Source organism: Molossus molossus, unplaced genomic scaffold (assembly GCF_014108415.1).
Source record: "Molossus molossus isolate mMolMol1 unplaced genomic scaffold, mMolMol1.p scaffold_m16_p_16, whole genome shotgun sequence".
Taxonomy (NCBI): Eukaryota; Metazoa; Chordata; class Mammalia; order Chiroptera; family Molossidae; genus Molossus; species Molossus molossus.
The window spans coordinates 71,110,513-71,253,993 of NW_023425351.1; the positions used below are offsets into that span (position 1 = coordinate 71,110,513).

The following is a 143,481-nucleotide window of genomic DNA, read 5'->3' on the forward strand; positions in this document are numbered from 1 at the left end:
GGACGCTGTGAATGTGATTTTGGAAAGACAGGCAAAGAAGTCCTTTGCAGGTTCAAGGCCCGGGGCAGCTGTGGAGGAAGTTGCATATAAGACACCGGCAGGACTTGGAACTGCTGACCTAGACATGGGGGGAGACGACACCCACATGGCCAGCCACGCTCTGGATGGCAGGGCGGGCACCTGCCCAGCGGGTGCTCCTGTTTGGGGAGAACCCTGCCTTGCTCTCCTCGGCCCCTCCACGGCCTCCCCGTCTGGCTCGTCCCCACAAACTGGCCAAGACAGCAGGTCAGAGTCAGCATTTTCCCTGAGTGAACATTTTCCAGTCGGATCTGTCTTGATGAATCAAGGTAGCAGTGGACACGACGGAAATCTGAGATGACAAGAGAACACCCGAAGCCTCGCAGACAAAACGCCGTTTACCAGAGCACGAATGGTTTCCGGAAACACCAGGCGGACAGGCGGAAATGACGGGAAGGAGACTGAACCGCGGAGGAAGCTTTGGAATCTGAACGCAAAGACCACATTTCCCGTGGCTGCGGTTCGCACCGCTCTGGGCCACAGTGTAGCTGCCACATCACCCGTCATCTGCCCCCGCCCGCCCACCTCCCTGTCCCCAAAATTAGGTAAAGCAAGAGGGACACTGACACGAACAAGGAAAATGGGAACAGTCAACAAACAAATATTTACACATAAAAAGAAGGGCACAGTCATGAAGGGCATCTGGGCCCTGGAGCCAGACCTCCGGTCTAATTCCGGTTCTAAGGAGGCGCGTTGCCGAGTTCCTCTGTCCACTGGTTTCTCCCGCTGCAGAGGAGCAGAGATCATAGTAGCATCTGTGCCCTAGGATTGCTGTGAGGGGGAATGGGTTAATCGACGTAAATCGCTTTAAATAGTGCATGGCTCCCGCTCAGGAAGCCTCTGTCTGTCTGCTCCGCATGTCACCTGCCAGGAACTGAGCAGAGGACCCTGTCTGTCCTCAGCTGCAGCAGTGTCGAGGGTGCCCATTCCCGCGAAGACTTCCGTCATATCCAGCTCCGTGCAGTTGAAGGAAATGTTCACAGTTGCTTTATTTGTACTTGTCAACACGGCAAACACCCCAAAGGTCCATCAGCGGCGGGACAGTTCCACAAAGCACGTGTGCCCATCCAGTGGGATTCTGCTCGTCGACAGAAAGATGGAGATGATTACCACATGCTCCGGTATGTGTGAACCCCAAAATAATCCTGCTGAGTCCAAGAAGCCAGACTGCCCCGCGCGAATGCCTCCGGTAGGATTTCACTGGCGAGACGCTAGCAGAGGAAAGCCAACTCCCCGTGTAGAAAGCAGATCAAGCCTCACCTTGTGGCGGAAGCTGGGGCTGGGAATTGGAAATAGGAACCAGAAAGAAGCGCGTGCAAATGTCTGGAAGTGATGGGCATGCTCGCTCTCTTGATGGCGGTGTTTGTGTCACCGATGTGCACACTCGCCAAAGCACGTCAGATGCCACACTAAACACGTGTGGTTTCTCGTGCACAGTATGCCTCCCCAGAGCTCTTTGATGCAGAAAACGTGGAGTCTCGTCTGTAGGGATGGGGTCAGGGATGTGCCCTTAGCAGATACTTTCATTTTGCAAAATTGGAGAGGAGATTAGTTGCCCAAAGTGCAGAGAAAGGTGAAGGGAGGTGAGACGTTTGAAGTGAGCCAAGAGAATTTAAGACAGTGAGAGGAGAAACTGATCCCCAAAAACACACACACATGGAAATGCTGGCTGACTGATGGAATCTTAACTATTAAACAGACTATGATAAAAAATAACTTAAATACAACAGAATTCTAAACACTCAGCAACACTCTGATATGAGAGGCAGATGACTCGGGGCCCATCAAGTCTCCTGGGGTACAGACACGGTGCCGTCCTGGGCTTGGAACAGTGGACAGTGTGTAAGCTTCGTGGATTCATTCTCAAAGAGATGGACGTCAACATGCTTTATATCCGCAGAGAGATCTGGGCGCTAGCGTTTCTTCAACACCATCTGTGCGCACTGGGCCACGTGCTGAAAGAAACGGTCTTTCGTCCAGGTAATTCTTTGGGAAGAACGATCGCTCACGGCCCACAAATGGGCAGTGGGGTTCGTCTGGACAAGAGGAAAGTGTCCTTCTGAGCTTGGTGTCCTTCAATGATGGGAAGGGATGTTCTCAGTGAGCCGGGAACACCTGGTCCATTTGCAGCTCAACAGTGTGTCTGTCTCGGCCGCACCGGTGGAGCTGCCCCCCCACCCATCTGGATGCGTCCCGTTGGCTCCCCTCGGCGTAGTCATGTCACATGCACCCTGTCACCCAGCACAGCCCTGCACTGCTGGGCATGCCCCCGACGGCCAGAGCCATCTGCGAGACAGATGAGTTTGGAGAGTGACCGTGAAGGAAAACGTTTCCCAGTAACCCGCGTGCCCGTCTCACCGTGCCCCCGAAATGAGCAATTGCCTTCTCCGCGTGGGACGAGCCTCTCCCTTACAGTCATCTGTCGCTGGATTCTAAGCACCCCCAGAAGTGCTGAGTCGGAGGTGACCTCAGGACTCCCAGCGTCTTCAGGACACCCATGACAGCAGTTCATCGAGGGAACTCATGTTGTAGGACATCTCTTGGGACTTGATCTTCCTGGAAAGAGTCTGCCCCCCATCTTCCAACGCCTCTCACTCTGGAGTCCACTCTCCCTGCCCCAGGCCCTCGTGCTATGACCTACTCCAGGTTCTCATGACAACAGGGTATGTTCGACATTCTCTCCTTTTACACCCTCCCATGTTTAGAAATAAAGTCTGATTTGGGGGAAGTGTACTGTGGGTGTATCTGTATACTAAAGAGACTGTCTCCTCTGTTTATTTTTTATTTTATTTTATTTTTTTAAATATATTTTTATTTGATTTTTTAGAGAGAGAGGAAGGGAGAGAGAGATAGAAACATCGATGTGAGAGAGAAACAAGGATCGGCTGCCTCCTGCATGCCCCCTACTGGGGATGGAGCCCGAAGCCCAGGCATGTGCCCTGACGGGAATTGAACTGGGACCTCTCAGTCCATGGGATGACGTTCAATCCACGGAGCCACGTGGGTTGGGCTGTCTCCTTTATTTTAGACAGCAAAACAGGCGATTACCCTTCTGCTCGTAATCTTTCCTCAATTCTCCTTTAACTACAATCACTCCAAACTCCCAACCAACCTCATCGACCTGTTCTCCCAACAGTCCACCCCAAAACCAAGGACACTGATCCCGAAAAGGCACCTGCAACATATCTTCTAAAAGATCCTGTATCCTGTGCATGAGTGGTGAGCAAGAGCACGCCTAATTTCAGTGCCATGAGCCAGCCCACCAATGTTCCTGGAGGCTTCCTTGACCTTAGATCTCGTTCCTATGTGGTCATAACTTCGGGCCCTGGTGCCCTGTATCCCTACACCAGGTAGGAAAGCAGTATCTGCCTTATTGTTTCCAATGAGCTTTTTACTTCTTCCTGCTTCGTTTTAACCTCAGACCCTGTTATATGGAGAGCAGTACTGAGCAACCCTCGGAGTGGAAGTTGTTTACGTTTTCATTCTCTGCCTTTGTCTCTTTAACGCTCTGCAGTCTCCGCACCCCCATTTCACAGATCGGAAGCCGAGCTCCCAGCGGACAGCATTCACTGTGCGCCGCACGCCAGCAGTCACATCGGACACCGGGGCAGCACGAGAGGTATCCAGTAGCAGCGACGGGACTCACTCTGAATATTCTGACTGTGACTATTTAACAGGTATCATACCGGCAACCTGTGCATATTTATAACCACATCGACCTAGTCGTGTGTTGTTAACTACACATCTCAGATCTCTGTGCAAGGTCCGAACCACACAGGGTCTGCGCCGTTTGTTATTCTTCTTCCAGAACCGTGTGCAGCCATCCTTAATAAAGCTGTCTCTAGGCATTATTGGGATCCAATGAGGACATTTAAAAAAGTGTTTCAGAAGTTCTGAATGTAGTGTTACCTGGACATTTTCCATGAATAGAATATGAATTTTGGGAGAATGATAGCGGAAAAGGAAGCAGGAAAAAAAAATCAGGGTGAATGCTGTGACCACCGACTACCCAGAGCTGGACTGTTTTAAAGGATTTAAGATTTAAGAGCTACGGTAGCAGGGAGTCAGCAAACCCTTTAGGAAACCTCCCTCCAGACTCATCTCATTATGGCCTGAAAGGGAAACACGGATGTAACCCCAGCTCCCAGGAGGAGGTATGTGCAGGTCCTGGGGGGGGGGGGGAGCAGCATCTGCACCTGGAGTCGGGGACCCCTTCTTCAACAAAACCTCAGTTACCTGCCTTGCAAAATGGAGCTACCGTCCAGCTGACTTTCAGGGCCACAGCGAGAGTCACACCACAGAGACACAGGACAGCGCCTTGATGAGTCAGTTCACGGTCCCCCTTGGCGAGGACGAGTGGAAAGGCTACCGAACGCGTCATGCTGACGTAGCTTGAGTGACCGTGCATTTCCTGACCGAGCGCACGCTAATTAAGCGGTTCCTCCTCTCTGAAGGGCTCGGCCAAGGAACCCTTCAGCCACTCTGGCCTTTCGATGTTGGGAAGGAAATACATTGGTGGCTGTGTTTTCGTCCACTAGGGCGCCCAGAACAAACCACTATCATTGATGTGAACATCGTACGCCCCTCTGAGCCTTGGTTTCTACAGTCGCACAGTTGGTATTGTGGTAGCTTTTCATAATTTTGTTGTTAAAGTCTAACTGTAGTGCACGCATCAGTTATTCCCCAAATGGTCGGTACTCGATCACCATGAGTTCTCTTCTGGACACACCCCCACAGAGCACAGCACGTCCTGGAGTTTCCGTTCTGATGTTGTCCGGGTTATATTCTGCACGACACTTCCACGCTGTGTCCTCCGACTGCATCCTTAAACTGGAATGAAGAAACGTTGAGGTACGTGGTCCCCATCAAACAGACTGAGCACATTTCCTGGAGCTAAAATCATGTAAAAATAAACTTTAGAGGCACAGTGGGGGACTTGCCCTCGTCGGTAATGTGCACGGAAAATGAAGTTCATTACACCCCGAGATACAGAGTGTGTTATCCACAGCACATCACCCCGATATTCTAGGCAAGTAATTGGCAACAAAGAGAAAATGCATCAATTTCGATGAAGTGGAGACTTCATCTTGGCCCCCGGGAGCTACAGTGCAGGTAAGCTCTGCATACAATTTTTTCCCAGCTCTTTTGCATTAGCTGATCATTCTTGGCCACCACAAGCGTAATTAATAAGGTGAGCAACGATTACCTTTACAATCATGACAACAATCTTTACTACAATAAGAAGGCACAAAAAGAAACCCAAAGCCAGGGGTATAGCCGATGGTTCAACTGGATTGTTTCATTCATTGATTATGACATTTTTTCTGAATTAGGTATTATTTGCATTTCCTAAGTGAGTTCCCCGAGGGACTGAAAATTAAGGCTCTTTTACGCGTGTTCATGGCTGACCCCTCAAACTTCTGCAGCCCACAGAGGAGCACACATCTGGTGCAACTGGTCATGATTCCCGAGATGCCCTGGAGGAGGCGGGTGATCACCTGCTGGACAAGACAGCTGCCTCCGGCTGGGCACTCAGACAGCAACCTCTCTGTGCCCATCTCCTGGGAAGCTCTTGACTCTGTCCAACAAAAACCACCCCTACCCATGGTCCCTGTCTGTCCTTTTATAGTGGAAATCCACAGTAAAGCCGATCTACTTATTGAAATGTGCTAGGACCTTTGAAACCCAAAAAGCACGGTGTTCCTTTAACCGTGTCTCCTAGACAGCCAGCACGTTCTACTGAAGGATACAGTCTCTGCTTCTATTTCTTTCTCGCTCCAATTAGATTACAAACTACTCAAAGCCAGAGGCTCAGCCTTTCATTTTCAGCATTCTTCTCTGTGGAACCTACTCTATTAAATGCATTAACCTGGCTAACCTTTGGTAAATATTGATTGAATCAAATTAAATTGAAAGGCAGCCTCTTTCTGAGTGGGGTCTCAGAACTGCAAACACAGTGTCTCGTGGTAAGCTGGAGGGCACATCTCCAACAGTGGTTGGAGGACAGCGAATTTTCTCCCCCGTGAGTTCAGCTACAGAACCGCTCTGTGCGTCCGGCGCGAGGGAGGGTGGGAGACGGGGAGGGCCGCCCTCTGGGCGCGGAGCCCGGAGGCAGTGTGATCTTGGTTCTGGGCCATGTCTGTTTCTGGATGTTCAAGACTCCACTCGTCATCTGTCCCCCCAAATCCACACCACGTCTCCTTTCCCTGGACCGTTTCCTTCTGGCTGGTATTCAGCCTAAGCCGTTCCGGATCCTCACTCATTCTACTTTCTCCCCAAATCTCAGCGATTGAAAACAGGTCAGAGGCTTCCTCGTGTCAACACGGTGGCAGTGTCATGACTCACCGATCCCCAGAACCAGGGGTCAGCCAACCTTCTCCCGCTCCGCCCCATCCCCCGCTGACCCAGAAGTCACACTGGACAGTCCTGCGGTGCCCGTCCCCGCACCGCTCCGCATCTGGTCTGCTGATTTCTTGAGTGGGAGGCCTGCACGGTGACTCTCTACCTGCCAGATTTCTGTTCGTCTTTTGCGGCAACCGAGCAGCCTCGGGGAGATGCCTGTCTTACGCTGCCCGGGGGAAAGGGCGCCGTGTTCACCGAGCCTACAGACTCCTCCGCGATCACGCTCGCTGCGTGGCCTCTCTGATGGGACGTGCCCTTGGCTGGTTCTCCTGCACCGTCAGGGGGCTGTGAGCTCTCTGGGGACATCTTAGCTTCCCTTGTTATCTCGTATGTCCTCTGCCACTTCCATGGTACCAGCGACTGTTGTTTGGATCACAGACGCCTCCCTTACTGCCCGTGTTCTCTGAATCCTGCTCTCTGTCATCTATCGGTAGGGAAGGCAAGGCCTTGGACCTCTCGGGGTTCCAGATTCCTCATCTCTGAAATAAAGTTACTGACACCCTCCTACGATTATAGTAAAAATGCGAAATAACTTTAATAAAATGGATACCACAGTGCCTTGTGATGGCAAATGCTCGCTATTTCATTAAAATGTCCCACAAATGGTTAAGTGCATGTACTCTGAGCCAAGCAAGGCAAAATATTAAGGACAATGAGACCCAGGTCATGACCTCATTGGGCTTACAGCTCACTGGGAGAGCTAGACAATGATTTAGGAATATAACTAAATTCGCGCACACAATGGGAAAAGAGAGACCATCTTAGAAGGAATTATAATGAAAGTGTCGACCTAGACCGAGTCAGAAAAGAATTCCCCAAAGAAGCTGGTGGCTGAAGGCTAAATCCAGGTCCCTGAGCACAGCAGGGAGAAATAGAGCCTGGTCCCTCTGTCCCTCCTGTTCTGATGCCCGCTGCTTACAAAGCCACAGAAGCACACCCAGCCCGCCTGCCCAGTCCCAGAAGACCTTGTCCTGCAGAACTCCGTGACCACCAACAGGCTCTAAGTCTACACTGCCCAGAGCAGAAACCTCTAGCTCTTCAAGATGACTGAGCCCTTGAAATGTGACCAGTGACACTGGCACTGTTATTGCTTTTGAAGAACTGAAATGTAAGCTTAAATAGCCCCATGCAGCTCCGGCTCCCATCTGGGACAGTGGGCTCCAGACCCCGCTGCCACGTGTGATCCCAGAGTCGGCAGGCTCCCCAGCGCACACTAGCTTCGGTCGGCTGCGGGGAGCGGATGTGAGAGAGGCCTGTGGCACCCTTTGTCAGAGTGACGGTGACACGCACGGACTCACAGCAATCCCGACGGAATCACTTGTCGGGAACAAGTGGCCAGGCCAGAACCTGGGTTCATCCTCAAGACATCTCACCGGAACCTCGGCCGCATCGTCACAGTTTCCGTGAGAAAGCACTGAGAAGTGACCAGTCCACCATTGTCCTCCGTAGTCAGTGCACACAGGCACTCACTCCGTGAAATGTGATGACATTGTGTTGTTGTTAATCCTCACCTGAGGATATTTTTCCCATAGATGTTTAGAGAGTGGAAGGGAGGGGGGAGGGAGGGAGAGAGAGAGAGAGACATTGATGTGAGAGAGACACATGGATTGGTTTCCTCCCACACAACCCCTTCACCCTTCTGTATGTGCATTGCACCAGCCTGCCAGAAAACCCGGAAAATCCATTAAACTGGCAGAAGGCAGGCCGACCTCTTCACACAGCACAGATTACTTGGAAAGTAAACTAGTGATTTCACCCCAGCAATCCATGCGATCGAAGGTGTACATGATGGCTATTTGCAGAAGCTCTGGCTAGTCCATGATGGGCCACCCGTCGGAGCAAGGCCCCTTTGTGTGGACAGGACCACTCCGTGGGTATCTGGAGGAGTCATCATCCAAGCTCATGACGCTCTCTGGGGAGGGAGGTCACTGGGATGAAAAGGGCACAGGTGTGACATTTGGCAGGTGACATTCGCATCTCGACTCGGCAGCCTTAGGAGAGGTCCCAGGCCAGCGGCTGCCAGGAACTCAGCCTTGGAATCTTCTCTTGGCTCGGTGTCACGCAGGAATCACATTGCGTGAAGGGCTGTGGGAACGTGTTCATTCAGCAAACCGTGAAGGAAAATTACGCAAATGCGTGGAACGTTAGCCTGGCCACCAGGGGAACACTTGCGATGATGTGGAAGAGAGAGACTTGGACTCAGAAGTCCCCACCCAAGTCTGTGGCTCCACCTGACCTCTGGGGAGAACTGGGCACTTGAACATGCTAAACTGGTTTCTCACCTTTACAATGAGAACTACCTTTTTCCTAGTCCAAACGAGATGGCACAGACCCCATTGTCCCGTTTCTCCCTGCTAAGTGCAAGTCACGAAGAAGCAACCAAGGGAGGATTGTGACAGGTGGTCGAGGGATCGTGAACAAGGTCGGGACCCTAGGAAAGCAATGAAATGAAAAGCTGCTTCTTCGAGGAATAAGTAACAATGACCGATCTCTATCAAGACTAACAAAAAATAAAGAGGCACAGATCACCAGAGACACGGGGTACCTCACTTCAGATCCTCTGCTACTAGAAAGATGTTGAAATACTACAGTAGTGGGTTAAATAATGACCCACTCTCTGCCCGCCAAGGAGGTATGTCCAAGTCCTAACCTCCGGTCTCTGTAACCACAATCTTATTTAAACAAGGGGTCTTTGCAGATGTAATTAAGTTAAGGCTCTCCTAATGAGATCTCCCTGGTGTCCTCGTAAGGGACAGGAGAAGAGCATATGAGACACACAGGTACGCAGGAGGGAGCATGTGAAGACAGAGACAGCGACGATGTTAGGCAGCTACAGGCCAATGAAGGCTAACTCTGCCTGCAGGCCCCGGAATCGGAGGAAAAAGCAGGGAACAGATATTCCCTCAGAGCCTTCAGAAAAATACCAACCCTGCCAACACCTTGACATTGGCCTTCTGTCCCCGGAACTCTCAGAAAATCCATTTCTGTTGTTTCAGGTCAACACGTGTGTGGTAATTTGTCATGTCATATCTAGGACACCTCATATAATGATGAACAAATGCGTGCTCATAAATTTGACATGTAGAAAGAACACAGAGTAATTCCTCATAGACCACAAGCAACCAAAATTCAACCGAGATGAAATGGGGAACCATGATATTCCCAGAACCATTACATTCATTGAATTTTTATCAATCTAATAATGTATGACAAATTGTATCTATCTGACTTCCAGTTTCCAGTTCCACATGGAAGAAGCATGGAAGTCGCAGCTGAACAACTGTGTCCTAACATCAAATAAAAAGCTGAACAGACTGAAAAATCAACAACTCTTCTTGGAGCCTTAGGAGAGGGGAGAACACAGCACCAAGTGCTACCTCCAAGGACGGGGAGACAGGCAGGCAAATACGGGGAGACAGGCAGGCAAATACAGGGAGACAGGCAGGCAAATATGGGGAATACGTTTTCCAGAGCAGAGACTCAAGCAGAAATCACAGTGGGAACCAGCACTCAGAGGGAGAAACCTGAACAGTAAATGGCAAATTGCTGGATGTAATTAAGTTAAGGCTCTCCTAATGAGATCTCCCTGGTGTCCTCGTAAGAGACAGGAGAAGAGCATATGCAACACACAGGCACGCCCCCTAGGGGGCTCCCCCTAGCTGGTTTTGGCTCCGTGGTTGGAGCATCAGCCCGAGGTCTGAAGGGTCTCAGGTTCAGTTCCTGGTCAAGGGCACATACCTGGGTTGCAGGATCGATCCCTGACTCTTGTTGGGGTCATACAGGAGGCAACCAATTGATGTGTCTCCCTCACATCTATGTTTCTCTCTCTCTCTCCCCCTCCCCCCTTTCACTCTATCTCGAAATCAATGGGAAAAATATCCTCGGGTGAGGATAAATAACAACAAAAATTGCTGGAGGCTCAGAGGGACAACAACACCGAGAGGTAAAATCCCCAAGAGGATTCCTGATGGGATTTGGTGGAGGGACATGTATTGAGAGACTTACCTCCAGGGATGTGACTGGGTTCCCAGGTAAACATCAGAGAGAAATCCCTAGTGCTTTTCAGAGTGGATGGGATGAAGAATAATTCTGAAAAAGGGCCGAGCACTGTAGTCTCCAAACAAGCCTGCCTTCAGGAAAAGCTAATTAACCAGAGCCTAACTGGTGTGGGGGAGGGGAATACCCAGCTCCAGTCTGCTCTAAGCTTTTCAGGTGAGAAAAGGAAAATACCCACTTCCCACTCCAGACCTTCTGCCCCACCTGAGGGGGAAGGAAAAAATAGCAAGAAACATTGGTGAGGTTCATAGTCCCGAGCCTCAGGCTCACTAAGGAACTGAGACCTAATCCTAGGACCAGAGAACCTTCCCCTCCCCCACACCATACCACCACATTTCCAAAGACCTATTTCCGGCAAATTCAACCACCCAGGACATCATGTCTGGCTATCAACAAAAAATTGCAAGAGAGACTAAAAGGCACAAACACTCTATGAAGAAACAGGGAAAAATCAGAACCAGGCATGACAGGAATGTTGGAAGTATCAGACCAGAAATGTAAAACAATTGTAACTAATATGCTAAGGGCTCTCATGGATAAAGTAGACAGCATGCAAGAGCAGATGGGCAATGTAAGCAGAGGGATGGACATCCTGAGAAAGGGACAGAAAGAGATGCTAGAGTTAAAAGTGCTGGAACAGAAAGTCATTGATGGGCTTAGTAGACTGGACACAGCGGAGGAAAGAATCTTTGAGCCTCAGGAAATCTCAGTAGAAACCTCCCAACCTGAAAAGCAAAGGGAATAATAAGAACTACAAGAATAGAACAGAGTATCTAAGGACTGTGGGTCAACTACAAAAGGTATAATACACGCATAATGGGAATATCAGGAGAAAGAAGAAAGAAACAGCATAAATATTTCCAACAATAATGACTAAGAACTTTCTCAAACTAATAATGAACATCAGACACAGAACTATAGATCCAGGAAACTCAGCAAATACTAAACAGTATAAATGCTAAACAAAAACAAAAACAAAAAACCAACCCTACACCTAGGCATATCACTTACAATTTTCATAAACAACTTAGCTGTAGAGAAACAAAGATACAATGTACATCCAACTTCTCAGATATTGTGTAACCAAGAAGAAAGTAAAGCAAAATATTTAAAGAGCTGAGAGGAAAAAAACCCATGAACTTAGAATTCTGTACCCCGCAAAATCATTCTTCAAACGTGAAGAGAAACAAAGACTTTCTCAGACAAACAAAAAATTGAGAGAATCTGTCTCTGATAGATTTGTCTTGCAAGAAATCTTAAAAGAAGTTTTTTACAGAAAAAGAAAACGAATATAGATCAGAACCTCGGACCTACATAGAGAAAGTTAGAATATCAAAGAAGGAAGATTAAGGTGAAATAATTTGTATTTTTGTTATTGTTAGTTGGTGTAACAGACAAAAGTTGTGGGGTTTTTTTGGTGTTGCTGTTCACAATAATAACAACAGTGTGTTGGGTTACCTGCTTCTTCACAAGGAAATGAATGACAGCGATAACACCTGGAGCGAGAGGTGAGCTGGGATTATTTTCTTATTATAAGGTACTCACAGTACTCAGGAAGTGGACAAGTGTTTCCTGAAAGTGGACTTGGATTAGTTGTCAATGTATTTTGCAAACTCCAGGGCAAAGACTAAAAAGAGTATAAGTGATATGCTAAGAATGAGAGAAAAGAGAATCTCATAAAATGCTCAGTCAAAGCCACAAAGACAAAGAAGCAAGCTGGTGTACCAGCATTAATGTCATACATAGAAGACTTGAGAACAAAGACTTTCCCTGAGTACAAAGCAAGGCACTACACGTTGCCAACCAACTTGATCTATCAGAGATTCCTAGAACATCCAGGAAAAAAAACAGAATTTTTTTTCTCACCTACGGAACACATTCACCAAATAGACCATGTTATGGGAGGTTAGGGATGTTGGGAGGACAGGGGCAGAGAGATAAACTGTGTATGTTTGGGCCACATGGATTTAAACAAAAAACTGATTACCAAAATATGTTTGGGAGAAAAACCCTCAAATATTTGGAAATTGAATGATACCCACAAATAATTCAAGGAACAAATACAGAGTCAGAAGGATTTTAAGTGGAAGGAGAGAAAAACATGACATAGTAACCCACGTGGATGGAGCTACCACAGGGCTTAAAGAGATACTGATGTCGTCAAATGTTTATATTACAAAGGAAGAAAGTCATCGTGTCAGTGATCTAAGTTTACACCTTAAGAAACTTCATAAAAAGCCAATGAAACAAAATCCAGAGAAAGAAAAAATGAAAAGCAAAAATCAATGAAATTGCAAACAGGGAAAAAAAAAGAAAGAAAGAAAATCAATGAAAAAAACGGTCCTTTGAAAAGGTCGATAAAAATGATAAAGCGCTAGCCAGACAGGATGAGAACAGAGAAGACACAGATTGCCAATATTAAATGAAAGAGGGCTTTATTCTCCATCCTTCAGACATTGACAGGATAAGAATCAGTAACAGTTTCACCTGTTCATACAGTAAACAATCTTGTTGAAATAGACTATTTGCTTAAAAGATGTAAACACAGAAGCTCAATCAAAAAAAAGAAATAGATTACAGATTCATCTCCTACAATAATTGATTTCATAGGTAAATGGGTCCATACAGAATGAGGGAAGAAATATTAAAAATCAATCATGTCCATATCTGTTCGCAGAATCTAGTAAAAAGAACAGGTAAAACCCAAAGAAAATGGGCAAAAGGAAAGATCAATAGAAGAAAAACAACCTCATCAGACAGAAAACGCTGAAAGGTCTGTGTACGAATTCTCAAGAACAACACGAAAATTCTAAAGACACGCAGGCTTATTATCCTCAGCGGTTCATCGGTTATCACTCCGGATCCCCTAATTCCCTAAAAGACCTGGCGATGGAAGAGAAAAGTGGAAATAGCGTCCTGGCAGTGTCCCCAAAGTGTGGGGGACCATGCTGATGATCACTAAAAACTGCAGTTGGAGGGATTTCCTCACAGGGCCTCTGGGTACCATCACCTTGGTTTCCCTACAAGAGTCTTTAGCCATTTTCAATCTGTGCCTCATTAGATGGCTTAGCAGCATGTGTATCCGATGGAGACATTTGGAAAACGGCTCTGTAAAAAGGGCCCTCCTCCTCCCCGCCAACCTTTCCGGCTCCAAAAGTGTCTGTTCTGCAGATGCTGGGGGTGGCCAAGGAGTGCATGGGGACAGAGACACCCCACATCTGAGCCATCCCACAAAATGTCTTTCTCTCAGCTGATGTGTGAGCAAAATCATGGTCGGTATTGCCATCTTCTGTCATAAGTGACTTGGCTCGTACGGCGTCCCTCACTTTCTGGGGCAGTCAGGAGCCCTCCCAAGCTCTGAGGACTGAATGGAATGTGCAGTCATCGTCATCTTTGCATTTCTACATCTTCATGGAAGTAGAAATTTCCGCCTCTAAAATACCGCCCCCATCCCGCCCCTCCCCCGACTCCAGGATACCTCCCGTCTCTAGCCTCCAGGCCTTTGCTCCACACATGTGCCCATGGGAATCACACAAGGCTCTCTAGGTCAAGTCCAAATCCATCTGTCTATCTCAGTTACAATTAGCCTCATCTGAGTCCAGTGATTCTCAACCTGGAGTGATTCCCCAGCTCTTCTCCAGGGGACATTTAGCAATATCTGGAGACAGTCTGGTTGTCACACCGAGAGCATATTATCTTGTGGGTAGAGGTCACTGCTTCTGCCAGACATCTTCCAACGCGTGGGGCAGTCCTGTGCAGCAAAGAATGACCTAGCCCCAGATGTCATCGGTGCCGAGGCCGAGAACCCTGCCCAACCAGTGGTCGGTGACCTCAGCAGAAGCTTCCCCGTGGTCTCCCCTGCCTGGAGTGACTTCCCTGGGCAGCTGTGTCAGCCATAAGGAGCGAGTTCCCAGAGGAAGGATGTTCTAAGCTGAATAACCAAGTGTTGGTGGTTGAGCTTGAAATGCCTGCTTCCCACCTGGAGCCAACTGCCCCGGTTACTAAGGACACGAACACCATGTGGGCCACAAACAGAAAGTCCGGGGACGTTAAATGGAACAGGTAAGCTGATGGGCATTCGCTGATCTCAGGGAGAAAAAAGCCCCCCAGAAATTCCAATTCATCACTAATCACGTCACTTAAGGGAACTTGAAAGCCAGGAGTAATTTTGCACCATTTTAAAAACATCTCCTTTTCAGCCCTGCAGACTGATGTTCTACTTTGCCCTTTTGTGGAGAGAAAGCCCATGATGAGTGACTGCTGTGGCTTTTCAAGACCTTTGAAAGCATCATGACAGAGGTGAGGCTTTGAAAGCCCCGTGAATGTTCCCGCAAAGACTTTCTGCTTGGCGTCGCTCTTGTATTTTGTTTTGCTCATGAAATGCCACCCAAAGGCATTATGGGACAAGGTTCTCTGGCCTGGACCTACGTAGGCCCCGGATGTGGGTCTCAGTCAGGGCTCCCTCTGGCCTAGAACACCTCGCACCTCAACAAATGGTATGACTTTCAAAGGAGAAGCAACTAGCAAGGCATCCTCATAAAAATGTGTACTTATTCAATTTGTAGATAAAATCTGAAGATTTGGCTACATTGGACTGTATTTTCCCTACAGCAACAGTTGGCCAGAGTGGCCCCTCTCCCAGACCCCTTCTCACTTCACACTGTGAAGCTTTTGGGGGTCTTGAGGACTCTGACTGCCACCTCATGGCCTTCTCCCCAACTTGGCCCAGTTCTCTCTACTGGATGATTTGGGGGGGCTATGTTCTTGCCTTGAGAGTCCGGCTTCCCCAAGTCATATTCTTTCAATAGTCTCTCAGTCCAATTAAATCCCACCGTGGTGCCCACAGACCCTGCCCATCGAGAAGGTAATCTCCAGCCCTGGCCGGTTTGGCTCAGCGGTTAGAGCGTCAGCCTGTGGACCGGGGAGTCCCGGGTTCGGTTCCCGCTAAGGGCACGTACCTCGGTTGCAGTTTGTCCCCGGCCCTGGTTGGGGTCGTGTGGGTGGCAGCCACTCGATGTGTCTCTCTCACATCTATGTCTCTCTCTCTCTTCCTCCTGCTCTATCTGAAGACAAATGCAAAAATGTCCTCGAGTGAGGATAAAAAAATAAAAAACTGAGGAGAAGAAGGCGTCTCCAGGCACCAGCAGGGTTATTATCACAATCAATAGGATCATCGGAGGTTCGAATAGATGACGCATTTTCAGTTGTACTGTCCACCATTCTGGGGGGACATGACATACTGTCTTGAGGTTTGCGTATTTGGGGATTCCAAAGATGGTGAGACACATTCCCTATGAACGTCAGGTCTGCCGTGAGCACGGAGCCAGCACAGTGCCCGACAGCACATGTCCTACAGGATACGCGACTAACTGAATACCCACCTCTTATCGAACACCTTATTTACCAATGGCTTTTCATATAGTACCTCAATCAACCCCGACAGAAATCTAGCAATGTGGGTGTCTTTGTGGCCAAAGCACACACGACGAAACGAAAGCTTACCGAGGTGGAGTCCCGTGTGAGGCCTCACGGCTGCATGACCAAACCTGCCTGACTCCAAAGCACTCGAGGTGGATGGAGAGTCGAGTGCGTGGTGATCGTGACCAGGTGAGTGAGCACGTGAACGGCCCGGTTATGGGGCTTGTGTATCACACCAGGGCCAGACAGCGATTCTCCGCTGGGCTGCACATTGGAGCCGCCCTGGAGATTTTAAACATGTTACGTGAGCTCCGCCCCAGAGATTATGGCGGAGTTGGGGTGCAAGGAGGGCACTGGGGTGTTTTTTAGCTCCTAGGTAATACTAACGTACCCGCAGGGTTGATCCCCACCTGGTAGGGAAAGGACACTTTTCACGGGGCCTCGCTGCTTGATGAAGGAGACAAAGCCTTGGGCTTCTGCTGGGGGCGAGAAGGGGTTTTTAACATCCCTACCAGGTGATCTCGTCTGGTAGCGAGTTTGGGCGCCCCTTGTGCTACAGGGGAGGCAGCAGCTTCTTATCTCCCGCCTTGGGGTTAGGACTGGGCCTGGGAGGCCTGATGTTGCAAGAGGGTCCGAAGAGGTAAGAGCCTGATGGCCCCACCTAGTGGTGGGCGAGGGAACCACTGGGCTGGGGTCAAGGAGAGGGCTCTTGAGTCTTTACAGACAGGCTAATCACTTGGTATTCTTCAAACCGACAGTCTTTAAATGTTTGTTTAACATTTATTTAATGGGGTCTTGGGGTGATTGATTTGCTACTAATGTGAAATGTGGGCGCAGCAATGTGTTTATTTGGTTTGCACATTTTATTGCTGTGACAGCATTTTGTAAGAAGAAAAATCGTTCAACAGAGTGGGTTAGTTTTTTTGTTTTTTTTGTTTTGTTTTCTTTGAATCAGTTTCATTTCCAACTTTGGCAGACATGACATCGAGTTAGGTTCGATGATGTATTCTGTGGAGGTTGACAGTCCCGAGTTAGGTTCAATGATGTATTCTGTGGAGGTTGACAGTCCCGTGTATTATTATTTTTTAAAATACTTTTCTGTATTGATTTTAGAGAGAGAGGAAGGGAGAGGGAGAGAGAGAGAGAAACATGAATGAGAGAGAACATTGATCAGCTGTTTCCTGCACACCCTCCACTGGGGATCCGGCCCACAACATGGGCATGTGCCCTGGTTGGGAATCGAACCCGCGACTTCCTGATGCATGGGTGGACGCTGCACCAGTGAGCCCCACCGGCTGGGCGCCCCTGCGTGTTATTGCGCACAGACTCAAGAGCTGCCCTTCTGTCCCGGCTGCTGTGGTAGGCCCGCGGATGACAGAGGAAAATAAGCAGCGAACTCTGCCCTCTACTGGGGCAAATTCTAGTTGCAGAAACTCCCAGAGCCTCCTTCAAGCAGAAAATGAGTGAAGGACTTGGCACCTCCAAGGGCTTACTGTGGGTCCGCCCCATGCTGTGTCCTGTCCTAAATGCCTTGGGGAGAGATGAACAAGGCAGACACCATCCTGGCTTTCGGGAAATTTTATATTCTACTTGGACGAGAGAGACAGTGAACAAAATAAAAAATTTAAAAAGCCCCTATTAAAAAATGGGCCAAACCCAGAAGAGACATTTTTCCCAAGGGGAATGGCACGAGGCACATGCAGAGGTGTCAGAACTCAGACATACCACCTCACACCTGTCAGAATGGCTATGTGGGCCCTGGGACGAGAGCGCCGAGAAAGAATTCACCTGCGGAGATAGACTCCCCGTGGCCCACCGAGAGCCCCCAATTTTGAAAACAGTGAGACTGGCAGCCACTGGCTGCAGGGGCCTCTCGGTTCCTTCCCTGGGCCCTGCAGTTCCCCACTTCGCCTGCCGAGGGGCTGAGACCTGCCCCGACCAATCAGAATTGCCCCATGACAACCAACCCAGAAGCGGTCATACCAACCAATCAGAACTGTGTGATTTGGACCAATCACAAATCAGAACTGTGGGAACTGGGACACCTCATTTACATAAAAGTACCTAATTAGGAACCTGGGAGGGAACTTTTTGTATCTCCATGAAGCACACTTTTTTTTTTTCTTTTTTCTTTTTTTATCCTCACCCGAGGACATTTTTCAATATTTTGTTCAGATAGAGTGGGAGAGAGGGAGAGAGAGAGAAGCATTGACGAGAAAGGGACACATCAAGTGGTTGCCACCCGCAGGGCCGGGGACAAACTGCAACCAAGGTACGTGCCCTTAGCGGGAACCGAACCTGGGTCTCTCTGGACCGCAGGCCTACGCTCTACCGCTGAGCCAAACCGGCCAGGGCTCCATGAAGCACACTTTCGGTTGCTGTGTTTTGCTGCAAACGGCTTCTCCTGGCTTTGCACACTGTTGGCCTCAATCAAGTCTCTCCTTTTTCTTTCCAGCCTTTTGGATTTTTTTTTTTTTCATCCTCACCTGAGGACATTTTTCCATTTTTTTTTGTACAGATAGAGTGGGAGGGAGAGAGAGGAAGAGAGAGAGAGAGAGAAATATTGACGTGAAAGGGACACATTGAGTGGCTGCCACCCGCACGACCAACCAGGGCCGGGGACAAACTGCAACCGAGGTACATGCCCTTAGCGGGAACCGAACCCGGGTCTCTCCGGACTGCAGGCCGACGCTCTAACCGCTGAGCCAAACCAGCCAGGGCCTTTTGGATTTATTTACAGCTGTTATTTAAGGGAGCGGGGTGGGGGGAGAGAACAGGGAACCCTCATGCACTGTTGGTGGGATTGCAAATTAGTGCGGCCACTATGGGAAAAACAAAAAACAAAACACAAAACAACAACAAAAAACGATGGAGGGTCCTTAAAATATTTTAAATGTGGCTAAGAAATTAAAAATACCAGTACCATATGATCCAGCAATTCCACTTCTAGGAATATATCCAAAGGAAACAAAACGATGGTCTGAAAGAGACACCTGGACTGTTTCATGGCAGCATTATTCACTGTAGCTAAGGTATCGAAGCAACCTGTGTCCCCCGAGAGATGGACGAATAAAGAAAATGTGAGATTTTATATATATATATATTCCCCCAAAATGTATACAGGGTGTCTGTAGATTCTATTACATTTTGAAAATGAAGTGGTTGGGCCAGCCTCCAAGGATTCCCTTTGTTCCGCGGGCAGCAAGAGAGTTTGTTCCTTTGAAAGAAAACTAGCAAGTACGTCCTCCGAGGGGGGTCTGAGCAGCTCTTCTCGAGAAAGCGACTTTCCAGCTGCTGTCTGAGCAGTCAGGGGGCCTGGGCTAAGGAGAGCAGCCTTTTCTTGCACGGTTCCTTTTCCCAGCCCTGTGGTCTGCACACGGCACCTCGCTTGGGGCTTGAGGGTTGGATTGGAATAGATTCATTCATCAAGTTAATGCCAGCATGAAATCCAGAAACTTCACGCTACCCTCCCTACTTCTACCTTCTTGACGTCCTCATTTCTCTCGTTTCCAAAAGCCAATTGCATCTTCACTTCCTCCTGCTCAGATTCCAAGCCCATTTTGGAGGCAGGAAGGGAACCTCCCAGCTTCAGCTAGCACTTTGCTATTTGCCGGGCTTTGGGCGCCCTCTGCAGGCCACGGGAATTTCTGCCACTGGCGCTGCCTCAGGCTGGCCACTGGGGAGGGGTCTCCCCACAGCTCACTATGTCAGCCACAGGCTGCATTGTCTGTTTCCCCGTGGAAGAAACCCCTATCCCTGGGCAGAGCTGTAGAAGACGCCCCAGGGAGAAAGCTTGCTGCAGCAGAAAGGCTTCTGGCTTTAGAATGTGTTGATAAGGATGTCCATTTAGCACCTGCTGTGAGTCAAATAGTCATTCATTCATCACGTTGGTATTTAAGTCCCACATGCATTAGGGCACAGGCAGTGCCCTCCTAGAGTCCAGTTTGAGTTCCCTCTCTCCTCTGCTCAGCCAGCCAGGATGCCCTAGGCCCTTCCCACAGTGAGTGCCCCAGAAATCACCACCGCAAACGCAGAAGGGAGGCCTCAGCCCTACCCGCGTTCCTAGAGAGCGTTTACTGTGCATTCCACAAACACAAAGTCCTGGAAAAAGAAAGTCAAAATGTTTTCTTATTATGCGCGTTGCTGTTTATCACTCATACACATCAGGAGCTACAAAAAACGCCAACCCAAGAGCCAATCAGGAAAATAGGAATGATGCTCGCACTAACGCCTTGGCTGTGGCTTTCGCGGTGCAGACGGTGTGCAAGGGTGTGTGGGAGACTGTAGTTATCGTACACAGATGTGGTCACCGAATGAAGACAGGCTAGGGATTCCCAGTGGCGTCAGCTATACACCCAGGTTCCTTTTCAGAGAAAGGGCCCGGGCCAAAGACCCTGCCTCACTTTCCCTTCTACAAGGTAGCAGGTCACATCTGAAAACAAGAAGTAATATAAAATAAAATAAAGCAATAAAATGAAATAAATCCCAGAGCTCTGCACTGCGGGATCAATCGACAGAAGCCACAGCCTAGGTCTCCCGGTCAAGCCCGAGTGTGGCTAACGGACACCCTGAAGTCCTTCCTCCACCGCCTACTTCTGCCCCTTCATTGGAAGGGACGTAGGGAAGTCACAGAGCGCCCTGAGCCTTTGTACCACGAGCAAGCGCTGTGCCGCCCAGGAGGACAGCTGCTCCCTGAGCCACTGGGCTGGAATCTGCCCTGCCCAGCTTCTCCTTTGGCCACTTTCCTAATCGACGCTGATCCGGGTGGTAGATTCAAAGAAGCTCTGAAGTCCAACGTGAGTGGCACAGCTGTTGTCCATGTGGCATCTCATCTGGGCAGTTTTTTGCTTCCAGACCCTGAGGGGTGCAGAACCCCCATAGCAGGAGGGTGGTTTGCCTGAAAGGGTTCTGGGATGATGACATGATGACATTCTCATTGTTTCCCACTGTTCCCTTGTCTCATGCTTCTATCATGTGAACCTTCTCCTAGTCTGATGAGCGCCTGCTCCCCCTAGAGGACACATTCCTGAAGCGCAGGGTCCCCCATCGATGGATTTCTATAGCCGCTGGAGCTTAGCCCAGAACCAGGCAGAGAGGAAATAAAGGGTTTGAAGAGACATGCTTTCAAGTGCAGGGTGTGGGGACATCGGGATGGCAAAGTCCCAGGCTCTCGTCCTGCGTTCCGGCAGAGAAGATGTCACCCTGCTTCTGTTCCAGACAGTACGGGACAGAAGGAAGTGCTGCCTTTGAAGGAAATAATAGTAATAATAACAAATGCAAACCTAGCCAAGACTTACACATAGGCTATTGGACGTACCCGGATTATTATTCAGCTTCCTCGGAGCCAGGAACTATGAAGCAGGGTATTTTGTCATAGGCAATGTGTTTAACCTTCTCAGCCCTAGTTGAAAAAGTGTTTTCAGTGTGTTGCAGTCAAACGATGCTTTGAGATATAGAGTTCAGACTTCCAGCCCCCTGAAATCAGATGTCCCATTGCTCTCGGCCGCTGTGCGGTGTCAGCCGGTCCTCACCTCTCAGCCAGATGACAGCCACTGTACCCTGAGCAGGAGATTGTTCCACCACATGGTTCGAGTGCACAGCCTCCTGGATTCATAATAAGGTGTTCCGAGTTCTGGAAGCTCAAGCCTAAAGTCCCAAAGAGGTGACCTCCTCAAGGCCATCGCGTAGCAATCACCTCGAGGCCATGCAAACTGTCCTTTTCAAGGGTTAATATGTATGTATGTATTTTTCATGGGATTTATTGAAATTTTTCTTAATTCATTATAAAGAAATGTTCCTATAGCCAACCTCTCACGATAAGATATTCCTAGGGTGCCTCCCCAAATTTTAGAACACCTCCTCTCTGCAGGCAATGGCCCAGACTCTGCTTCCCCTTCTCGGCCATGTGCCCCAGCTGCCCTTTCAAAGTAGGTATTTTCAAACCTGTTGTATAGATGAGGGAACCTGGCCCAACGCCATGACTTGAAAGCAAGCCCCCCAGACAGAGGGCCCGGCCCGTTACAGACACTCGCCACTGGGATTATCTTCTCCCTCAACACTGCTCTCCGCCTGCCAACTGGAGGCCTGGAGGGTGAGCAGGGACCACGGGCACCTTTTCTGCAACAGAAGCAGTTGCTGGGGTTTGGCTGGGCAGCTGGAGAAGAAACCAGCAGATTTCAAAGGACTGGCTGTGCTCAGCAAATACCTGCTGAGCCCCGCAGGGACATACCGATACACTCAACACGGTCCTGCTCTCGAGGAGACATATTCACGAGAGGGGGACCTGCAGGCACGCAGAGGAAGACACTGTGGTGTGGAATTAGAGGACGGGTCCCTCCTCCTCCCCAGGCACACAGCTCTCCAGCTGCGTCCAACCTGCCGCTAAGGGACTTGGTTTGCCCAAGGTGACTTCAGGTCCACGCCCGCTTCTCTGAATGTATTTGGCTCCTGAACAGCACATTTCAATTCATCTCAGTATCAGCAATTTTTATTTCTAAGCAATTCTGAGAAACGTAACATCACACAAACAAACAAACAAAAAAACAAAAACAATACTGAGAATGAAGACATACTAGACCATTATCTTGGCAGGCATTTTGTTTATAATTTTTATCATAAATAATAGAATGTCCCTGCTTTACATTATATATTTATATATATATTATATATGTGTGTGTGTATATATATATTAGATATCTATACTTCAATAGAAAGAGACATAAAAAATCCTTTTCAAATGAGGCATGACACGTACCACTTGACGCGCTTATTTACAATATAGAGATGTACTTTCGACAGTGATAACAGATGCCCAGAGGCCAGAGGGGGTTTACAAAGACAGCAGAGCACCCCCATAAAAAAGAGGTGCACCATGCAGCTGGACGTTTATTGCCGTGAGTTCACACTATGTCCAGACAGCATATTGAAGTTAAAAATGGCATCTGGTTTTTGGAAAAGACAATGGTCACCGGACTCACCCTGGCTCCGTAACCACCTGCTCCACCACTGTCTTTCCAATGACCAGGGAAGGACCACCTCTCCGACGGGAAGTGGAAACTCACAATGAACCACACACATCGGGGGCAGGGCTCCTCCGCCAGACACACAGCGCCATGAGCGGCTCTGCAGGGACCAGTCCTCCTCGGACCCTGTGGACTGGCACTGTCCATGGGTACGGAGTCCATGCCCACCGGGAACTTGGAAAAATCTTCAGTGGGAAAGTGCCCAAAGGGCTTCCTGAGCCCCGACATGTGAGGAACTGGGACAGTGAGAGCTGGAACCAGACCCACAGAGAAGCCGCACATTCCCCCATGGATGTGGCTTCTGCGGACCATCAGACTCCTGCCCCTTCGCTTTCTTCAGAAATCCATGTCTACTCTCCTGCAAAGTCGCCTCCCTGGACATCTGCATTTCCCAAAGCCACGTGGCTAACGTGAGGAATTAAAATTCTCAGATGAGCCAAGATGGCGTTGGTGACCTAAGGTCACGGTCCAGGGGCTGAGGAGGGACCTGTTTCCACACTTTGTGAGGGAGTTTTGCAGAAGCCAGAAAGGAGATGATGACATTCTCAAGGTTCCCTATCTGCTCTCACACCTCAGAACAAGGGTCTCTAGCGTTACTTGTCCCTGCCGATCCATGTGTCCCTCCTGCCACCGAATGATGCTCCAGGCTTCCTTGAGCCCATAGTGTCCTCAGCCTTGGAGGTCACCTTCAACATCCTGATACGTTTCTAAACTTCTTAAGCCACTTACCAACGACTTACGGTGAGTCCTCCACCTAACTGTGGTCTCTCTGACCTCCTTTTGTTCCTGCTCCCATGTTTTTTTCAATCGATGGTGTCCTTCCTAGCCCTTTATTTCCCTAAGGCAAGATGACATTTCTATTGAAGATACCCAGCACCCTTCTTAGAACTCCCCTGAGATTTCAGCCCAGCTCTCTCTCCACCTGGACGCCCTCCCCTCCACGGACAGGAGGGCAGCTGGCCACGGTTTCCATGGTTCCCAGGTGCATCAGAAGCTAACACAGCGTTTCTTTGGAAGTAGACGGGTGGGGGTGTCACACAGGTGTGCACGAACGGAAGTGCCCCCTCCTGCTGGCACTAGTCGGAGTCAGTGTGCCCACCACAGACAGAGCTGAGCAATCGCAGAGGGAACCTACGGGCCAGAGCTCGGCAGAGAAGGAGCCGGAGCAGCAGGGGAGGGGACCCGTTCACGGTCTCTCCAGTTTCCTCTGTGGCGTCCCCCTGCGCCCTGCACACCTTCCCCGCCCCGCCCACTGCACGTGGAGTTTCCCAAGCACTCCGAGGCCCCTTGCGGAGAAAATACGAGGGGGGATGAGAACGGGAGTCTATGGATTCTATTTACACCGACATGTTCCCTCTGCACGGAGGTTAACCTGAGTTCTGAGACGCTTGTGTGCACTTGATTTCATCCAGATGGTAAAGCCATGAGCTAGCAACACACTGGACACACCGAGTTGAATTGGAGGGCTCTCCGTCACCCACTGCAGGTTACAAAGGTGGGGTCTCCAAGTGCTGTTGCTTTATTTTTCTCGTATTTTCCCTAGAGAGCATCTTGGATGAGACTCCAGGGGGCTAGACAGGTCCAGGCAAAGTCTGATGTCCTTAACGCTGGGGGTGGGGCTTCCCCAACTTCCGAAAGGGGAACCCCTCGAATGTCTGGCCCCGCCCCGCGTCCCTCCCGCCTTCCCCTCTGCGCTCCACCCTGGCCCGGCGGAGGACAAAGGGTGACTCCGCTAGCTCTCCGGGGCTTCGGGGTGCCTGGCGAGCCCCACGGCCACTACTTGAAGTAGTTGAGCCCCACCACCAGGAAGAACTTCTCCAGGAAGAGCTCGGAGTCCAGCACGGCGATGTGGGCGGCGCGGCCGATGAGCGCGTTGGCCGTGTTGGGCAGCGCGTGGAACACGTTGTGGCGGACGAGCGTGCAGTCCTTGGCGCCCAGCAGCGGGCTCAGCAGGTTGTTGATCATCTCCGCGTACACGGGCCCTGCGGGGGCAGGGAGGGGGGGACGTAACCCAACTCAGCGGAGGAACCTGGAGAGGAGCCCGGGGCGCGGGTCCCTCCCCTGGGCCGATCGTGGGCGGTGCCCGACGAGGCCTCGCTCTCAAACCCGGCGGTGGAAGTCGGCTCACCCGTGTGCCTGTCCTTGAGGGCGGTCTTGCACATCTCGATCCTGGCGGAGTGAAACGGCACGTAGCGGTCTTGGGGCGAGGCCACCAGCACGACGTTTTTGAAATACTGCAGACCTGCAACAAGCCCGGGGCGCTTGTTACCGGGGCGGCCCGCGAGCGCCCTCTGCTGTGCACGCTGCTCACCCGGCCCAGAGGGCGGTGCGGAAGGACCCTCGGCTGGGGGCCCAGAAAGGAATGTGCCACTCTGGGCCTTGTGTGCACATCGGGCAGGGAAGCCGAGGTGACACAGGGCACTACTCTGGGCAGGGGACAAGCAAGGCGAACGAACAGGACAGCAACGCTTTCCTGGGCCAGGAGGCCGGGAGCCCTGGGGCGTCCCCCGGGAAGGCAGGCCCTGTTTCTCTCCTCCTCCTCCTCCTCACCTCTGCGGCCCTCTGCTCCTCCCAGACGGGGGAGGGGGAGGCTTCTGCACCTCTGCGCCCTTCCTCAGTGCAGCCTGGGGGAGGGGGAGGTCTCGGGCCGCCTGGAGAGGACCCAGCCCCCCTGCACTGTCAGCACAGACAGCTGCTAGTCCCCCTTTTGGACGGGGCTCTGCACCTGGGTGAAGGAGCTGTGGGTTGGCCCCTGGACTTCCAGCCTGTGTATCAGGAGACTGAAGGAGTGGAGGGCATCAGAGGCTCCAGATCTCCTGTAGAGATTCCCCCCCACACACTCTGGCTCCCCTCTGTGCTGCGTTCCCCACGCCACTGGGGAGCAGGCCGGGGCGGCTGGGTTCTGGGGTAGCTGTGGGCCTCCAGTGAGTTAAAGGCGGATCCTCCCGACCAAACCCTCCGTGAGTGAATCCACGCAGCGTTGACGCCAGTTTGGGCCACAGCGCGGATCTGCAGCTCCCACGCAGGATGCCCCACGCAGGGGAAGCCACTCACCCGTCTTCTGGCTGAGTTGGTAGAGGAAACACTTGCGAAGGTCAGTGTTATCCCTGAAGGTCAGCTGCAGGAGGGAGCCAGACTTCTTCAATTTCTGCATGAGCCACAGGCCTGGGAAAACCGAACCGAAACCGAAACCAAGCCCGTAAAACGAAGGAAGCAGAAAATAACGGGGGAGCAACTCCAACCGTGAGTTTGGGTTCACTTCACAAGAAGAGGGTGGCAGGCGTGTTCGTGGGCACTGACCAGCTGGGCACATCTGTTCCTTCCGCACTGGGGGCAGAAACAGATGGTGCCGCAAGGGATGTGGCCGCAGGCGTCAGGAGCCCGACCTCCACTGTGCTCTCCTGCCTGCTCCGTCTGCTTCCACAGTCCCGGCCAGAAACATCCGCACGCAAACACGCATCAAGAGCGCTGCTCGCACATCGGTGAGGGTGTGGGGCAGGGAGAGCGGACCTCTCGCCTCGAGCCCATCCGTTTCCCTGTGGGGACGCCCACACTAGCCGACGAGTACTGTCACAACCACACGCTTCTATGAACACGGAAGGAAACAAGCAAGACGCGATGTGCGCACGTGTGTTCACCGCTGCCGCGTAAATGCGCGCGTGCACCCAGTACAATGAACCACACGGAACGACTCAGGCGCTGCCCGGAAGCGTTACATGTGTCTCCTTTCAAACGCTCCAGGGTGTTGCAAGATGACGCTGTAACTGCGCAAGAACAGTCAATGCCGTTGGAGTCATTTGTTTTAGTCCAGAGACGGCATCCCTGATTTGTGAGGACAGACCAAGGGACAGAGGGAAAGACTTCCGAATAACTCACGTTCACAAAAAAGGTCCTGAAAATAACATACTAGACCACCCACCCTGCCTCCTGGGAGCAGAGCCCGCGGCCCCGCTTCCCTGACCGCGGGGCAGCCTCGGACACAGGCCGGGCTGGCGGCTGGGCCCCGAGGGTCGGTGTGTGAGACGTGACCCCAGATGTCGGGGAGTGGGCTGTGCCCCTGGGGGCTGCTGAGCCTTCATGGGAATGCGATTTAATAAACTACTTAGGATTCTGCACAGGCCAGCTGCCGGCTCGGGCTGGTGCACACCAGACCCCCCACTTCCAGGGCTGCCGCCCATGGGGGTGTGCGTGTGTCCTCAGGATTTGTCGGACACCCGTCACATCACCAGGCTCCGGGTTCGAGCTCCACGGCATCTCCTGCCCGCCAGGCCACCCCATGGCACTTCTGTCTCAAAGAACCACCTGCAGCTGGTCACCTGACGCCTCTGTGTCACTGCACAGGCTGGGTCATGTGCAGAAAGTCTGTCCTGCCACTCGCTGTCCTGGGCATGTGGCTCATCTCCCGAGACTCCCTGAGCCTTGCTTCTCTGTCCGTGATTGTGACAGTCCCTGGCAGCTGGAGGACCTGTCAGAACCTCAGAGCTGGGAGCTGGGTCCTCACACTCGGGCAAGAAGGAAGGAAGTCCCACAGCTGACCTTCCGTACGGGCCAGTTAACGTCCGAATCCTTCCCCTCCCATCCTTAGCGACTTCACACACACACGTACACCGCATACACACACGCACCACACACACACACACGCACACCGCATATACGCGCACATCGCACACACACACACACTGCACACATGCACCACACATAAGCACACCGCATATACACACACTGCATATACATGCACACACACACACCACATACACACACACCGCACACACACACAGCACACACATGCACACACTGTACACACACGCACACCACATACATACATGCACACTGCATACACACACTGCACGCACACACACACCGCATACACACACACTGCACCCCGCATACACACACACCCCGCATACACACACACGCACACACACACCTCGCATACACACACACACTGCACACTCACACTGCATATACACACACCGCATATACACACACACTGCACACACATACACACACACTGCACGCACACACATGCACACCGCATACACACACACGCACCGCACACTGCACACACACACACTGCATATACACACACGTGTACGTCAGACATGTAGCCACGCAGATACACAGACGTACATATAGACACACACATTAGCGTCATCTTAAAAGTAAGGAGACTAAGGAGCACAGAGACGGGAGTCCCAGCCGGAGTCACACAGTCTGGGCACAGCTTCCCGCAGGCATCTCACGAGAGCGAAGGCTCGGAGCCGAGGCCGTCAGAGGCCTGGCCGAGAGCTACCGACGGATGTTTGCATCGCCGACGCTCCCAGGCCGGACACGAGCCCTCCACGCGGTGGTATTTGGAGGAGGTCAGGTCGTGAGGGTGGGGCCCTCCTGAGTGGGATTAGCGCCTTCAGAGAGCCCCCTTCCCCTGCCGCATGGCAAGAGGATGGCCATCTGTGAGCCCGGAACCTCACTGGAAGTGTATCGGGGGGACTGGACCGCGGACTCCTAGCCTCTGGACTATGAGAGACAAGCGTCTGCCGTTTACAAGGTCTGTGGCAGCGGCTACAGCAGCCCAGACACAGACCCCTGCTCTGTCCACACTGTCAGCCCCGCAGCCTCCCCTGGCGGCACCCAGGACGTCACTGTCCTGTTCCCAGAAGCAGGGAAACATCTGACCCCCCCCCCCCCCCGGCACACAGCTAAGCCCAGGGGTCTGTCCACCCTCCAGGCCGGGAGAGGGCACAGTCAGGACCCCGCTCCACCGGCTCCCCTCCCCTCTGCCCCATGAACCGAGTGGCAGGCTCGGGCATGTCTCACCTGTGCTGACCAGGGTGCTGCTGTTGTACAGGGTCCCCAGGTGAGGCCCGGACAGCGACAGGAACGTGTGAAGTTTGCTGAGGTAATACCGGAACCGGGGCCTCGTCAGGACCGATCGGATGATGATGTTGCCGAGAGAATGGCCGATGAAGCTGTTTGGAGACACGACACGGTGTCGGCAGGCCAGCGGCCCGAGCAGCCGCGCTGCGGGCCGGGGTCAGCGCCCCCACCCCCCACCAGACTGAGGGGCCCTGGCCGAGAGAACGGGTTTGCATCCCCGGCAGGATCCAAAGTCTGGTGGTGGCAGGCTTGAGACAGGTCTCCGTGAACGGGAGCTCCTGTGCCCGTGTGGTCAGAAGAGACTTGGGGGCGCCCTGCTCAGCCTTATATTATGAGAGCAGCTCCCTCCCCCGCCCGGTCTCCATGTCTTCTCTTGGTCCACCTGGGAGTCCTCTCTGAGCAGTTCATCCTCCTGGTCATCCACAGGACACAATCCCATCTCCTTCTGCGGCCATTCCGACCTGACGTGTGACCCCCTCTGGTTTCGTTCCTTCATTATGCACCCCCCTTCTGCCCTCATCCACTGCCTGCTGTCCGCCCACACAGGGGTACGCCCCTCCCCCAGACTCCGCTCTGGTCCTCCTGTGCTCACAGATCTATGGATCCAACACAGCATCATTTTCCAGTCAAGTAATTATGATGGAAACCCTGTTATATCAAAGGGACCCCTCCAACCTTCCCATTGCAGCCTGTGGTTCCCTCCTAACCTCCGGGGGCCTCTGGGAACGAGGACGAGGTGGCGACGCAGGGGGCACCGCTCTGCCCGCAGCGCCGGTGCCAGCTGTTCCCTACCACCTGGGTCGTGTGTGCGGCTAAAGCAAGTCATCGGACCAGTGCAGGGAGCCAACTAGCAGCCACCAGAACCCCCTTCTGGGGCAGGCCGCCCACCACTGCTCCGTAACACACCACCTCAGTGCCCCCCGCCCGGCTCCACAACACACAGGCTCAGAGGTGGAAGAGCTTGAGAGCTTCCCTGGTAGGAGTCGGGATTCGGACTTGTGGGTGTTAGAGGAAGAAAAATCCAAACCGAGGGATATTTGACCAAGTCCAGGTCTCTTTCTACTGGGCTACAAAGGCTTGTTCTCCTGCAGACACACTATGACAGACAAGGGTGTGTCATTTCCACTCTGAACGTCATCTACGCCACGAAGTCACAAGCCCGCTGGTCCCAGTGGGTGCAGAAGGCACCACGCTGACCGGGTGACCTTGTACACGGCAAGTGCCCCACAGCATCCCCTCCTCCCGGCGCCGACTGCCTGTCTCCCCGTTACCTGATGCGGGATATGGAGAGGTTGTAGAGTTGAATGTGCTGAATGATCTCATCCAACAACCGATCCGTCATGGTGTCGAAATCTGCAAACGTGTCCATCTGCGAGAGGGGAGAGGAGACGGGGGCAGGCGGGTCATAGCAAAGCCAGGCTCTTCCATGAAGCTGGCTGCTTCCATCCCACGCCTGGTGCCTTCGGGGAGTGTGTCTCAGCCTGACGCTAGGGTCGGGGATTGGACTCAACATCAAGAAAACGGCTTGCTCGGCCGATGTGGCTCAGTGGTTGAGCGTCGACCCTGCACCAAGAGGTCGCTGGTTCCATTCCCAGTCAGGGCACATGCCCAGGTTGTGGGCCCCATCCCCAGTGGGGGGCGTGCAGGAGGCGGGCAATCGATGTTCTCTCTCATCAATGTTTCTCTCTCTCTCTCCCTCTCCCTTCCTGTCTCACTAAAATCAATAAAGAAAGGAGAGAGAGAGAGAGACAGAAAGAAAGAAAGAAAGAAAGAAAGAAAGAAAGAAAGAAAGAAAGAAAGAAAGAAAGAAAGAAAGAAAGAGAAAGAAAGAAAGAGAAAGAAAGAAATCAGGACTCACAGATTGGGGCCCTGATGAAGAAACTGACACCCTGAAGATTCCCCAGTTAGGGGGTGACTGACCACCGAAGGAGAGAATGGTGTCAGCACTTAATAGAAGGCTTGTGAAGATCAAACAGAGACAGGTAGAGAGTGCGCAGCACATGTTCAGTGCTCAGGTGACTCTCTTCCCTCTCCTGCCCTCCACGCCTCTTCCCACCGCATGGACATGACCTTGGACGTAGCAGGTGTCAAAAAAAGGCAGCAGACTGAGCGCTCTCAGGGAGGTATGGGACCTGGCCTTCCAGGTCGGCGTGTTGACCACTCTGGACAGTTCCCACTGTCAGTGGTCATGGGACCCGTTAGTTCCCTGCAGTCTGGGCCTCCACAGAATACGTGTCCTTCCTCCGTCTCCGATCCCGCGGGTGGGAACCAACAGCCCTCCACCCAGCCCCACCTCTTGGCCGTTGAACCTCTAAATTCTCACCTACTTTGACCCCTCACTAGGGCTCCAGACTCCACCGACCTTGAAATGGCAAAGGCCCCCCAGTTTATCGGTGACTGTAAGAGGGTCAGTACCCAGCTCCACTGGTCACACAGACACCAGTGACAGCCCCAAGGGCAGACCCACAAACACCCCAGGCATGTGTGCTCCGAGCTGTCACCCACCCCGATGCCCGCCGTGGTCAAAAGGTCCGTCACCCGATTCCCATGTCCCCGCGTCTTCCTCTTTCCTGACCCTCCCAGGAGAGAGTAACTTCCTCTACATGGCCGGCCAGTGCGTGTGGCAAGATCCTTCTCATCGGCGCGGCCACACTCCGTCCTGGTAACTCAGGAGGTTCGTGGAAGACCTGATGCGGGGAGTCTCAGCTCGGACGCATTTTGTCATCGTACCTGATTCTTCTCGGACATGAGGAAGTCCAGTTTGCCGCCAGGGAGCCCCAGTTCTATGAAAGTCTTCACCAGCCTGAGGTCTGCACTGTTGCCTGAAAACGATGGAGAAACCCACCTGGTCAGTCCTCTCGAAGCCGACAGCCGAGGGATGTAAGTCTCCACACTGACCGTGGTTGTGTTCAGCGGATGATACAAACAACTAAACAACTGGTCCCGGGCAGCCGCCCCAGCCCCCACACACAGGGTCAGGGCCTTTCTGCAAGCCCTACCTCAGTAGAATGACCCCCTGACCTGTAGACACACAAGAATGACCCCCTGACCTGTAGACACAGAATGACCCCCTGACCCGTAGACACAGAAGAATGACCCCCTGACCTGTAGACACAGTAGAATGACCCCCTGACCTGTAGACACAGTAGAATGACCCCCTGACCCGTAGACACAGTAGAATGACCCCCTGACCTGTAGACACAGAAGAATGACCCCCTGACCCGTAGACACAGAAGAATGACACCCTGACCCGTAGACACACAAGAATGACCCCCTGACCCGTAGACACACAAGAATGACCCCCTGACCTGTAGACACAGTAGAATGACCCCCTGACCCGTAGACACAGAAGAATGACCCCCTGACCCGTAGACACAGAAGAATGACACCCTGACCCGTAGACACACAAGAATGACCCCCTGACCTGTAGACACAGAAGAATGACCCCCTGACCTGTAGACACACAAGAATGACCCCCTGACCTGTAGACACACAAGAATGACCCCTGACCTGTAGACACAGAAGAATGATCCCCTGACCCGTAGACACACAAGAATGACCCCCTGACCTGTAGACACACAAGAATGATCCCCTGACCTGTAGACACAGTAGAATGACCCCCTGACCTGTAGACACAGAAGAATGACCCCCTGACATACAGAACCTTCTACACAGGGTGGTGGGAGGCGCACCTCCTCCTCCCCTTCCACAGCCAGTTCTGTCCACTCAGGACTCTGCAGGTGGCGCCACTCAATGGATGACACACACAACATGACCTCTACCGGTCCCCTCTTAAATTTCCTGTTTAATACAAAGTCTGTCTAGTTCTGCCACCTTTATATAGTCAACGAGTCCCCCAAACAGGCCATGCAGGGTGTTGTCATCTACTATAGAGTAACAGTCGCCTTTGGGAACAGGAGTCATGAAGGTGTGCGGGCCGGGGTGCCACCGGCTCCACAGGACCGTCCGGAGCAGGGGAATGAGGACTGAACTGAAGGCTGCTGGTCACAGCCCGGGCACGTTCCATGTCCTCCTGCCTCCGTTCCATTCATCCATTCATCACCCCACTCATGCCCTCATTCATGCCTTCATTCATTCATTCATGCCATTCATTCATTCATGCCTTCATTCATTCATTTATTCATTCATGCCTTCATTCATTCATTCATGCCTTCATTCATTCACTCATTCATGTACTTCACTATCTGAATGGATTGGGGGGCCACGCACAATTCTTGGGGTCAAGGCCATGCCATTTCCCCAAACCCCACCTACTCACTGCCATCCCACAAGGGCTCGCTGGCCATTTGTCGAAGGAACGCCTGACCCAAATTAATTCATAAATGTCACAAACTGCTCACGGCACAGGATTCTGAGGAGGAGCCCACAGTGGAACTCACCGTCCAGGCCATGGACACAGACCACCAGGTGAATCCCGTCTTCCAAATTCTCCTCCTCTTCCTCTGGTGGGAAATACGGTGTGTCAGAGGCGAGTACAGACAGGTCACTGTACAGAAATCCGTCAATCTTCAGTTCTTTTTTAAATTTTTCTTTGGCCTGATAGAAACTGGAGAATACACTAGTTAATCACAAGCCACGCTGTGCGACGCACGCTGAACAGGAGACGAGCTGGGCTGGGACGTAGGAGGACGAACATCTACAAGGCAGGATCTGCCGAGCGGCAGAGGCTGGGGGTGCCCCCTTGGGGGAGATGCAGTGGGAGGAGCTGTGTCCTGAACAAGGAGGCAGGAGAGCACCCTGGGGAAACCAGAGACATTGTGTGGGTTCTGCACACCTCTATGTGGCTCCTGCATCGAGCAGGACTTGGAAGGGTCCACCCAGCTCCAAGGAGTCACACGACCTTTGAAAAGCCCTCCCCGGGGTGAAAGCTTCCTGACTCTGCCCACAAGGCCGTCACGGCTGGGCTCCCACCTCCTTCTCCACCAGCATCTCCCAGCCCCCAAAAGAGCACGTTGCTCACGGTTCCCTGCATGAGTCATGCCGCCTGGTTCCGTGACAGGTCTTCCTGTCTGAAATGCCCTTCCTACCTGGTGATCGCGTTCTGTGCCTGGTTCTCTGACAAGGTCAGAATCTTAGCGTTGACCTTACTGGTGGGGAGCCAACCATGTGACCTCTCTGCATTCCATGTCTCCATGTGTAAAAGGGGAATGACTCCCTCCTCTAATTAATAAAGCTGCGTTGTATATTATCTATGCAATATGCTCAGACATAATCTATGCAAAATGCTCAGACCACACTTGAAACGGATTAAGAAAAGAAAAACGTATCTGTCACTAGCCATATCGTCACCCCCCCACCCCATCATCATCAGCTTAGGTGGCATCTTCAGAAAGCTTCTCCTGGCCACCACCTCTATCCACTCTCACTGTCCCAGCCCAGTAAGGTCCTTCCTCCTGCCCTGGCTCCGCTGTGCATACTGAAACCACCCCATTTGGCCAACGGCCCTCAGGGGCATCTCTCTCCTCGCATCTCCCGTTAGACTGCGGATACCATCACAGCCAGGACTGTTCGTGAACTTGGTGACATGAGCCCTTAATCGACATTTAATGATCTTTATCAAACAGCAATCGGAAGTGTGCTCATCTGTGCGATTTGTGTTGAAAATATCATAACAGGTAACTCTTCAGCATTTTTGCAAGAGAGTAAGATGGGTTGCTTTAAAAAAAAATGATTCTGCCCTGGCCAGTTTGGCTCAGTGGTTGGAGTGTCGGCCTGCGGTCCAGAGAGACCCGGGTTCGGTTCCCGCTAAGGGCACGTACCTCAGTTGCAGTTTGTCCCCGGCCCTGGTTGGTCGTGCGGGTGGCGGCCACTCGATGTGTCCCTTTCACATCGATGTTTCTCTCTCTCTCTCTTCCTCTCTCTCCCTCCCGCTCTATCTGAACAAAAAATGGAAAAATGTCCTCGGGTGAGGATAAAAAAAAAATGATTCTATAATATACTTAATCAAACGTACGGTTTGGAGGTGAGGCAGCCATTGGCACACCAGCCCCACACAAGAATGAGGGATGGATTTGGATGCTGTCAAAGGAATGATCAACTTAGGAACCACACAAAAGGGGCCCAGGAGGCACCCCCCCCGGGGAAGGCATCTGTTCCCTGAAGGCTGAGAACCGTCCACGCGAAGTGGGCAGCAGTTGCGATGATGCTCGTGAGAGAGCTGTTTATCACAATAAAAACGAAACAAGAAACTTCAATGCCCATCTCTAAAGGATTTTGTTAATTAATCACAATACATCTCTCCCATGGTGTATTGTTGAAACAGTAAGTGATAAGGCAAAAATAGACATAAACACAGAAAGCTTGTTTCCAATATATTGGGCTGGGGAAAAACAAAACATAGTGTGTACAGAATTATCCTATTTTTGCATAAAAAGAATATCTAGATGTAGGTGCAAATAGAAAGCAGTGTGGGGGAACTTACGTCGTGGTCACATGTAAGAAATGAACTTGATGATTCCTACTTCGTTATACTGTTCTACACGGGACTTCTGTGACGTGAATACATCACTTATTTCAATGAGAAGACAACTAACAGGTGGGGCGGGGCCGGTGGCGCCAGCGAGCTCACCTGAACATCCTCTCGCTGACCTCGTCCTCCAGCTGGCTGGAATGGGTGGAGACAACCCCAAAGGAACCCAGCGGTTGATGCGTGATGGGGAAGGGGGTCTGTCTGGAGGAGAAGCCAGCCCTGGCAGGGGTCTCTTTGGGCACAGACGAGAACGGGAGGCACGTGGCCGTACAGGACACGGATAAGTTGACGACCTCCACGGCCTTCAGACTGTCCGAAGAGAAGGTCTCTGCAGGACTCAGGGGGGACCCCGTGATGGAAGCGCCTGCCCTGGGCTCTTGGGGTCCCAGAACCTGGGAGTGAGTGGCGTGAGGCACAGCGGAGCCCACCGTGCCTGCCTGAGGTCCCACGTCCCGGAGGGCGTCCGCCCCTCTGCCTGGTGCCGTCTCCTCCGCCACGCAAGGAGGGCTGCTCCCCTCCCCTGTGGCATCCAGGTCCATGGTCTCACCCGCTGACGTACCGCTCAGGTCCAGCACCTTCTGGCCAGCAAGGCTCTCGACCGCTGAGCTGTGGCTGTTGGAAAGAGCCCCTCCCCCCACAGTCAGGGCCTGGGCCGTGCCCTCGGGGGTCTCCATCCCTGCCCCGGGAAAGGCTCTGCTCCCAGGGCTGTCCAGCGCTGTGCCAAGTGGTGTTTTTAAATTAAGACCTTTGGTTTCAACGCCCGGAGGGCTCTCAGCCCTGCTGTCAAGACAACAGGGTCCTGGAGGATCCAGGTGAAGCTCTTTGTCTTTGGGGACGTCTGTGTAACCAGGGCCCTGCTGGCTGTCAGCACCTGAAGTCAGCCCCACGAGGGCACGGTTGGCCCCAGTGTCCTGGGCTCCAGAGCCCCCACTCCTGGGCCGGCTGCAGTGTCCCGGGGGTTCCGTGCTCTGGGGGTGCCCGGCTGGAGCTCCAGCGGGGCCGCCCTCTCGCCGCGTGGTGCCCGCGTCCTCGGCAGACTCCTCTGGGCTGCTGATCTGGGGTGCTGACACCGACTTGGTCAGTTTGGTGAGCGCCAACTCCCGCTCCTCCTCCTCAAAGGGCAAAGAGCTGATGGAGGTGAGGGAGGCCTGGGTCCCGCTGGGCAAGCTGGTGTTGCTCTCCGTGTGTCCCTCCAGGGAGTCCCTGTGCTGGGCGTGTCTGCGGACCAGCAGGTGCAGGACCTCCCGGTCGCCGGGCAGCTCCAGGGCCCTGCTTCGGGCCTCGGACCAGACCACGGAGCTTGGTTCACTCTCAATGCCGGAGTCGGAGATGATGGAGGAAGATCTCTTGATGACGCCCGACAGCACCGACGCTCCCTCCTGCTCCTCGGCGTGGGAGGCCTTCGGGGAACCCCTGACCTCCAGGGGATCCCTCCAAGTAGGGTTCCGGGGCTCACAAGGGTCACTGGGGAAGAGCTTCAGACTCGGCAGCCCCGTCTTACCCTCTGGGTCTGCTCCCCTCCCTAGAGCTCTTGACTCGTGGAGCGCTGCTTTGTCTGGAGAGTTTGGACGACTCCCCCGTGCTGCCCCTTTGCTCGGCAGAGTTCTGTCGGATTCAGGGTGATCTGGGACGCGCCCACTCCCACTAAGGACCACCGTGGGCTCGGCTGTGCAGGGGAGCTTATCGCTAGACGCCACGTCAGTGCAGGCCGGCGCGGGGCCCTGGCCGTCTTCTGGGTTGGGACTCCCCCCGGGCAGGTCGCCATCGGCCCGTGACCGCATTCCGGCATCAGGCCTGTGGCCCGTCCAACACGCATCGTCAGGCGAGGCTGCTCGGCTCCGGGACTCACCGACCATCAGATGCACCTGAGATTCCGAGCGCACGTCTGCCTGGCCTAGGGCGGCCCCGTCCCCTCCTGGCGCCGGAGGGCCCGTGCCCTGCTCCTCAGAGTCCCTCCGGGCTGGTTGCAGGGCGGGCACGAGGAGGCGTCTCCTCAGAGGTGGCATCCTGCCGACGGTCTGGCTCCCTTCGCTGTCATTTAGACTCATTTCTGTGGGACTCACTGCTGGAACATCGAAATTAGAGTAGACACTCAAACCGTGCCCTACGGAAAAGAAAGAAAAAGAGAAAGAACATGCTGAGGGGAAGAATCTATGTTCACAAATTGCCCAGATGCCTGCTTGTATCATAGAGAACTCGGCAGGCGCCCTGCCGTTCCTGGGAGGGGCCTCTGCATTCCCACAACTTCCCAGTGGCAGGAGGGTCTTCCAGTCCTGAGCCCCGCGAGCTCACGGTGGCCACACGGCTCCTGGCGAGTCCCTTGACGGCTGGTGCTGGAGAGGGCTCAGGGAGGGGCTGTCGGCGCCAGGAAGACCAGCCATGTGATTCCTGGGCCGGGCTCTGGGCCAGGCCACCCCGCACAGCCTCCGAGGGGGGAGGCGGGCTGGGGCTGAGTCCAGCAATGCTGCCAGCGACATCACCCACGCCGGCAAAACGGAACCCCAATAAAAATCTCTGGGCACTGAGGGTTCAATTCCCACACACACCAAACAGAAAAGGGAGAGGCGCTGGCCTTTTATTTTCCTTAAAAAGCCTAAATCCTCCTTATGGTTTTAATAGAAGTTAGAGGGTGATAATCACCATGAAACGTGAACATGAGGTAAACCACTGAGACACTTCCTTCAAAATGACATGGGACGTTGAGGTACCGTCACCTCCTGCCTTTCAGTGAAATGTAGCACCGAGAATGAGAACAGAGAGGTGTACCTTCCTTTACCTGGACATGCTCTTTGCGTCTTGAGAGACTACGCTAATTTCCCTTCCTGGGGTGGGGGTTCCCACACTCTGCAGCAGATTACACATCCTCTGTGGTAAATTCCCAGCTTGCCCTCCTCACACCAGGCTACAATCCACGGTGCCCTGCTTGTCCCCACTGGAGAGAGGAGTTGTGTGTTAGGAATACCTATATCCCAAGGCTGCCTCGTCGTAACTCACTGTGTTCATAAATGAATGAAGAGTAGAACAGAAACACAACAGAGCCAAGGCAATGAGTCGCATCAACTGTACCAGTTTGAAAAAATGTAACTGTAATACCACTCAGTCCGTGCACGGTGCACTCACACCCTGCAGCACCATTCAGTACGTGCACGGTGCACTCACACCCTGCAGTGCCATTCAGTCCGTGCACGGTGCACTCACACCCTGCAGCGCCATTCAGTCCGTGCACGGTGCACTCACACCCTGCAGTGCCATTCAGTCCGTGCACGGTGCACTCACACCCTGCAGTGCCATTCAGTCCGTGCACGGTGCACTCACACCCTGCAGCGCCATTTAGTCCGTGCACGGTGCACTCACACACTGCAGCGCCATTCAGTCCGTGCACGGTGCACTCACACCCTGCAGTGCCATTCAGTCCGTGCACGGTGCACTAACACCCTGCAGCGCTATTCAGTCCGTGCACGGTGCACTCACACCCTGCAGCATAATTCAGTCCAAGGACAGTGCACTCACACCCTGCAATACCACTCAGTCCGTGCACAGTGCACTCACACCCTGCAGCACCATTCAGTCCATGTGTGGTGCACTCACACCCTGCAGTGCCATCCAGTCCGTGCACGGTGCACTCACACCCTGCAGCTCCATCCAGTCCGTGCACGGTGCACTCACACCCTGCAGCGCCATTCAGTCCGTGCACGGTGCACTCACACCCTGCAGTGCCATCCAGTCCGTGCACAGTGCACTCACCCCCTGCCAGCATCCATTCAGTCATGTGTGGTGCACTCACAACCCTGCAGTGTCCATTCAGTTCCAGTGCACGGTGCACTCACACCCTGCAGTACCATTCAGTCCGTGCATGGTGCACTCACACCCTGCAGTGCCATCCAGTCCGTGCACGGTGCACTCACACCCTGCAGCTCCATCCAGTCCGTGCACGGTGCACTCACACCCTGCAGCGCCATTCAGTCCGTGCACGGTGCACTCACACCCTGCAGCGCCATTCAGTCCGTGCATGGTGCACTCACACCCTGCAGCTCCATCCAGTCCGTGCACGGTGCACTCACACCCTGCAGCTCCATCCAGTCCGTGCACGGTGCACTCACACCCTGCAGCGCCATTCAGTCCGTGCACGGTGCACTCACACCCTGCAGTGCCATTCAGTCCGTGCACGGTGCACTCACACCCTGCAGCGCCATTCAGTCCATGTGTGGTGCACTCACACCCTGCAGTGCCATTCAGTCCATGTGTGGTACACTCACACCCTGCAGTGCCATTCAGTCCGTGCACGGTGCACTCACACCCTGCAGCGCCATTCAGTCCGTGCACGTTGCACTCACACCCTGCAGCGCCATCCAGTCCATGTCGCGGTACACTCACACCCTGCAGCGCCATTCAGTCCGTGCACGGTGCACTCACACCCTGCAGCGCCATCCAGTCCGTGCGCGGTGCACTCACACCCTGCAGCGCCATCCAGTCCGTGCACGGTGCACTCACACCCTGCAGCGCCATCCAGTCCGTGCACGGTGCACTCACACCCTGCAGCGCCATCCAGTCCGTGCGCGGTGCACTCACACCCTGCAGCGCCATTCAGTCCATGTGTGGTGCACTCACACCCTGCAGTGCCATTCAGTCCGTGCACGGTGCACTCACACCCTGCAGTGCCATTCAGTCCATGTGTGGTGCACTCACACCCTGCAGTGCCATTCAGTCCGTGCACGGTGCACTCACACCCTGCAGTGCCATTCAGTCCGTGCATAATGCACTCACACCCTGCAGTGCCATTCAGTCCGTGCACGGTGCACTCACACCCTGCAGAGCCATTCAGTCCGTGCACGGTGCACTCACACCCTGCAGCGCCATTCAGTCCGTGCGTGGTGCACTCACACCCTGCAGAGCCATTCAGTCCGTGCACGGTGCACTCACACCCTGCAGCGCCATTCAGTCCGTGCGTGGTGCACTCACACCCTGCAGAGCCATTCAGTCCGTGCACAATGCACTCACACCCTGCAGCGCCATTCAGTCCGTGCATGGTGCACTCACATACCCTACGAGCAAAGCCCTGTGCCAGGCAGTGTACTGGGCACAGGGAACGTAGGGATTAGTTACGATAGTGAGCCAGTCTCTGCTTTTAAAGGATTTAAAACTTATTGAAAAATATATGCAGCAATAGTAGGGTTGGTTCTCCCGCCACAAGAATGTGGCCTGTGTCCTGGAGAATACAAACGAACCTTCCTCCGAGGACAGTGAGCACTAGGAAGGGGAAGGCGTGGGCAGGGCCACGGTCTGGGGTGCGCATCTGGGCCGGCACCAGTTAGACCCCACGTGGACGAAGCAGGAGTGGCCGGAGGAAGTAGGAGGCGAGGTCGGGAAAGCCCACAGCGTGGAGGACCTGGATGCCACATCAGTGTGGAGTCTGGTCTTTATGTCACAGGGAGCGGACGGATGGGTGGACTCTTGGGACAGAAGTCAAGGGTTTATCAGATTTATCCTGGACAGCTGAGACAAGACCTAGGGAGCCCCGTGAGGGGGCCCAGTGCTGTCAGAGGTTAAGTCTGCTGTCACTCGGACAAGAAGCCAAGAGGAGAGCAGCGGAGGACCTCACTCAGAGAACGGATGTGGCCGGACACCGACAGTAGGCTACTGGACATCCGTTCCTAGCTTCTTCGGGGCCAGTCGCCTGGACGTGTTCCAGGGAGGATTCCCCAGGACTCGCAGCGGCTCTGGGGGAGAAAGCACAGCCCTGTGGCCCAATTCCATGCAGTTGCTAATTGTGGGAACAGATTCACATCCAGGGAGTCTGGCCAGGGTGGGGGTTAGGGTTGGGGTCAGAGTTAGGGTTGGGGATAGGATTAGGGTAGGGTTAGGGTTAAGGTTAGGGTTAGGATTGGGGTTAGTGCTAGGGTTAGGGTTGGGGTTAAGGTAGGGTTAGAGTTAAGGTTAGGGTTAGTGTTAGGGTTAGGATTGGGTTTAGTTCTAGAGTTAGGGTTGGGGTTAGGTTAAGGTTATTAGGTTCGGGTTAGGGTTGAGGTTAGGTTAGGGTTAGGGTTAGGGCTAGGTTAGGGTTGGATTAGGTTAGTAAAAGGCTTGATTGCCTTTGGACAGGGTAGTGAGGAGGGTTAGGGTTAGGGTAGGGTTAGGGTTAGGGTTAGGGTTAGGGTTAAGGTTAGGGTTAGGGTTAGGGTTAGGATTGGGTTTAGTTCTAGAGTTAGGGTTGGGGTTAGGTTAAGGTTATTCAGTTCGGGTTAGGGTTGAGGTTAGGTTAGGGTTAGGGTTAGGTTAGGGTTGCATTAGGTTAGTAAAAGGCTTGATTGCCTTTGGACAGGGTAGTGAGGAGGGTTAGGGTTAGGGTTAAGGTTAGGGTTAGGGTTAGGGTTAGGTTAGGGTTGGATTAGGTTAGTAAAAGGCTCGATTGCCTTTGGACAGGGTAGTGAGGAGGGTTAGGGTTAGGGTTAGGGTTAGGTTAGGGTTGGATTAGGTTAGTAAAAGGCTCGATTGCCTTTGGACAGGGTTGAGGAGGGGTGCGAGGGGGAGCAGCGGAGTGAAGGTCGTTGGTGAAGGTGTGCAAGGTAACCTGGGAGTCCGGGTGCCAGCCATGGAGATAGCTGATGAGCAGATGTTTTTGTTTAATATGCAAATGCAGCTCTTTTATTCCCCTTTTCACTCCACTGAAGGAAAGAAATACAAATCTGATCACTTCCCTTTGATTTTTAAGTATTAAAGCAGCCCAGTCCTTGAAGAAGTAGAAAATAGTTCCTGATTTACTAATACTTTTGTTCTGGGATTAAAGAATCAGGGCGCAGGTGTTTAGTCATTGAGAAAATGGGGGACATTTACAATATTTTCAACAATAACAATAACTTTACAAAAAATGACATTGCATAAGAATCAGGTCATATACAGCCTTGGAGTTTGCCAGGGGACATGGATCGCTGTGGGAACCTGGTTGGGATGGGGGTGAGGATGGTCTGGGCAAAGGTGTCGGGGAGCCAGGCAGGCGTCCCCGAGCCTTGGGGAAGATGATGGGCCTGTCAGCACCGGGGTCCCCATCTCAGCTCCGTCCCACGTCCCAACCACATTACAGACGCTGCGAAGAGACGTGGTGGTGAACCACTGTGTAGAGACGGAACGATGCTTGGGCAGAGGGATGACCCCAGGGCACTGACTTGGAGGGCAGTAGGGAAGGGCGCAGGGGGTACCCGATGGACAGAGGTTGACTCTCCAGCCAATGCTGCCCAGTGGGGCTCTGCTGAGGTGAAGCAGGTTGATACAATGAAAACTGTGCACTGTGACTGTCCCCACAAGTTGATGGGGTAGCTAGTCATTTGTCTAGAAAAAAAGACTAGAAGGCCCCCTGCAACCAAGCCTAATAATGATAATATTAGAAGGTCTGAAAATTTTAGTAGCTAACTTATAAAACTCTGCTGAAGAGGAGCATGTCTATGTGCATGCACACAGGGTCTCAATGCAAAGTGTTAAGCCCTTTCCACCCACTGGCTTGGCTGCAAGGACATTTTAGCCGTCATATGCCGTGTGGCCACTAGATGTCAGGGTACAGCTGAGACCCAAATAGCCCCATTCCTCTGCAAGGCGGCACTGTCCTTGGAAGTCACCTAGACTCTAAAACACCCTACGCATTCAGATGGCAGGTGCTCTGACATCAGGGCCCCCTTTCCGGTGATGGGCACACGAGCATGATGCCTCACAAAGGTGGCGAGGCAGGCAGCGTGGGCTCCGGGACCAGGGTGAACTGGCTTTGCCTGTCGGCTTCTATAAGCTGTGTGCTCCTTAATTCACCCGCAGACGCCTCGTGCCTCAGTTTCCCCTGTGAAATAGGGCCTGCAAGGTTTTTGTCATAGGAGTAAAGTGCTAAAACACATACCACCGCCCAGTGGGGCTCTGCTGAGGTGAAGCAGGTTGATATAATGAAAACTGTGCACTGTGACTGGCACAGGGCTGGGCATTTTCTGGTCCCTGGAGGGTTGAGGGGGTACTGAACTGCCGTCTGAAGTGCTCGCTGGGACCCCATGTAGAGCTGCCCAGTCGGTTTGCACCAGGCTCGCTCCCGGTGACCTGTCAGCTCAGTCAGGAACTGGGCAACACCAGCAAAACCCACGTGTGTGAACACACACTCGCAGACACATTCTCCCCTCCCAGGAACGAGTCACTCACCCACTCTTCCGTGTGCTCCAGCAGCCCATGTTCTCGAACCCCTGCCTGGGTCCCGGCATGGAGCCAGCCCTGCACAGCAGCCTGACTGGAGGCCACCAGGTTCCAGTAGAAAGGATTTCTATCTGAATGCACATTGCAGGTAAGAAAGGATCTCCGTCTGGCCGGTGTGGCTCACTGGTTGAGCATCGACCCTGCATCAGGAGGTCGCCGGTTCGAGTCCCGGTCAGGGCACATGCCCAGGTTGTGGGCCCGATCCCCAGTGGGGGGCATGTAGGAAGTGGCCAATCGATGTTCTCTCTCGTCAATATTTCTACCTCTCTCTCCCTCTCCCTTCCTCTCTCTCTAAAATCAATAAAGGGGGAAAAAATTTTTAAAAAAGAAAGGCTCTCTTCCCGGTGCTCCGATAACGGAGAATTTGGTTGTTTTGCAGGTAAAAACGCTTCGGCACGTGGTCCAATTCCACGCCAGAAGGAGTGGGGACGGGGCTCCCTACTACAATCGTCCTGTGGTGACACTGATTTGTCAACCTCACTGGAAGAAGTAATTTCCAGCAACTAACTTGATCTTACTTTCTTGCCTCTCCTCGGTGAACTAAGAAACTCCTGCGCCCACCGGGTCCCTCTGCAGCTAGGACGTGACTAGCGCTACCGGCCGGAACTCCCTGCTAAGCCTCACGCTTGAGTCTCTGAAGCAGACGCACCTGTGGCAGGGCAGTCCACGTATCTGTCCTCGAAGATGACGGGCAGGGTGCTGCCGTCGCCGTCGATGTCCAGGCACTCGGCGGGCAGCGGGGGCATGGTGCTCAGGTACTCCGAGCTCCGGATGTCCAAGGACAGCTGGCTGTGGGACTGGGTCCTGGGAACACACGGGCCGGGTGGGCACAGTGAGCGTCCGGGAAGGGTCAGTGCTTTCAAACTGCTGCCCCATCCCCTGATCCCCAGAAAACATTCAGAAAATGCCCAACAGACTCTTAAACTGGCTGTCTGTCCGCCCTCCCTCTCCCCCAGCCCCACCGCCGCCGTCTGTCTGCCTTGTGCTGGAACTGGTCTGGGCAGAGCTTGGAGGTCCCAGATCGTGTGATGAGGCGAAACACAGGGCATCTATCGCCCATTCGGCGGGATGTCATACATGCCGTTCCAGTGGCACGTGGGCTGAATCTCCAAATGGCTAGGAAGCTTACACGTGGGAGGGAACACTGAAATCTGTGTATTTATACTCTCACCTCTCTAACCACTCACAGCACTTGGGGTCTGACTCACATTTGTGGCACTTCAGTTAAACGTTATCTAAAACGGCTTTTTTCCTGCTTACTGCGCAGACCCTGGCACCCTCAGTTGGGTGTAGGTTCCCTTATTTCACGAACCACGTTTTCTAGTTCCCCAACACAGCGTTTCAACAGCGCCCCATCTTCTTCCTCCATGACTCAAATGCCCTCCCCCAGCAGAAATCTGGTTCCTGAGTTTAAAATAATCGGAATTTCTAATTCAAAGGCTGGGGCGGTAGAGACCGTTCCTTCCCTTCTCCTCAACTTCCCGCAAAAGGGAGCGAGTTTATTTCTGCCTCCTCTCCTGGAAGGAAAAATACGGACACTCCCTCTTTTCCCTCGATGCCCGCGCGCTTTCACAGGGAAAAGAGGGAGAAGACTCGAGCGTGCACAGCTCATGTCTGTCTGTCTGTCTGTCGCGCATTTGGGAGTAGCCTGGCCCCACCCCTGTCCCCAGGCCTGTCAATCATCAGCCCCTGCAGAACAGGTCTCCAGCTGTGGAACTCCACATGGCCCAAAGCACTCTCAGGCCATGAAGATGAACACGTATGCATGTACGATCCCGTGTGCATGAATTTTCACATGCACAGGACTGTGTACGTTTTATGTCCTTATTTCCCAGTTGAAACCTAACCGTGCCTTCTCCTCCTCAGAGCCCCGAGGCAGCTGCCACGCCATCGTTCTTCGACCCTTCTCTAAGGACCCAAACCCAGAATTTTGTGCAGTCAATTCCGTACTTCGTAGCGGTCATCGGAGCCTGGTACCTTTGGTCCAGTTTTCAGTGTCTTACAAAAGTATATTGATGACTCCCAGTCAAGATGGGGGGTAAGTAAACGCGGTCTTGCCTCCCCCACAACCACATCAAAATTACAACTAAACTACAACACAACCATCGTTCAGAACCACCTGACATCCAGCTGAATGGAAGGCCTACAACCGCGAGATCAAAGAAGCAGAAGCAGCCCCATGAGACTGGTAGGAGGGGCGGAGGCGGATGGGCTGGTCCCACACCCTCGGCTGGGAAGGTCCTCCCTGAGCACTGAGGGGTCCCCGTCCCACACCAGGCCTAGCTCAGGGTCCCAGTGCCAGGAAGAGAATCCCCATCACTTCTGGCTGGAAAACCAGCAGGAACTGAGTCTCGGGGAGGCTGAGGCGGCTGGAGCCCCAGGCAGCTCCTCTTAAAGGGCCCGTGCACGAACTTACTTAGATTTGCTCCCTCTGAGCTCAGAGGGGAGGCGGCTTAAGGGGGACCAGAGACATACAGGGAAGAACTGAGCTGTTTGGATGAGAGCTGGAGAGGGAGCTTTCTCTTGGACAGCGTGCTGGCGGAGGCTGATGTTCCTTCGGTGAGCCCTTCCCTGGGGCAGCAGACAGCCGCCATATCTGGGACTCCAGCAACCTGGTCACACTGTTTGCTCCTCCCCACCACCACCCCCAACACACACACATACACACCCCGTGATTCCCTGAGGCCCCGCCCCACCCAACTTTCAGGCCCACCCAAGCTGTTTCCAAAGGCTTTACCATAGGACTGGCTTGTCTTGGATCCTGCCTCACAGTTTCCTAAAATCTCTCAAACAAGCAGCCCCATACCTCTCGATAAGGCCCCAGGCCCAGCACTAGAAGCAGCCAGCCTTGCTTCACAACTTGGCTTCTCCTGGGCTCCTCCAGGCCCAGCACAAGAAGCCGCATCTGCAGATCACTCTGTAGCTTATGCCTGGTGGCCATGGATAGAACACAGGCAGAGGCTGACCTGGCCCCAGAGCCAGCACACCCAGTGGACAGCTTCAGACCACGTCGAAACACCACCACCCAACCACCTCCACAGGTGACACACTCAGTGAGTGGACTCAGTGGGTCCCAGAGCCCTGCTGAAGTAAGACTTGCTCTGTGTGGTGGGCCCTGCACAGCTGATCCTCCAAGGGAGTCAGAGGCCAGTGGTCAGTGGGCACAGCCAGTCCTTGCAGCTGATCAGCCTGAGTAAATCCCTCCCATTGAGGTGCCAACAGCAATCAAGACTCAATTACAACAGAAGGGTGTATAGTCCACACTTGGGGTGCACCTCGAGGGCCCATCTGGGGCGAACAGGGAGGCTATGCCATTGGATCCTACAGGACACCTACAATAGGCCACCCTACGAAGCCTAGGAGACATAGCAACTCTACCTAATACATAGAAACAATCACAGGGAAGCAGTCAAAATGAAGAGACAAAAATCATGTCCCAAATGAAGGAAAAGAACAAAACTCCAGGAGAAGAATTAAACAAAATGGAGATAAGCAATCTAACAGATGCAGAATTCAGAACACAGGCTATAAGGCTGCTCAGGGAACTTGGCAAGACATGCAAGGAACTTAGTGAGACCTCCAAGGAACTTAGTGAGAACATCAATAACATAAAAAAGGACCAGTGAGAAATGAAAGATGCACTAACTGAAATAAAGAATAATTTACAGGGAATCAATAGTAGAGTAGGTAAAGCCAAGAAACAAACCATCAATTTGGAATATAAGGAAGCAACAAACACCCAATCAAAACAGCAAAAAGAAAAAAAAGAAAAAAAAAAATAAGGATAGTGTAAGGAGCCTCTGGGACAACTTCAGGCGTGCCAACTTCACATCCTACGGGTGCCAGAAGGAGAAGAGAAAGAACAAGAAATTTAAAACCTATTTGAAACAATAATGACAAAAACTTTACTAACTTGGTGAAGGAAACAGACATACAAGTCCAGGAAGCATACAGAGTCCCAAACAAGATGAACCCGGCCCTGGCCGGTTTGGCTCAGCGGTTAGAGCGTCAGCCTGTGGTCCACAGAGACCTGGGTTCGGTTCCCGCTAAGGGCATGTACCTTGGCTGCAGTTTGTCCCCGGCCCTGGTTGGTCGTGCGGGTGGCGGCCACTCGATGTGTCCCTTTCACATCAATGTTTCTCTCTCTTCCTCTCTCTCCTTCCCGCTCTATCTGAGTGAAAAATGGAAAAATGTCCTCGGGTGAGGATAAAAATAAATAAATAAATAAGATGAACCCAAAAAGGACCACACCAAGACATATCATTATCAAAATTCCAAAGGTTAAATACAAAGAGAGAATCTTAAAAGCAGCAAGAGAAAAGTAGTCTATAACCTACAAAGGAGCTCCCATAAGACTGTCAGCTGATTTCTCAAAAGAAACTTTGCAGGCCAGAAAGAAGTGGCAAGAGATATTCAAGGTGATGAAAAGCAACGACCTACAATCGAGACTACTCTAGCCTACAAAGTTATCATTTAGAATCGATGGACATATCGAGTTTCCCAGACAACAAAAAGCTAAAGGTGTTCATCACCACCAAACCAGTATTATATGAAATGTTGAGGGGTTTTCTCAAAGGAGAAAAAGTACAAAAACATGAACAATAAAATGGCAATTAATACATATCTATCAATTGAATCTACAAACAAAATGAGCAAGTAGAACAGAAACACTCATAGATACTGAGAACTTTTTGTTGCTTGCCAGATTGGGGGGTGGGGGGGGGCTTGGGCGATGGGTGAAAAAGACGAAGGAATTAAGAAGTACAAATTAATTGTTAGACTGATGAACCTCAAAGGGAGGGGGGAGGGAGGGTGGGATGAGATAAATCAAACAACTTCTATGCATATATCATAAACAATGGACACTGACAATAGTGTGGGGAAGACTGGAGGGGGGTGGGACTGGGGAGGAGGGGAGAAAAGGAGGGACATCTATAATACATTCAACAATAAAGATGAGTTTAAAAAAAAAATGTATATTGATGATGGCCCTGGCAGGTTTGGCTCAGTTGATCGGGCGTCATCATCCTGTGCACCAAAGGGGTGCTGGTTGGGTTGCCGGTTGGATTCCCAGTCAGGGCACAGGCCTGGGTTTCAGGCTCCATCCCCAGTAGGGGGTGTGCAGGAGGCAGCCGATTGATGTTTCTCTCTCATTGATGTTCTTCTCTCTCTCCCTCTCCTTACCTCTCTCTAAAGCATTCAATAAAAAAATATAGTTTTTAAAGTATATTGATTAAACAGCAACATGCATGACTGTGTAGACAGGCTAGGGTGTATACCCAGAGGGCTGAAACTCAATTCTAGACCTAAAGAGCCTATGGCATCACTAGTAAATCAGGTGATTGATGAAGTAATTATAATACAGCAGGGTAGGTCTAGCAGAATCAGGTCTAAGTTATTTAACGCAGGGAGTTACCTCCTGCTGGGATGTAGCTTCTTTAGCATAGGGACTTTGTGAACGTGATCAAGTGCCTAAAACAGGGCTTCGTATGTATTTAAAAAATGATTAAATATTCTAGGGGCATACACATGATGAGATATCACTTCACACCTGTCAGGTGGCTATTATTAAAGTAACGACAACAAACAAGTGTGGTAGGATGTGGACACGGTGGAACCTTTGTGGGAATGAAAACTGGTGCGCCCGCAATGGAGCGCTGTCCAGAAATTCCTCAAAAGTTTAAAACTAGAAATCGCATATCACCCGGCAATCCCACTTCTGGGTAACCCCCCAGAGAACCGAATCAGGACCTTCAGGGACAGTAACACTCCCACAAGCCTAACAGTATGACCCACAACAGCCGAGACACGCAGACAAGCTGAGTGTCCGTGGACAGAGGAATGGATAAAGAAAATGTGGTGGTGTGCCCTGGCCAGTTTGGCTCAGCGGTGAGAGCGTCGGCCTGCGGTCCAGAGAGACCCGGGTTCGGTTCCCGCTAAGGGCACGTACTTCGGTTGCAGTTTGTCCCCGGCCCTGGTTGGTTGTGCGGGTGGCAGCCACTCGATGTGTCCCTTCACGTCGATGTTTCTCTCTCTCTCTCCCTTCCTCTCTCTCCCTCCCACTCTATCTGTACAAAAAATGGAAAAATATCCTCGGGTGAGGATAAAAAAAAATAAAAAAAAAAAAAAAAAGAAGAAAATGTGGTGCAATGGAATGCCATTCAACCTTTCAAAAGAAGGAAATTCTGCAACATGCGACAACACGGGTGAACTTTGAGGGCATTACGCTAAATGAAAGAAGCCAGTCACAGGACAAATACTGCAGGATTCCACTTATATGAGGTGGCTAAACTGTCCAGTCCATGGGATCGGGGAGTGGAGCGTTGGTGGCAGGGGCTGGAGGGAGTGGGGGCGGGGAGCTTCTATCAGTGGGCATAAAGTTTCAATGAAGAAAGATGAGAATCTCCCAGGGGACTGCTGTATGGAGCAGTCAGTGCTCCACTGTCAGAACTTCCACTTTTGATACATGTAACACTGCTCACACCGTGTAGCTACATTTGGAACTCTAACAGCATTGTTCCTTTTCATGCAACATGTAACATTGACCACAGTGCTTGCTTTAATACCATTACTCTGTTTATTACCTACTTATTTCAATGCCACCTTTGCCCTGACTCCAGCACAGCCCAACAGCCTACAGATCCTTCTATTTTAGAGGCTGAAAAATCCACATTTCATTTTTCAGGTGTATTCTTTAGAAGAATGACTCAACGCTACATATAGGAGCCAGAGCATGTGGGCTAGGACGTGGGATCTGGATTGCGACAGATCCGTGGATAGGTCACTTGCTCACTGTGTGGTCTAAGATAAATCACTTCACCTCTGTAAGCCACCCAGGTGTCCCCAGGTGGTGGTGGTGGTGGTTTTTCTTCTTCTGAACCGTGGGAATAAAAACAGTTCCTACTTGCAGGAGGTAGTGTGGACATTACACGAGCCAGTGCGTACAAAGCACTCGGCACAGTTTCTTGCCAGAGTCATCTCAACAGACTAAGCTTCAGGAAGGCAGGGAAAGTGTCTCCTTTCCAATCCCATACACGCAGCATCTTGTAACACAAATGAGTTGTAAACTCACACAGTGGAAGTGAAGTCATCAGTACAGGTCTTTATGCACATGGACACTTGCACTTTCATGAATTACACAAACTTTCATTGAGCACTTCTACCATGTGAAGAGCGCTGGCTAGACATTGGCTAAACACAGAGGAACCATAAGACACCCTTGCTGCTAGCCAGTTCTACATGACTTTTGAACACTCTTAAATACCACAACCGTGGCAGGAAACAGTCGTCATTTTATGTGGCATCTCGGACGATCAACAGACTCCCAGAGACACACACACAGCCACCGAAGTTTCAGAAACACTTCGCGCTCTCACGATCTATTCCATCCTCCCCGATACTGTTCTAGCCAACCCTACCCTACCCAGCCTTTTCATGGAGAAAGTGCCGCCCCACGTCCACCAGGTCGATCTCACAGTCCACTCCATGATCCTGACCTGTTATTTGAGAAACGCAATCCAGTCTGAACGTAAACAAGATGCATCTCGACAGATAGATCAACACCTGGGCCACCTCGTCGGTCCACTTGTCCCCCCTCATGTGGGAAGGAGGTTCTTGCCTCTTATGTAAGTGGGAGGACCTGCAGCAGCTGTCTCTCTGTCCAGCTCTGACCTCCACGGGCAGACCCTTGTTCACACGGTGGCCAGAGCTGCACAGCCTGACCACTAGCTTCAGTTTCAGTCCTATTCACAGAACTTTGTACCTTCACCTGGTGATATTTGGCCAGAAATGAAACGCCCCTCTTTCTCAATAGTTCTTATTCTTTTTTTAAAAAAATTTTTTTCCTTTATTGATTTTAGAGAGAGAGGAAAGGAGAGGGAGAGAGAGAGAGAAACATCGATGAGAGAGAACACTGATTGGCCGCCTCCTGCATGCCCCTCACTGAGGACCAGGTCCACAACCTGGGCATGTTCTCTGACTGGGAATCAAACTGGGGACCTCTTGGTGCATGGGACGATGCTCAGCCACTGAGCCACACCAGCTGGGCAATAGCTCTTATTCTTAATGATTTAATTAAATGTTCATTTCTTCTTGAACAGTTTTGTTTCTATCCTAGTCTATGTTTTAAGTTATAGGTTGATGGCCACTATTAATTGAATGAGTATACATTTCTCTCATCTCCAAAGTTATACTAGGGGACAAACATTACGGTCTCTTTTCACACTGGTATTTTTTCCCACAGCGCTGACCACATTTGGCATGTCGTGTTTTATTTACTCCTACTCCTTACATAAAATCCCCACGACCCAGGAAATTTGATTTGTTCACGGTGGATATCCAACAGCCCGAATCGTGTCTGGATCACAGTCAACGGTAATAGATATTTGCTGCATGAAGGGCTCTCCCCTTGACACCCAAGCGACCCGAGGGAAGTCCAGAAGCTGGTTTGACGTCACAAGTAGGACCAGTCAACAGAACCAAGATGACAAACCATGTCTGGGAGATCTGAAAGTCCAGGTCTCTCCACCAAACTCATTCGACAATAAAAGATGACATTGATCATAATTGTCATGGTATGAAGTCCAAAGCCTTCACCCTGGTCAGCAGGGTCCCACGGGCTGCTCCGTGCCTGCCCGTGTCTTCTGTCTGCACTTCAGCATTTGTTCCCACAGGAGACCTTCCCCCCGGGGTACCCCTACATCACCGCTGAGGCAGCTCGCTGTGAGCCCGTCCTCAGCGACACCTTCCCCCATCACTGCTGCTACAACAGTCTTCCCCTCTCCGGGGCGCTGCGGGACCCGCGCACTGCCCACACCGCTTCCCAGCCCACGCTCGGGGACAGCCCGTCTGGAGCTGGGAGCTGAGCCCCAGGGAGCATTCCCACGGGGTCCGCAAACACCGCAGACCAGAGTCGACTGCTTTTGCCCTTCTGAGAGCTAGTGACTCCGCATTGGCAAGGACGCTGGCTGGTCCCCTTCTCTTCCTTCTCTGTGTCTTTGCTTTGATTTGCTTCCCTTCACTCGCCCCTGCCTAAACTGACATCATGTTTCTCCACTGAGATGGGTGACCCCCGAGAACGGTGTCTCCACGCTGCCCCTGCGGTGCCCGGGTCGCGATACACATCTGTGGACGCGTCGCGCATCATCCGACACGCCCCGAGCGCCCGATGGCTGGCACCGCCCGCGCCACGGCACGCGGGTTCTCACTCGGTCCTCACAGCGACCATCCGGCCCGTTTCAAGGAGATTAGGTAAGGTTTAGCAAGAACTATAATAATGTAATAAAAGTAAAAACCAAGAGGGACATAAAATTACTTTCTCATGGGCCCCCTGGAGGATCAGGGTTTTGGACCCAGGTCCGCCGGATGCTAGATCACCTGTCCTCTCCCGAGTGGCCGGCATTCCAACAAAACTCTTCCAGGACAACAGTCGCCTGTGTGTCTCGTCACCTCCGTGGCTGCTCACACTCCTGGGAACACACCCGTGGCCCAGCCAGAGGAGGTTTGCCTATTGCTGGGGTGAGTCGGGACCGAGTTTCCTGCTTTTCCGTATTTTTACCTGTTCTGGTTTCAGTCTGAGGAAACGCATTCAGGCAGTTCTAGCCAGGGCTGCAACGGACGCCTGAGTAAATGAAGGACAGACAGACTCTGGACATCTGCGAACCAACTGTTCCGACACACGACGCGGTGTCCGCGGGCCGCTCACGTTCATGGGCCACGAGGCCGGCTTTCCGTGGCGGTGAGCGTCCCAGACACGGATGTGGGGGGCGAGGTCGTAGCAGACGAGGGTGAAAGACCCTCCGGGGTGTGCCGAGCGGTGGGTGAACCTCGCGTGCCCCTGCGGGCTGGCGGCCGCCTCGCAGACATTCCTCATCCACACTCAGGTCTCCGGCGAGTCTCGTGCAGGCCGACAGGAACCCTCGGGCCGGCGTGGCGAGGGCCAGCCCGTCCTGCGGCCACGTCTCTGCTGCCCAGGGACACCTGAGCGAGGAGGACCTCACCTCGTGCCAACACTCTGACCTTCTGGGCTATATTTTAATTTTGTTTCTTTATTTTTGGATGAAGGTGAACTTAAAACTTCATCAGCCCCACTCATGAGGGAGTTTAGTCCTAAATCAGCGACACGCATCCCACAGGCACTGCAAAGTCCCCGGCGAATTCCGTGGTTTCCCCTGACGTAGCCCGTGCCCACACCATCTGCTTCACTTCATTTCTGCAAGGAGGACCTGCCACCGAGGTCCGCGGGGGCCTCGGAGGGCGCGACTCTGTCGGCGGAGCCATAATGACACCCGATGGAGATGACTTGGCTGCGGCCCTCCGCCCCGGCCAGCGCCCCCTCTGCGCTCTGTCTGCCCCCTGTGCCGGCGGGCGGAGGCAGGTGACCTCGGCCCCGCAGTCACAGATGAAGGGGAGTTGTCACTTTGAACAACGTCTCGGGTGCCAACTTTGAGGGGTGACACGGGCATGTAATGGTTACTCACAGATTTTCCTGGAAGGTCAGGACCGCAAGTTTTTGGTGTTCCATGTAAAAGAAAGCCTCGGAGAACCTTCGGACCTGAGGGATAAAACCACGCACAGTTTCACTCGTGGGCTCGGCATGGGCAGCACCTCGAATTTATGGGGAAAGTGAGATCCCCGGAGGTAAGTCCTAATGGAGGAGCCGAGCCCGCTCCCCAGACAACAGTCTTCCTCTCCCTCCACAGGGCCCTCCCTCTTTCATGGATAGTTTAACGTGTTTATGAATCCGTTCTCGCATCGCTTTCTGTCATTTTTATACTGAGGTCTGATTTCTCCTGCTAGGACGTAAGACCCTTGAACACAGGGGCCATACACAAATGCAGATGACAGAGAATTTGCAAAGCCGGCCCTGCGGCACATCCCGAGCCTCTGTGCACCCAGGTGTGTGGTCCTTTGGCTGGAGGAGCCTGCGCCTTCTATTACGTATCGGGACTTGTCCACACACACCCACTGGGAGCACACAAGCACCCCACGAAGGGTGTGTGACATTTGAAAATACTTCTCAAAGCGCTTGTCATGCTTGCGATGGGCTCTGCTGCCGTGTGGAGCTGAGGGAGGTGGTCTACGGGCGGGAGAGCCCGCTTTGAGAGGCCATGTCCAGACAAAACTCAGTCTGGTTCACGGGGAGCCAGGACCAACCCCAACTCTTCCTGCCCCAGGAACCAACTGCTGGAGAGCCCCCCCCCCCAGGTCCCTGGCCTTACCCTCAGGGTGTGGTGCTCCTGCGTGAGGTAGGAGGTCACCTGGGAGTGCAGAGTCACCGTGTCCAGGAACTGGGTCCACAGTGCCATCAGGTGGGAAGCCAGCCAGGCGAGGTCCTTACTTATCTGCTCGGCCACCCTCTCCGGAGTGTTCAGCACCTGGGGAGGCAGCCAGGGGCGGTCAAGGCCCCTCCTCCGGGAGCGACCCCAGTCTTCTCCCTGCCTCTCTCCTTCCGTAGCTTTGACTCTCTCCCGTTACGTCCCGGGCGCAGTGTCCTGCAATCATCATGGCTTCCACTCGTCAATATTCACTACCGGGCCATGGAGCACCCCGTGTTCCGCGGGCACGCCCGTTCCGTCCTTGCAGTTACGATTCCGTGGACTTTGATCATCGTCACACAGGAGAACTAGCTGACACCAGGGACTGAGGAGCACGGCCAAGGAGACGCATGGCCAGACACACGGCTGCGATTCAGCGGCAGGGGGAGCCGAAGCCACACCCCCGCAGCCTTCCCATGGCAGGTGTCCGCACACCCTCTCCTCCGTCTGGACACCCCACCCCGACCGCCCCCCATCTCAGAGCCCCTGGCCTCGCCCTGGCCCGTCTGGACACCCCCACTCCGACCGCCCCCCATCTCAGAGCCCCTGGCCTCGCCCTGGCCCGTCTGGACACCCCCACTCCGACCGCCCCCCATCTCAGAGCCCCTGGCCTCGCCCTGGCCCTTCTGGACACCCCACTCTGACCGCCCCCCATCTCAGAGCCCCTGGCCTCACCCTGGCCCTTCTGGACACCCCACTCTGACTGCCCCCCATCTCAGAGCCCCTGGCCTGGCCCTGGCCCTTCTGGCAGCGTCTGCCGGCATGTGAACCGTCCATTCCAGAGGCTTCTAGTGCTGGGAAAGTCTCTTCCATCTTTTATCCCTACCCAAGGCAGTGGCTGGCATGAAGTGGACACTTAATAACTGTGTACAAGGGTCACGTGGAGGAAGCACACCCATCGCCCGTCAATGCACAGCCCTGCGTTTGCAGACGGAAACCCCCGGAACCTTTTCCACCCCAGCCCATGCAGCCCCAGACGATGCAGTCAGTTCCGTGCGTGACCACGAGGTGGCGACGTTCCTCCTCTAACGGCTCTCAGGGCTGTGAGCACACCCAGGGGTGTTGGGGAGGGGCTCTTTCTTCCACTCGGAGCACCAGGCCTGCCCTTCAGCAGCCATGAAGCAGGCCGACACCCACCCCACTTCCCTCCCCTCCTGTCTCCAGCCACAGCCCTGCAGCAGTCAGCGAGTTCAGCTGCTTTGCACCAAATAGAACCTGGGCAGCACTTGCACTCAGAGCGGGGTGGTGCCCGTGCACCTTGGGGCCCACACGAGATGTATCTGACGGTTATCACCTGAACCGCTGCAGGGACCGGAGGCGACACAGTATGACCGTGGCCCGCCCGTGGCCTGGGGTTCAGGCCTGGGCCCACAGCCTAGGGGTTCAGGGACTTTAAGGCAGCCACACTCCTCTGTGTCTGCTTGTGGCAAACCAGTGGGGACCTCTCCTGCCTCCCCCCGTCCTGGGAGGCTGCTGAGGGAGCAGAGCCTTCATCAGGGCCGGGAGCCGACATCCAGGTATGCATGACTCCAGCCACCCGACCTGAGGGCTCAGCTCTCCACGTACCTGCAGCTCCGAGCACAGCCGGGCCAGCGTTGCCTCCACAGCGAGGGACTCTGGGAAAAGAAACAGCAGCCATGAGACGGACTCGCCCCGACACGCAGCCACTGCTCACGGCAGGAGAGGAGCCCTCCAGTCACAGCAAGGAGCTCAGTGCCTGGGACGCTCCTTCCTGTCCCTCCTGCCCACAAGGGTCTGCTGGAAAGGCAGACACACCTGACCCGGGGCCCCGAGACTTCACACCCCACGAGGTCCACGAGGACTCTTGGTGCAGGTTCCGACTGCACATCTTGTGAGCCTTTGCCGGCACACGTGCGTGGCACACCTGTGGGGTGGGTTTGCATCTCCATCGTACAGACGCATGATTGGCAGTCCAGGGAGGTGGAGCCGCGGAGCCCAGCCTGCTGTCCAGCTCTGCGGACTCTGGCATGATGGTCACCACAACCTTCCCCGCCACCAGGAGGGGAGCCTGGCATCCCGCCACCTCATCAGCAGCAACCCAGGGGCCACCAGCCCTTTGTGATTTCATGTTCTGTTTGGCTTGTGTTTGAACTCTCCCCTAGCTCCACTGTGCATGGCCAGTGGCTGTGGTGTGGTGTGGGTGGCCCAGGCGGATGAGAGAACAGCCCTGTCCCAGGTAAGAGCACACCTGTCCACGAGGCGGCCGTCCTCGGGGCTGTGCACCCCACCTGACAGGATGGCCTTCGTCACACTAATCCCAGCTGCGTCCTTGCTGTCTGGCACCAAGCCTGGCACATAGCATGTGCCCAGTAGAAATAAGATGATGAATGCGTGAACCAAAGACAACGAACAAACGAGTAAAACCCCGAGTTCCTTTGGACAAAGATGTGAAATCAGACCTGAGCAGCTGCTGCACTACCCCACGTCCCCTCTGAGCCGAGCACACCGCTCGGATCTGCTCCTGTCTCTCCTGCGTGCACTGCATTGGAATCTGCAGAGGACATCCACGCCATGCTGCGTGGCTGCGTGGCGCCTGCGCTGTCCACGTGTTAGAGCTGGTCAAGCTCATCGCTGAGATGTCAGCAGAGTTCAGTCCCCCACGTGCTGCCCCAGCCTGTCACTGGGCACCATGTACGAGGAACCAGGGGCGTCTGTGTCCAGTGGGGGAGGGTCACGCGAATCAGTCATCGTTTTGTGACCAGTTTGGCGCAACGGTGGGTAAAGTACAAGGGCACAGATGCTGCCAGAGCCTGGCTCGTCCCAGCCGGTGAGGCCCAGAGGTGCGGGGGGAGACATGAGAGGCCGAGCAGGTTTCTGTCGTTGAATCCCAGGCTAAGGACTGGCTTCTGGTCTTGGGGCAAAGGGGCCTCGTTAGAGGACTTTGGAGAAAACCTCGACATTTCACCTGCTGTCAGTGAGTGTGACCTGAAATGAGGATCCTACCCTGGGGGTCACTGTAGGACCCCTGGTCCTGCCACGATTCTGCCACATGATGCTGTGTGACCCTATGCGGTCGTTTTACCTCTCTGAGCTTCAGTCCCTCTACCTGTCAATCAAGAGGATTCAGATCCAGTGGTCTCCACCATGTCTGATGATGGGCAAGAAGCTGTGATGATCACTAAGAGGTCTCCACGATCCTCCAGATTAGAAGGTGTATATTGCCCGGCTGGTGTGGCTCAGTGGTTGAGCGTCAACCCCTGCACCAAGAGGTCGCCGGTGTGGTTCCCGGTCAGGGCACATCCCCAGTGGGGGGCATGCAGGAGGCGGCCAGTCGATGTTCTCTCTCATCGATGTCTCTATCTCTCTCTCCCATTTCCTCTCTAAAATCAATAAAGACAATTTTTTTAAAAGAAGGTACACACCTTCTGGTTATGGAGGTATTTCTTAGGGTTCTTCTAAACTCTGTAAGCTGCAGGTACCGCCTAGTGGAGACCAGCCCTTTTCCTTAGGGAGCAACTTAACATTAGGGCCCAGAAGTGTCAGGTACGGAGTAGGTGATCTATGCTTGTTGGATGGATGGATGGATGGATGGATGGATGGAGGGATGGAGGGATGGATGCTCCTTGAGTTGCTTGTGTCTTTTCTTCCTGCTCTGGCACGTCCAGCACTCTCCTGCCGGAACGACATGCGGTACCGAAATACCGACCTGGGAGGGCTCTCTGCTTGGAGGTTAGAAGCATGCTTACGCCCGTCCTCAGAGGCGGGGCCTGCGGGTGAGTGTGCCTGTGCGGCCCTTACCCAGCTCCAGGTGCGGCAGCTCGGGGACATCCCTCATGATGAGCAGGAAGTAGGCGCGGAGTCCCCGGTAGGCACGGAGCAGCAGGAGGCACAGCCCCCGGTGCCACTTGTAAGCGCGCTGCATGCAGTTCTCGGAGGGTGCGTAGAAGTTCCCCTGCTGGGGACAGAAGCCACAGTGAGTGCCTGTGCCCGCAGCCTGGTCCTGAGGAAAGCGGAAAGGGGGTGAGTCTTTTCCCTCTCCCTGTGTGCGAGAAACACCGAGATGAGCCAAGCCTCCGTTTACCACGCTCCCATAAAGCAGTAACAATCATAGTCATACTGCTAATAACAGAGGATGATGACGATGACGACAGCACCGACCTCACAGGTTCATGGAAGCCACTCACAGGTGTCCCTGTAAGAAGACACCATGGGGACAGACAGAGGTGCGTTCCTGTTCACAGGGAGCTGAGGAACTTAGCAAGAGCCTCCTAGCATGTGGGTGGATAGTACCTCGTGCTGAAAAGGAGAAAAACGCATCTGGTAAGTTAGGAAGAGACCCTGAGGGGACGGCGTCCTGTTGGGAGGGCATTCTGGAGGCGGCTCTGAGCGTGAACACAGGGCCTCACATGAACCCGGCTCTGTGGTCTGAGGTCCCTTCTGGCTGGTACCTAAGAGACACATTCAACAGGGTCTCGCATCAAAAGACTTTCCCATTTCACAAGCACCAGATTCCGTCGCGAGGACGTGAGTTCACCAGGCACGGGTGAGCCACACATTCCGACTTCCCATCTTCCCGATGTGTTAGGAACAAAGTCAGCACAGTTGCAGAAAAACTAACAGAGCATGTGCAACGCAGGGTGCGAGCTGGCCCCGGGTCTAAGGAGAAGGAGGAATTGCCTGTTTGTGAGGCTCTATCCCATCTGATCATCAACAAGCACCATGTAAGGCGGAGACGCCAGTTCTCATCTTCAGAATGAAATAGGAATAGGCAGAAACCTCCACATTACCAAGGAAATGCAACACAGAGTCCTCATCCCCCAGAATCAACACTTTCTTGTAGAGCCTTCTAGAATATGTCCCTATGCATATGCACACATATGTGTGTACATGTACTTAACAATATGCAGGTATGTCCTGAAAACACACAGACATGTCAGCTAATGCTCTGGACATTGCTCTGTTCCTTGCTTTTTATCACTTATCATGCCTTGAAGTTCTTCCTCATCAGACGAAACAATGAATGATAGGAACGCTATCCCCATCTCCCAGATAAGAAGACGGTGGCTCTGAGAATCGAATGACTCTGGCAAGGTCACTGGGCTCCGTCCACAGCAGAGATGGTTCCCAAGCCGAGGTGCTCAGTACGCGGCGTGGGCCTCTGGAAACCGAGCCCGGCACCAGACAGCTGCTCAGCTAGGTCTGCAGGCTTGGAGGGAGGCATTAATCTAAGTCCTGCAGCGCCTCCGTGAGCTGTGACTAAGCAGAAATCAAAGCAGACATCGGATTAATGAAGCCTTCAGCTCCACTAGCTACGGGTCCCTAGTCCGTTGGCTTGCAGCATCCCCGGACCTCCTGTTTCTGGCCCTGCTCACACCTGCATCTTCTTGCCGCCACTGTCTCCTTCAGGAAGTGCTCCAGGACCCACCGGAGAGGCCCAGGACCTACGACGTCTGTGGTCATGTTTCACTGTCAAGACCAGACATCATGGATTTTTCAAGAGACAAAGAAAATGTTAGGGCGTCTTCGTAAAGCTTACTCAGTATGATTCAGCTGCTCAAAAACCACTGCAAGACTCATCTGACTAACTTCAAGTCTGTGGAGCAAAGCAAGAGAGTCCCCTAAAACTTCTGTGGGCTTGGAATTACAGGAGTAACCTGGGGTCTGGGGGTCAAGTTCAGCCTGTGCTGCTCACCAGCTTCAGCACCATGGACAAGGCCTGAACGGCCCTCACTGGGCAAGGAAGAGAGTAAAAAAAAAAAGAGTAAAACTTTGCATTAGCACAATAAACACGCAGTCCTTCAGTCTTGTGTTTATGATCAGTAGGAATTTCCTGTGAATCCTTCCACTGATACACCTAAGTGGTCGCATTTTCTTTAGCGGATCGGTCAATCCCTACATCCCCGACAGACTCGGACCTATTTAAACCTTAAAAAGCAATAACTCGTTATGACATGTTAACTCTGAACGATTCATCACTATCCTCTGAGTTACCTTAATGCCTATGATGCATTTTGGGTAAATGCATGCATTGTCACTGCTGATCAGTTTGACTTTAGAGAGCGAGATTTTCACGTGACAAGTATGATTGGGAGTCCCATGGGGCTTCTTTATGTTCTTCAGCAAGGCATGGGGCCAGTGGAGTTCCATTTATCATGCTCCTAACTGCTCTGTATTTGGGGCTTCCTATTTGCTAAACATGTGAGCTCCAGAGATTAACATACACTCTCCCCATCCCCAACCCCCATTCCCCGGAGGAAAATATTTTGAAGTTGAAGGAACCAGAGACACAAACACGTAATTGTGCTGAAATGTGGTGATACATTGGAAGAAGCCTTAGGATGCTTGGCATGTGTGGTGGTGTAGGCAAGGAAGGCTTCTTGGAAGAGGCGGCGCCACAGGTGAATATTTGAAGAAGGGATGGAGAGCGGGCAGGCCAAGCACGGGACCTTTCATAAACAAAGACTCAGAGTGAACAAATAAATCAAGTGCAGGGAAACAATCACTCTGCCCATCGAAGGTAAACGAGCCAGGAGAGAGAGAGACAGATGAGGCCAGGCAGACAGGCTGGACTCCTGTCGCGATGGTCTGACATGTCACGGTGATCAAGAACCGATGGGCAGGCACCCAGGGACACGTAAGAAATGAACAAAACACACAGCAGTGACCCTCTCGTGGAAGCGGGGAAGGCGCGTGTCCCGACTCCAGTGTCTGGCTAGTCCTCACATCCGGTCCCCCAAACCTTCAGGGAAATTGAAATCCCTGATATAAATTTACAAAAGCGGACCGGGCCCTGAGAGGGGAAGTGAGTGGCTCTTGGTGCCATGGCGACTAAGAGACAACCCAGAATCCCAGAGCAGGGCCTTGCTCTGCTGTCCCACAGGGCGCTTTTCTGAATCCACTGACATCAACGTCTTCTCAGCTGAGGGCAGGGATAATGGACAGGACGGGGGGAGGCGGACTGGCCATCGGATAACGGGATTAATTGTGCAGCGTGTGAAGGACCGGGTGATAATCACCCCCAGCCCCGAGAGGCCCGTTCGAGATCATAAACTCAGACGTATCGGCAGAGTTAAGTGAGATGTCTGTCTCTGGGGCCGACCGACACTGCCCTGGGGTGCTGTGACCATTCCAACAGGGCCTACTTTTGAAGCTGGAGAGGTTCTCTACGGTGTGTTAAAGAGGCAGAGTTCTAAGCTTTTGTGATCTTAATGCTGAAAGGTATTGAGTTCTTTCAACAGATACAGAGGAAGGTGTAGAGGCAGCATCTCCAATGACTCTCCTGTTGTGAATTCTGAAGTCTCTCCTGCAAATCTGGTCCTTGTCTCTCCCCTTAGACCTTCTAGTGGGCTTTCAGTATAGGGTCAGTTCTGCAGGGAACCCGAGACGGGGGCCGCAGCAGACCAGCAAGTATCGAGCACAGGCTTGTGTTCTCTCCACACACACACACACACACACACACGTCTAACCACTTCAGGGAGAGGGCTTTTCAGAATAATTCTGAATGATCACACTTGCACGTGTGGTATTTATTGAGCGTCAAATGCTCACACACACACACACACACACACACACACACACACGAGGGCTCCAGCATGGACGACACTGTTTGCCCCTGAGAGGCCGTTGGTCTAACAGGAGGATGGACGATGGTTTCCGGGGAGATGGGTGGACCTTGCACGGAGCAGGCAGAGGGAGGCGTGAGGCTCCGTGACCAGCCTGGGTGGTAGGCAGAGCCTCCTTGGGCAGGTCACATGCACTCCAGGTCCTGGAAGATGGGCCAGGGGGACGCTGCGAGCAAAACCCTCTGACGTGCGGCTCTTGTTACCCATTGGAGACCAAAGGACTCGGGGGCCGGGCATGAGTGTGAACGAGAGGGCACCGGAGAACCACAGCCGCTTCCACAGTGAGCCGCACAGCCGGGGGCGGAGCCGACGCTGGGGAGTGAGAAACAGCTCCCTCCATTCGGATTCGTTCATGGGAACCTCCGACCCGGCAGCCCCTTCAATCAGCACGTCCACATAACACACACCACGGCGGTGGAAGGGAGTGACGATGCACAGGAGGGACCCTGGGGCATGGGCCACTCGGGCAGGAGGCTGCAGAGCCTGCTCCGACCCCTGGCCCTGGAGTTGAGCACCTTCTTCAGGTCCAGGCCACGGGAACTCGGGCAAACGACCTCTCTGCGCCTCAGTTCCCCGAGGCAGGCCGGGGTTATAATAACGATGGCCTCACAATTGTTGCGAGGGTTACGTGAGACCATCTATGTCAGCGTCGGCTGGCGACAACATCGTCAACACGGTCACCGCCGAACGGCACCTGACGAACAGGTTCGCCCAGGCCAAGCATTTGGAAATGTGCCCTCCACCTACCTTTACATAAATGGTGGATGAGAGCATGTGCTGTTTGGCTACAAGGATGCAGGCATCCCCAGACCCTCTGACTTACAACAGGAGGTAGAGCTGAACAGCTCTCAGCTTCTGAGTTGGAAGAAAGACTGGATTCCTCTAGAAAATGGGGAAAGCTAGGGTCTGGGCTTCCTCACGAGGTCACTCGTCTGGCCCCCATTTCTCTACACAACAGTTAGTGGGGTCCCCCATGTCCCAGGCACTGGATGCAACAGTGTTCAAGGCCATCGTGGTGTCTTCCTGAGCGCTTTGCAGTGGGGCGCCAGTGGGGGGCAGGTAAGAAGTAGATGTTACTATGGAACAGGCAGGACGTGAAGAACTCTGAGGCTTTGACGTTGCGGAGATGCTTGCTTCCAGGACAATGACCTGTCCCTTCCAAACAGCAGCATGACAGTCGCTGAAGGAAGCTTTCACCCCCAGCCCTCTTATAAGAATGGCTCACAGACCCAAACAGGTGCAAACGGAGTGTTTAAGGAAACATGGTCACTGCGGTTCCTTCCAGAGCTGTGGACAAGGAGACGTTCCGGGAAACGCAGACCGAGTCCGTGTAGACTCAGTCCTCGAGCTAACCGAGTTCTGTGTTCACACGACCCAAACTGGTGATCATTCTACTTCTACGACTTCTCGGGGGAACTGTGCGAAAATTAATGAGACCAACAGCAGCAGGAGAAGGTGATGAGCTCGGTATTGACCATGTGCTGATCACTCTGAACACATCACCCGCGGGACGGGCTCAGCACCATGATCTACCTTCACGCAAACACACAGAAGAGAACAGTCACTTCGGAATCGTCTAGGGCTGGGTCAGAATTTCAGTTTGAGTCACTGTCACTGGGAACGAGGCCTGGCCTCGCAGATTCTCCTATTCCTCCCCGGTAGGACGGCTCTCGTACTCAGCGATGTCCGTGGATGTCAGACGGCTCGGAAGAGGCGGTGCTTGCAAACAGTGAGCACTGGGCCCCGCGGTGGGAGCTGCTCAGCAGATGCCCCTCCCCCTCTGCTTCCGGAGGACTGGACGTCCTGCCTCCTGAACTGTCCTGCGCCACCAAGTCTCCACTCCAGAGACCCTGTTCGACCTATCTCCACACACACACACACACGCACACACACAACAGACGAAGCAACACAACCACGCAGCTGCTTACTGAACACTGGCAACTCTGCCCTTTGAAAAAAATTAAATTGAATCAAAGCAGACAATAAAACCATTTCCAAAATCCCCACAATAAGCAGAACGCACGGCAGGTGATGATAAACACGCGCGAACTCGCCGAGCCCACCGACGTGCGTCCGCGGACGAATGCCATGGATAATCCCCCAGCTGAACACTAGTGGCACGGTTGCCATGGGAACAGAAGGTACTATTACACCACTGTGGTTTGATGGATCCTTTATTATTTCAATATTTGTAAAGTGATTTTTCAGGATGATAGAAACCATCAAACATATTCAATTATGCATAACACCGGAGATAGGGAGTGGGGGGCTTTGGAATACGCCTTTGGTCCTGCTCATGTTTCAGGGAGAAAGGACGCGAGGCAGGAGAACAGGCTGGTATTGGGGGGCAGGATCAAAGAGCTAGTTCTCCTGTCATTTCTGGAATTGCTAACCCCGGAAGCTGCCCCCGGCATCCTTCCTCACGGGGGTGACACGGCGTCCTGCCCGTCAGTGACGGCAAGTGTTACTGTCCCTTTACTGACCAGGGGAGGAAAAGTGTGTCTCTGACTTATACGCAAGGACAAGAGCTAGTAAATGGCAGATTCCAATTTGAATATGGATCCCTTTGCTCCAAGGCCAGGCAGGAGATAAAATTGTTCTTTTCACGAACCCACGCCAAGTCTCGAACTACTCAATGAACAGAGAGGCTCAAATTGGTTTGTAGGAGCAACTGTGAGTACAGATGACTCAGAGCACTGCTGCCATGTTCAGGAGCTGGAAGCCTTCTCCACAGGGTGCGGGGGAGGGGGAGCCAGGGACGCGGAGGGCGTACAGTGTGGGAGGGGGCGGTGGGGACTCGGGCTCTGTCCTGCCCCCTGCAGACCCCAGGGTCAGGCACCCAGGATGCAAGTCTGCCGCACTGGGTTCTCCACTCCGCTCTCCACTGTGTGACATGGGGCCACCCCTCCAGCTCTCTGAGCCTCAGTTTCTTTCCGTCCCAAACACAGGTGATGCGAAGCTCAGAGGGTGGCCATGGACAGAAGCAGGACACAGCACAGAGCGCCGGGAGCCACGGGCGATGGCTCCACCTGGGGCCCGTTTCTGGGGCCCGACTGCTCTGTGAGGACTTCGTGAGGTCAGCCAGGCACTGCCCACAGTACTGTGACTGGCAAACAGCCAGGACTTCACGGAGGCGTGCGGCTCTTGTGGGTCATACCGCAGACATCGCCACGTCGAACGGAGGCCTTATATGGTCACGTGGCCATGGCTGCCAGTCCACAAACACAACCAGGTGTGACAGCACCACCCTCTGGCTTGTCTTTAACTGAGATCCGAAGCCAGACATGGGGTCCATGGCCCCGAGGCACAGGGCAGGCCCTTCCTGGTCCCACCACCAGTGGAGGGTGCGCAGGAGACGTGGAGGTACAGTATGTGAGTGGTTAGCAAACAGGCAATAGCAATGACATACGGAGGCGCGTTGGTAAGAATGAGTGAGGGGCTGAGGCCCAGAGCCGGCTTCCCCAGCAGCCTGGGGTCAGCGGGGAAGTGGGTGGGGCACCCTGCCATCAGCAAGGACGCCCGCAGGACATGAGGAGAAACAGACACGGAACGAAGCCCAGGGTGAACATCCGCGGGGCTGAGCGCTGACTCTGCACCCCGAGTTTTATGTGGGTGTTATCACCAACTCAGAAAGGTGATGCGCTCAAAGACCTGGGTGTGCCCAGCTCCCAAGGCCGGACTCCTGGTCCATCCTCAGAGCCGTCGCCTGGAGGGGGCACATCAGAACCCCTGGGCGATTTCTCTAGTACTGCTTTCCACCCGCGCTCTAGCTGGGCTGACCCCGGATCTCGGAATGGGGCTTGGACACGCACAGTACCCCACAAAGGCTGCAGAGGTGCTGGCGGGCTCTCCCGGCTAACAGCGGCGCTGTCACCAACAGCAGGGCCCCTCCCGGAAAAGGCCCTCTCTGCCTTTCGCGTCACCGCCGCCGAGCTTCTGAAAGGTGCGGACTGGTTGGACTTCTGACGTCTGCATCTGTGCTAACAAATACGCCGAGAGCAGACACGCTGTGAAGCAGGACAGGCATATGGTGGCCGTGGGTGACCTGTGTGTGACGGGGACAGTTTAACAGGCTGAGCTGACAACAGACTCCCCTGAGCCAGCTTATGGGGGGCGGTGCGCCACCTTGCGGTTGTCTCTGAATTCCCCCCTTCCTCGGAGATGTCACTGTGCCCCCAGGCCAGGGTGAGCCGGGAAGAGGAAGAAGAGGAGAGACCAGCTGGACCGGCATTGCCTCTGGAGGCCCCGCTGCCGGTTCTCGCCAGCCCCACCTGCAGCTCCAACCCTCCTGGACACACGGATGTTCTGCCCAAGGAGGCAGAGCCCGGGACCAGAAGGTTCCACTCTGCCCCCTCTCCGCTCCCCGCGCGGTGCAGAAAGGCGGTGTGCCACCTCTTAGAGGGAAAAGGGTCCTGCTGATTCTGAGTAATTATTCCCGATCTGCCACGATATTACTTCTGATGCTTACTTTCTGCATCAACGTGGTCACGCCAGGGTACTCAGATACATATCGTCCAACAGTTTTCTAGACATTTCTGCAAAGGTTTGTTTTAGATTAGATTCGCATTTAAACGATTAGACTTTGAGCCACGCAGATTGCCCTCCGTAACGGGTGGGCCTCATCTGATCGGTTGAAGACCTGAATAGAAAAAGCTGCCCGCCCTCACCTCCGGCCAAGGACACATCGAAGGAAGTTGATCATTCAGGCAGCAGATGGTCTTTGGACCCAAACTCCCACTCTGTCTTAGGTCTCCAGCCTGCTGACCCTGCACTGCCAGCCTCCGCGACCACGAGACAGTTCCCTGAAATAAACCCCTCTCTGAGCTACGTGGGTGGACACGTGTGTGCGCACACACATGCTACCGGTTCTGCTTCTCTGGGAAGGCTGGACCAACAGGTCAAGCGTGTGTCAAGCACCCCTGCGGTGCCAGGCAGAGACGGAAATGTCACCGTAAAAACAGCACGGAGGCCCCAGGGCCATCTCATCCGATCCCCTTTCTATGGGAAACTGAGACCCAGAGAGGGCAAGCCTCTGACTCAGGGTCACACAGCAGGGTGGTGCTGAAGCCCAGAACTGAACTCACCCACGCCCTCTCATTCAGTGCCCTGCCCGCCGGGCCACACTGAGGCCTCGGGAGCAGCATGCAATTTAATTATGTGGTAAACGGAAAGAAAGATAACACCAGCAGGGGTTTCGTGAAGCACTTGTATGCCAGGCTCTAAGCTCACGGCTTTCGTACGCTTATTCATTTAATCTCAGCAACCCCGCGGGAGGCATTACTATCCCTTTCGACAGATAAGCCAGGAGGCAGAGAGGGAAAACAATTCCTCCAGGGCAGAGCTGCTGGCCTGTGCTGGGGGGGGGGAGCTTGCCCTCGCTCCCTCCGTACATCTGAGCTCTGGGAAAGGGGTACAGGTGAGAGAGGCTAATCATGACCGAGGGACACAGCCACACTCCCCTCCGTGCTTGGTCTCCCCACTCAGCCCTCTGCTCTGAGCCCCTCCTTGCTGCAGGAGCCTCCGCACAGGGAGCCCCGGGGAGGGAACGCCTGCTCCCGGGCACCCCCTCTGCGGATCCAGGGGGATTTGCTAATGCGCAGCCTCCCGGGGATTTGGAGGAGCAGCCCCCAGGGGAGGCAGGGGGTGGGTTTAATTCTTTGCCTTGCCAGGTGGGAAGGCAGGCTGGGCCGCATTGAGCCCGCGGAATTGGAGGGGCCCAGATGGATGGCGCATGAAGGAGAACCGGTCTCGAGAAGAAATCAGCGAGTTGTGCCCCGGGGACGAGTTCATAGCTCGGCACCCACAAGTCGGCTACTTTATCTGACTCGGGGAGACGCCAGGGAGTCTTTCTTCTTTGACACACATCCCCCAAAAAGCCAAGAGAAAACATTTTTAAAGATACCATACTCCATGTCTGCTATGAGTCTATTCCCGTCCTGCTTTTACACGTATTAACGCCTCAAATCGTCTTGAAAACACAGGAGTTAGCCCGTTTTAGAGTCGAGGAACCTGAGAGCCCACGAAGATGGAGACCCCCCACCCCCCCCAGCACAGCAGGCGTCTGAGACCAGAACCTTCTCTCCCAGTCACAGCAGCCTCAGAGATGCGCCAGGTCCTGCTGCAGCAGAACCAGACGGGCTGGATGAGCAGCAGCGACCCCCAGCCCGCCGCCCACGCCAGGCCCCGGGCTTCTGGACAATCCCTGTCCTGTCCCTCCATCCCCTTCTGTCTGCGAGGACAGAGCGGACGTCAGCTCAGTCACCACCGCCTTCTCCATGAGCACTGTCCATGCGCTGGTGTCAGTCACTGCGACACACTCCTGCAGCAACACCCACGCGTGCCAGGCACGGGCTGGGCCCCGGCCTAAGGAGCCAAATGGGGGGACTTCTGCTCCCAGCCACGCAGCGCCCAACGCAGCAGGGACAGAGATGCTGACTGTGGAGGGAGCCCCGGGAGAGAGAACGTCTGCTCAGGAAATCAGAGAGTGCTTCCCGGAGGGGGTGGCCTCTGAACAAGCCACTGGGGGATGTGCAGGGAGCTGAGCACTGAGTTCCTTCAGGGCAGAACATTCTCATCCCCAAATGTTCCCGTGGCCCCAGCAAAGGCCCTTGTCTTGAAAATGCTTTGAACTGGTCTAGGGCCTTCGGCATGCCCTGGTGCCCCATGCCCCCGGGGAGCAGGTCTGCCCGGAGGCTCCCCGCCGCACAGGTGCGATGTGAGAAGCAGGCCGGGCAGGGGTGAGGCCGGGCTGTGATGCAGTCGTGCAGAAGCTTAGGGGGCCCACGGGGAGTCTGGAGCAGGGCTGGGTCTGCAGCGGGGAGTCAGGACTGATCTAGGGGACACACAGGCCCCAGTCACGACGCAGGGCCTGTGCTTGGCTCTGGGAAGGCAGAGGAAACAGAGAGCCCGCCTTCGCACTGGAGCCCCGGAGCCAGCCACGCACCAGGTGGCGCCGCCAAGTCCACCGCGCCAGCTGGCTCCGCCTCCCACTCCCTGTCACTTCAGCCAGGGGCTGGGTCCATGCTGGGGACACCGGTTCCTGAAGGCTCGGTGCCTGCCCGAGGTCCGGCATCTACAAGGCATGGAGTCCACTTTCAAAGCAGTTCTCCTGGGCTCTAAAGTCTGTTCCTATAGAGAGATGCTATGCGTATCCCAAATAGATTCTACGTCCACCGATCTGTCTGTCTGTCTACCAATCTATCTATCTGTCTGTCTATCTTTCCATCTGTCTACCATCTATCTGTCCATGTCTTATTGGTTCTATTTCTCTAAAGAACCCAGAATGACACAGGCTGGTTATTTCTGAGCAGGTCCCTAATAAAAATAACCCGACCGGCTCAGGAGAAACATGGACAGGAAGTTCTGTGTGTGGCCAACGCCCCGGGCATCAGAGAGTAACTGCAGGTGTTTCTGTGGAAGGAGGAACCAGGGAAGGGTAGGAAGTCACCGAGCACCTGCTGAGTACCAAGCACTGGAGTTTGCATCCACGACAGCCCAGGGCACACACACGACCCCATGAGACTCTACAGATGGGGAAGCTGAGGCTCAGAGAAGCGAGCAGACGAGACACGAAGCCAGCTTTTGAAGCCAGCTCAGTGATAGCCAGCTTGCAGGGTTCCCACGTGGTCTGGGGGAGCCCCGCACACAGGTCCCGTGGCGTCCAGAGACCCACATCTTTTGAGGGACCAGGTAGAAGAGGTGCCACACCCAACCCCGATCCCTGCATCTGCCCCGGGGCCCAGCATCTGGAACACGTCTGGTGCATGCAGCAGCGATCAAAAGAGCGGATGGGTGGGCAGACCACAGGAGGGACACACAGAGCAAAGGGTCTCCGAAGGACACCGTTGAAACCAGCGGGCACCTCCCAGAACACGCACCCCGCAAGCGAAGTCTGCCAGTCTGGGGGCCAGCCCCGCCCCCACGCTGACCTTACCTCTGAGGACGTGGGCTTGCAGTATCCAGCGCCGAAGACCAGGCTCTCCAGGGACAGGCTGGACTGTTCCGGTCCCGAGTCGGAGCTGCCCTTCCCAAGCCAGGAGCCTCTTCCCGGACGAGTGAAACTGGACCGGAGAGAAGTAAAGAGGGAGAGGAATGTGGAGGAAGCGAAGATTCCACCACGCCAGCCCCTTGGGGCGGTGGCGGGGAGCCCACACGAGAAGCCCTTTGGAAGGGGTGGTTCTGATCGGATCGCGGACGTCAGAGGCTGCTGTGAATGAAGCACCAGTGTTAACGCCAGTTGGGAACACGGCACCTGCTCACAGACCAGCGGGCAGGCCCTGCCCAGCCTGGCGTGCCAGCAACCCTCAAGGCAGGCTCGCAGGAGATCCGGGAAGTAGTGTGATGACTTACGTTTATTTTACTCGGGTCCATGATCACCTCCTTGAACTTTCTGATTGCCATCCACTGATCAATTGACAAAGTCTACTTATACCCATTTCCCCTTTGTACCCGACCTCTCCCGTCAACATGCTAACGGTCGGCTGACTTGCACTGTAATACCATTTTGTAGGCGTGCCTTCTTCCCCGGTGAGATGCGCAGTTTCGAATGGCGAAGAGGCCTTGGTGATAAATAGCCCCGGACGGCAGCACCTCCGGCCTAGGTGCTCAGGAAATACTCCAGGAAGGTTTTAATCCAAGAGACCGCGTCTGCTTAAACTACGGACAGGGGAATGAGGCTAACGCTATATTTCTGCTTAATTCATGTGTTCAAATATCCCCGAGGCTCCTGCCTCATGCCGGGCAGTGGGTAGCGGTCACGGTGCAAGATGGTGAAGGCACACCCTCCCTGTAAGGACGTTCTGGTCTAGAGAGAGGCAGATGTAACATGAGGGAGGGACACTCAGGCCAGTGAGCACGGAGCCGTTTATACGCCAAACTGGGGGAGAAGGATGAATAGCCAGAGGTCGTTCGAGTAGAGTGTGGCCAAGCGGCTGGGAGGCGGCCAGGGTGCGACCCGGGCAGCTGTGTGACACGGGCATAGTTTTCCAATGTCCCGGTGCCCCCGTTTCCCCGGGGTCATTGTGAGGACTTCAGGAGGCCAGCCGGGCACAGCCCTCGGTACTGTGTCCGGCAAATAGCCGTGACTTCACGGAGGCGTGCGGCTCTTGTGGGTCATACCACATCGAACGAGGCCTTACACAGTCACGTGGCCATGGCTGCCAGTCCACAAACACAACCAGGTGTGACAGCACCACCCTCTGGCTTGTCTCTAACTGAGATCCGAAGCCAGTGCCCAGCACAGCAGGGAGGACCATTCCAGAGGAGGGAGATGTATCGGGGCAGCGGTGCCCCTGGCACCTTCGGGGGACAGACTGCGAGTGACCGTGAACGTGGCGGGTGATTTGACCAAAGTGCAGTCCTGATCCCTCCAGCGGATCGAAGTCCCTCAGCTGAAACCCAGCTGCGTCCGTGAGGGGTCCGTACGGGGTTCTCTCCTTCAGTCTGCTTCAGGGAAGGGGTTGCTTGCTTTTTTAAAAATATGTTTTTATTGATCTCTTTTTAGAGAGAGGGGAAGGGAGAGAGAGAAAAACATCGATCGGCCGCCTCCTGCACGCCCCGTCCTGGGGATCGAGCCCACAGCCTGGGCATGTGCCCCGACCGGGACTTGAACCGGGACCTCTCAGTCCGTGAGCTGATGCTCAGTCCACCGAGCCACACCGGCCAGGCTAAGGGGTCTTTTGAGGTTACGTGTTAATTTCACACCTGCTTCCTTCTGACCGAATTTGATTCGTGTTTTGGAAATGGCTTTTCTGGAGAGCACAGGAGCCTGCTCTACTTGGCAGGTATTTTCCGTCACTCCCAAGGTGCCTCTGTCCCCAGCCGCTGAGAGCTAAGGAACAGAAATCCGTCCGCAGAGAGCAGAGACAGTTCCGTTTCCACCCCATCCCTGGAGGAGTCTGAGCGCTGACGGCGAAGGTCTCTGCTCCTCTCCGGCGAGGGGGCCGGAACAGGGCCCTCCCCGCTGCCTGGCCTCTGTCCCCACGTGGGAGTCACTCAGTCTTCAGGGACAGGACCCATTGGCATCCCTGCGTTGGAGGAAGATCAGGTGTCTCGGGATGTTACACGACTTCTCAAATACGCTCAGTGGAAAAAATGCCAAGCCGGGTGGAGAAGCCAAGTCTTCAGGTCTGGTCTGCAGGTTACCAGTCCCGGCTCCGTGCCTGTGTCCCTCAGCTCCCGGTGCCCTTCGCTGCCCCCACCGCCTCTCCCCTGCCCTGTGGGGCGGCTCAGCCTGACCCTCAGCCTGGGGGCAGCTTCTCTGGTCTGTGCCGATCGTCACCGGCCACCTCCATGTCTCCCACGCACCCTCCACGGCGGAGGGACCAGAAAGTGCCCGCCGGTGCCGCGGGGCCCGTTGACCCCTTACCTGATCAGGGGCTGCTGCAGAGCCACCAGGGCGGCGTGGACGGTCACGGAGATCACCGACAGGTGGAAGTAGTCGAACATGACGGGGACCTGGTGGTGCAAGCCTCTGCAGGGATGGAAGTGCAGGCCGAGCGTCCGGCTGCTGATCACGGGGGCCCCTGCCACGCCCCGCAGCCTGGAAGGCAAGCGCGTGAGGGATGCTGGGGCCTCGTGCGGCCGGGCAGGTCTCCGCGACAGCCCGGCCACCCACCAGCCTCGCCTCCTCTCGTCCCCCCCTTGCCGGGACTGTCCGGTAGAAACTGTTTTCCCGGGACAGGCAGATGAAGAAACTGAGGCACGGAGCAGGGGAGAGAGACATCACCGCTGCTACGGCGGGTCAGGGCTCTCGCCCTGGTCACCGACGCCGGCCACCATCAGTCATGGGGGAAGGACACCCGGACCCTCTCCCAGGCTCATCTCCACAGGGAACCCGCCTGCCACCTGCCACCTCGCTTGATGTCCTCACCGACGCCCGCTGCTCTGCCTTCCCGAGTCCATTTTCTACCTGACTCCTCCCTCGTAAGACCAGGAAACGTGCCCAAGCCGTCTCCGTGTCGCCCACACCAGCACAGGTCGGGGCACACCGCACGGGCTGGCCAAAGGTGCGCTCGTGAAAAGGGGCAACAGAAAGACTATATACACCCCTGGTTCACGGCAGCGTTATTGACAACAGCCAAGACCTGCAAGCAACGCAAATCCATAGACGAATGGACTAAAAAGAGGTGGCACCTATAGACAATGAAACATTACTCGGCCATAAGAAGGAACAAAGTCTCACCATTTGTGACAACATGGATAAACCTAGAAGGTATTCCGCTAAGTGAAGAAGTCAGTCAGAGAAAGACTAACACCCTAGGACCTCACCTACATGTGAATCTAAAGAACAGAATAAACGGACAAGGCAGAGGAAGACGCGTAGATTCGGAGACTGACGGTTGCTGGGGGGGTTGGGGCTGGGGGAAAGGTGAAGGGATCAGAAGTGCTCATTGGAAGTGCTCATTGGCAGCTACGAAACAGTCACAGGCTGTAAAGTGCGGCAAAGGAAACAGGGTCCATAACGTGGTAATGACCAGGTGGGCACCAGACCTACCGGGGGAACCCGTGTAAAGTGTCTGAGTATCGAACCTGCTGTACGCCTGAGACCCATACAGAGCAATGCTGCACGTCAGCTGTAACCGAAAACGGAAATGAAGAAAGGACGGCCGACGGAATGGAGGGAGGAAAGGCTCGCGAGCACACGGTTGAGTCGCCCGGTTTCTAGGTCCCCCACGGGTGCCGCTCACGCCCTCACTGGGACAGGGCCGATCCCTGAGAGCTCACCCAACCGGGGGATCCCGCACCAGTCTGCCACCTCAGAGCCATGACTAACCCAGGACCAGGGCATGGGGATGTATGGAGGGGTCAGATGGGGAAGGTGCCGGGCACTCGAGCCGGGAAGTCAGGGGTGCGCTGAGCCTAACGGGCAGGGCTTTGCCCGGACCGTGCAGACACGCTCAGCCCACAGGCCCGCGTGGGCAGGGACGGAGGGCGCGGCAGCTGGGGCACTGAGGACGTCCTGCGGATGGAGGGCGCGGAGGCCCCGGGGAGGGGCGGGCGGATGCAGGACCAGCTCAGGATGCTGGGACACTCACTGTTGCTCACTGTCCGTAAAGTGCAGGTCCACCTTGAGCTGAAAATCGACTTCGCTCAGTGCCTCTTCCACCTGGGAGAGAAACAAAGCCCGGGGAAGTCAGGGGTCATGTCTGGTCCACGTGAAAACCTCAGCTGGTGTCCCCGGAGCGCAGAGGCCGGCTCTGCCCCGGACCTCGGCGGCGCAGGACCACTGTGGAACGGCCACGCGCGCCCTGGCATTCTGGCTGAACGGGACGTGCTGGGTGTGACGTGGAAAACAGGGGGTTTACGTGGTTAAATTTGGAGGAGATCCAATGCGTTAAAAAAATCCTAGTTAAATAAGGTTTCTATGTTGCAGAACTTCGGCGAGCCTCGTCCCCAGACAGATCTGACGTGGGGTGGCTTTCAGGGGGGGCTCCGTGTTCCGCCACAGAGCGTCTCAGGGCCTGTGCAGAGGAGGCCGCCCAGCCAGTGACAGGTAACACTGGAGGTGCGGTCGCCTGGCGGGCACTGCTGTCCAGGTGGACAGAGAAGCTGACGCTCAGGAAAGCGAAGGCACTTCCCAAGGTGGCCCGGCGTCCTGTGCAAGCCCATCCTTGCTCGAGAGCCGTTCTGCGTCTCCATTTGCACTGGAAGACACTGAGCGTTTTGGGTCCCCTCATGGCCACGTCCATACTGAAGTTTTCAAAAAGTCTGTTTTCATTCATAAGCACAGGAGTCTGTGTGTCATACCTGTCTGATTCTCTCGGGCATCTCACAGATGCACCCCTTTCTCCTGTTCCCACAGGAGACACCAGCACCCCTCAATGCCAGCACTCGCCCTGCCCAGGCGGTGGGGACACCCTGGCCCCCAGGCCGCGCGGAGTCCTTCTCCCTGGGGACCCGCAGCCCTGCTCTGTGTCTGTCTCAAGGTGTCCTGTGACATGGGTCTGCCTCAGGTGCACAGCCTGGGAGCCTGGAGCGGATTTCAGCTGCAGACACATTTGGTTTCGTTCTCGTGAAGTGGCAAACATTTCAAAACCAGGCAATTTCACGTTTCTGACTCATTTCAGCGTGTAAAGGGAAAAAAAAAAAAAAGAAAGAAAGAAAGAAAGAAATCCCTGGATCTGGCCTGCATTTGGAAGATCCCCCTGGGTCGCGCTCACGGCCGTCACGGGCAATCAATCCCGCAGCCCTGGCTAACCCCCCTGCTGCTCCCTGCCCGGTGTCCCCAGCCCTCCGGTGTCATTAGGGAGAGGCTGTCCTAATCCCTTTCGGATCCTCGTGTCCAGGAACAGAGCCTGCCACACAGGAAACATCAGTTTGTCTTGAGGAATAAATAGGGCCACTCGCCACCCCCACCGCCCTGGGTTCCGTCTCTGCCGGAATGTTCTCACCCTGCAGAGCAGGAAATCTCTCACCCAAGGCCTCTTTGGAGAGAGGTTTCTGGTGGGTGTCACTCAGGCAGAGACATATGGATGCGGTTTATCTTTAGCTTTCCAGTGCTTTAAAATTTGTTGTTAAAAAAAAGCACTGAGAAGTTCACCCCCCGCTGGATCCCAGCGAGGAACCCCATCTCCCGGCTCCGTTTTGCATACTCAGGAACCTCGCGGTGTACACACAGCCGGCTCCTGGGAAGTGAGCCGGGCGCGCTCCAACCACCTGCTCGGCCGGCACGTGCCCGTGAGTGCGAATTCACGGTGCAGCCCGCGTCCAAACTCGCCGCGGTCCCTGTGGAACTAGGAGAAGCCCGGGCCAGGAGGAGCTGGCCTCGTGAGGCCCGTTTATGACGTTGCTGATGTCGAAAATATGTCACTGCAAGGTGTCCCAGCATGAAGTCACTGGCTTCTCTAACCGTTCGTTTCCTCTTTGGCTGTTGGCCTCCTGCCCTGCCCCCCCAGCACACACACACTCACACACATACACATGCACACACATGCACATGCATGTATACACGGGTCCTTCCGATGCTGTCTTATCTTGGTTAAGGACATCACCTCCCTTCAAGGGTCCCCCCCCCTCGCTTTCTCTCTCTCTTTTGCTCTCTCTCTAGCACCAGGAAGCAGTTTTGTGTATAGTAGTGAAAGTAACAGCAGCTAGTATTTACTACAAACTCATGATGCAGCCAGCATGTAGTCCCCCTCCATGCACTACCTCATTTAATGTGGATAAAACTACTACGCTCGGCCTGGCCAGTTTGGCTCAGCGGTTAGAGCATCAGCCCGCGGACCAGAGTCACAGGTTCGATTCCGGTCAAGGGCATGTACCTCGGTTGTGGTTCCAACCCCGACCCTGGTCTGGGTCATTCAGGAGGCAACCAATGGCCGAGTCGCTCTCCCATCTCTCTCTCTCTCCCCCCTTCGCACTCTATCTGAAGATAAATGGAAAAATATCCTTGGGTGAGAATTTAAAAATATATATATATATATATATATATATATATATATATATATATATATATATATATAATGCTCAGTGAAATAAGCCAGTGACAGAAAGACAAAGATCCCAGGACCTCACTTCCATGTGGAATGTAATGAACGAAATAAACCAGCAAACAAAATGGGCCCAGAGGCAGGGAGGCCCGGAGCCGATGACAGCGCTCGGGGGCGAGGGGGCTGGAGGGGACTAACCTGAGAACAGATCTGCACAGATGTGTAGCCCGTGGACACAGACAATGGTGCGGCCAGGCCTGGGGTGGGGTGGAATGGAGGCAGCAAAGTGGGGGGATGTGGGGGACTCTGCAAAAATGTCAACAATGAAAAAAGCAGCGTTGCCCCCCTTTTCCAGTGAGAAAATGGGGGCCGGGTGTGGTGAGACACTTTGCAGCTAAGCTGTGATCTGCTCCTGTCCCCCAGCATCTCGTTGACAACGATCTTCACCTGGGCTGCTGGGAAGCTCAGCCCTCCCTCGGGGCCCAAGGGACGTCCAGGCCATCTGTGCCCTCAGCCCTCCACGGGGCCCGAGGGACGTCCAGGCCGTCTGTGCCCTCAGCCCTCCCACGGGGCCCGAGCACACATCCAGGCCGTCTGTGCCCTCAGCCCTCCACGGGGCCCGAGCACACGTCCAGGCCGTCTGTGCCCTCAGCCCTCCACGGGGCCCGAGCACACGTCCAGGCCGTCTGTGCCCTCAGCCCTCCACGGGGCCCGAGGGACGTCCAGGCCGTCTGTGCCCTCAGCCCTCCACGGGGCCCGAGGGACGTCCAGGCCATCTGTGCCCTCAGCCCTCCCACGGGGCCCGAGGGACTCCCGGCCGTCTGTGCCCTCAGCCCTCCACGGGGCCCGAGGGATGTCTAGGCCATCTGTGCCCTCAGCCCTCCCACGGGGCCCAAGGGACTCCCGGCCGTCTGTGCCCTCAGCCCTCCACGGGGCCCGAGGGACGTCCAGGCCATCTGTGCCCTCAGCCCTCCCACGGGGGCCCGAGCACACGTGCAGGTGGTTTGTGCCCTCAGCCCTCCCACGGGGCCCGAGGGACGTCCAGGCCGTCTGTGCCCTCAGCCCTCCACGGGGCCCGAGGGCTCGAGCACATCCAGGTGGTTTGTGCACTCTGGTCTGCTTCGCTTACGCCGAGCTCCTAGCCCCTTGCCCTGTTTTCCTGTGCTCTGGCTCATCCGAAGGCTCTTTCATTTCCTTTTACTGTTCCATGTATTTTGTGAGCTCTCCCCAAGCTCTGGGACATTGTGCAGACTGTTTATATTAAATACCTATCTCCGTCCACACTCCTATTCTCTGCGACCGTCGTTAGAACATCCCATCCTATGAGGACCTCTGCCCTCACGGCTGTGCCCTCACCGTGGGGACTGAACCTGCTCACGCCAGGGTTTCCGTAGCATGCGGAACAGCACGCTTCACACATGGGCAGCGCCTACAGGTCTGCGACCGCAACGCTGCGAGCGTGTGTGAGCAGGAACTGGGCCGTCCTGCGATAAGCAGGTAGATACTGGAAAAGAGCTCACCGATCCAGATACAGTTGTATGGGCATATCCAATTAGCCTTAATTGCCCCTGATTTGTATGTAATGACTGGCTGCAGCACTGCTGCGTACGCGCTACCCCCCCCCACACACCCCACAGGAGTGCACCCTTCGCTTGCAGAGACAGGTGACTCGATCTGCAGACGGAAGCAATGCCTGCAGCCCAGCAGGTGGCCTGCTCAGCCTCAGGCCCGAGGCTGTGGCAGCCTGGCCTGAGCTCACCCTGGGTGTCAGGAAGACTAAATCACAGAGGCTCTGAACTCTTGGGCAGGACTGAGGCTCAGATGGCATGCAGATGAAGTGACGCCCAAGCCGCCTGAGGAATGGCCACGCCGCCTCCAGGGCGGCTGCTGTGCGGGAAGGTCTCTCTGCTCAATGACAACGGCCCTCTGGGGAGCACGTGGCGTTCTCGCTGGAGTTCGGGAAACCGAGCGCGTGCACAGCCCTCACCGGGAGATCCTTCACGCCCCACCCCAGGTGCCTTTTCCTAAACCAAGTCCCTCCAGCAGGGTCAGGACGGAGGTGGATGGCACACTCCAAGGGCCGTCCGGGAAAGGGGTGATTTATGGTGTGGGGCAGACTCTGGAGAGCAACCACCCATCAGTCCCTCGAGGCTGGTGACCACAGGCTTCCTGAGCACCCGGGGCCGGAAGGGTCAGGCAGGGGAGTGGAGATCAGACCTGAAGAGGGAGCTACACGGAGTGGGCCCCACAGAGGCCTCTGGTAGCAGGACACAGGCAGTGGGGTGCTGGTAACACCGCCCCTCTGGAGGGAGAAGAACCCTGATGTGGAGCACTGCCAATTCCTGTGGTGTAAACATTTCCATCACAATCGCCTTCCAGCGACTAACAAAGTCACCGAACGTGGAGGCGGGAAGAGCTGTGTATCGGTGGCTCTCTGGTACACACAGGCCTCAGCACACCAGTGGACACAGACCCCAGCCTACGGCCCAGCACTTGAGGACCCCAGGGAGGGAGCATTCTGGTCCCGCTCTCCCCTCTCCCTCCAGGCACCCACAGAACCGCTCCTGGGCTGAACCCAAGGAAAAACAGAAAGGTAAGGACGCTACTGACTGGTGCTTGCAGCCAGCCCCCAGGGCCCCAAGCAGGCGGGGACGGCACAGAGGGGACAGAAGAGCAGTCAAAAGACAGGCAGCACCCCTACGAGGGCGAATCCCGGCTTTCTGATTTCCCTTGCAGACCAAATGTCTGCAGTCACTGTTCTGGCAAAGGCAGGTGGGGGGCAGGGTAACGGGGTACACTGGGATATTCCTTTCTGTTTGCAAAGAAGAGCTTTAAAGGGTGTAAAACAAGGGGAACTCAAAATTCCATCCAGGCATTTGCCAGCTAAGCCGTCCACTCGTTATTGCTGAGAATGCCCAGGGTAGTCCTGCGGCAAGCTCTGGGGACGCAGAGGGACGGGGACCCCAGCCCTGACAAGCCTGTGACCGGCAGGAGAGCAGCAACAGTCGGAAATGATGAAAACCGCCGCTGCACCCTTCAGACTGTCCGACTGTCCGAGAGTCAGCTGCGCGCTCCTTCCCGGGCCGGGCCCCACCTACCGCTCCGCCTTCATCTCCCACTCCTGCCCCGCACACTGGGCAGGTCCCCTCGGCCCTGCTGCTTTTCCTGGAACCACCAACCTCATTCCCACCTCGGGCCTTTGACCCTGCTGTGCCTCCCCCAGGGATGCCAGGCTCCTCCCAGCATCTGGTCTCAGCTCAGAGCGGGCTTCTCAGGGCAGCCTCTCCTGTCTGTCACCTGCCGTCCAGGGGACGATCTCCATCTCTGTGCAGGCTGCGCAGAAGCTGAGCTCTGGGCAACCTCATGATCAGAGGGTCTCCTGAGGCAGCAGCAGGTCCTGCACAGTGGGCCCGCCAGGACTTCTCTCCCTCTGTGGGTGGGTCCAGTGGAGCGTCACGGGACCGCCAACGAGGGAGCAGCGTCCACTCCTAACGCCCTGGTAAGCTGACCTCACGAACCAGTGAGCCGAGCATACAGCGTGGGAGGGCTCAGACAGAACGTGCATGATTTATTTATCTGACTGCGTGGTGATACATTGATCTAACGTGAACACATAAGCCCCAAGACACCGGGGATAGTTTCTCGTTTGCTATTTTATCTTTAGCCCATCACAGGGGTGCTAGAGTGCTCAGTAAATCTCGGATGGATGGATGGATTACTGAATGAAGAATGAGCGAGAACATTGTACTTCTGGTCGCGCAGGGGAATGCGGTCACTGCTTAGACCAGAAGAGAGGAGGACAGAAAGCCATGCGGTGAGTACGTGCAGGAAGGTCCTAGGACCATGCGTCCCCCTCTGTCCGATCCCAGAGCCCATCCGTAGCTTCGCTGGCCATTCAGCCCCGGTGGAGATGAACAGCACCCGGAGGAGCGTGGCTGCGGCGGATCCCACAACTTACCCGTTCACCATCCAGGAGCAGGTGTGCTCGGAAGACGGCCGCGTCGCTTATGGGCACCTCCTCGTTCCGGTACAAGATCTGGAAGACGCGGCTGTGCACGGTGGTCTCGTGGGCAGAGGCCGAGTGCAGGCTGCTGTCCTCTGCAAAACAAGAATCCAGGACCATCTGGACCTGCAGCCCCCTCAGAGGTCTGCCCAGACCAGGGACAGTGGCCCCAGACTGCATTCCGTGCCCGAAGATGAAAATCACAGGAGAAGGTGATCCCATCACAGAAAGACTCTGTTCACTGAGTGGGGCTGGCATCCCAGAACCTGGTTCAACCCCTCACAAGCTGCACGATCTCGGCCAAAGCACTCGTCACAGTGTCGGCCACAGAGTTCCTCACCTGCGGACATGCCCCCTCCTCCATGGAGCCCTCCATGATCCCCTCCCCTGGAAACGATGAGAACAGGGAGCTGAGGACAGAAGCTGCCCTTTGCCCACAAGGCCAGCCTCACGCCCACAGAATCGCCCTGTGCGGCAGGACCTGAAGGACACCCTGTCTTGAGGTTCAGATGAAGGTGCTCATTCTAATTGCCGTTGGTATGAAGTTCTTTAAAGGGACTTGCTCACCTCCGTGTCCCCCATATATTCCGGATCTCCCCTAACCCCTCCAGACCATTTCCAAGTCAGGTTGAACTTCAGGGTGACGCACCTAACCATGAGGCTGGGCGACCTGGACCACTGACCAGGGTTGTCATGGGGAGTTCCTTCAAATCACTGGACACATAAACCACACACTCGGGAAGGCACAGGACTATTCTGAAGTAACACAGTCATCTGTATAGAAGACAATGATCACCTTCTCATGTAATGACCGACTACGTGTTATCATGGCTTCCAACGTGCTTTCAAAGGTGTGACTGCCCTTAGTCCTCACAGAAATTCGCCGGCACGAATTTAACCACAGACGGGAAAGGGGACGGCATCCGGCTACTTGCTAGGTGACCAGGTACCACGGGCTCCATGTTCTCTTCACATCGAAATGTGCGCCATGCATGCTCTGCATATCCACGCACTGCTGATGTTCAGCACGCGGATGATGACCCTCCCTCCGCTGAGTGCCCTCTGCGGCCCTGGAGGTCTCTGGGAAGGGCGTGCGGAGTGCACACTTCGGGTGCCCAGAGTCAAAGCCCACAGCGCGCCCCTGGACTCTTGACTGTGCGGCGAGCCCTCTCCCACTCTGAGACCGTGAGCACGCCTGCCCAGAGGTGCTCCCAGAGGGTCAGGCCTGAGCTGAACGGTCAGAACTCTGGGAGGCCCCCTCCAAAGCCGCCAGGTCTGATGACGGCTGGGTGAGGTCTGGGGTGTCACAAAGAAGATGCCGAGAGGCAATCCCTGAGCTTCTTCAAACCCAGGCTATATTGATACGGAGAATCAATCCCCCGACACGTTAGCGCCCAGGGAAGCGGGAGGGCCAAGTTCGACTGTAAGCAATTCAAAGTCAGCGCCGTGGCTTTGCATGGCTTGGACCAGGACCTCCTTCTGGCAAGGCCAGCACACACTCCACGTGTCCCCACCTCCCCACCGTGTGGCCTTGAGCTGGCCATGCGATCCGAGCTCGCGGGAGGGAGAACCATGCCTAGTTTTCACGGCGAACGTGAGGCCCCGATGAAACGCGGAGTGAGAAGCGTGTGTTCAGCTGCATCGCTCTCCAGACCTGCGCCGACCTCCCGGTGGGCGGAAGACGCCGTGGGGGCCTACACCACACGGCTCCGCCGGCTCGGGGAGCAGGGCCGGCAGAACGCCACCTGGGCTCAAGCTTTACCGTCTTTTCTCACCGTTTCGGAGAACAGGCCGCCGGGAAGCCACCTTGCGGCAGGTGCTCACCGTTTCTCCAGGATCCCCCTCTCGTCTGCGTGTGTCTGACTGGTGGCCCCTGGACGCTCACTGCCGGCGCAAAGAGGGATGATGACCTGTGACGCCACGGAGCTGCCACTCTTCCTGGGGACCCGGCCCCCACAGTGCCAGTGGGACAGTCCCTGGGAGAGAAGGCACCACGGTCCTGACGACGGTTTCTGGCGTTGGGAGCTTGGGGGGACCTGCCGCTCTGGGGCAGACCTGCCAGCGAAGGAGGAAGTTACATCCTGGGGGTGTGGGGGCAGACAGGCCTCTGGTGCCAGAAGCAGTGTCACCTCCACAGAAGCTGGGGCCCAGGGCGATGACTCCGGGGCTCACGAAGGCCAAGGGTTCGTGCCTCGGGGGCTGGCTGGGCTGCACTGAGACTTGGGCGGTTCCGTGGGCATCGACCCCGCACAGAGGCTGGGCTTCGACGTGCGACGGCAGAGCACGTGAGTGTCCCTGCGGGGGCCATCCCGGGTCCCAAGGTGTGCGCCCTCGAGCCCCTGCAGACACCTGGTCCAGCCAGGATCACCACAGAGGTACAGCAGTCTCCCTAACCTGTGGGGAATGTGCTCCAAGACCCCTGGTGGTGCCTGAACCCTCAGCCAGTACCTGACCCTACACGGGGGTGCGCAGAGGTAGGCTTACGGCTCTTTTATGGAAAAGACACGCAGGTTATGATGATTGCGACAGCTTTATGAACTCAGAAGAACGTCATTCACAACTGCAAATCCATTTACCCATGCCTGTATGTACTGTTTCTTTCTTTCTTTTTTTTTATCCTCACCCGAGGACATTTTTGCATTCATCCTCAGACAGAGCGAGAGGGAAAGAGGAAGAGAGAGAGAAACATCGATGAAAGGGACACATCGAGTGGCTGCCACCCACACGACCCCAACCGGGGCGGGGGACAAACTGCAACCGAGGTACGTGCCCTTAGCGGGAACCGAACCCAGGTCTCTCTGGTCCACGGGCCGACACTCTAACCGCTGAGCCAAACCGGCCAGGGCTACTGTTTTTTTCTATACGTCCATACATATGAAAAAGTTTAATCCGTGAATGAGGCACGGAAGGGATTAGCAACAGTAGCTAACGACAGGATAATAACGATACACGGATGAAAGGTACCCGACTGTGGCGTTTCTCAGTCAGATAAGGGCAACCTGAGCAGGAGCCCTGTGATGCTGCCACGTCCATCCGACCACCCAGACGCTGCTGGGTGACCGACGGGCAAAGCCCTGGGCGAAGGGATGAGTCCCACCCCAGGCCGGACGGCTCCAGATGGCATCACGATACTCAGAACACTGTGCTTTTTAAAACATCGGCGTTGTCTATTTCTAGAGTTTTCCAGTTAATAGTTTTGGACACTCGGGACCTCTGAGGTTAAGTAGCATCGGAGTCAGATACAGGAGCTCACAGAACAGTGACTTCAACCCTTGTAACTTTTTTTTTTTCATTCTTTCATCCCTTAGTGTATATGTCCACTCACTTTTTTTTTTTTTTATCCTCACCGAGGACATTCTTCGATATTTTGTTCAGATAGAGTGGGAGGGAGAGAGACAAACATCGACGTGAAAGGGACACATCGAGTGGTTGCCACCCACACGACCCAACCAGGGCCGGGGACAAACTGCAACCGAGGTACATGCCCTTAGTGGGAACCGAACCCAGGTCTCTCCGGACCACAGGCCGACGCTCTAACCGCTCAAACCGGCCAGGGCTGTCCACTCACTTATTATATCACTACACAGCACAGGCGACGTGTCAGACATAAGGCCAGCCCGGTGGCGACGGGCAATGACAAGGAACACTGCGTGCTCCGCCCAGCGCCTCCCGACTCGGTTCCCTCCTCCCTGCACACACATGGCTCCATCACTTGGGTCCCACGGGAAAGAACCCAAGTCCTGGAAGGGTGGCACAGCAGGTTTTGCATATTCTGGTCACTCAGATTTCACGGAACCAACCCACTCATTCATTATCAGTGAGTTCCGGGACGAGGGGGAGGGCTTAGGGGTATCTGACTCCTCGTCCATGGGAGCACCCGGGGTGTCTGACTCCTCGTCCGTGGGAGCACCCGGGGTGTCTGACTCCTCGTCCGTGGGAGCACCCGGGGTGTCTGACTCCTCGTCCGTGGGAGCACCCGGGGTGTCTGACTCCTCGTCCGTGGGAGCACCCGGGGTGTCCGACTCCTCGTCCGTGGGAGCACCTGGGGTGTCTGACTCCTCGTCCGTGGGAGCACCCGGGGTGTCTGACTCCTCGTCCATGGGAGCACCCGGGGTGTCCGACTCCTCGTCCGTGGGAGCACCCGGGGTGTCTGACTCCTCATCTGTGGGAAAACTCAAGTGCAGAGCGGACTCCTGGGTCTGGCGGAAATCCCTACTGACTGAAGCTAAACCTAAGGACACAGGACAAAACGCACTTAACCTGTTGAAAATGACGAGGACTGTTGCTGTCATGTACTGGCCAGCAAGCCCCCATCAACACCGAGTGGGATCAATGACTTAATTATAACCCCGTGTGGCCAGCCTATTAAGCGGCCCCGTAAGGCGGGCACTGGATAACACTGGATTAGCCAATCCTCGGCGTTGCTCGGTAATCTCGGACGTCAAAGGCCAGCGTGCGGTCTCTAAAGCACCCCAGTCTCCTGACGGGGCGCCTTCGGGTCCAGCCACTCTGCCATCCCAGGGGTTTCAGCCACAGAGCACCGTGGTGTGTTGCGCCTCGTGGTTTTGTAAGAACAAGAGACAGACTTGCGTTCAGGGACGAGGATTTGCTGTGGACCCTGTCATCTGTACGCTGTGCACCTGTGACTAGGAGCTCATCGGAGCCGAGCCCCGGGTTGCTGACCTGGGAACTGGGGATGGGCAAGGGTACCTGGTCAAGGGCCGGGAGGGCCAAATGGGGTGACCTAGGAGAGCACCCGGCACAGGGTCTCATACCTGGCAGGTGCTCGGAGAAATCACCGTGAATGAGCATGGTGCTGGGCTGGGAGCGGTCATTCAAGAGGACCCACAGCAGAGGGCTGCCCGCTGGCATCGAACCCCCAGGAAAGCGGGAGGGGAGCTGTCCACTGCTCGGCCATGCTGGGAAACGCAGGTGTGGGCCAGGGCCAGGGCAGTGCCTGAAGGATCAGGGCATGAAGCATCTCCCTCCTACGCCCAGGAGACTGAGTGGGAACTCAACTCGGCTGCGTCAGTTCGTTCTCAGGCAACAATGTCCGTAACAAGATGACTCCTTACACCCCTGCGGGCGAAGGAAAGTAGGTCCCTGCCTCCCCTCATTCCCTGGGACAGCGCCTCCTGTGCCTCCCGCCCCTCTGTGCCGGACCCTCCGTCCGGGTCAGGGTCCCAGGTCTCCTCCCGGTAAGCTTGTCGCTCTCTCTGGGAAGCCTCGCCCCAACCAGGGCTCCCGAGAGCCTGTGAAAGCTGAGGATTTGCAAATGCACGACTGCAGCCCCATCTACCCCGAGTGCAGATCTCTCACCCACGCGACACCACCCTTCGGTGTCAAACACACGCCGTAAACTTACATCCCCGAGACAGACTCTTCCGCCGTGCCTCCCAAATGTGTTCCTCCCACAATCTCTCGCCCCAAACAGGAAGCCTCTTGCCGGTCGACGGGGACTCCTGTTCCCCCTCCCCGCCTCGGCCAACCAGCGGCAGGCCCTGGGGAATGACACTCAGATGCGCTTCTAACTCATCCTGTCTGTGTCCTGTCATGATCTCCTCTCAATAGGGCACAGCGGACACTGTCCTTTCCGCTCCTGCTCTGGCCACTCTTTAGCACAGCACTATGAAATGTAAACTAGATGTCATCGACCGTGCCCACACCCGACTCTGAGGCTACAGTTCGGATTCCGTACTGTGGTTTCATCGGCCCGACGTGATGGGTGTGGAAGCCACAGTCCAGGCCAGGGCTCCGCACAGAGCTGGGCCTCGCGGGCTGTCCAGGCTGCGCAACTATTTATAGGACAATCGACTGTCCCAAGCGCCGAGCGACCTGGCCTGGGAATTTGGCAGAGGGTTTAATCAACACTGTGGGAGCGGACTGGACCGCGGCTCACGCAGCAAGCTGGCGGAGGCTGGCTGTCTCCTGCTGTGTCCTCACGGTGACCCGCCTCCACGCCGGGCCCTGCCCCTCTGCAAACACACAGGACACACCTAACACGCAGGCCCTGGGCTCTCTGACAGAGCGCCACCTTCTCACCCTGAAACCCGTTCCGTTCATCAGCCGGTAGGAGGCACAATCCATGAGAGGCCAGAGCCCTGTTCTGTGATTCGGACGTTCCTGAGACATCTGCCTTGGCCACAGGCCTCCCGCAAGCTAAGTACAGCCAGGACGGCAGCTAACGAAGCATCTGTGACAGCCCAGAGGCCCCTCCCAGCCACGGCCCTGATATGCCCAAGGAGCGCAGCCCCGTTCTCCAGCCCACGGCGACTCTGGCCTTAGTGGGAGACCACGGAACGTAGGGGCAGCTGTGACCTGCTACAGAAATAGTACCGAGCCGAGGGGGTGAGCCCAGGTGGTCACTGCGCCATCTTTACGGAGACGGAAGGTACCTCCTGAGGCCCAGTCCCGCTGCCCGGGGTTGGGCCAAACTAAAATTGGGGATTTTCTCTCCGCTTTACAAAAAGCAAAGTGATTAAAAAGAATATCATGTCCCTGTAATAGGAGAAAACCTAGACACCAGCCCAAGCCTCTCCGTGCCCCCTGGTGTCCCTGGGGCCCACGTCATCTGGACATGTCTCCCTAATTGACCAAACAGACTGGTCACCGACGGTGGGGAGGAGTGAGAACCCAACGCGTGACGCTGATTCACGGGAAGAGAAACGTAACGGGGCTTTTCCAGAAGCAGGGACGATCCTGAGTGCAGCCCTGCCCAGGCCCTGGGGTTATGGATTTTTTTGACGAACAGAGTGTGGGTGTGTTGGGGGTGGCGGTGTCCAGGAGTAAGTGTGCAGGATCCAGAGGCGAGGACGCTCACCCTAAGCCGCGACAGTCAGAGGCAGCTGCTGCAGGGAGGTAGGAGATGGGCCGGCTGGAGCAGGGTCGGGTCCTGAGAGAGTCCCCACTCCCAGTCTCAGCAGCCCTGTCCTCCTACACTGCCCCTCCCTGCTGGACTCCTCCGCTTGGCCGTAGGGCATATGCCTGGGCCATCCCTGTAGTCAGGACAGGGACAGGGTATTCCAAACGGGTTAGCCCCGGACGCCCCATCACAACGCCCGCCAGGCACAGGGACGCGGGGCATCCCATCGGCAGCCTGCTACGACAGGCACACATCCTTGACTGTGGACTGCGGGGATGTGAGGCCAGGCGAGGGGCCAGGCTCACTGGCCAGGGGAGGGGAGGCAGGGAAAGTTCAAGGCAGGGGCCGGCTGCCCACAGCAGAGGCAATGCGTGGATGGAAATAAACAAGGTGTTTATTCCACCTGCGGTCAGCCCAGCCAGCCTCAGCCAGGGAGGCTCTGCGTCCTCCGCTTCCACCCGGAGTGGCCTGAGCTCCTGTCCTCCCGGACAGGGAGAGCCGGCAGCCGACACCTCCCCTCCCCGCCTCAGCCCCTTTCCCTTCTGCTGCACATCCTGCCGACCGTCCCTGCGGCGCAGTCCGTCCGGGCACAGCCTTGGCACGGCTCTCCTCCCTCCAACTCGAACCTCCCCCGTCCGTGCTCCCAGGCTCCCGCAGCTGGCCTGCAAGCCTCAAAGTCCAGATCCCTCGAGGGCTAGGATGGGTCACCCTGCCCTGCTCCCAGTCACTGACCTGGGGCTCCTCACTCAGCAAAGGGATGAGGGTTTCTCCCGCACGCCCTGAGCGAGCTCCGGGAACTTCCTGATCTGCACTTCTGCACGGGCACCGAGCTCCAGCCTACAACTGGACCGGTGCTGGGCACAGCGGGAGTGTGCAGTGACCACCCCCTTAGGGCGCTCACACTTCAGGCAGTAGGACCCCAAGGAATCTAGTCAGGACCCGATGCTGCTCCAGCCGGCCCATCTCCAACCTCCCTGCAGCAGCTGCCTCTGACTGTCGCGGCTTAGGGTGAGCGTCCTCGCCTCTGGACCCTGCACACTTACTCCTGGACACCGCCACCCCCAACACACCCACACTCCGTTCACCAAAAATATCAATAACCCCAGGGCCTGGGCAGGGCTGCATCAAGATCGTCCCTGCTTCTGGAAAAGCCCCGTTATGTTTCTCTTCCCGTGAATCAGCGAATTCAATAGCCTCATGCGTTGGGTTTTCACTCCTAACCCACCGTCGGTGATCAGTCTGTGTTTGGTCAATTAGGGAGACACGTCCAGATGACGTGGGCCCCAGGGACACCAGGGGGCACGGAGAGGCTTGGGCTGGTGTCTAGATTTTCTCCTATTACAGGGACATGATATTCTTTTCATCACTTTGCTTTCTGTAAGTGGAGCTAAAATCCCTAATTTCTGGGTTGTCGCTGAGTATCTAATCAGACAATGAAAACGAATGTTCGCTCTAAATGAACACTATGGTTCGATGCTCTAATGTCCTCATTAATTGGGGGCGGACAGCTGAAAGGGGATCACGTAGCTCTATGAGCCCATTTCACAGATAGCAACCCGGAGGCTCAGGGTGATAAGAACCCAGGCCGAGGGCGGAATCAACACTGAATTCCAGAACCCAACCTCCCTGTCCTGGGTCCTTCCGCCTGTCCCTCCCTTTGCTCCCAGGGGTACTGAGGGGCCATGTCCAAGGATGGTTTCTCAATGCCCTTGTGTCTGAGCAAATTCTTCTTTAAAAATTGCTTTTAGAGAGGCAGAAAGGGGAGAGAGAGAAAGAGAGAAACATTGATGTGAGAGACACTCATCGGTTGCCTCCTGCACACACAACCCGGGTATATGCCCTGAACACGGATCCAACCCGCAGCCTTCCAGTGCGTTGGACGGCGCTCCATCCAACTGAGCCACGCCGGCCAGGGCACCTGAGCAGGGCCGCCTGCCTGGGGCCAGCCAAGGGTTAGCCCATTGGCTCTGCAACCGAGGCTCACCTGGCCGTCCATCCCCAGAACCAGTCATCCCAGCTTTGACTCCATCACCGGGCGGCCCGTCCTCACCACCTGGGTTTGCTTCTCCTCACCACTCAGCGCCAGGCAAGCATAAGCTCACTGCTTACACACCACGGCCTCGATGTGCCGGCCAGTGCACACTGCTGGGGTCAGGAATGGGGGCAGCTCACCCCCTGGGTGTCCCGGGCAGAGTCAGTCCACCGGGGCTGGGCTGCCCCAGCTCACACACCCTTCATCATCCCTTCACCCCCTGCCTGAGTGCCTCGGGGCAGACACCCGCCTTCCTCCCAGCAGCCCCGAGAAACAGGCAGCCTAATGACGGCGGTGTTTCCTCACTTCCCTTCCTTATTCCACATCGTCAGCGTCTCCTAAACCAGCTCCTTCCCAGCGGCTATTAAACCTGGTCGCTTTCTCTCGTTGGAACTAAAATGTGTGGAAGCCAAAGCTTAGTCCTTCCAGCAATGCCTTTCTCTCCTCCCTTCACAGCGGAACCGGCCCGGCCGGCGTGGCTCAGCGGTGAGAGCGGCGGCCCACAGACCGCAGGGTCCCGGGTTCAGCTCCCGCCAAGGGCACCTGCCTCGGTTGCGGTCTGTCCCGGCCCCAGGTGGGGTCGTGTGGGTGGCAGCCACTCGATGTGTCTCTCACACATCGATGTTTCTCTCTCTCTCTCCCTCTCTTTCTCCCTCTCGCTCTATCTGAAGGTAAATGCAAAAATGTCTTGGATTAAAAACAAAACAAAACACAGAACTAGACAACAGAACTAGCCAAAGAGCGTCCCTACTGGCTATCCCCGTTTCTCCATGTCCCACTGACTTCCCGCCACTCGTGTCATGGTGGTTCCCAGGACCACCTTCGTCCCACGGCTTGAACTCCCAGCAGCCACGTGGGCCTGCCACACGGGTCCAGCCTTCTTCCCGGAAGTACCCTTCCCCCGCCCCCTCGGCTGGGAGGCAGAGCTCCCCTCGTTTTCCTCTTGGCTCAGTGGCTTTTCTGTCTCTTGTTGGCAGCCACCTCTCTGTAGGTGAGCACGCCGTGTGCCCCACACCCTCCCCGTCTCCCGGGTTCCTCCGACCACTGGGGGCCTGTGGATGGTCTCTGCCTCCATCCAGAATGGAGACCCTCCTCTGAGAGCATCGATGGGCCCGTTCCGTGCATTCTCCCGCCCCGTGTAGAAACCGGAACGTCGCTCACAGCCACTCGCTGGGATGCGTGTCTCCAACGCACAGCTGTCCTCCCAGTTCGAGACCCGCACATCGCTGACTGCCCGAAACCTTCGCTCGGGCGTGGAAGGACGCAGGGTGAACGTGTCTGAAGTCCACGCTTCGTCCTGCCCCGAGGAAACCTGCAGCCGCAAGGACGTCTCTCCCAGCCCTGCTTTAGTGCGTGGCCGGGAGCCCTCGCCCCTCGTGTAAGCCGAAACCTCCGTCACACCTGATGAGCGTCACCTCCGTGTGCACCCCAGCAGCACCCCTCCGCCCACCACTCACACACGGGCCCGCCTCTCACCTCCGCCGGTCTTGGTGCCGCTGGCCCACCCCGCTCGGTCTCTCCTCACTCTGTCTGGAGAAGCATCTTTTCAATGCACACAAGGATCAAGCTGCCCCCTGGTCAAAATCCTTCAGTATCCGTCCACTTTTCTCAAGACAAAGGTCAGAAAGAGCCCTATGGTCGTCCTCAAAGCTGCCTTGCCCTCCTCCGTCCACCCTAACCCGTCTCCCCAGCCTCCTTCTCACGGTGTCCCTGCCACGCCGGCTGCCTGTCCCTCCTTGTCACTCTTCGCTGGTACTGTCCCCTCCCTGACTGCTCCTTCCTTCCCCGGGGCCCAGTGACTGCGGCTCACCCTCAGCTCCCAGCTCAGACGCCTCTTCCCCAGAGAATGTTCTTGAATCTCCCTACGTGGTCAAACCCGAGACTGCAGGCTCTTCACACACGGCCTCTCTCTGACCGTCTGTGATGCTGGTGGAGGAAAACATGATGTCACGTATGGTTGAATGACTGCCTCCCGCATGGGAGGGAGTCTGTGGGAGCCCCGTCCTCGGTGCTGGAGCAGACCGAGTGCACCGCACGGCACGTAGCCGCTTGCCAGATAGTTGCTGAATGTGGGTTAAAAATAGATGTATTATTAGTTTGGGAAAAAGTATAGAGCCACTAACCCAATGACCTTTTAAGATATTTTAAAAATAATGTCCTGCTCAGCCAGTGTGGCTCAGTGGTTGAGCGTCGACCCTGCACCAAGAGGTCACCGGTTCAATTCCGGTGAGGGCACATGCCCAGGCTGTGGGCCCGATCCCCAGTGGGGGGCGTGCAGGAGGCGGTCGATCCATGTTTCTCTCCATAGATGTTTCTCTCTCTCTCAACCTCTCCCTTCTTTCTCTCTAAAATCAATACAAATATATTAAAAATTATTCCTTTTTACTTGACCATTACAAAAAAAAAAAAAAATCACAAAAATGTAGAGAAGTCAGGTTACCCACCTAATGAAACAAAACGAACCACCAAACCGCAGCCACGATCCACAAACACCCAGCTCCTCGGGTCTCCTCCTTCATAAACTCTCTGAGGTTGGAAAACACAAACAGAGACACGCTTCTCCCAGCAACGGGACCAGGCGTGCCCCTTGCACGGTCCACACATCCCTCAGCGCCAGATGTGCCCTCGCGTGATCCACAGACATCCCTCAGCGCCATGAGTACCACTCCGGGAGAACACGGGTCTGCCAGTAACACCGACTTTCGAAGCCGAAGCAAAGTACGTTGACATCAGGAAAGATGAACAAGAATGTTCATTGTCAGGACTCTGGGCTCTATACTTGAGCAAGACCGACCTGCACTGCTCTACGCGAAAGCGGTCAACGCTGGGAGCGTGGCGGCCCGAGCAGGACGGGGGTGGCGGGCAGAGGTCTTTGCACGAGGTCCGGAAGGGAAGGGAATGTCCTGCCACTCGTCTGCTCATCCTTCCGGCCCCCATCCAGCCTCCGACTCAACACCTAGGCCCTGAGCGGCTTGATGCCAGGCGATGGGCTGTAGTTTCTTTCCTCTTAGGATTCACACCATAGTAAGAGGAGAAAAAGAGAAAAAGAAGGAAAAAAAAAAAAAAAGAAACCCTCAAGTGATCATTCAGTTGTAATGTCATAAACACTAGAAAAATAAAAACTGAAGGAAAGGGCCCGGCCGGTGTGGCTCAGTGGTTGAGCGTCGACCCTGCACCAAGAGGTCGCCGGTTCGAGTCCCGGGCAGGGCACATGCCCAGGTTGTGGGCCAATCCCCAGTGGGGGGCCTGCAGGAGGCGGACAGTGGATGTTCCCTTTCACCGATGTTTCTATCTCTGTCTCCCTCTCCCTTCCTCTCTCTCTAAAATCAATAAAGAAAAAAAGGTTTTTTTAGAAAATAAAAACTGAAGGAAAGGAAAGTATAGAACACTGAATCTGGGGCGGGGGAGCTGCCGGTCTAAGGATGAAAACGAGCATTTTTAAGGTTATTAGCACTGATATTGGACTGAAGCCACAGCAGCCCCTGCAGACCAGTGGGAAAAGCCAGACTCAGAAGCAGATGCTGGCCGGGCTGGGAAGCCCAGCAGGGGGCAGCGCAACCTGGCTCTCTGCTTGTTCAGCTCCCTCCTGACAGCGTGAGCTCCGCTGGGCTCTGGCCTGGCAGGTACCCGCAGCCTGGGAGCTGGGGGTTCAACCTGCTTCCCGGTCCCCATGAAAACACGCGTCTTTGTTTATCTAGGTGCACTTTAACGGACCTGAAAAGAAATCAGACTGATTCATTCGAAGAAGAGATGTCTCTCCCGCCCCTATGCCGCGAAACTCCCAGATGCTCCCACTTAGTAGAAATGCAAGGTGCTTCCCAAAACATGACGGAAGGGCCGTGGTCATTTGCACACATGTCCACAGCTGCCCGCGCCCTTCCCCGGCTTCCACGCGGTGGCCAGCGCACGCCTGCTCTGTGCCTGACCAGTCGCCGTGGTTGCGATAAGCTCGGCCGATTCTCTCCCCCAAGTCTGACTTCACTCACCCCTCGGAGGAAGAGACTGAAAAACATCTGTGAAACAGCACTGTTTCGGGGAAGGAAGCAGCCAAGGCTAAGTACTTAACATTTACCCACAGACGGACACGGCCACCATTTGTAACCCTGAACCGAGAAGAAAGAGCTCCCAGCCCTGAGACCCACGGGACGCAAGCAAGGCGGCCGGCGGCTCACGTTGTAAACTTCCCACCGCAGTGTCTCTTCCTGACACACCTTAGCCCTCGCATTGTCACTGACGTCACGCACCTTTGTATCTGGGGCCTGTGCGGTACTGTGATTTGCGGTCAATGATCCAGACTCAGGCTCTGTCGCTTTGCTAACACAGAGCTGCTGAAACCCTCGGAATGTCCCAAGAGAGGACTGAGGTGTCTCGGCTCGTCAGCGAGGTGACGCGTCGGGCCGAGCCTTCCCCTGTGGGCTCGGGCGCTGTCCAGGTGGACAGTGTCAGACCGATGTGCCGCCCAGCCGGGGCCGGAGAACTGCGGGGCGGTGTTGGACAAAGTTGCCAGTGCCCGAGGCCACACCACGAGTTCACGCAAGGTCCGAGGTCAGAGCCCCTGCTCTCGCTCAAGTTCACGGACCTTCTTCTGGCAGAAGCTGGGTTGGGAGGGGCCCTGCCCGGCACAGGCACCAGCAGGGGTGGCTGCCGGCTTCCTGGATGTGCCCAGCGGGGCAGCAGGGTGACCAGCGTCTCAGGTTCCGACTTCTTCCGCCGGCGAGGAGCGGGCGGAGGAGGAGATGCTCCTTGGAAGTGTGGCAGCCTGACTACTACCCAACAGTCAGCTCGGCCCCAAGGCGGGGGAGGGGCAGGCGGTGTCCAGTATCTTTCTCCAGATCACTGGCGCCACCCTAAACCATCATTGTCCCCTTGATGTCCTCTGAGTGACGAGAGTCACCCAGCCCCTCCCCCACACCTAGCACACCTCCTCCAAGGCGGGGCTGAGCAGACAGGGCCTGGACACTCCCAGCTGTGGGTATTCCATCAAGGCGGGCACCTGCTCTCACCAACAGTGCTGGAATGGTCTCGACGCCCAGCCAACGCCCAGTGAATCAGAAGGGCAGCTACGACCTGATGCTTATCTCTCCCGGATCTGGCTCCTGTGACACTCAGCCAACTTCGCTTGTGCAGCTCGAGCGACACAGATTTTCTGGCGTCCTGTGGTTTATCTCCGTACGTTCCTCTCCTCCACCCTTCAGTGTGTCTCCTTCTTCAGGTCTGGCTGATGTTCACATTTTCCCGAATTCACTGACCGGGCTGAGCAGCACTTTCTCTCTGTTGACCGGCTTCCGCTTACTCACCGATGGGCGCTCTTCCCGTCCTCCCCCTGGCTTGGGTTTAGCCCACACCCTCCCCGGCCAGTTCACCCCCCAGGCCCAGGTGCCCCTGGGACTGTTTCCTTCCCGCAGGCCTCCCTGGCAACAGTGGACGCACGGCCACGCCCACAGCGGGTCTCCAAATCCCACCGTGACTTGCCGGGTGTGCACTGTACCTGGCCCTCAGCTATGCCCTGGCACACGGTGGTCAGCGAAGACCCACCAGCGAGAGGAAGACCCCACCACCATCTCCCTGCTCACCTGTCTGCCCAACGACGGAGGCGCTCAGTCTGTGGGGGACCCTGGAGGACACCTTCAAGGTCACTCGGATCTGGTAATACCTAAGAAAAGAGCAGAGGACAGGCTGCTGAAGGTCACACGCCTTGTTGTTGGCTTCTTCGGCCAATGCCTAGACTTACTCCTGAGGTCGCAGGGAGCCAGGGATGTTTCCAGGCAGCATGCTTGGTCACCATGGCATCAAAGGGGTTCGTTCTAGCCCGGCCCATGTGGCTCAGTGGTTGAGCATCGACCCCTGCACCAAGAGGTCGCCGGTTCGTGTCCCGGTCAGGGCACGTGCCCAGGCTGTGGGCAGCCAATCGATGTTCTCTCTCATCGATGTTTCTCTCTCTCCCTCCCTCTCTAACATCAATAAAGAAAGAAAGAAATTTGATTTTAAAAAGAGGTTCGTTCTATCTGCATGAATAGTGGGAGCGGGACGGGCAACGCGGAGGGGAAGGCAGTTCACTTGGGGTCAGAGGAGGCACCCGCGAGGTCCGCGGTACAGCAGCAGGAAAAGGAACAGTCACACGGCACGGGCCCGGGAGGGTGTGATTTTCCCTGGGTCTGAGAAGTCCACTATTTTGCACGAAGCTGTTCTGCATCACAGAAAACACACACGATGGGAGTCGCTGTCTTGTGTCAACACAGACCAACACTTCCCCGAGGCCCAGCTGCTGAGATGCTCACTCTGGGTTCTCGCCAAGCTCGGCTCCCAGCGTGTCGGCCCCACTGCCGTCTGGCACCCCCTCTCCAAAACCCACCTTCGCGACACCGCCCGGGAGCCCTGGGTGGTCCTCTGGGCCTGGGGCGGGAGCACCTTCCGAAGCTCAGGCCCGCAGCTGACGACCCTCGTCCTCGCACGCGCTTGGGGGCATTTCTGGCTCCATGACCGCCCCCCCCCTCGCTGACTAGCAAATAGAATGTGAGCAGCACAGATGGACCGGGAGTGAAACGGGCCACGCAGCTCCTGGCTGGGGCCCTCTGCCACGGACTCCGCTGCGCTGAGAAGACACACGTGGAGCGTTTCTGCCGACATCTCGCGGTCACGGGCGCAAGGCGGACGGAGGACGTGTGGAGCCGAGAACGCCGGCTTGGGCCACGTCATCGGGGAGCTGTGTGACTTTGAGTGCATCGCACCCCTTCTCTGAACCTGTGTCTGTGTCTGTGTCTGCAGGACGAGCATTCTTCTAAGGCGGCCGCCACAGGAAAGACTGAGCGCACACCGTTTCCCGTCCTCCCCCTGAGCACAGCTAAGAACTGCAAGGCAGTGTCGAGAAAACAAACAGAAGCTTCTTCAAGGTGGAAAAGAGCACACAGTCCAGGGACTTCCAGGTCCGAGGAAAGACAATGATGGTGACTGTGTACGTATGTTTGCTGCCTCATGCATTCCGGGGAGAGGCCAACCGCCCGGAAATGTGTACGGCTACAGGCAAAGGGAAAACACCCCCAACAAAATCCTGCTCTCGGTAGATAACGGACTGAGAAAAGGGGCAGTCTGGCAACACAGACGTTTTCACACAGTAGTAGTTCAACACCTCCACTCACACCAGCAAAGACCAAGTGAAAGCCAAGATGTCCACGGGGGCCAGACTCCCCCACCTGGCAAGAGAGGGTGTGCACAACGGGCCAGGTAGATGCTCGGTGCTCATGGAGGGTGGTGAGGACCCCACCACCCTGGTTTCACTGGCGACCCTGTGGGCAGCCTGGATCTCCACCCCCACCCAGCAGAAACAAGAGCTCAAATATGCCCAAGCGATTTTGACAAAGTGGCAAAAGCACTTCAGTGAAGGAAAGCTAGCCTCTCCTTAAGTGCTCCGGAAGGACCTGGACACCCACTGGCAAAACCCCACCCCAAGCGAAACACTCAGCCTGGCGCTCACACCGATAGGAATGGCCTCAGAGAGGATCAGACTCCAACGCAGAAGGTAAACCGCACAACTTCTAGGAAAAAAACAGAAGAGAGCTTTGAAATCTAGGGCTAAGCAGAGAGTTCTTCAACTTCACAGAAAAGCTTGGTGCGGAGGTTTAAAAATGGATCAAATGAACTTCATCAGAATTAAAAACTGACCCTCTGAAAAATGCATGCTTAACAGGATGAAAAGACAAACCACAGGGTAAGAGAGAATATTTGCAGATCACACGCAAGTCCTCCTTATTTAAGGGTTCTGTTCGGATTTGGGAATTTCCCTGCTTCGTTCAGGTATGAGTTATAGTGTGACCGGCCAGGACAGTGTTAATGAGTCATTTGTATATAAAATGCAGAAACGCACCTAAACAGAAACAAACCTAAAACAAGGTTACGTATTGATCAGTTGACGAAATGCTGTGGCCCGAGGCTCCCGGGGACCTGACCCTGCCTGCCCCCTAGGACCAATGGTTGCTCATTACACAGAGACAGCAAAACCATCATGAAATGCACAGGGGAAGCACCCTAACTCACAGCCACGGAACCGTCCCCTGTGGGGGGAGACTGAGGCACAATGGCAGGTGCCTGCCCGGTCTGTCGGGCACGGCTGCGTCTGAGCGGCAGCTGACGGCCGAGTGCAGAAACGCTGGCTGTGTGCGAGCTGCGTCCGTGTTCCAGGGAAAGACAGAAACGTGTGCTTTAGCAGAACAACTTTAAAAATTTACACGTCGGTTCCTAAATCAATGACCACGACAACAGCAATAACAGCCATCGGGAAAACAGTGAGCTGCGTGGCCGCCGCATAACGAGAAAGCACCGTGTCTGTCGGCAGAACGAAAGGCGCGCAGGCTGAATTTCGGGGCCCCCATAACTGCCAACCCCCATTTATAGGCATACAAAATGACACTTTTAGTATGTCTTTGATGGAATCCCTGTGCGTTTCAGAAATGTCATCATTCTAGGAGGAGACACACAGCCAGCCCAGTGCTACCACCACGACCCCATCACCACCTCCGGCTGCGAGATCCCAATGGCCCCTTCTCGGAACAGAAAGTGGGTCAGTCGTGGCCAGAGGCTATGCGTCACTTTTCTATCAGACTGTGCCTGGAGCACTTACAGTTCCGCGCGGGATTGATTGGGCGCCACCGCTCCGAGACCTGCATTAGGAACTCCCATGCATAACATCTTGTTGGCTCCTCTGTAAATTCTCGGTGGAAGAAAGCACCGTATCTCAAGTGCCGACCAACTACATCTTTGGGCTCTCGCTGATATCGAACGACTTATCCAGAGCAGGGAGGCCAGCAAAGGGCAACCGGGACTCGAACTCCAGAGGCGGGTTTCGTGTCGACACCTTACAGGGGTCACATTTGGTCACAGATCTCAAAACCCTCTTAAAACCGACCCCAAAGCACTGCCTGAACTCGTGCTCCTGCAGAACACCGGATGCTGAGTTACACGTCAAGGAATTTCTCGTCAGTCTGAACTTCAGATGCGTCTGCAGACATCTGCTGAAGGAAATGAGGTTCGGTTAGGTTGGTCCACTCGGGCTCTGTCCTGGTTGAACGGAATGCCCTTTCGGTGATTCTCTCGTTGGCATGAACCTCCTGCCAGGTCATGGATCCATCCATCAATTCATTCCTGACACCCACGGAATTGCTGAACTCTTTCCAGAAATCACTGATGCATCTACCACAACTTCCTTCTTAAGGATGAGAAACTAACCTCTGGGAAGAAGACATGGGTAAGTATTCAGTACATATTCAGTAAGGAGCATAAGCCGATCTCCAAGCACGACCTCATTATTTCATTCACGAACATGCTTCTAACCACCTCAGAGACACCTCCTGCCAGCTGGTCACTGAGACGTCTATGGAGGAAGGAGCCTGGCTCCGGGCCTTGGCGGACGAGCCGGTGGGGGGTGAATCCCAATCCGAGGAAACAAAGAGGCTAAGACCAGGGTGGAGAGCTTCAGACGGCGTGCTGTGACGTTTGAGTCATCTGGGCTGGCACACCAGTCCTTTGGGGACACAATAATGAAAACGGTCACCCCCTACTGACTTCCTTCTGTCAGAGTGGCCATGAGCTGTGTCTCACGGTGGCTGTCAGTGTGGTTCTTCCAAGACGTCTTCGTCCTCAGCCTCAGGACCTGTGAGAAAGAATGACGCTGCCGATGGAAGTGAGGTCACGAACCAGCTGGCCTTGACGTCAGCGACTGTCTGAGTGACCTGGGCGTGCCCAAGGTCATCACAAGGGTCGAGAGTGAAAGAAGCCAGAAGACATCATGGCATGACGCAGTCTGAGAACGCACCGGCTCCCGCTGGCTTTGCAGCGGGCAGGGCCCCGTCCACGGGATGGGCTGCCCTAGGAGCCAGAAGCAGTGAGAAATAGATGCCCCTCCAGAGCCCCACAAAGGAAGGCAGTGGGGACAAAGCTGTGCTTTAGCCTGGCGAGCTCATTTCAGACTTCCGCCTTCGCCCTCGGACTGGCTAGGTCATAAATGCACGCTGATTTAAGCCCCTAGGTTGAGACAGCTGATTGCACCAGTGATGGTAAACTAACGTGTACAGGCTTTCAACTTCCTCCTCGTGACAAAACTGACAGGCAGGAATGACCATCCCCAGGTCCACGATATGCAGACGATGACTCAGAGAGGTTAGGTGACATTCCTTTCGTCACACAGCGAGTGAGTGAACGTTTAGGGAGTAAAATGGAAGGTCATGTGACTAAAGCCAAGCTCTTATTTGGGGAGGCAAAGCCTGGGCTTTGAGCTTCATGGGCTCAACTCAATGTCCCCTCACACCTGTACCCCCAAAAGCTCAACCACACGCCCCCTGATCACTCACATAATTCCGTTTTCTCAAAACCACTGTGAGATTATGAATGCCACCTTCTTCTTCTTCTTCTGTATTCCTTCGAGTTCTTACCACCATGCGAAGGAGAGAAAAGAAAAAAGTCGAAGAAACATTTGTTCTCCGTTGATGATCGAAATCTCTGTCCTCAGCAGCTGTCAGAGGAGACCAGACATGTCCTGTTCAACTCTGTGTTTCCAGCAACTGACAGGGGCTGGCACTCAGCAAGAGCCAGGGGGATGAGTGAATGAATGGATGAGTGAACGAATGACCAACACGTTTACTATCCACTCACTGAGTCCCCACCCGTGACCCCGATCTTCCCTGCAGCCCCACAGGTGGGGGCTGGGCAGGGCGCGGGCCGGGGCTGCCGTGGCATGTCATCCTGGACGACACAAAGTGGCAGACGTGACATGCAGCAAGTGCTCTGCTGTGACCTGGGAGTACCATGCAGGGAGTCATTCTCTTTCCTCGAGTCCCCCGAGGCAGCACAGCAGAGTGGTCCCCCAGTGTGCACTGCGAAATTCCGCCTGTTACTGCCATCTGACCCACCTTGACCGTGGGCGACCAGTGACCCTGGGGTGAAACTCTCCGGTCCAGTAGGAAAGCCTGGGGTGTCCAGCCACTGAGAGAGGTCTCGCTATTCCGAAAAACCACAAAAAGGAAACCCAGGAAATGACCAACACGTTTACTATCCACTCACAGACTGATTCCCCTGTTCCGACAGTAACCACCACGACAAGACAACAAAACGTTGTGTTAAACTTCATTGGCCTCGAGAGCAGATAAGATACTTTTTCAAGAGAAGGCCACTCCGACCGTTGGATAACATGAGTCTGGATATTTCGATATGGTCAAAACATCCTGATTATAATCATGCACGCAGACTCCACTGATGGTCACCGTGATGTCCCTTTGCCCCTTCTCCGTGCTGACCTGGAGGAGTCTGCGTGGCGCACTGTGACCTGTCTACCGAGAAGCTGTGATCCCCTCCTCCTTCCTCACGAAACAGAAAGATCGTGTCCCGTCACGAACATGCTCCCCCCCGCCCCAGCCCTCGGTGCTGAGTGAGCACGTCCTGGCTGTGTGACGCCCACTTACAGGGCTTCTGCAGGTAAGGGTCCTCCCCACCGTGCAGCGGTCTGCTCGCGGGCCACGCGTCCTCTGGGCTGCTCGCGGGCCACGCGTCCTCTGGGCTGCTCGCGGGCCACGCGTCCTCTGCGCTGCTCGCGGGCCACGCGTCCACTGCGCTGCTCGCGGGCCACGCGTCCTCTGGGCTGCTCGCGGGCCACGCGTCCTCTGGGCTGCTCGCGGGCCACGCGTCCACTGCGCTGCTCGCGGGCCACGCGTCCACTGCGCTGCTCGCGGGCCACGCGTCCTCTGGGCTGCTCGCGGGCCACGCGTCCTCTGGGCTGCTCGCGGGCCACGCGTCCTCTGCGCTGCTCGCGGGCCACGCGTCCTCTGCGCTGCTCGCGGGCACGCGTCCTCTGGGCTGCTCGCGGGCCACGCGTCCTCTGGGCTGCTCGCGGGCCACGCGTCCACTGCGCTGCTCGCGGGCCACGCGTCCACTGCGCTGCTCGCGGGCCACGCGTCCTCTGGGCTGCTCGCGGGCCACGCGTCCTCTGGGCTGCTCGCGGGCCACGCGTCCTCTGGGCTGCTCGCGGGCCACGCGTCCTCTGGGCTGCTCGCGGGCCACGCGTCCTCTGCGCTGCTCGCGGGCCACGCGTCCTCTGCGCTGCTCGCGGGCCACGCGTCCTCTGCGCTGCTCGCGGGCCACGCGTCCTCTGCGCTGCTCGCGGGCCACGCGTCCTCTGGGCTGCTCGCGGGCCACGCGTCCTCTGGGCTGCTCGCGGGCCACGCGTCCTCTGCGCTGCTCGCGGGCCACGCGTCCTCTGCGCTGCTCGCGGCCACGCGTCCTCTGCGCTGCTCGCGGGCACGCGTCCTCTGCCGCTGCTCGCGGGCACGCGTCCTCTGCGCTGCTCGCGGGCACGCGTCCTCTGCGCTGCTAGCGGGCCACGCGTTCCTTGGGGCTGCTAGCGGGCCACGCGTCCTCTGGCTGCTCGGCGGGCCACGCGTCCTCTGCGCTGCTCGCGGGCCACGCGTCCTCTGCGCTGCTCGCGGGCCACGCGTCCTCTGCGCTGCTCGCGGGCCACGCGTCCTCTGGGCTGCTCGCGGGCCACGCGTCCTCTGGGCTGCTCGCGGGCCACGCGTCCTCTGGGCTGCTCGCGGGCCACGTGTTCTCTGGGCTGCTCGCGGGCCACGTGTTCTTTGGGCTGCTCGCGGGCCACGTGTTCTTTGGGCTGCTCACGGGCCACGTGTTCTTTGGGCTGGCTGCTGTTCTGACTCCAAGTCGGCAGCTTGAACGTGACCACGGCGGGAGAACGTACTTCACGAAAGTCAACAGAGGCTGCGATGCTCTATCTGAACCAGTTTTACAGGTCCCAGCATGCCACCCTCCTTTTCCCCTCACGACCACCATCTCCCCCTTTGTTCAACCAAAAGGACCATGAAACCTGAGCGGAAGAAATAAGCGGGTGAACTGGAGTCGTTCTAAGAAGTCACTGTGGGGAGGGACTGTGAGGGTCGGGCCTTCCGCAAACAGCTATTTGATTTCGCAGAGACAACTCATGAACGACGACACTAATTAGGCTCCTGGGATAACGCTCCTGAGACCCGAAGGGAAGAGTGACCTTTACGAGGCGCGTGCCCTTCTCACACACATGTGCAAACCTGAACAAAATGCCCATCCTCCTGTTTCCCCCTCTCAAGAACCCAAACTCAACTACAGCAGCAGCCACGGAACCACGGCGCCTTCCGGGCAACTTCAGACTATTCAAACTCTCTGAACCCCCTTTCCTCCTTGTCGGCGGGGACACCGGTTGCTTTCCGGAGTTGTCTGCACAGAAATGGGCTTTGATAGAGGATGGGTAGCATCGTCGCTGTTGTTATTCCTCCCTTTCGACCCAAAGTCGTTCACAGACACACATTCGTACAAACAGCCTCTTTCGAACTCGAGCCAGACACCCAAGCAGCCTCGCTGGAGGTGCCATACACCAAACCAAGGGGGCTGAGCAGCGGGGCCTCCGCAAGGAGCCCCATCCCTCCCTGGCTCACGTGGCCGCTGGGCCCGTTCCTGCCCATGAGTCAACCACCCGGGGAGCGGGGTGCATGTCGTTCTCGGAGAAGCCGCCAATGCTCCTCTCTCTGTCACCCCAACAGCTCCATTTGCAGGGGAGACAAAGGCTCCTTCTCGAGAGCCGGCAGAACGGGATCGTCACCGCTGCCTGGTCACCGCTGCCTGGGCCCCGCGACGCTCAACAGGCGGCAGCTGGCGTCCTCGATGGTGGGACTTTGATTCTCCCTGCGTGCCTGTAGCTGGATTAAATGAGGCTGCGTGGAGACCGGCTTTCAAGCTTCCCGCACAGCTGGAAAGAACACGGGCCACTTAGAACCTCAGACCCGGAACCTGCGGGGCATCCCGCCGACAGGGCCCTGCAGAGAGCAGACGGCAGCCAGCCCCAGCAGCCCCAGGGCGAGGACAGGCTGCGGAGGCAGGCAGGACCACGGCCTTTCCCGCAGAGGGAACACAGGGCCACAGGAGACGCCACGGACGCCCGCGCCATGGCTCTCCCTGCAGGCGCAAAACAGCAGCTTTGCCACTTGTGGGGGGTGCGGGACCTTGGGCCATCGAACAAAAAATCGATCATTGTGACCCACAAATGGGACGTGGCAGGTGGAGCCCGGCCCACGGCGTGAGATGTGGTAAGACCACGCCCTTGGAAGGCCGTCCCTGGGCTTTTCATCACCGCGCAGATTCATCCAGATGTGGCTAACGGGAAGTCAACCCAGGAAGGGTGAGGAAGACCCCACATGCCACCGACACAGTTCGCAGAGTCCCCGCGAAGACACAAGACTGCTACCGTGGACTCAACCTCCAATCCACTGTCCCGACGTATTTGGATACAACTCGATCCTCGGAGATGTAATGATAAGAAGTGATAAGAAAAGACCTTCTACCGATGGACGGGTAAGCGGTCTTATTGTTACTTCAGACACTTCATCATCACCACTGACAACCACGGCGGAGGGCGGAGGAAGGAGGCCACCAGTTCTTACACGACGGCCTTGAGTCTGACACACCAGGCGTCGGACGGGCCTCCTCACAGTGCACCTGGAGAGCAGATACAAGAGCTGGGCACTGTCCCCTCACCATGCCTATGAGGAAACTGAAGTTCCACAAACGAAGTACGTGCTCCCTCCCCTCTCCCGCTTCCTGTCTCTAAACACTTGAGACTAAAGACTGACCTCAGCTCGGGTAGCGAGAGGCAGGAAGAAATCCCTTCGGGTCCCACGCCTGTGCGTACCCCTTGCTGTTCAGCCTGCTTCTCGGCACCCACACAATGCTTAGTTTATAGCACTAGGGTCCTTCCCGGCTATAAACTAAGTACACTCATCATGCCCGTCTGGTGTGGCTCAGTGGTGATCATCGGCCCTGCACCAAGAGGTCGCCGGTTCGATTCCTGGTCAGGGCACATGCCCAGGTTGTGGGCCTGATCCCCAGTGGGGGGCATGCAGGAGGCGGCCAATTAATGATCTATCTCATCGATGTTTCCATCTCTCTCTCCCTCTCTCTTCCTTTGTCTCTCTAATATATCAATAAAGAAAAAAAATTAAAAACAAAAACAACTAAGTACACGCGTCCTATGCCGTCGCCGTTCCTTGCGGTTCTGCAGCTCACCGAGCTCGGGGGAGGGGAATCCGCTGTGGGAATTGAGCTCCGTACGAACCTCGGGATCGAGTGATCCCCAGGATGTGAACTGCAGGGGGGAGGGGAATCCGCAGTGGGAATTGAGCTCCGTACGAACCTCGGGATCGAGTGATCCACAGGATGTGAACTGCAGGGGGGAGGGGAATCCGCTGTGGGAATTGAGCTCCGAACGAACCTCGGGATCGAGTGATCCACAGGATGTGAACTGCAGGGGGGAGGGGAATCCGCAGTGGGAATTGAGCTCCGAACGAACCTCGGGATCGAGTGATCCACAGGATGTGAACTGCAGGGGGGAGGGGAATCCGCTGTGGGAATTGAGCTCCGTACGAACCTCGGGATCGAGTGATCCACAGGATGTGAACTGCAGGGGGGAGGGGAATCCGCAGTGGGAATTGAGCTCCGTACGAACCTCGGGATCGAGTGATCCACAGGATGTGAACTGCAGGGGGGAGGGGAATCCGCAGTGGGAATTGAGCTCCGTACGAACCTCGGGATCGAGTGATCCACAGGATGTGAACTGCAGGGGGGAGGGGAATCCGCTGTGGGAATTGAGCTCCGTACGAACCTCGGGATCGAGTGATCCACAGGATGTGAACTGCAGGGGGGAGGGGAATCCTCAGTGGGAATTGAGCTCCGTACGAACCTCGGGATCGAGTGATCCACAGGATGTGAACTGCAGGGGGGAGGGGAATCCGCAGTGGGAATTGAGCTCCGTACGAACCTCGGGATCGAGTGATCCCCAGGATGTGAACTGCAGGGGGGAGGGGAATCCGCAGTGGGAATTGAGCTCCGAACGAACCTCGGGATCGAGTGATCCCCAGGATGTGAACTGCAGGGGGGAGGGGAATCCGCAGTGGGAATTGAGCTCCGTACGAACCTCGGGATCGAGTGATCCACAGGATGTGAACTGCAGGGGGGAGGGGAATCCGCAGTGGGAATTGAGCTCCGAACGAACCTCGGGATCGAGTGATCCCCAGGATGTGAACTGCAGGGGGGAGGGGAATCCGCTGTGGGAATTGAGCTCCGAACGAACCTCGGGATCGAGTGATCCCCAGGATGTGAACTGCAGGGGGGAGGGGAATCCGCAGTGGGAATTGAGCTCCATAGGAACCTCGGGATCGAGTGATCCCCAGGATGTGAACTGCAGGGGGGAGGGGAATCCGCAGTGGGAATTGAGCTCCATAGGAACCTCGGGATCGAGTGATCCCCAGGATGTGAACTGCAGGGGGGAGGGGAATCCGCAGTGGGAATTGAGCTCCGTACGAACCTCGGGATCGAGTGATCCCCAGGATGTGAACTGCAGGGGGGAGGGGAATCCGCTGTGGGAATTGAGCTCCGAACGAACCTCGGGATCGAGTGATCCCCAGGATGTGAACTGCAGGGGGGAGGGGAATCCGCAGTGGGAATTGAGCTCCGTACGAACCTCGGGATCGAGTGATCCCCAGGATGTGAACTGCAGGGGGGAGGGGAATCCGCAGTGGGAATTGAGCTCGGGATCGAGTGATCCACAGGATGTGAACTGCAGGGGGGAGGGGAATCCGCAGTGGGAATTGAGCTCCGTACGAACCTCGGGATCGAGTGATCCACAGGATGTGAACTGCAGGGGGGAGGGGAATCCGCAGTGGGAATTGAGCTCGGGATCGAGTGATCCACAGGATGTGAACTGCAGGGGGGAGGGGAATCCGCAGTGGGAATTGAGCTCCGTACGAACCTCGGGATCGAGTGATCCACAGGATGTGAACTGCAGTGAGAAACCTGTCCGTCCACTGCTCAGTGAACGGCTCCGCCATCACGGCCCAGCTCAGGTGACTCGCCTAAGCAAACTCGGACCCGTGAGCGCCGGCCACCTCACCATCTCCTTGCCGCGTCCGAGTGATGTCCTACCCCAGATCCCTCCTCACAGCCTCCCACACCAGCCCTCCCGCACCAGCCCTGGAAGAGAGTGCTCCTGGGTGTGCTCTCTCCTGCCCCAGGAGGCTTCTCTGTCTCCCTGCGCGTCCAGCAGCACCAGCTCCGACAGCGTGTCGGGGCGAATGGCCACCTCTTTTTCTTCCCAGTGGTCCTCCTCTTCCAGGCAGCCTGTCCTGATGCTTCTGGGTGAGGGGTTTCTCCCTGCTGTCCCTCAGCACCGTGGGCCCTGCTCTGGGCTTTCCACTCCTGACTTCACTTCGACTTACAGCTGCATCCGCCACGGTGCGCTGAGACCTCCCTGATCCTGATTCATGGCTCCGCCCACTGCTCTGCCCGGGATTCCCAAGACTGAGCCCACGACGGCCGAGCTCAGCGTCTCCTCATGTGTACACGGACGACAGTGTGCAGGCAGATGAAGGAAGGAACAGGAGAGGACCCTGGTCTGTCTACAGGGGCGCTGTGTAGGGGACTCGGTGAGGGAGACAGCACACGTTCTCTCTAGAGGATGATGTCAGGGAGAGCTTCAGTGCAGAGGAGGGGGGGCCGAGGGCTCATCTCAGAAGGTTTGTTTAGAGAAAGAGCTTTTGCCAAGGAGGAGTGGATACGGGGTCAAAGTAAGTTTACTGTAGCGAGTAGCGGACACAGTTTATTCTTGCATTGTTATTTAGCAATCATTGGATTACTTTCCATATAAACCTACCCTCACCCCACCCCGTGTATTTGGTTAAGAAAGTGCCCCTCGGGTCTGCCAGTGGTTGGCGGGGAGGATTCGATTCCCAACACATCACCCCCTTTACTCAAAGAGGCCCAGGTGCTGAGGAGCCAGGAACGGGGTCTGGTAGGATTTGGCCTGGGGAGTGGTCCTCTGTTGCTTTGTCATTTGTGGAAGTACGAAGGGTTTAAGGAAGGGGGAGAAAGACATCCCAACATCTCGATACCCTCCTCTGGCCCAAGGGGAACAAAACCTGCCTGGTTGGGTAGAGGGAGAGCCCGGGCCAGACCGTGAGCCCAGCTGGCCTCTGCCTCCTGTCGGACTCGGGGGTCCTTCTACCTCCCCTGTAGAATTACGCAGTTACAAGAGGCGATTTGTAACAACACCCCCTTTTAAAATGTTCTTCTCCAGCGCAACCCTGGTTGATTCTAGTGGGTTGAAACAAACAACTGAAGAGCTGGTTTCATCAAAGGAAACGAAAGAGAGTTTTTTTCAAAGAACACACAGGATTCACCCACGTGCGGAACCTGAAGCGTGTCGGTGCGAGCCAAGGTCTGCCCGTATTCGGGAGAGCGGCGAAGGGCCGGCCTTCCACAGGGACCCCCCCCCCCCCCGCAGTGCCCCCAGCCGCTAGCTCGGCCACCTGCACGCCACACGCCACCCAGCACCTGAGCTGCGAGGCTGCACACGGAGCTTCGCGCCCTGGGAGACTCTCAAGTTCTCACTGCGCAGAACAGCTCCTCTCACGGAAAAGACGGGACCTGCAGCCTGAGGCCATGAGATCCCCATGGGCGTTTCCCTCCTCTGAGCCCCTCCAGGGGGCGGAGGAGTGAGCAAGCAGCGGTGGAACGACCCCCCTCGCGGAGGGGAGCAGGGCACGCGCGACGCGTCACTCCAGGCCAGCAGTGCAATGAAGCCATCTTCGCAGAGTCTTGCTGATATTGCAAAGAGTGAAATCTTTCCTAATTCATCAAGGACAAATGAAGACAACTTCTAAATAATGACATGCATCTTAATTTCTCTTTTATAGAAACAACGCACTGGTTAAATGAATTACGATGAAATTGTTTGCCGCTATTAAACATATGTAAAGGAATAGGAAAGGTTGTGGGAAGTGTTCAGAACATGGAGAGAAAAAACAGAGAATAAACCGGTGTATTACATGTTTGTGATGGAAAACACGAGTGCATATAAAACAGTGTTTGCGGCCTGGCCGGTGTGGGGGGCTGAGTGTTGTCCCATGAACCAAGGGGTCTCTGGTTCCCAGGCTTGACTCCCAGGAGGGGGCATGTAGGAGGCACCCAATCAATGATTCTCTCTCATCAATGTTTCTAGCTCTCTCTCCTCTCCCTTCACTGTCTATAAAATCAATAAAAACACATTTAAAAAATAAAATAGTACTTTCTTAGTGAAAGAGGAGAGAGAGAGAAGGTTCTGATTACAAAAGGAATACAGCCCGGCCGGTGTGGCTCCGTGGATGGAGCATCGCCCTGTGGACTGAGAGGTCCCAGTTCAAGTCCCATCAGGGCACAGGCCTGGGGTCTCGGGCTCGATCCCCAGTAGGGGGCGTACAGGAGGCAGCCGATCCATGTTTCTCTTTCATATCAACGTTTCTATCTCTCTCTCCTTTCCTCTCTAAGAAATCAATTAAGCATTTTTTTTTTTCAGTAATTTGTGTATTGTGGAAAACATGAACATTCAGGGTGTGCGACTGAAAGCCCGAAATGAGGAAGCAACACGGTACGTCAGAAGCACTCTGAGCAGTACCGGACCACCGAGGGGAACGCAGCAGGAGCGGTCAGGACCTCGGCGTCTCACACCTCGCGCTCCGACTCAGCCGTTCAGAGAACCTTCTAGAAAAGAAACATCTGCGGTTTAGAGCATCTCTATTTCATTAGTGTCCCTAAAGCAGTTATTCCTTTGAAAATGTACTGTGGACTTGAAAGTCACTAAGAGAATAGGTCTTTATTTATTTATTTTTTCTTTATTGATTTTAGAGAGAGAGGAAGGGAGAGGGAGAGAGAGATAGAAACATCGATGAGAGAGAACATCGACTGGCCGCCTCCTGCGTGCCCCCCACTGGGGATTGAGCCCACAACCTGGGCATGTGCCCTGACCGGGAATCGAACGGGCGACCTCTAGGTGCCTGGGTCGACGCTCAATCACTGAGCCACACCAGCGGGGCAAGGGAACAGATCGTAAGTGTTCTCACGGTACAGACAGACACACCCAGGTAACTACGTGAGGAGATGGATGTGATCACTGACCGCATCACAGACCTTTCATCACATATACGTCTGTCGAATCATCACGTTCTACACCTTATGCTCTCACAACGCCAGATGCCAATTCTATCTCAATAAAGCTAGAATGCAAAACAAACACAACCAGAAAGCCGAATCCCCCACGGAGGCTGATGAATGAGCACGGCGTCCGGTGGGTTTCCCCCTGGCAAGGAGACGGGCCCTCCGGGGTATAAAGGACCTGCTTACAATCTGGGAATGAACCCCACGCGGTCTGCACCCGGCGCTGACCGGCCGAGGCCGCTCGGGCCAGGGCGTTCGCGGTAATCAGACGGACGGGCTAGCGCGGGGAGGTCACCTGGCAGCAGCGCAAACCCTCCGTGGGCCGGGGCCTGTGCAGACATGACCTCGTGACTTCCAGTAAAGACCCTGCAGAACAAGTGAAGAAACAGAGGTCGGGGAAGGTTGGTAACTGGCCCGTGGTCCCCGCCGGTGACGGGAGAGCTGGATCAGCACCAAGATCTCTGTCTCAGGGGACAGATGTGTCTGTGTTCCTTCTGCCTCCTCCGGGGCCAGTCCTCAGCCCTTTCGCTCTTCCGGAGGCGCTGTGCAAGGATCGATCACTGGGTGAACCCGGAAGGGACCGCACTGAGTCCCGGGAGGCAACCGGGCTCCGTGGGTGGTTCTGGGCTCAGCACACCCACTTGCAGCCCCACGGGGCTCTCCCCGTAGACCGCCGAGCGTGCCCTCAGCCGGGGCCAAGAGGGGCAAAGGCTCAAAGCACCAGCGGCTCATGAAGTCGCAGATTCAAAAGCAAGCAAGAAAAAATGGGACAGGGTCATCGTTCACAGGAATATGGAATCGCTAGAAAGATCGCCCAGCGTGTCCTTCTCTATACGCACCTGGGCTGCTAGCCCCTGCTCACTGTCCCCAGACAGAACGATACTTTTGCTGTTTTATGGGGAGGGGGAGATCACTCTTTCATGAAACTACTACTTCTGGGGTTTGAGAGAAAGAAAACCTCTGAGAAAGGATCGAGCCTACCCTTACCCCTTGCGCTAGGTGGAAATGCAGGAGGTAAAGTTCTAAGTCAGACTGATTTAAACAAAAATGAAGAGAATGGTTTGGTTTGCGCCCGTGGGGAGTCACAGGACGGAAGTGGTGAACCGGTTCCATGGTTTCCGCCGTGAAAGTCGTCCCCGCTGAGCAAGCGCTGGGGGACGCGGTCTGCAAACATGTCCCGTCCGAGCCCTGCACTGCTGGCTGGGGTCCACCTCCGTCCGCTCTCCCCTCCCAGTCCTTGCCTCTGCGAAGCCGACGCTCGATGTCGCCCTCAGCCCTTTCTGATCCCCACTCCCTTTCCAACGTGGGAACGGGTGAAAACGACCTCAGCATGTTTTAATGAAAGAAGTGGAAAAACGGGGGGGGGGGGGGGGCGGGGGGGCTGTTTCTGACATAACCAGACGAATCAATTAATTGATCTCTGGCAAGCCAAAATAATTGTATTTCTGAGTCTATTAAGGCCCAGCAGGGCTGGTTAGCTAATTTCACGGGGAGCTGGCTGTCCCCAAACATTAGGCCATGACGGGGAACGTCGGGGCATAAACACGGGTGGCATTTTCCTTCAGGAATCACTTACGTACAACTCAACCCTTTCCCCTCTGGTAGAGAAAAGGCAGGGGAGTTTGTTCAAAGAGGATTTCAGTCCTAACGTTTCTGTGAGCATTGGCTGACCTTTCCTATCAGATCTGATAATACCGATTGCAGGTCCTTTTGCACAGGTGTCCTGTGGACTGGACCAAATGTATCTGTAAAATCGTCTAACACCTCTGAGCAGACAACCTTCTAAACGATGTTGTAGAGAAGGCATGGTGAGGAGACAGAAAGTGAATCTCAACCTCAAACACGAAAAACCCCACTCAGAGGAACATCAGTTTGATTTCGAGCCTTGTCTGCATTAAGGTCGAGAATGAAATTTGAATTCATTTTCAAGGACGAACCTTAGTTCCCTTGGAGCTAACAGTATTAGAAGCAAAGGTTCGCATGCTCCTAAGTAGGTATAAATGAGTTATAAATGAGCAGATGACTTACAAATATCCACATCGTGGGCTTTATCATTAGTTGTTCACGTAAGCATTTCCTTATGAGAAAATCAATGTTAATGAAATAAGATCTTCCCGCTGCTCCCTGACTCCCAGAAGCCGTGCTGGAAAGCTACCCAGCGTCTCTACAGGTGCCTGAGCAGAAAGAAGGTGTGTGCAGAGGGAGCTAAGATCCACTCTCCCATTGGGGAAGAGGAAATGGTGCAAGCCCATTACGAAAGAACTGCTCTGGGTCCCTGACTTCCCTATAATCATGAGTCTAATAAAGCCAGGCTGGGTGATGGCTATAGTCCTCTAGCTCCATCCACTCCCCGTCTGAATGCTTCGCCTCATCTTCCTCTTTCAGGTGGTCTCTGCTTCCTGACATCACTGAGCATCCTGCTCTGCACCTGTTTCCAGTCCTCTGCAGGGATAAGTCCCGCCCATCACGTGACGAGTGACAGCTCGGATGTTGTCTCCTCCCAGGACACCGTCTCTGACTCTGCCCACAGACTGGATCTCCCTCATCTGTTTCTCCTCATACTACCCCAAACCCATCCTTGTTACAGAATACACTGCACATCAGGGTCCTTTTCTATAGAGGTGTCTGTCTCTTTATCGGCTGGTAAACACTTTCAGGGCAGTCTGTCCTCCATTGCCGTGGTTATAGAGCTGAATATAACACATATTGGTGTTTATAGTAATGGATGTGTGAGTAAGTGACAGAATCACACACATAAGATAGGTTTCAGAAACAGGGAAAAGAGGGATTCATAAAAACTGGGCTTAATACAGTAAGTAAATATCAACATACAGGAAAGGTCCCAAGAGAAGTTTATCTTGGAGCTAGGTGTTGCACAGGGTAGAGTTTTTCCAGAAGATATTAGGAGGAGGAGGGACGCGAATGGTCTGAGCACAGACAGCAAGGTAGAAGTTTGAGGTCAAACACTCAGGCACTGAGCACTGGGCTGAGGAGTGGGTGCAGTAGTGACCATTGGGATGGCTTCTACCAGGGACCAGGCACCATGCCCCCTGTTCTGCATCTATTAATTGATGCACTTCCTGCCACAGCCCCTTTAGATAAACTTTGTCCACATCATGTCACAGGTGAGAAAATGGTAGCTCTGAATGCTTCAAAGAGATGTCCTCACATTCTCAGAGCTTATCAGTGGCAGAGCCTGGCTTCAAAGGCAGGTCTGAGCCCCACGCCAGGCTCCCCAGTGCCCTGCTGCCCCTGCCTGCTGTCAGGATGAGCCTGACTGCCAAGCACAAGGGTGACAATTCAGGATGCTCGTTGACTGGTTTGAAGAGATGCTTTTCCTTTGAGAATCTGCCTCAGTCAACATGGACTTTGGATAAATGCAGGTTGATTGTTTGGTCAAAGCAAACATCATTACAAACATCTAGTGTGGGGCTAGAAAGACCATCCACAAATATAAACGTGTCAGAAGCATGACACTCCCTGATCAGGCAAATTCTCATGCAAAACGCTGAGTTCTGTGTCCATGTGGTTCCAACAAAGCGTCTTGCAACACATCACGGGGAAGCACCTGTCTGGCAGGACTGGGTAATAATGAGGTGGGACATTTCTCATCAACTGGAGAAACTAGGTGGCCCGTGGATGGCCACAGTCAAACTCAGTCTGCGGAAGGGGACTCTCCTTCTTTCGCAATCCCCAACTCTAATGTCTACCACCCAAGGGTCCTATGGAGAACATATGTAATCATGCATCCTCATAACCCCCACATGAGCCAGCTCCCTCAGCTCCTTCCTTCCGTCTGTGTAATGCCATCAGCAGACCATCCCGTTTCTTTCACCCAGACCCCCCCTCCCCTCAACCACTAGGCCTGGACTGCAGCCATCACTTCTCCATGGAGTGCTCACTGGGCAAAGTAATTACATTTCACCATACGCATGGGTCCTGAGGGATTCAGAGCATAAAATTCCTGAACACTTAGCCATCAGGGATCACCTCCCCTGACAGATGCAGAATCCTGGCTGGCGTCATGCCCAGCCTGTCCACAGCTCCCTCTACTAGGACCCGGGGGATTGAGGACTGCTGACCTCGCGGTCTTATTGCGGACAGGTCCTTAGAGAACCTAGCACTCGCTCCATCCCCCTGAGATGTCTAACTGCCTTCCTCCAAAAGATTTACTGGCCTGTTTAAGGACGTGTGCTGTGACTCCCACCCTCAAGCGTGGTGATGGGGAGAGTATGCCCTCATCCACATCGAAATAATGTCCTTGAATGTCCATACCCCTGGACACCATGAAACGCCAGTATTAAGATCGAGAAGACATTTGTGAGAGTCCTCCTGTTCTCCTAGATGGACCAGTGGCCACCAACTGTTCACAACAGTTTGCACGTTTACCAGTAAGAACGTTTCTGAGTGTACAGCCTCGATACATACACATTTCTCTGTAAATCATGTGCACGTACAAGTCCATTCATGTGCACTATGCATTAGAAACATAGGAAAAGGTCTTTGAACAGATAAATGCAATAACCCTGTTTTCAAAATTAATTATTTTATGTTTTGATGGGACGCATAACGTTCTTGTTCATAGATATCTATGAGTGATTCAAACTTCTGGCTTTAATGCAGCCTGATTCAATATCCGATCGCAGTGCTGAGCCTCGCTCTATCAGGTGCCTCCCCAAACCACACAGATCTAGAAAGAACCGTGTCGTAGGCTTCCGAGTAAGCCATAGCTCCGTGGTTTTCTTCCAACCCCCTTTACTGGCTGCACAGGGGCCTCTTGGTGTTTTGGACAAGTCATTTGAAACCTCTGGCCAGTGTGATGATTTCATACAAGCCCTAGTCAATACCCGCAGGCCCAATGCTCCGTTAGGATGAGGTGTGCTTTGAGTAATTATGGCTATAAATCCATCTATCAATGTTTTAATAAATTCAAATGGCTCAGTCGACTTATTTTTGGATCTGATGAACTTGTCAGGTCAGCCCAGTGTCATCCACAGGCTTGGACAAGGGAGTGTCGGGGGCTCTGTCATTTCCTAGAGTTTTCTGTCCTTTCTTTATCAGCATGACCTTTCATTCACGATCATGCCCTTACAGTATTTGGGTTTGTTTTAGCCATTTGCTCCCCTATGAGGGCTGGTGGAGTTAACTCGAGAAAACAACTGATGGATGGTCAGATGCCAACGGCCATCTATTGCCATGTGCGGGTGATGCTGTCAACGCACTGGAGCGGTGGGCCACCCGCCTTCGTTTGTGTCTGAGTCACTGAGCGGAACTCATGACTGTGAACCATATGGACACAACGAGGCTTCCCGGGTCGATCTGGATTCTGATTTTTAATGAAGCTGGATTTCTCTGTTATTTTTGTTTAAAACAATGGTAAACCGAAGTTTTAGTCTTATCTCCCCACATCCTGATGGACACACTGTGCACCCCCAGGGAGAACACAGCCCATGTCAGAGGCCAGCCGCACATCACAGAAAACAATACAGAATTCCGAGCGGGAAAGTCTGGCCCCAGACCCGGCACCCCTTCAGAGCTGGGCTCTGCTTCCTGCCCTGGTCCCAGGTTACCTGTCTAGCAAAACACCTCTTATTTGTAGGGCTGGTGACAAAGCTTCAGGAGATATTGACTAGAACGTGTCTAATACTATCACACCATCAAGGCTTCCTTTTCCTGTAAATGAGAATCCTGGGAGCAGAGGGGACCAAGATGACGGGGGAGCTCCAAGAAGCAGTCGTCAAGCCAGGACTCAGGAGGCCCGGCCCCAAGTCCAGGCTCTTCTCACGACACCAACCGGCTTCTGAGAAAGCGACAAGGGCCGGACCGAGGGGCGGGGGCTTCCCGAGGGTACACAGAGCTTTGCTTCATCAGAATCCAGCTCCAGGACCCTAAGGTGCACCTCTCCCTGGAACACAGAGCTGGTCCCAGAACCATGCCCTGTTAACCCAGGTCACCCACCAGGACAGCCCCCCGAGCTCCAGCGTCTGTAAAAAGCACCGTGACATGCAAGAGGCCCTGGAGGCGTCGATTTCAGAGCTACTCCCTGGAAACCGGAAGTGGCAGGCTGTGTAGCATGTGTACCGATCCCTCCTCTTCCGTCAGGAGACGTGTGCATTTCCCGCCTGCATCCAGCCTGTCCTCAAACCTGCTTCGGCCCACAGGGGGCAGTGGAAACACCTCGTGTAGGTTGTGACGCTGGACTACAGAGCCCTTGGGCGTTTCCACGCTTGCCCGGGGTCCCCAGCTGCATGTAAACAAGCCAGGCCGGCCAGCGGGAGGGCGGGAGGCCCAGAGGGAGCCACCGCCTCCCTGCAGACAGCCCCGGAGCCCAGTGTGTCCAGCTGAGACCAGCCAAGCCTGGTCCCGCCCAGCTGAACCGCCAGGCTGAGCCCAGCTCTGCCTGCCTGTACTGAGTCAGGAGCTAAATCCAAAGTGGCTTTAAGCCGCTGAGGTTTGGAGTCATCTGTTACACAGTGAAAACCAGCCGCCGGGGACCCGTCGTTCTGCTCGGTCCGTGCGCCTACACCTCGCGCTGTTTCTGTGAACTTAGGTGTCCTGGCTGTGTCATGGGGAAGGACCGCAGACACGGAGGACACGGACTTCTGGTCTCTGTTTCGATGCTGTCTACAACCTTCCACACCACTGCTGTCTGCAAGGGCCCTGAGAGGTAAGTCCACCCTGAGGACGTACTGAGGTCCTGCGTGGAAGAGGCAAAGTCACACCATGTCCCCCAAAACCGGAAGCCACTACGTTTTCGTTACGGATTTAAGGAGGACACAGTCGATTCTCCGATTTTGAGAGAGTTAGACCAGGTTTTGTGATGTGTGGTTTAGAAAGATACGCCTTCAAGTACCGAGCACACAAACACATTTGATCAGAATACACAAGCTTCCTTTCCAGTGACGTCACCTGCTGTCAACACGGACTGACCACTCCGGGGAAGACTGGCTACGAAGAGAGGAGGAAGGAGAAAGTGCAGGACAAGGAGAGAAATTGGCATTTTCTAGTCTCTCAACACGTGGTTTCTTTTTAAATGGACTAACGGTTTGGTTTTCCACTTGGCAGGAAAAATTACAAAAACCCCTTTGTCATTTATCCAAAACGTCCTACCACCTGCCGTGGCTGCCCCAGCCCCTGCCAGGAGAAAGGAGCGTGACCGCACACACACTGCAACCAGAGAATCATACTCACCCTCTCTGAAAAAGATCCACATTATAGAATTTATGAAGCTCTACAGAAAACTCAACCGTTCCTTGTACTTCAGACATGATTTTGTTGGTTCATCACCTGAAAAACAAGAGAGAAATGAACAGCTTGGGGTCACGTCAGCAGAACACGGGGCGGCGGTGCGTCTCGAACAGCACACTTCGCGGAGGCAGGTGCGTGAGCATGCCCGGCGCACAGGACCACGATGGGCCACCGGATGCCGTCCCTCATCACCGTTCCCTTCACAGGGACGACAGAGATGAGGTGACTCGGTGTCACGCCGCTCACACCTGGAGGACCAGGACTCGGACCCAGCACCCTCCTTCCAAAGCGGGGCGTCTCTGCAGCCCTCCCCTCTCTGTCGGGACCATGGAGGCCACAGCACCCCAGCCATGAGCACCTCCATGGCCAGCGGAGCCAGCCCTTCCGCTGTCTGCCCATGTGACCCCAGCAGGTCACTGACCCTCTCCCACTCTCGCCTTCCCCGGCTGTGACAGGAATACTAAATGAGCACGCCCCACGGGCACTCTGCACAGTTCCCGACACGCGGCAAATGCTCGGGAAATGGTAGGGACCATGTAGAGGGATTAATAATGACCAAACACACGCTTCATCATCGTCAGTGTAAGTACAGTCTCCGAGAGCTCAGTGCCGGGGAGGCCAGCACACGCGTGTCCTCTGTGGAGCACGGAAGCAGAGGGAGTGGGGCTGTCACCACGCAGGGGCGGAGCCCTCCGCAGCGGGCCGTCCGTCTTCCACACCAGGAGACACGGGGCTGCTAGGAAAACGGGGAGGTGCAATATCAGAGTCCCCCAAGTCTAGGGTGAGAAGCAAGCCCGGAGGAAGACTCGAGACTGGATTCCCAAGGGGATGGCGTCCTCTGGGTACCAGCGACTGGGAGGAAGGCAAAGAAGCGGGTCTCACAGCGCCGGCTGCACGTCTCGGTGCTGCGTGAAGTAGTGCGCGAGCGTGCCCGATTCTGTCCACGAAATGTTTTTGTGTGATGAACGTTCTTTCCTGCCCCATATTGCAGATTAGAAATAGAACGGGAAAGGCTCGAACCTGGAGCCGCTCTAGAATGTTCCGGTGGCATGTGTACCTTGGTAAGTCTCCTCACTTTCTCCGGGCCTCGGCTTACCACCATGCATAATGAGAAGGAAATGAGCTACCCAGGGGGGACCCCCGTGGGACAGGAGGGTCTCGTTCAGTCGTAGGAGCTGGCGTGATTTTGGAGGGGAGACGCGTGAGGGAGCGGGGAGGGTGGTAAGAGGAGACCCACCCTCTCTCCTAGCTGGCAAGGAGTGGGTGGTGCTGAGGTCACCTTCCAAGCCCATCTTCTCTCTGCCCCCAAGACAACTCAGGGCCCAGACCACCATCACTGGGGGTCGAAGCCCAGCCTCGCTGCAGCTCCTGGGGTCATGCTGGGCCAGCGCCAGGAAGAAAGCCCAGGGACTCATGGCCCTCCTCACCCTCAGCTCTGGCCAGGGCACCCAGAGAAAGGTCTTCTGAAGATGCAGAGTCCCAACACCCTGACCTCGACGAATCCTGCAAGGGGCGACTGCAAGCTGCAAGGGCCTGACTCCCGAAACGTGTCGATAACCCACCTCCCCAGTGGGGGCGCCAGGGAGGTGCGCCTGGGACCCACCTGGCAAAGTCTGAACCGCCTCTGGACTTCCCCTTCAAGCCATTTCCAGTAAAAGGCAGATGGAGGGCCGGCAACTAAAGCCCTCCGGGCCCAAGGCCCTACCGTCCCTCCCAGGGCATAGCTGAGCCTGAACCAACTGCCCTTAGTTCTTCCCACAGGACCTGCTGAGGACCCCAGGCCTCGCACGTGTGGGGAGAACGCGGTCCGGGACGCGGGAACTGCTGACGACCACTGCAGGAGCGGCGTGAGTCTCAGCGTCCCTGGTAGCAGTTACTGTTTGTATTTCTGCCTCCAACGCTGTCGGCAGAGACTCAAAGGGCCCCTCCTGGGTTCCAGACCCCAAAGTGTTGGGCTTCTCCCCTTCGCGTGGGAGTTTCCACAGTTCTGGGGGCCTGGACTCCCTGTCCACGCACATTGGAAAATCATCTGTACTTTTCACTGCAATGTTTCTAAAATGTTGAATTGGTCATTTACATTCTTTTTTTTTTTTTTTTATCCTCATCCGAGGATATTTTTCCATTTTTTGTACAGATAGAGTGGGAGGGAGAGAGAGGAAGGGAGAGAGAAAGAGAAACATCGACGTGAAGGGACACATCGAGTGGCTGAGTGGCTGCCACCCGCACGACCAATCAGGGCCGGGGACAAACTGCAACCGAGTACATGAGTACATGCCCTTAGCGGGAACCGAACCCCGGTCTCTCCGGACCGCAGGCCGATGCTCTAACCGCTGAGCCAAACTGGCCAGGGCTCATTTACATTCTTAAAAATGTTTCAGAACATCTTTGGTGGCCTCTGAGGAGATTTGTTAAAAATATTAAGAACTATTTTGGAGAAATACCGCGATCCCAGACCTTCGTGAGATGCTGCTTGGCATCCAATCCTTTTGCAAACGTGTTTCCCTGTAAAATGCCTTTTTTTTTTTTCTTTTAAACCGTCAGTCTTCAGTGTGTGGCCCTTGAAAGATGAAAGGGAAGCAGTGTGTTGGTCTCCGCACATGTCAGCTTTTGCTTCAGGAAAAGGGCGCAGAGTTAACAGGCTCAAAGATGACACAGCAGGGTGACAGCAGGGTGCACGGCAGGTCCAGGAAAGGACCTGCTCAAGCTCCCGGGCAGGTTCCCGGGCAGGTCCTGAGGACAGGGCAGCCGCCGGCGCATCCCGGGCAGTTCACCCCTGGCCCCAGAGCGCCAGCCTCAGGAGGCTCTGCCTGTGCAGGTCTAAGAGAAGCCGCAGGAACCCCTCAGGGCCCTGGAGCCGCCTTCTCCCCACCCCAGGCCTGAGGGCTGAGGCCCGGCAGCCAATCTACCGAGGCGGATAACTCCAGTTCTCTGCCGAATCATTGCGGGGAGAATCTGTGCTCAAGGAAAATGACCTCACCGAGGATGAAGACTATGGTTTCTTCATGAGAGGAGGAAGGGTCACCCAAGAGCAGGCTCCCATCCGCTGTGACGGCATCTCAACTGCCCCGGGCTCACCCCTGGATGGGGCCAGGCACAGCCACGCTACATCTCTGACCCCCAGTGTTCACATCCAAAATATGGGCCAACACTGTCCACTCAGGGACCCCTATGCTCCCACGGCCCCAGCCTGTGTGTACACTTCTCACGGTCAACGTCTGCTCTCACCATGGTGTTTCCAGAGTGTTCTGTCTGCGGGGGGGCCAGTCCACACAGCTGGACTCACACGGAGACGTCAGCGGGCCGAGCATCGCGTTTTTCTTTAGCCTTGTGAGACCGGCGGAGTATGCAGGCAATGGCACCTCCTGTGGGCGCAGAGCCCTGCAGCGGCCTGAGCGGGTCCCCACCCTCACCACACAGCAGAGAATGGAGAAGGTGAGGCCCAGGGAGGGGAGTGGCCTGCTCCGTCACAGAGCGAGAGCCCTCGGGGCCCCATCGCCCCGTCTCTCGTCCGCCAACCTGTGCATTGCTGGTGGTCAACGTTTTCTCATCTGTGGTCTCATCTGGTCATCAAAGGTGACCCACTGGGTACAAAGAACGGGGAATGGCGTCACCGGCCAGAATGGGGAAGGAAGAGAGGTGGCCGAGACTCATGAGGCGCTCTAACTGCAGACCTCAGGAGAGACTCGAGATCACACAGCTCAGCCCTCACACTGGGGCCCAGGAAGCGGGGCATCTGCGTGGCCTCGGGCTGGCTCGGAGTCACAGAGCCATCTGACGAAGCGCCCCTCCTGGGCCTCAGGTACCCCGGTCCTGAGACTTGCACAAATGCGCCCCCCTCTGCAGCAGGGACCACCTTCTCTCCCTACGTCAGCCACCCAGCAGCACCCTCCCGCTGGCCTCAAGAGAGTGAACTCCACTCTGCCCACATCCACCCGGAGGGCCCACCTGTCACCGCCCTACCTGAGGAGCTCCCAGGCTCAAGGGTCCCACGCAGCTTCCTGAGCAGCCCTTCCTGAGAGGTCCCGCCAGCACCCTCCCTGCACAAGCCCCGCCCCTGTGTGCACCTGCCCGGGACAGCCCTGACCACATGCTGTCCACCTTTCCAGTCACACGGTCAGGTCCTTGAAGGAAGGACCGCCCCCGAGGTGAACCAAATCACGGCAGCGAAGCCTGTGCAATCACATGTGTGGGGTGAGCAGAGCGGAAAGAAAGAATAAACACCCCTAAGAGACACGCGCGCAGGGATGAATGACTCAGTCACTCTTCCGCCCGAGCAGTACGAAGTTGGCCAGGGCACTCGGAACCTGCCCCCCTTAGTCCGTGAGACTAAAATAACTTCGCAGCCTTATTTCATCGCAAGCCCGAGCTCCCCGTCCTCCGTGTGTCTGCGGAGGGGAGGCAGGCGGGGGCCATGCGTCACGCCTCAGGGGATCCCGCAGAGGCTCAGGGGCGGGTGGCGTCTGCACCGCAGAGGGACACGCTACGTACCCTTCCCGAAGCCACAGCGTAAACACAGCAGCAGGTGCAACAACGCGCCAGGTTGGCCACCCAGTGAGTCAGGGCTGGCATTTCCCAGGCGCTATCTGTGGGTACCCTGGCCAAGGCGCTTTCGGTGGCTGTGCTGCTGGCATCTGTCATTAACTTCCCAAGTGTGGCAATGACTCAGTCCCCGGCCCCACAGGGACCACCCACAAGGTCTCCAAGCCCCTACTGCCAACCTTCTCCCCAGGTGGGGCCACCCACCTCCCGGTGCCCCTCCCAACCAGAACAGAGAAGCAAGTAGGGACGAGAGGGGGGCCTGGACGAGGACCCCACGTGGCGCTGTGTGGAGCCTCAGGAGACAGGAAGCAGCACCCCTCTGCCCCACGCTGTTCCCGGTGAAGAGCTGCCCTGGCTGGTCTGGCTCCGCAGTTAGAGGGTCAGCCCGAGGACCCAAGAGTCTCAGGTTCGATTCTGGTCAGGGAGACACACCTGGGTTGCAAATTCGATCCCCAGGCTGGCCAGGGTCACGTGGGAGGCCACCAATCAATGTGTCTCTGTCACATCAATGTTTCTCTCTCCCTCCCTCCCTTCCTTCCACTCTACCTAAAAAACAACAACAATGGAAATATCCTCGGGTGAGGATTAGCGACAACACGAAGAGGAGGGCTCTCTGCTCCTCACCCCAGGTCTGTGTGAGGCGTGTGGCCCGGCTCCTCTCTGCCTCAATGGCTCCCGAAGATCGGCCCAGAGCTGGCCCCCATGCCCCTGGTCTCGGCTCAGGGGTCATTTCCACAGCCAGCTTCACCTCCTCTCAGCTCCTTTCCAGAAGGTCGCCCTCTTGTAGCATTTTTGGACCACAGGCACCCCGAATTTCTGTCTCCCTCCCAGACTGTCCCCACCAGGCGCCAGCAGACACCTGGCCCACAGACAGAGCCACACAGGTAACTAAAGGTGGGCGCTGAGCCCCGAGTCCTGGGGAAAGCGTGGGGTTGGGGGGGCTGACAGAGGTTATTTAAAGTAAAGAGGACAAGGCAGGCCTGCGGGGAGGGGACACAACTTCTGGAACAGCTGATGTGCTGGGTACTTCATCATCCGATTTCATTTCGTCTTCCAAGCCCAAGCTAACTGAGCGATGAAATAATGCCTGCGCTTTTCTGGGAGGAAATTGATGCTAACAGAGGCAGCCGCAGCTCCCTGGGGCCACCCCACTAATAAACGAGGTGACGGCTGCCCACCCGCACGGAAGGCGCTGAGCCCTCGGCCAGCGAGGGGGAGGATGGGCTGCTGGGGCAGCCCGCGGGGGCAGGGTGTGCCGGGACTCGGGGGCCAGGCTCTGCAGGCGGACCCGGAGGGAACGGACCGCGCAGGGCCTGGCAGCGTCCAGGGTTGGGGTCGCCTTCCGGTGCCAAGCAGCGAGCTTGAAGAAGGAGACTGCAGACTGGCCAGGATTCATCTTCATAGAGTGACAACGAACCAGCTATCTGGGGGCACGGATTAATCACGAGTTCATACTTTTTAATTTTTAAAAACAATCTTCCCTCTATCAATGTCTCATCAAATCTCCGTGGCCATAATGAGACCACTGGCTCATTCAAGCATTCAGCAAATATTAATATTTCTGAAAGGCCCGGCGTGTGTCAGCAACCACTCCGGGTATGAGGGAGACAAGAAAGAACGAGACGGGAGCTGGAGAAAGGGAGACAGGACCACAGGTGATTATACAGGACAGTAAGCCCCACGAGGCCTCTGCAGGGACCTCTCACGGGACACGGAGGTGGCCCAAGCACCTCCTCACCTGTGTGAGTGGCAGCAAGACCCCCACTCTCTAAGGCTGAGCACCTGCGAGACAGTCGCCAGGCAAACTCACCATCACTGAACCCAACATGTCTGACCACGTCAAACTGTTACTGACACTCAGGAATGAACGTGGTAAACACCCACACAAACAGTTGCATGGACAAGCGTGGGGAGCTGGCTGGGTGGGGAGGGAAGAGGTAACAGCAGAACCAGACTCTAAGGGGTCACACCTGAGCTGGGGTCAGGCCTCACAGGGTCTGTCCCTCTGTCCCTCCCTCCGGCCTCACAGCCCCGACTCCCAGCACTGCACAGACCTGGAGACTCAGGACCCTCGTGCTCTGTGGTCAGGGACAAAGGAGTCCCTGGAATAGAGCCAGGAAGGATGGATGGATGGATGGATAGATAGATAGATAGACAGACAGACAGATAGATAGGTGAGAGATGGATGAGAGATGGGTGGGTGGATAGATAGATGATAGATAGATAGATAGATAGATAGATAGATAGATAGATAGATAGATAGATAAGAGATGGATAGATAGATAAGAGATGGATAGATAGATAGATAGATAGATAAGAGATAGATAGATAGATAGATAGATAGATAGATAGATAGATAAGAGATGGATAGATAGATAGATAGATAGATAGATAAGAGATAAATGAAAGATGGATGATAGATGGGTGGATAGATAGGAGAGAGAGGGAGGGAGAGAGACGCAGTCCACTCCCCACCCTGCCTCCCTCCCTCCCTCCCTCCCTCCCTCCCTCTTTCGCTGCTCTCCCCACAGCCCCACAGGTGGAGGACAGAGACCAAATGGATGGAGCCCTCAAAGGACCCCTGGGCTATGGCCGGGTCAGGCCCTGACGCTGCTGCCAGGGAGCGTGCCCGGTTCCCAGAGCTCCAGCTCCTGCCAGACCAAGCAGGCTCCCGGGCTGTCCTCCTGGCCGACCCTGGACTGTAAGGACCACGGCACTAACACGGACTGACTGCTCCCGTGTCGGCCCCACTCCGAGATTCCTGTATCATCAACTCAATCCGCCCACAACCCCACGCACGAAGACTACCATGACCATCCCCACGAGGCAAGGCTCAGGGTCACAGCTCCAGGGTCACAGCTAAATCAGCAGCAAAACCCAGATTACATCCCGGGCCCGCTGGCCGAGGCCCCAGCTCCTCACCCTCAGCTGCTGTTCCTCCGGAGGCCTGCGCAGGGCAGGGGGTGGTCACCTGCGGTCACCTGGCCACTGGCCCAGCGCCTAGCGCGGCAGGCGGCACAGGGTGGTGGCGAGAATCGTACTGAACACAGATGGTTAACATATGGAAACACCTCACATACTGAATGTCACACATTCAAATAAGGTTTGGAATTTAACCATCTCGTTTAAACAAACATTTGCCTTTCCTGTCTCTGCAAACTGTTTTTTCCTCTTCTGGCCCCCGCCCAGGAGCCCCTCCTACCCCAATCTAGCTTCTCCTCCCAACTTCTCCCTTGGAACTCTCTAGGCCAGAAGACTAAGTAGCACTTGGCTATGTGTGAAGACATTAGCTAATTAAAGTAATTCACACTAGAGTGTGAACGAAGCCAAGAGCTGGAGGGGTGCAGGGAGGGACTGCATTTTAAAGCTGGAGCTGAATACCTCCTGTATTCACTGCAGGAGCCCAGACCTTCGAAACTCAAGGTCACCATGAACACTCCCCATCAGCCTGTCCACCTCCTGCACCTTCTGCAGCCACAGAGCCAAGCTGCTCTGTTGTCCACTCACATGGGGTTTGCTGAGCCAATGGGACCAGAACCGTGCTTTGGACAGACCTGAGCTTGAATCCCACCACTTCCCAGCCTTGTGACCTTGGGCAAGTCACTTAACATCTTCCCAGCTTCCAGGTCCAATGGGTCTGGGGGGAGAGGGGAGGTTAACTCAACACGCTCCTGCCTGGCACAAGCCAGGGTACCCACGCTGGGTCTGGTTTCTCTTCCCCACGCCACGCTCCCTGCCCTCAGTCCTGGGACGGAACCGGAACCAGCCACCCAGACTGCGCTCTGACCAGGTCTTTTACTGGCATCTCTTCCCGAAGAGTCTCTTGGCCCAGCACGTTCGGAAACCACCGGAGAAACAAGGTCGACCCTTGATGCTCAGGACCTCTCGGGGACTTGAACATGCGGCACTCGGCGCGCCTCCCCAAGGCGGGAGTGCTCCCGGACGCTCAGCTAGCCCCAACCTGCATGTTAGGAGTGGACGGGTGCTCGAACAGCATCACCGACGACCAGGGAACTTACTCCCCGAGACCGGGCGTACAGGCTGCAGAAGGTCCCCTTTGGCCTGAGACAAGGACTGTGATTTCAGGGGGGAATCTGTGCGTGGAAGTGGGGTCTCCGTGGCCCCAGGCTGGAACCTTCAGGCAGCTCACCTTCCAGCCCCCCTCACCCAGCACCTGTCCCCCATCCCACCACTCGCTCCATGACATTGTCTCCGATGTCCAGGGAACCACCAAATAAGCACCTACCTATGACTGTTGAATGGATGGACAGAGGGGTCAAGAGATGGACAGATGGAATGCTATGAGAGCCAAAGCCGTGTGCAGGGATTTATAACACCCTCATCTCCCATGAGCACGCCACGCGCCCGGGACCCAGCCACGCACCTTCTGGGTCTCGGTCCCTTCGCGTGTGAAGTGGGGAGTTGGCCAGACTGGCCAGGCGAGCACCCTGCAGAGGAAGTGGAGTCTGGGCCATGTGCTGGACCCAACAGCAGCATCCCTGGGCCCAGTGACCATGACCTTTGAGCAAAGACATCTTACTTATTGGGTGGACTCTCCTGATATAAATGATTGGAAATTAATTTAGAGATTTTCAAAACCCTACACCGTCCAGACAAAGCCCAGCTGTGGGGTGTGCTTGTCCCAGGGCCACAGGGGCAGGAGCTGCGAACCAGAGAACCAGGAGCCTCATTTATTCCACGGCTGCCGTGTGCCAGGAACTGGCTCTATGCTTTAGCGACCTCACTCAACCCCCGCCCACTCTGCAATATCACCCCATTTCACAGACTAGGAAGTAGCAGCACAGGGAGGCTGAGTTCCCCATCGGGAGAGACAGAGGTGGGGTGGGGAGGGGGAGGGTGTGCAGACCCTCCAGGAAAGACACACACTCACGGAGTCCCTGCCACGCTCTGTCCTTGGGACGGGCTCCCAGCCCACAGCAGCCCTGTGTGGTCACTGAGGTCCAGACCCGCTGCGATGCCCTGGATCCCAGCACCCCTGACTGGTGCAGACAGGTCCCAGCTCGGGTCTGTGCACCTGAAGACACCAGGGTGGGACTCAGGCCACCAGCTGTGCCCACACAGGAGGGCCAGGGCTTCACACAAATCCCAGGACGATGGGGGGGAAGGTGCACAGCTGTTTGGGGCAAATCATTTCGTAGGTATGGGGCCAATCAGACATGGGGCACAATGACTGTCTCTGCCCTTCTCCACCCGCTCCTTTAAACCACCCCACGGACCCAGCAGGATGCTTCTGCTGCAGGGAGGGAGGCCTGCCGTTCCAGGGACCGCCCACGCCTGGGAGGGGAGCACTCCACTGCACGCCTCACACGTGATGTCAAGTGAGTTCACCTCTAAGACAAATACGCAGGCTCCGATACCGCGTGCTTTGGGGATGCTACTCACACGCCCAATAGCTCAGTGAAAACAAATTAAACGATTTCATACACGAACTGTGATGGTTTCATTGTGTCTTTGCTCTACGTGAAGGCTTCCTGCAGCTCCCTGGGTTCCACTTCCCCGTTTCAACTCCGCAGATCGAGTCTCCATCTCCCGCAAGGCAGAGCTTCAGGAGCGAGCTCAGAGCTCGGTCCCTGGAGCCTGGGGACTTCCAGCCTCAGAGACCAAAGTATGGCCGCCCCCTGCCCGTCACAGCCCGATGGGCCTGGCAGGAAGGCTACTGCGCTCTGGAAGGGGCCTGGCCAGCCGCCTCCCCCGGACACCGCACCTGTGCTGGCTGCCTGAGTGCACCAGCCTGGGGTCCCAGCACAGCCCGCTGTGAGGGGGCCTCTCCTGGATGTGAGCCTCAGGCTGCTCCTGTCCCTCAGCTCCCAGGCCACACAGACTCAGCGGGAGACCATGGCCTGCAGCCCAGCTCCCCAAGGACTGTGTGACGCTGGTGAGCCGTTTCCTATCTTCCGTCACATGGCACGGAGCAGCACCTGCCAGGGCTAAGAGGGACCAAGGCTTAGACCCTCCTCCCAGCCTGGGGGTGGGGTCCTTGGGTCTGCACAGGGCCCCCAGGAGGGAGGAGGTGCTGGTTGGATTTTCAAGGGTATGAGGTTCATTTCTAACCAGAAGGGTGCTGCTAAAAACAGCAGTTCCTCTTTGGATGAGTTCACATTAAATCTGCTCAATTTACATGTCAAAGCGCACTACCTTCCTCCCCTCCCCCGTAGGCCTCAGGTGACCCGGGACAGAGGCTCAGTGTGTAGAAGGATGAGCTGTGGATTTTAACAGAAATCAGCCAGGTTCAGAGACCCCAGAGAAAGGGGTCTCCGCATCCACCCTCAGACCCACCCGCAGGGTGCTGGGGATGGCTTGACTGGGGAGCAGTGCTGAAGACACCTGAGGCTCCTGTGCGGAAGGGGGAGGGTCCTGCAGGGAGCAGAGAGTGGGCGAGGGACACTCCCCTGGAATGGGTCAGAGCCTCCTTACCACTGACCTTTGGTCATGTGCAGACGAGGCTCAGAGGCATGAACCATTTCCACCACCAGGCAGAGCAGAGCCCGAATCTAGTCTGTCTCAAAGAGAGGCTGGGCTGTGATCTTGGCCCAACCATCTCCTCTCAAAACAAGTGGTTTTCAGATGGTTCCCCTTCAGGCCCGGGGAGGGGAGAGGTATCCCTTAGGATTCACCCAGGGAACTCAGGGAAACCAAGCAGGTGGGCTCAGGGATCCTGCCATCCCCACGGTCGAGATCAAGCCCTCTACCTACAGAGGACAGGGGCCTCTGCAAGACTTCCCTGGTGACAAGCAGTTCTACCATAAAAAACTGAACAGAACAGTTTGATTGGTTGAGGAATCACCAGTGCCCAGAACAATGATGGGCACCCTAGGTCCCCAGTCAATGCTCATGGGGTGAATGAATGAATGATGACAGTGATCACCTATAAGCTCCCAGGCTGACAGCTACTTTGAACATGACCAACACCGACTTCCTGGTGACCACTAGACTCACATCAAAATCCACTACCAAACCTCCTGTCTGAACCTTGCCAGCCCCATGTCAGAGGACAGAACATGGAAATACCGCAAAAAGTCCTGCTTCCGGGACTCCGCAGCTTACCTGGCCTGGTGCCTGAACCCCGCGTCCTGTCTGAGCCCCGCGTGCCCGGTGAGTGTCCGTGTGCTCACCCAGGGCACAGACCGCTCCTCATCCACTTGGCTTCCCCTTCACGCCAGAAGCCCCAGGAAGCAGGTTCCGTCCCTGTCTATTTCCCAGGGGCCTACAGAACACTTGGCACCGTGTAAAGTTTCAGGACATATCAGCTGGGTGAACGGGTGAGTGAGGAGGCCCCCTGAGCTGGATCTCTCTGGAACCTGGGCCTGGGGGGGTCTGAAAGCAGGGCCATCTTGGCTGGGCTTCTGCCTGCAGCCGGAAGGAGACTGGCTAATGCTAGAGGCAACCCTCGGAGACCCCAGCTCAGCTGGGCTGGGAGAACTCGAACGTCCAAGACCAAGAGACATAAAGCACATCAATGCCGTGCCCCCAGGACCCCGTCTGGACGGCAGGCTGCCGGCTCTCAGTTCGTCACTGGCACAGGAAGTTCCAGGGAGCAGGGCCTGGCTGGTAGACCAGAAGCCCGGTCATTCCCACAGGCTAATACCCCAGTGTTTCCCTGCTTTACCCCAGCTTCTCCCTCTACCCACCACCTTTAGATGGAAGTGGGAGGGAGGGAAGAATGCAAGGAGGAGGACGGGGAGAGATGAGTCAGGGAAAAGTGGGTCAGCCGCCTACTTTCCTGCAGAACCCCAAACATGGAAGATGCTGCCTGACGCAACCTGAGGAACCCCCTTTATTCCTCAGCACGTCGCCGCTCAGCCCGGTTGAAACCCATCCAAGGCAGGACACTCACAGCCTTCGAGGCTGCCCTGGGCTTTCTGTACCTGGACTCCCCACAGGCTCTCTCCCCCCACACTTACCGAGGGAACTGCCCCTGATCTGAGACAACCCCAGATCCCAGACTCAGGCACGCCCTGCACAGGGGCTGAGCTCCAGGGACCTGGGCTGTTTGAGGAACACCGTCCCCCAAGAGCAGAAGCACTGGCAGGCTACTCACAGTTTATTGTCTAAAGTGCGGTCGCTCAGAAACCAATCCACCATTTCGATACTTCGCAGAGCAGTGCGCTTAACGGGCAACCTGGAGATCCAGGAATCTCGCCAAAGGTCTGAGGTCCAAGAGGAGAGCCTCCTGAATCACACAATGGGGCATTTCATTTCAAAATTATAAACCCGGACACGCTTTTATATGAAATATTAGTTGACGTTGTATCAAAAGAGGTTTCCATGTTCAACTGAACTCTGGGGGAACTAGGTTAAGCAGATGTCAAGACTGCAGGACTTCTCAGGGCCTTTGTCATGACGACGCCTTCGGTACGTGTGTAGTACAGAACGCCCCTCTCCCTGCCCGATGGGAGCTCTGAGCCTTGGTTGCCTCCTTGGCGATCCCCGCCGGGCCGCCGAAGAGCGCGTGGCGGAACCACGACAATCACGAGCGAGCCCACAGGAGGCACGCGGCTCTCATTCTGCTTTCTTCCCCGAGCCGGTGACAGCGCAGGCTGGAAAGGAACCAATCTGTTTACCAGCCTGGGCTCTGCGCCAAATGTTGGCCCCAGGGACGTTTTCACATCTATTTCCCAGCCTTCAGCAAAAAAGAAAGAAAAGTGCTCATTTAACACCAGCTGACACAGCAACGGGCCTGGGAAGGGCGAGACCAGCCTCTCCTTCCAATGCAATCTTCTCCTGCACAGATGATGGCCCCTGGCATCTCTTCCTCGAGAGCCTGGTGACGAATGTGACTAATGGGCAAGAAGCATCGGCTCTGGGTAAACATCTGACAAAAAGCTCCGAGCACAAACCCGCCCAGCCTTTTTGAGCACTGTCGGGCTTAAAGGGGCCTTGAGAGGGAGTATCAGCACCTGGGGACTTAGGCCGGGTGTACCTGGGTATGCTGCGGTCGCCACAGACATGCACCCTGCTCCTGTACCAGCAGGGGCTACAGAGAGAGGGAGAGAGAAGCAGGGACGAACTCTCACTCACGTTCCAGTCTGAGGTCAGCACTGGGACTCGGGACCCAGGCATGAAGACTGCCCAGCTCCTGGTCTGCCATGCCCACCTCAGGCAGGGCTCACAACACTGTCACTCCACCGTCCTCAAATAACAGTGGCAAATGACATGCACAGAGCACTTGACTTGGGCCAGACATTGTGGCCAGAAATGCCTGGCATTAGCTCACCTTCACCCGGGAAGCAGGTGTTCCCTGTTGAGAGGGTTCAACTACAGAAAAACAGCTACAATTCTCGTAGAGCTGAGTTGGGGAGCGGTGTTGCCGTGACCAAAGGGCCTCGCGTGGTACCTGGCTCAGAGTAGGTGTCCAGTAAGTAGCAGCTGTCTTTCCAGGATGCAGCCCTGACCCAAACCTTCCTCCACTGTCCCCCAGATCCTCCCTTAGCTATCTGTGGGGACGGAGACAAAGGATACAATCATATTGTCTCTGCCCCATAGGAACCTGCAGGCCAGCTCCCTCAATATAGAGTCAGGGAACTAAAACCCAGGGAAGCAAGGAGACAGACACTCCAAGACATAGTGCAGTAGCAGCAGAGACAGGGCTGGGACCCAGGGCTCTGAGATCCATAGCAGACCTCGTTCCATCCCCCCACAGCATCGCCAGGAGCAGAGCAAAAGCTGACTTTGCAGGAGATCGTCAGTGATTTAAGTGGCCAGGGACAGAAGGACAGAGGCCATTAATTAGTGCAAAGAGCTAATTAAGAGGACATGGCCCCAAGAGGAATCCAATTACTCTCCAGAGTCCAAGAATGAAGGACAGTGACAAAGTAACTGAGCTAACTCTAATTCCTCCACTCCCCTTAGGGCTGTCTCCTGAAACACCGCTCTGATCTGACTTCGACGCACTGTCTTAGCCTCCTCTCTCAGTCTCTCCTCCCCTTGGCCCAAGCATCTTTGGTCTTCAACCTTTGGCCCAGTCTGTAATGCTTTCCCCCTTCATTCCCCCTCCCTCATGTATCCAAGTTCAACTCAGCTCATAAGACCCAGTTTAGAGGGTACTTGCTCCTATTTCACAGGGCACATCGAACCCCCTTTCTCTATCGCCAGAGTACCCGGTTAAAACAGTGTGGAGAACAGCAAGGCATTAGAACCCTGCTGAACACCTGAGCACGTCTCCTGGCCTCCGTGGGCTTTAATTTATGAAATGGGATATGTAGTCACCTCTAAGGGTGAGCGACCCATATGACACACAGCGACTTGATCATACTTAGGACAATGCCTGACACTTACTTTATGAACTCTAATATAGCTGGAGTAAAATGTAATTCTGGCCATAACCACACTTTAATATTTCACTCTGAATCTCATAACATCATCATTTTAGTCTTTGCCCCTTCTCTGCAGCATGTAAGTTCCAGGGGGGTGGGGTCTATATCTTGTTCATTCATTCATTCACTCAAAAATCAATTATTAATCATCAATACACATCAGACATTCTCCCTAGAACTGGAGACACCAGCTAAAACAAACCAAAACAAACAAGCAAAAACAAAACAAAGGAAAACCACACACGATTCCTATTCTCAAAGATTGCACTGTTGAGGGAGAAAGACGTGTAGTTTGTCCTTCATGTCTTTTTAAATGAGAACAGTGATCTGTACAAAGTGGGGATTTAACTTTTAAAAAGTCTACCCAGAATGAAGTACTTTGTTTCTCAATGTTAAGTGTCAGACAAAGCAATTTCTATACATTATTTCCATGAAGATTTACACTGTCCCAGTGTTCCCACCATTTTTAGATGACGTCTCCCTTGGATTCAAAGGTTTGCTCCAGGAAGTTACAAAGCAATAGCCGGAGATTTCAGGCTCAGGTCAGCCTGGCCCCAAAATGCCTCCCTTTTCCATTAGACTTTAGTGCTTGTATTTGCAGGATAGTTGGCCGTTGGATCAATAAATAAACTGATCAGAGAAATAATATTAAAAAGCAGGGTAAACCCTGTCAGGATCCCACCGAGGCCTTGCCTTCTATCATTGAAACCCGCACATTTTGGGAGCCATCCAGCACATTACACTTTATGAATATTGCTTCTCGGGTGGCTTTCAAAGCACAGTGAATAGCCATTGCCACCATGTAACCTCTGCAATGCTCAGCTAGCCACAGTCAGCTCCACTGACTTCTCTTAGTTCAGGACATGTCACAAATGCATCCTGAGGCCATGCTGAGCCAACCACGGAGTCCCATTATCTTTGACTAAACTTTAAAAGTGCACACCTGGGCTGCTGCCATTAATAATGAGATCTAGCATTAAGTAAGTGGTCACTAGTGGTCAGGAGCTCTGCTGAGTATTTTACACTCATGGACCATTTGATTTTTGAAGTGGGTGAGATTACTCATTACAGCTGAAGAAGACTCAGAGGGGGCGAGCGATGGGCCAAAGGTTGGAGAGAGAAAATGAGAAGTGGAACAGGATCCTGAGCACATCGTTCTAGGTGCTGTACTTCACCTCGGAGCACTTACTTGGAAATATCAAATGCAGTCGGAGGGAAGACAAACACCACTCTGAGCGAGGCGCCTTGTCAATAAATGTTTGCGGAGGGAGCTGGGGCAGAGCCTGCTCATGAATTCATGAAGCCTTTCAGAGACAATGCAGATCTGTGCCTCGCAGGTGTCCACGCCCGAGGCCGTGTTAGAACACCTATTGTTCGTAAGGACTCCCCTCATTGGCTTAATCAGCATCCCCTTCGGAATGGCTCTGACGCAATGGGGACTGAGAGTGTGACCGAAACCTTATTCAGCCTCTTTAAAGGGAACAGAGCACAGGCTTAGCACCAGCTGGGCTTGACTTTCCATCCTGGCTTCGCCTCTCAGGAAGTGTGGACGCTGAGTTTTCACCTGAGCTGTGGTGAACAAACAGAAGGGCGCTGTCCTTGGTGCTGAAGCCACGCAAATGCATGCAGGGCAGTGTATGCCACAGAGATTTCTCAAGAACCAAAGAAGTGTAATGCATTAAGCACAGCAAGAAGGAATACTACGCTTCAACTTACACGTCAATACAGTGGTCTAACCACCATGAAAAGGTGCTCCACTTTCTGTATAATCTGACAAATGTACATTAAAATCCAAACAGGTTACCACATCACGCTGACAAGAATGGCCAACATGAACAAGGCAGAGAACACCAAGTGTGCATGAGCGAGTGGGACGAGGGAAACTTTGAGGCACCACTGGAGGAAGCACAAAGTAGTCTGGTCACGTTGGAAAATGTCTAGTAAAACTAAACATGCTCACACGGCACAGCACACGCCATTCTTAGTGATACATTCAAACATGCATACATACAAGCATTAAATGCATGCATAGGGATGTTCTTACCATTTCCTACAATACTCCAATACTGCAAATTATGCAAATCTCAGTAGAAGGGGCAAACAAATTGTGGTATGTTCATCCTTTGCACACTAAATGGCAAGAGAATGCAATACTACTATACACACCAGTATGCGTAAATTGCATAATAATGTTCAAGCAAAGAAGCCAAACACACGGGAATATTTACTGTATGATTCCATTTATATAAAGTTCAAAAAAATAGTCAAAACTAACCTATGGTGTCAGAAGTCGGGACCGTAGCTACCCTGGGTGATGGTGGTGGGTAGTGACTGGTGACAAGGACAGAGGGGGTTCTGGGAGTGCAGACGATGTTCTGGTTCTTGATCAGGGTGCTGGTTAAACTCAATGTTTGAGTTTGAAAAACTCCCTCGAGATTATAATTGAAATGTGTATTTCAATTAAAAATTGAAAGTTTCTCCCATGGCACCAATATGTTGAGAGATGCTTTTTATGCTTATTTTTCCCAAAAGTCCTACGTTTTATCCTGAAACAAACACTCCATTTCAAAGATACAAGTAACATTTTCTGAGCCTTGGCCTATAGGATGAGAATTATGATATCTACCTTCCCAAAGTGGATGTGAGAATTAAATTGTAGCAACATACTGGAACGATAAATATTTACATTCAGTGAGTCTTAGCTATGTTGCCACATTAACATGAGACCGTTCCAAAGTCTGTAAAACTGTGCAGCAATATGTACTATGCCCATCTATACCCAGAATGTAGAGTATTTAAACATACCTTATACCATCCCTTGATAACTTTCTGAATTTCAATTTATACCATTTATATGACCTGATGCACCATTCATTCTTCCTATAATAAGCCCCTGCTAATCTCAAACACACCTCCATGTGTTTCTGCCCCTGGTCTTGGCCCAGATTGTTCTGACCGCTAGGTATTCCCACCCCATCCACCTGTCCCGGGTCCATTTTCTCAATGCCATGCATACCACAAGCAACGTCTTCAACATCACCCCCCTCTTTTTGACTCTCATACTTTGTCTGCTCCCCCAAATGCAGTAACAGCACCAGTATGATAATCAGTTGCTATTTACTGGGTATCAACCATATGTCAAGCTCTGAGATACATGCTTTATATACACTGACTTGTCATCTATTCCATCTAAGATGATACTGGCGCACTGTTGCATATTTTTATTTTAAACAAAGTAAGAAACTTAGGCATTATTCCATTTTTAAATAAGGAAACCGAGGCTCCAACTGCCTGAGGAACACATCTCCCCTACACAGTTGGCTGCTGGAGGAGCAGAGATGCAAAGCCCGATCTGGTGGCCGGCAGTGCTGAACACTCGATCCCCACGACCTCTGCCTGTCATTGACCACCGACAGCGCGGACTTCCGCGTGGTAGGTCCAGACATGGGGCCATCGCTTGCTGAAACACAACTGCAATGTGTCCATTCACAGTCAGGGGCACTGAAGCGGAGACCCATTTCAGTGCGTAGGTCACTGTATCATATTGTATGCAGTAGAGGAATCGCAGAACTAGTCGGATGTTGCAGGGTGTCATCTGCCGCTGCCTAGAAACCCCCCGTGTCACTTCATCTGGCCCTCAGAGGACAGAGAATATTCTCCCCAGTTTGCATATGTGTTACCTGGAGCTCAGAGAGGCTCCGGGGGGACCGGGGCTTAGTACCATCAAACTTAATAATTATACACCAGGCTCTTTCCACCACAAACCCACCTCCCTAGACTGACGTCCATCAGTCTCAGGAGGGCCCCCTGCCGATCCCCTAACAAAACACTTTCCTTTCAACTGCCCTATTTTTACATTAACTTTTGTTCCTGCTGTTTAGGATTCACCCTTCGAAACCTAATTCAAAAATCTCATTCTCTTGGAGGTCTTCTCTGGTCTTTTACTCACTCATTTGGTTCAACAAACTGTCCCAAAGGCCTACTATCTATGTAGCAGGCAGTGGGGACCAGATGGTGAACAAAGAGCCACACCGCCTGTTGTCCCAGGACTCACATTTTTTGAGGGGAGGGCTCATGTGCACTGCTCTCAAACGCAATCTCCAAGGGTGGTAAATGCTGCGAATGAAAAGTACAGGGAGCATGACCACAGGACCGCGGGGCCTTGGAGCTAGTGTTGGAGCTCAGGGGAGACGTCCTCAGGCAGAGCTAATCAACCGCAGCCACTGGAGCCTCTGTTTGCACACACTTCGCTGCACTGTCACGTACTCTCCTGTCTCCACTCTAGGCCCTGAGTAACCCAACGGCAGGCCTGTGTGTCATTCACACCTTGATCTCACGTCCTAGAAAACTTGCGTGGCCTCTCGTAGGTGGCCCAATAGATCGTCTTGATGTTATCATCATCACCATTATCCCTGCTCCCCTGTGGACACCCCCCTTCTTAGAGGAAAATGTAGGGCTGCCTGAATGGGTCTTTGCTCTGACTCGGGGTACACAGCCTCAGCTTAGGCCAGCTTGAGTCACAAGGACAGAGTATTATTAGTTGAGCTGTGTTTTAGCTCCCGCGTTCTGTCTGAATCATGCGTGCATGAGTCATAATCACCCTCTTCATATTTTAGAAGCAAGTGTATAATTTTTCTGACCCAGGAAAAGAAATAAATTGCTGCCTAAATATGAATCTAGTGTTGTTTCTGAAGAGCTCGGATTTATTCCATTCTGAGCCTGGCTATTCTTTGGGAAGGAGAAGAAACAGAAAAGCTAAGAGAGAAAAAACAGGTGACATGTCCTGAGCCTCTACTGAGGATCTGCCCTGCCTGTCTCTCTATCTGCTCTCTGCTTTTCCACGTCAAGGTGGATATAATCCTTCCCGCTTTATAGATGAGGAACTGGAAGCCTAAAGAAGCATGTATTGGCCCAGAATCACACAGCTAGTAAGAAGCAGCACTTAGGCCTCAGTCCAGGTGTGGAGACACCAAGCCTCACGCTTCTGATGCTCCTGCCCCCTCCCACCTGGTCACAGCCTACGACATGTATGAGTGACTCCCATCATGGTGCGTCTCGGAAGGACATCCAAAGCTCTCCCACACGCGGCTGTATGTGTTGCCTGCTATCATCTTAGGACACTGCATTAGCATCTGGGAAGCCGATTACCTCTGAGCTGTATCTGAAGAGATTCCCAACCAAGGCTTTTCGTAGGATTGATGACCACATGGGAGGCTTCGAGTTACCCCATTGCACAGGGGTGCTGGTCTGCTATGAGTATCACTCCTGCAGTCGAATACAGCGACAATATGATTGCATCACTTCGTGAAATGCAGTAATCACATGACAATGTTATATCTGAAGCCACAAGTACACATGGCCCTGTTGGCCAGGGCTATTCGCTCTCTAACGCCCAGCACTGCCTGGCTTAGGGTCCTTTGCCTTCATCCAATGTGATATAGAGGCACTTTAACATAAAGCGTACTTAGCTGTGACCTGGGTACTGGGCAGGACAAACAGAACCAGCGCTGTCCTTGGTGATGAAATAGAGCGAGAACCCGACTTCACGAGAAGAGAAGCCCACTGGACATGACTGGGTAAGGCCAATGTGTCTGAACTGCTGCCATTCCGCTGGAGAGAAGCCTGCACTGTCCTTCCCGCTGTGCTCTGTTCCTGGGATAGGAGAGGTGACGGCAAGGCAACGGGAGAGGCCCTCACTCCGCAGAAAGGTCTGTCGGAACGCGTTCACTTGCGGGAGACAGCAGGGGTCAGAGTGTCTGCTGGCCTTGCCAGCAAGCCCTGTGCCTGGAGAGCGGTCGTCTGTGAGATGTGCATGACATTCTGCTGTGTCCCCATCACATCCACCTGCTCCTCATGAAATCAAAGACTGAGGCTCAGGAGGGACTCTCAGCTTCAGAAGCAATTCCCTGAACCAAGTGGAAATCAGAGCCGCCAAGGACCACTGGGCTTATCTCTGCACAAAGCCATCTGTATTCGCACGGGGGACGCAGTGGCCAGGACAGCCACAATGGGAAGGACACTCTTGTGTTTTGCTGATACGGCCAGGTTGGAAAATCACAATAGGCTCCAAATGCAGGCTCAGCAAGCATGCAGGCATGTGTCCACCCTGGACAGAAAACCCTTGCGCAGCAGGTCGACACAGGCGGGCGTGTTCGATTCAGACTGGTTTGGCCACCAGGTCTGGGTAGAATGTGACTTTTTAAGCAGTGTGAGAACACTGGGGACCTGTTTTGGAGTTAAACAAACTGGTGGCATTTTTTAAGGGCGGTGCAACCTTGGGGAACATTTTTTCATGTTTCTAAGTCTTAGTAGCCAGTTCTGTAAAATGAAGATGAGAACCTACGCCCCTAGGGTGCCAGGGAGAATAACATTTGATGACGTGTGTTTACTGCAGCACCTGCTTTGGAATATGCTCAAGAGAACGGAGCCTCCTTCCCCTGGCCTCGCGGACCACCGAGGGCTGAGGATTAACGCCGGCAGGCGGGAGGGCGTGGGAGGCAGAATGAAGTCCAAGCGCTGTGGCTTGTTTTGCAAAGTCCCCACCTTCTGGCTCCCCCCAACAGTGTACCTTCACCTCCACTAACCACCAGTACCGAACTCCTATCCAAGTCAGCAGGTCTGTGATGACGTCTGCTTCTGATGAGAATGCTAAATTCCTCAGGAGTTTGGGAAGGGGTGGGGGGGGTGTAGCAATATTTCGTAATGACATTGGCAGAGAAGAAGAACGTAGGTTTAAGAATCAGATAAACGAGTTAAAAATCCCAGCTCGGCTTCCTCCTAGCTGGGAGACCCACGACAAACTGCTGAACGGCACTGAGCCTCAGTTTCCTGAGCTGACAGCAGCAGACAGTGAAGGGTGGGCCACCGGAGGGAGGCCTGGGAGGGACCCAGCCAGTACTGCGCAGCACATGCCAGACACCTGACCTGCGTTCGCTAGGTGGTAGCGCTCATACTCTTAGGTGAACACCAGGGTTCATGAACCACTGATATCATCACTACGATTCTGAAGGGCGACAAACTTCAGGAAGGTAGTACGTGTGCGCGTGCCATATGCAACTAACTGCTTAACGGGTTAACGGGCTTCTTTGTGTCTCGGTGCACTCACCCGTAGAAAACACCCAAACATACAAAAATCGTCACCTCCTTTTTCTGGGAGACCTGCTCATATCAATTAAAACAAAAGGCTTCTAGCCATTCACGTCTGTAAAGCACCTTGACGGCCTGAGAATAAGAGGCAATTTCGATGCACAGTTCGATTACGACACCTGTTCACGAGTATGGCTCCGGAGGCTCTCGGGGTGGGCTAGAGCGCCACCCCCTCCTCTGGGAGACCGTGCCACATCGTCTAGTACAGGGCCGGGTCCCGGGGGTCCCCGAGAGTTCTTGGAACTCTGCTTCCTTGGCAAAAATGTGGAGTACTGTTGGAAAAGGTAGTAGGAGATATTAACAGGAAAGAGAATTTGAATGCTTTCAAGTACCAGCTGACTTCTGATTCCTCCCAAATCAGTTCAAACTGTACTCCTGTTTTCTGTTGAGACAACTTTCTCATGAGGGTCAGGTGACCCTCCCATAAAAGACACTAGTAGTTGGGGCCCAAAAGACCGGAGGACAGAATTCAGGGCCACTTCAACCTCTGTGAAGTGATGGAGGAACCAAGAAAGGAAGGAAGCAGAGAGGGAGGCCGTACAGTCTGTGTGAACAGTCTGTCCAAACCTCTGCTGACCCCCAACCACGCCTGTGTGGGGCAGACCCAAGGAGCTGGACTTTGGATAGAATAACTGCACCGACACTTGAAATGCTGCCCAAAAGGCAGAGGTTGCAGTTTGAATGCAACCAAGTTCACTGTCCCCACCAACACACAAACCAACAAATCACAAGAACAGCAGCAACAACGGAAACACACATTAGAAGAACGTTGTAGAATCTAGAGTCTCCACCACACAGCGTCCACCATGTCTAAGACAGAGCCCAAAACTGGTGAAGGCAAGCGGAAGTATAAAAACAAGACCCATTCTTAAAAGAAAAAATAATGGAGACTGATTCCAAGATGATCCAGATATTGGGATTAGCACAGGTTATAACTACGCTCGACGACATAATAGAAAATATGCTCATAATGATTGAAAATTAACTATAAGCTTGGACTAGACTTCAAGTGGAAATTAAGGGAAGCATCACATAGGGTTGGAAAGTTTTTAATCTCACAAAGATAGTAGTTATAGGAAAGTCCACATTTTTCTGGAAACAAAATATTTGAATCAGAGGCTGGGAATGCAATATAACCACTAATGAATCCATTAACAAATGAATTAACTCAACAGATAATTACATACTGGGTTCCAGGCATAGTTCTGGAATCGACCTAAACAAGTCACCGGCTTTCTTGGACCTTTTGTTCCACACTCACCGTGGACTGTCCTTGCTTCAGTGTGAGATCATTCGCTTGCATTACGTAACTGACCATCGAAGTGATTCTATCTGGGTCTTTTTAAACCTTGTTTCAGCCCTGGCCGGTTTGGCTCAGCGGTTAGAGCATCGGCCTGCGGTCCGGAGAGACCCGGGTTCGGTTCCCGCTAAGGGCACGTACTTCGGTTGCAGTTTGTCCCCGGCCCTGGTTGGTCGTGCGGGTGGCAGCCACTCGATGTGTCCCCTTCACATCGATGTTTCTCTCTCTCTCCCCCTTCCTCTCTCTCCCTCCCACTCTATCTGTACAAAATATGGAAAAATATCCTCAGGTGAGGATAAAAAAAAAAAAACCTTGTTTCGTGCATCCGGTCTTCACCTCCTCACCCTCAAAGCTGATCTAGTTATCAAAAGATTGGCTCTCCATGTGCATTGGAGACACACACAAATATAAGTCAAAACTGCATTTTTCTCTCCTCCTCTTCCCTGACCCGTGCATACGTGATGTGGATGGTGGCTGCTCCTATGACATACATTGACGTTTGGGTTTCAGATTTTCTTCCTGTGCCCAGGTAAAAAGCCAAGCCCTCTAAGCCTGGGGGGGGGGGGGGGTCACAGCTTTTTTTCCTTGAGACTACGCCCACCCAGGGGCCTGCACAGTGGCCCTAGCAAACAACGTCCGGCTGCTTAGTGAGATGTGCAGTGACTAAGGCCGAGCTCCCTAAGAGCTGCATTTCCTCGCTGACACTTCACCTCTCTTTTTAATGTTTTTATTATTATTTAGTATCTATTTTTTGCATTTATCTTCAGATAGAGCGGGAGGGAGAGAGGAAGGAAGAGAGAGAGAAACATTGATGTGAGAGAGACACATCGAGTGGTCACCACCCACACGACCCCAACCAAGGCCAGGGGCAAACTGCAACCGAGGGACGTGCCCTTAGCGGGAACCGAACCCGGGACTCTCCGGACCACAGGCCGACGCTCTAACCACTGAGCAAAACTGGCCAGGGCTACATTTCATCTCTTTTAATGGGACGACATTCTTCCCCTGTACCTGCCACGGGGACGTTACAGGTGGGATGGGAGAAGCCGCCGGGCAAACAGGTCAGCAGTGATGGACGTGACCTCTGTCCAGTGACTGGACCTGGACAAACAAGTGGACTTTACGTCAGCTTGACTCAGGACGTCTCCCGCCGGACCATCAGCCTTTACAGAACACAGACCTCAATGAACTTCCACGGAAATTAGGTTATTTCCTGCCCACTGAAAGGCCCTCGTTTCTCCACGGGGAGCTTCACCAAGCAGCACTTCCCGAGCGTGTGTCCACGGACATCTTCCCTGAGGGCCAGCACGAGACGGCACTCCTCCAGGCTACAAAGCACCGGCACACGGATGGTCCGTCGTCATGTTCCAGTGGCCCTGAGTGGTCCGTGTCAGGGAAACACAGCACACAGAGCAGTCAAGGAGGCTTGAGGTGAAGGGACTAATCACATGGCCCCATCAAGGGTGAGCGGGGCTTTCCTGACCCCCGACCCCACTCTCCATCCTCTACGCTGTGGGCCCTCAGTGCGCCAGGCTCGTCTTCAGCCCTAAAGGAGACGCTTCCCGAACAAAGCCATGTAACAGCCGAGGGGGACATCACATTGGGAAAGGGAGCATCTGAGCTTCCCTTGGACTGGTGGTCACCAAGCGATCCTCCGGGTCGATCCTGCGATGGGGCGCGGTATTCCAACAAGAAGGGGAGGGTTGCTTCTGCTCAGGCTCCCCCCACGCCCAAGACTCTCCCGATGCTTCACAGCTGCTCTCTAATTTAATCCTGACGCCCTGTGGGCACGCAGCCCTGTGCCCCAGCAGCACTGCCTCCGGGGGCACAGGCCACCAAGCACAGCAGCTCCGGGGGCCCTTTAAGGAAACGTGCACCCTCTGTGACATGCCAGACATCGTCCCGCGGCCCGTGGAAATGGGGCGTGGCTGCGACCTTGCTCCTGATGGCGAGGAGCTTCGAGCCCAGTGGGTGTGACGGCTGCGCTCCGTCACAGTGAGCAGCTGGCCGTTGTTAAAAGGCCACTACGCGCTGAGCACCGCGGCAGGAAATCAACACGGCAACGTCACGCGTGTCTCCAACAGCCCGACTGCAGGAGGCGGGCAGCAGGGCACCACTTTTGTTTTTAAATCCTCACCCAAGGCTCTTTTTCTATTTAATGTTGGATAGAGTGGGAGGGAAGGAGGAAGAGAGAGGGAGAGAGAGGAACACTGATGTGAGAGAGACACATCGATTGGTTTCCTCCCGCACGACCCCAACCAGGGCCGGGGACCAAACCACAACCGAGGCACGTGCCCTTGACCGGAATCGAACCTGCGACTCTTTGGTCCACAGGCTGACGCTCCAATCGCTGAGCCAAATGGGCCAGGGCTACAGGGTCCCACTTTTCAGATGCAGGAGCTGAGGTCGCCTGGGGAAATCCATCCAGCATCTAGATGTTGAACCCTCCATCCAACCTCAAGACCGTCTCGCCTCAAATCCTATGCCCTCGCCTTCCACCCAGGCCTACGATGTAATGAGATGCAACGAGCAGAATGGAGATACGAACAGCGTGCTGTCGAGACACAAATACGCACCTGGACTTGACAACGAACACGGAGGCAAGGGCTTGGAGAGGAGGTGAGAACAGCAGGAGGCCTTGACTATACGCCTGCAGAGGGTCAAGGGGCAGAAGGGGAACCCCAGGTGGAGGCGGGAACTTGAGCGGAAGCAAGAGGCATGAGAGCATGTGACCCGTAAGAATGGACGCAGCTGGACCATCGGGGGCCTTGGTGAGCCACAGAAGGATACATAGCCTGGAGGAAGGACACGTATATTTTTTAATCTGGAAGAAAGATGATCTGAGAGCAATATGAAGGACGGGTCGGGGGAGGCACGGGGGAGGAAGGAAATCGGCTACGTCCTACAGTGAGGAGAGCAGGACACGGTGCAAACTTGAAGCCGTGCTGTACTTGAGGGACAAGGAGAGGCGGGCTGTGACAACGCCCAGCAGGTGAGAATTAGCTTCATGCAGCGACCAGTGAAGGTGGCCAGAGAAGGAGAGGAAGGCAAAGGCACGTCCCTGTGCGTGTGGGGCGGGCGGCGTCT

The 143,481-nt window shown here is 54.8% G+C and overlaps 1 protein-coding gene across 1 annotated transcript; it reads right to left on the reverse strand.

The window, feature by feature from the left end:
* Nucleotides 1-24,752: 24,752 nt before the first annotated feature.
* On the reverse strand, nt 24,753-117,095 carry FAM135B (family with sequence similarity 135 member B). Its single transcript, XM_036264156.1, has 19 exons — nt 117,019-117,095; nt 95,358-95,437; nt 80,846-80,985; nt 74,494-74,564; nt 72,825-72,998; nt 70,392-70,518; nt 58,635-58,788; nt 56,442-56,491; nt 54,780-54,935; nt 54,039-54,112; nt 44,210-44,364; nt 35,443-37,447; nt 33,254-33,420; nt 31,584-31,675; nt 30,125-30,222; nt 28,794-28,945; nt 26,031-26,141; nt 25,105-25,218; nt 24,753-24,958 (listed from the first exon to the last, which is right to left on the reverse strand). The coding sequence occupies exons 1-19, from the start codon at nt 117,093-117,095 to the stop codon at nt 24,753-24,755; spliced, it is 4,203 nt and encodes a 1,400-aa protein (XP_036120049.1).
* Between the last annotated feature and the right edge of the window lie 26,386 nt (nt 117,096-143,481).

Excerpts from the sequence above, each read along its gene's own strand:
- FAM135B (XM_036264156.1), bottom strand. The coding sequence starts at position 117,095 with ATGTCTGAAGTACAAGGAACGGTTGAGTTTTCTGTAGAGCTTCATAAA. Across the intron at positions 54,113-54,779 it reads AGGAGCACCACACCCTGAGG|GTCCGAAGGTTCTCCGAGGC; the intron begins GTAAGGCCAGGG and ends TTTATCCCTCAG. Across the intron at positions 37,448-44,209 it reads CGTGGACTGCCCTGCCACAG|GGCACGGTTTGAGTGTCTAC; the intron begins GTGCGTCTGCTT and ends TCTTTTCCGTAG.